Source organism: Amphibalanus amphitrite, unplaced genomic scaffold, assembly GCF_019059575.1.
Source record: "Amphibalanus amphitrite isolate SeventyFive unplaced genomic scaffold, NRLGWU_Aamphi_draft 000762F_arrow, whole genome shotgun sequence".
Classification (NCBI taxonomy): Eukaryota; Metazoa; Arthropoda; class Thecostraca; order Balanomorpha; family Balanidae; genus Amphibalanus; species Amphibalanus amphitrite.
This window is the reverse complement of record NW_024882256.1, coordinates 1-142,609: the sequence shown is the minus strand read 5'-3', so window position 1 is coordinate 142,609 and position 142,609 is coordinate 1. Positions and strand designations below refer to the sequence as shown.

Below are 142,609 nucleotides of genomic sequence, written 5' to 3'. Positions count from 1 at the left end.
TTTTTAATGTTTTCTCACCGAAAGCCTTACAAATTGATGTTCATCTCACCCTACTTTTTAGGGTTCGCCGGTGGTGTCCGCGCGCCTCTTGACAAACTTCGATTTTGCGGTCAGTTTTACCAAAGATAATTATTTTTTAGGAGGTAAAAATGACACCATCAGATAGTTTGGAATGTTTTGCACACGATAAGACTGCTTTTTACTCAAAAGAAGAGAAAAAATATTTTGAATTTATGCGTGCTAATTCTGAAAAAGGGCCACTGTGCAACGTGGGCCTTCGGCCCACGTTGGATTCAGGCCGAAAGGATTCAGGCCAACGTGGGCCTTCAGCCCACGTTGGCCTGAATCCTTTCGGGGGGCCTCCTGAAAACCCCAAGGGAGGGGCGGGCGCCCCCTCCGCCCCCCCCCCCCTTGGCTACGTCCCTGGCAACTGGCCCCACATGAAAGAATGAACTAAAATGCAAATGGGTCATCTTTCCGATTTTTTTATTTAACCCGCGCACCGACGGGGGTCTGCGCCAACTTCGCACCGACGGGGGGTTGGCGGATGACCGCCCCCCTGAGATCTCGAGAACGAAGCAAGATAGCGACAAGCAGTAAACGGCATCGGATACGCATGGTCAAGATCTACAATTTTTACTAAGGTCATTTTCAAGTCAGGTCAAAGATGACGTCACAGGGGTCGAAAAAGTCAAAATGGCGGCGCTAGATATGGAGAGAGTTTTTCTCGAATAACTTTCGAATTAGTCAAGATAGGACCAAACTAAGGGCATCGTCGTGACTCGTGATCCTCTTGTCAATCCGCATCGAATGCTATATATGTTGACCTCGAAAGGTCAAGGTCAAAGGTTGACCTCAGGTCACGTGACCTCGAGGTCATCATGCATATCATTCGATGCGTCTTGACGAGCTGAACACAATGAGACCATCCACGCGTCTGTATCTTGTTCCTGTACGGAGTTATTGGCCAAAAACCTTTGGTGACCTTTGATGACGTCACATGACCTCACAGCTTCCCAACAGCAAAACAGACCTCAAGGTAGTGAAGGTTGATCGTATATGAAGTCATGTATGGTATATGGGGCCATTCCGACCCGTTTTAGTGGTAAAAACAGGGAGTTGATTTTTCCCCCATTGACTTATAATGGGGAGGTCGCGAAATTGACCTGACCTTAGGTCACCGATATCGAAATTCCGAGATATACAAATTGTAGCTACTAATAACCTAATAACATCCTGCGACTTTCAAAGGCCTCCGACATCTACTGTAACTCTGGCACGGTGACAAAGTTGCAAAAAAGTGACTTGAGGTTGGGTCATTCAAAGTGACCTGGTGACCTGACCTTACAAGGTAGGAGGTTCAAACTTGCACAACATGTGTAAAATTGATGAGGAAATAGTCGTACCAAATTTCGCGGCGCGGTTTTCCCGCTATTCGCGAAAAACCTCAGGGGGGGGGGGGCGGATATCCGCCCCCCGTCGGTGCGCGGGTTAACCCTCGCCGGACCTATTGGTTTTCTACATGCGCGCCGGCCGAGAGGGGCGGGTACGACCCACCTCACCGTTTCGCCCCTGGTGAAGCTAGCGCGTTGCGGATAAAACGAGAGTGTGCGCCGTTACGAGACGCAGAGATTGATACCCGATTTTAAGGTCCTAGGTCAATCGGTGACCTCTGAGGTCAGGTCAAGTGCCCCAAGGTACGATTCCGTTTTTGGTGAATAACTGAATACCTTCGCAAAAAACGGCCGCAGAGATGCAATTTTGGCAGCATCGTGTTCGCCTCGCTCAGGCGCGTCGAAAGATATGCTTTTTGTTTGGGTGAGGTCAACTTAGGGTGTTGACCTCAGGTCACGGTCAGGTCACCACCCCCAGGTCACGAAATTGGTCGAAGGAGGTCATTTCCATGTCATTCGATTCGGCCGGTCTTCCTGAGTCCATTGGTGGCTTTCCCTACTCGCTAGCTCAATTTAATCGGGAGTTATTGAGCAAAAACTAACATGACCCTAATGACGTCATAAATGACGTCACGTAAGGTCAACATTGCAAAAGTGACGCATTGAACCTTGCAAGGAGTACATCAAAACGCGATCTGTGAGATTGAGATAGTTGGAGATCGTTCCCGGTGCAAGAATAGCAGTTTTCATTTTCCCCATTGACTTAGGAGTTTAGGCCTAATGGTGAGGTCACGAAAATGACCTGACCTCATATAACCTTTAGGAAAAATCGGAGGGATATAGAAGTTGTGAGACTCGTAATGGATACTAGATCCTGCAAGTTTCATTTCCCTGTGAAGGCTCCTCTGGCAGTGAGGGCGTTGCGAATTTGCGACATCTGAAGACCGTGCAGAGGTTCACTTATGACGTCATAGGTCAGTGACCTGACCTGTCCCGAAAATGCGGTTGGTGTCAAAAGTTGACACTACCATCTGTCGGGTGCTGCTCTTCGGTGGTTCGAGTCCTACCTGCGCGGGAGAGAGCAGTGCGTTGTGTTGAACGGACGAAGGTCCGATCCTGGGTGCCGGCTGTGTCGGGGGTGCCGGAAGGCAGTATATGTGGGCCAATTTTGTTCGTTTTATTCTGCAATGATATCCCGTCGCATATGTCTTCAACATGTCTTATGTATGCAGACGACTTGAAACTTTGTAAGCGTATTCGCTCTCCCGAAGATGCTGTCGCCCTTCAAACCGATCTAGAAAATCTTTGTACGTGGTCTGACATCTGGAAGCTAAAGCTAAATCCCGAAAAATGCAAAGCAGTAACTTTCTCTCTGCGTACAAAGCCAATTACGACGCCATACTTCATCCATAGCGTTACTTTAAATCGTGTATCGGAGATTCGTGATCTGGGTGTCATACTGGACTCAAAATTAAGCTTTGCATCCCACATTGACAGCATCGGACGTTGGGAGGGCGAATCGCGCCCTAGGAATTTACCTGCGATCAGTGCAGACATCTCGTGTTTCGGCGGGTCGTAGGCTCAAGCCTGGCCCCCTCATTACGGCCTTTTTAACGCGCATGTGCGTTCAATACTAGAGTTTGGCTGCGTCATCTGGTCTGGGGCCGCCAAATCGCACATAGTGCGACTGGACAGAGTCCAGCACAAGTTTTTAATGTGGTTGGCCGTAAACTCTAGCAAACCATCTGATTCAATGGACTATGCACACCTGCTCAATCACTTTAATTAAGGTTCAAAGAATCACAAGTCGACTGTTACAGCACGATCTTACCTTCTTACATGGTGTGTTTAACGGCAGATTCGATGCGACTGACATTGTAAGCATGTTTGCTTTTGCAGTCCCAGCTAGACTCACTCGATCACGACCAATTTTGCACGTCCCCGTGGCTCGAGCTGAAACGATCAGAAATGGAATGTTCTGTCGGTTGCCGCGCCTAGCCAACTCCTTATACCAGACAATGCCGAGCTCTGATCTGTTTACAAATCGATCATCTTTTAGGAAGTGTGTATTGGCGTTTCTTAACTCTCGGTGAGCCCTGTACATAAATGTGTCATTTTTTATTAGTGTTATTTGTGCTTTTACTTTTTAACTCCGTCTTTTATTGGGTTTTGTGCCTGTTGACGGTTTCAATAAATACAAATACAAGTTCCGGCTTAAATTAACCCGCGCCCCGCTGGGGAGGGGCAGAATCTGCCCCCCTCCCGTTTTTCGCCAATAACTTCTAAACGCGTTACGTCAGCGACGTCAAACTTTCAGTACCTTATCATACATCAATTTGACACATTCCCTGTAAATTTGAGCGAAATCCGTCGGAAACATTTTGAGAGATTGACGTTTTAGTGACGTCATGTTCGCCATTTTCGCCTAAAAAACGACAACATTTCAAACGCCGCTAACATCTTCATTTAGGAATCAAGACGTAACAAAAAGGTTATACGTGATTCTACTTTGTCTATCAAATGGCTATCTCGGTTTTTTGAAAACTTTGGATTTTGGTCCAAGTTTTTTCAAAAAACTGGCTTTTTTGGGGAAAAAAATCATAAAATCCAAAATTTTGAGTTAATCGAAAAAACCGGAATTTGTGTTAGAATAGTGGTCTATGTGCACCTACACACCAATTTTTAGAAGAATCGGTTCAAAAATGTGGGAGTTATTCAAAGATTTATGACGTCACGACTCACGACACACAAAAATTTTGAAAAATGATTTTTGGAAGTTCTAGACCTCGTACGGAAACAAAAATAGCACCATTCGATTCGCCGTGAAAAACTGCATCAGATAGACACCTTTTTAGGCCTTAAAAACCAACTTCAAAATTTGACCTCACTTGACCTGACCTTGACCTGACCTCGACCTGAAATTCATCCAGAGGTGGTCCATATCACTTATTGAGTGTGCCTATTGAGTTCTATGAGTAAAATGACCCATAAAACATGTGTCGCACATGCCCTTTTCTATATTTTGTTTTTGGTGACCTGACCTGACCTGACCTTGACCTTTGAATGACATTGTATGCAACGAATATTGTCTTGGTAGTCTAAAAACACGTTTTGGGCAATCAGTCTCAGTCCATTCTTCGGCAACTACGGTGCAAGGCCGATACTGTAGAAACTTGCATTTTGTACCCTGGACCTGACCTTGGCCTGACCTCTGACCTACTTAAGCAAAAAAATTTGGGCTCTTAACCCTATTCCTGGCGGGCTCCGCCGGGACAAGAAACTGGCGGGGGGGCCGATTCGGCCCCCCCCCCCTGAGATCTTGAGAACGAAGCAAGATAGCGACAAGCGGTAAACGGCATCGGATACGCACGGCCAAGATCTACAATTTTTACTAAGGTCATTTTCAGGTCAGGTCAAAGATGACGTCACAGGGGTCGAAAAAGTCAAAATGGCGGCACTAGATATGGAGAGAGTTTTTCTCGAATAACTTTCGAATTAGTCAAGATAGGAACAAACTAAGGGCATCATCGTGATCCTCTCGTCAATCCGCATCGAATGATATATATGTTGACCTCGAAAGGTCAAGGTCAAAGGTTGACCTCAGGTCACGTGACCTCGAGGTCATCATGTATATCATTCGATGCGTCTTGACGAGCTGAACACAATGAGACCATCCACGCGTCTGTATCTTGTTCCTGTACGGAGTTATTGGCCAAAAACCTTTGGTGACCTTTGATGACGTCACATGAACTCACAGCTGCCCAACAGCAAAACAGACCTCAAGGTAGTGAAGGTTGATCGTATATGAAGTCATGTATGGTATATGGGGCCATTCCGACCCGTTTTAGTGGTAAAAACAGGGAGTTGATTTTTCCCCCATTGACTTATAATGGGGAGGTCGCGAAATTGACCTGACCTTAGGTCACCGATATCAAAATTCCGAGATATACAAATTGCACATACTGGTACCCTAACTAAACCCTGAAGAGAAGAAATTGATCGGTCAAAAACTCTAGCTCTGGCGTGATTGCAAACTTTTCTGAGGTAGCGTCACCAAACCGCCTCTGGTGACCTGACCTGAGGTCAGATCAACTCAAAATTTTCAGACATGTTGCGTAGAAGCCTTTTAGGAAAAGTCAGAAACTTTGAGCTTCCTAGCTCAACGCGTTTGGGAGATATAACCAAAAAACCTCAGGGGGGGCTCCTGAGGCCCCCCCCCCCGCCAGGAATAGGGTTAAGATCCGCCTCTTTGAGAGCTTTCGATCACCGTTTTCCCCGTCTTTCTACGACCATCGGTTCGGAAGTTAGACAGGGGGGGGGGGGCAGAATCTAATAGCCCAGCGGGGCGCGGGTTAAAGGTCAGGTATGCTAAGCTTCAGCTCTTGCTCTCTATCGTTAGCGTGTTCGGAGCTATTGCGAAAAAAACCTATGGGGGCGGCACCCGCCCGCCCCCCCCCCCCATTCGCTCGGCTGGCGAGGGTTAAGGGACCCTTGGCCTTTAAAAAAGTCAAAAACCCTAAAAAATAACCGAGTGTACCTTTCCGGGAAAACGGTGCATTCCTCGGCGTTGCAACTGGTCCCATATGAAAGAACGCCCTAAAATGCTTTTTTTAACCCGTGACACGCCGGACACACTGGGGTCTGCGTATAACGCGCCCTACTTGGTGGGGGGGGGGGGCTCTTCATAGCCCCCCTCCTAACTCCGAAACTACTGGGCCGATCGTCAAAATTGAAACGATGTTTGGTAGCCCCGGAAAGAAGGTCGAGCGAAACCTAATTTCATTGACCTCGAGGTCACCGATGACGTCACAGGTCAGTTCAAAGTAAAAATTATTAGCATTTTGGCTTGTTCACATTTTGGGCTCTGGCCGCCGTCTTACAAGTCAGATCAGGCTCATTTTTTGTTTCGGGGAGAGTGGGGATAACTGGGACGGGGGAGAAGTGGGACACCTTCACTATCTGGGTGACCGATTGGACAAACAGTTTTGTTTTTGCATATTTTCTCATGAATTTAGTCGGGGCACGTCACGGCCAAGCGGTTCCCTTTTCCGGCTGCCTGTCTCTGAGATATTGAGTTGGGGTCTAAAATGTGATTTTTTGGCATTGTAATCTAATTCAATTTGCCGTTTACTCAGCGATGTGAAATGTTCAGGCCGTTCACCTTTGGATGTCAGTTAAGTCATCTTAATCTTATATACAGCCTTGATCTTAATTACACAGAAACATTTCTTATGTATCTGTTATACTTTTGTGTGGGAGAGCAGTTGAAATAAAAATGACGACTTGGGGAGAACTGGGACAACGTGCCTAAACCTTGTCCCAGTTCACCCGCATGCAAATGCATGGGGAAATTTTCCAGGATACATTACTCAGTGCTGTCAGTGTAGTTTTTTTTTTGGCAAGTTTTTTATTAACAGACACACAAACCAACAGCAGCAGCAGCACGTACGCAAGCGCACTTAATGATGCTCAAACCGGTGAGGCCGGTCACAACGGCGCTCACGGCGACAGCGAGCAGCGGCAGCGGCAGCGGCAGCGGCGCGACGGCAGCAGCGACAGAGTATCCTATGCATAGGGTAAGTAAGACACCGAAGACCGAGGAGCCCGACGCGCGGAAACGGCGCTCACCACGTCGCCCGCCGGCCACGCCCCCCGCCGGAACCAGCCCCCGCCACCGGCAGCGCCAGCAGAGGCCCGCACCGCCCGCGCACGCCACCGCGCGAGCTCGCCGGTCCGCCGGTCCCCGCCCGCGCCGGCAGGGCCGCCAACGGGCCACGCCCCGCCAGCCAGAGCACTGATTACCGTGATAAGAGCCATTGTACCTACAAATCGGGCAATTGGCGGCGCGTTTCGTCCGGCCCCGGCCCGCCGGCAGCTGCGTGCGCTGCGCATCTCCTTACGCACAACTTGGCAATGGATGGTAAGCTTGTGACTACACGAGCTGACTACTCGTGTTGTAAAATGTTTTTCAATGCCCCCCATTTCGATTCAAACACCCTTATTTTGTTGACGTGTCTAGCTGTTATTAGTTCAGTTTCAGCTTCGCGCTTTAATTTATATTTAAAATGTACTACGTTTGGAATAGCTTCCTTCGATCGTGCTTCGCAATTACTTGTGGGGCGTTCCACGACAAATCGACAAATAAAAAATTAAATTTGCACCTTCATATTTTATTTTTCGTTGAAAACTGGTGTAAGGGGTTGTGATGGGCGGGGAAGCCAGCTGTGGCAAGGATTTTTTTCTTCGAACAACGGTTTCCGAGATATAGCCTCGGGCAATTCCAGCAGGTCGCGCTGCAGCCCTATGTTTGGCGGCCTATAACTCAGAAACTATTGGTTTTCTACGATAAAAACTTTATATGGTTCAACTCACAATCAGCCAACAAACATTTTGGCTATCTCGGATTTTCAATTTTTGAAAAATTTGATCACGTGACCTTTTGACCAATTTTTTGAAGAGTGACCTTGATATTTTCCCCACTGAAAGTTGCAATTTTGTCTGATGACGATTACAGCCTTATCAATTGTCATTCATATGCGAAAATAAAAAAGTGGATATCGCCCTGCGTTGACCTCAGGTCAGGTCATTTTTATGACCTGTCCATATTACGAGCGGGAGCGACAGCGAGATCTCGAGAATAAAGCAAGATAGCGACAAGCGGTAAAGGGTGCAGGGTACAAATGGATAAGGTCTATAATTTTTACTGAGGTCATTTTCAGGTCAGGTCACAGATGACGTCACAGGAGCAAAAAGGAAGTCAAAATTGCGGCACTACATATATATGAAGTTTTTTCTAGAATAACTTTCAAGATATCCCAGCTAGGAACACACTAATAGCACCACACTGAAAGAAAAGTACACCTTGGTAATTTGAATTTGATTATTATACACCGCCATTACAACGAAATCAAGAATATTTATACCCTTGTTCGACGTATATGGAGAATAAAATAATGCTCCGGTGCGAATGTACTCTATCACGAGCGTATTCTTCGGGTTTAATTCAATCCAGTTTAACACTCATGGTGCAATTCTAACTTTTGAGATATTTACCCCTCTAATTGATGGATGGTAAAATTACTACTATAGTGTATTTTCTTCAAGTGGGATAAGAATACCCATCTGATAGCATAAATTTGCACTCTGATTTGTCAGCTGATAATTCAACCCTCATCATGGTGTAAATATGCATCCTTTGTAAAGTGTGTTTCGATGAGGATGGTGTTATTTTATGACAAGGATTTAAAATACCCTAAACATAATAGTTCTACACCCATATGCTCATTATTTTACGATAGCGTCCACGTGCGGCTCGCGAGCCTTCCGTTTCCGCCATTTTCATTTTTGTGTCTGCTCCGGACCGGAGCCACGGAGACTTCTGGCGCTTGCAAGTGATCTTCTGGCGGTTGAAACAGTGAGATAGGTGCGAGTGTGCTGGTGCGTTCGGTGTGGTGATGACTGACTAGTGCTGGACCCATTTCCGAATAACTTTGAGGGTAAGTTGACTTGATAATGTTTCGATGTAGCAGTTGATGAAATTGATTTGCTGCTGTCTGTATGCACGTCACTCACTTAGCTGTTTGTGTCAATACGTGGCATTCTGATTAGTGATTCCAGAAGCTCAAATTGACCCTCGCAGTTTGTTCTCAAGGGCAAATTGAGAAATCAGTTAAGTACTTACTGAGGTTGTTAACTGTAACTTCATCAAATGTTCAATGTGTCGATTGATCAATATATGTTTAGGTATGTTTAGTAATTTTATTTCTCTACGTTTTACAAAAGTACTAGAATCCTGGCCTGGAAAAGTTGCTAATTTATTTTGTGTATTACTTTCAGGTTTGGGGTGACCTGGCTCTCGTCGTGGGTCACGCCGGCGAGAATGGCATTAGGACAAAGTCACCTCAATGACGCGACAGGCGTGCTACACCGCACAACTCCTGCCTCCGGAGGGCGCCACAACCGTTGAAGGTGAGTTTTAAACCACCATTAATGATGACTGACGACAATTGTCCGTCTGTCTGTCCGTCCGTCCGTCCGTCCGTCTCGCCTGTCTCATCCATGGGCTCCGCCACCGGGGGGAGGGGGGAGGGACGGGGGACGTGTCCCCCCCAATATTTTACATTTGTCTGTTTCGTCTGTCTCGTCTGTCGGTCCGTCCACCCATGACATACAATATCGTTCTGTAATTAAATGTTACAGTGCTTACTAGTTATATCTTTCAGTTTTCACGGACAGACATACAATATCGTTCTTTGCCTTATGATTACAGTGCTTAACCCGCGCACCGACGGGGGAGCCCCCCCCCCCTCAGGTTTTGTCAGATAGCATAAAAAAGGCGGCGCATAGCGCCGCCAGATTTGGCACGACTGTTGATACATCCATTTCGTACACACTCTGGAAATTTTTAGCTCATATCTTAAAAAAGTCAAGCCACCAGGCCACGTTAAGTGACCTCACCTCGAAACACAATCTTCGAAGTTTGCTATCTCGTTGTTGAAAGCAGATCTTGAAACTCACAGAAATAATTTTGGTGATGAGCACCTACAACTCGTATATCTCAGAATTGCATATCGATGACCTACGAATAGGTCATTTTTTACCTGCCCATTATAAGTCAATGGAATAAATTTCAAGTCATTCTTATGTCCATCAGATTCCTTTTTTATACGACTTTTTAGCTCTTCTGTTCATGAGCTACGGAGTCGTTTGTTGAATGTTGTCCGTCTTTTTACGGTTACTCGCATAATTTGACCTTCGATGACCTCTGATGACGTCATTTTGAACCCTAACGAAAAATGACCGAAGTACTTTTTTCATAGACCTTCTTACGAGCTTTCGAATGTCGTTTGCCGCTTCTCGCGAAGTTACTTAGTTCTTGAGATCTTTGAGGGGCGGTCATCCACCCTCTCGTCGCTTCTAAGTTGGCTCAGAACCCCTTCGGTGCGCGGGTTAATAGATTCATCTGTCAATTCTTAAGGATCGACATTCAAAATTGCTATTTTCTTAAAGATTACAGTGCTTAATATTTCTTTACATCCTTCAATTTACATCGATGGGCGGATGGACGGACGGATGGACGGCCTGACATACAAAGTCGTTCTTAACTTAAAGATTGCAGTGGTTAATAGTTCTTTTATCTTTCAATCTTGGTAGATGACGACCTGGCGGCCACCTTGGTGATCGGTGGCGGCACGACGATTTCGGAGCTGCAGGATGGGCGCAACTCTGTGTCCGTTCACCCAGAAACCCAGTGCCTGGTCAGCTATGTGAAATATCGTCTCCCAAACAGTGAGATGAAGATGCTGGCTGCCTTCGCTGCGGCGCACGCTGTGCTATATTTGCCTTTTAGAGGGCCCAGCATGATCCTTTTTGAGGTCATATATGCACGGGTTATGAAGTTCGCGATTCCTCTCAGTGCGGCCGAGAATGCCATCCTTCGTATAATCCACTGTTGCCGATTCAGAGGCACCAGTGCAGTGGTCGGGTGACCGAGCAGGGCCCTGTTTCACGGCACGGCACTACTGTGCGCTACTAGTATCGCGGTATTGAGTTTCCATAGAAACATCTACAAACTTGGACGCTCCAACATTGAGAGCGTTCGAGTATGTGGATGTTTCCAATAGGAACTCAGCACCGCGATACACGTAACGCACTGTAGTGTCGTGCCGTGAAACATCTTCAGTACCTATAGGCACTGAAGATGATGTGAGTTGAGAAGGCCTCAGTCAGTTTTTTTTTTAACGGAGTTTTTGTTGTCAGTGCTTTCCTAGTTCGTACACCTGGACCTGTGCTTTGATTTCAGAGACCGTACGTTTGGTGTCGATACTCGTTACACGAAGAAATGCTCAGTTGTTTTTAAAGTACATGATGAAACGTGACTTAGTGACCTGATGAACTGTGCTGTGAATAAAATGTGATTTGTGCAGCTTGTGATATCCTCAGGGAAGTCAGTGTTGGGAGGAACCAATCTGTAGCAACCTGTCGTTTCAAGTTATTTTAAATAAACAACACGTTGGAGAGATGCACCATAGTTGACTTTATCGAAAGTGCTCAGAAGACGACAGTAGATACAATCACGCTGGGGCATAGTTATGGCTGGCGATGTATATTTACCCAGTCGTATTTTTACTCCATCTGGAAAAGAACATACAATTATTATCGTTTACTTTTGTTTTGTATGCGGATTATAACGTGAGCTATTTTTACATCTTGACTTAAATTTTACACATTCAGCTTCGCAGCCCGCTGGTATTTCTACACCATGTCGCAAGGCGTAGAAATTGTTTTGGCTTAAATTGCACTGTGGCGTAAAATTATCATCGTAAATTACATGCTTAATTCTTCCTAACACCCCTTTACACCCTTTACCTAGGGGTGTAAAATGAATTGATTTGGGGTGGAGATTTGTGTACCGTACTTTTATTCCGCAACGGGTGTAGTTTTAAGCTTACGAGGATATATTACTTACTACCGGGTGGCAGAATTAATCTCCAATTGTCCATGCAAACATCTTTTACTCTGGCATAAAATGAAGTTAAAAGGGGTGGAGATTTGTGTACCGTAATAATATTCCAATTTCAGGTGTAGTTTTTCTTTCAGTGCATCGTGATCCTCTCGTCGATCCGCATCGAAATATATGTATGTTGACCTCGAAAGGTCGAAAGGTCAAAACTTGATCGTAGGTCACGTGACGAGCGGGAGCGACAGCGAGATCTCGAGAATAAAGCAAGATAGCGACAAGCGGTAAAGGGTGCAGGGTACACACGGATAAGGTCTATAATTTTTATTGAGGTCATTTTCAGGTCAGGTCAAAGATGACGTCACAGGAGCAAAAAGGAAGTCAAAATTGCGGCACTACATATATGAAGTTTTTTCTCGAATAACTTTCAAGGTATCCCAGCTACGAACAAACTAACCCGGCGGCCGCTGGGCCTCCGCGCCACCCGCCGGCCGCTGGGGGGGGGGGGCATATAGTTGCCCCCCCCCTTTACTTCCGCGACGATATCGTCGCAACGCGAAGAGATAGAGAAGCGAAACCTTGCACACATCTTTCTGAATACCTAGCCGAGGTTGTGTCCAAATTTGGTGTCGATCCCATTTGAAATGACGTCACAGTGACGTCATAAGTCACATTATAGATTTGCGACGCTCAGTTTCCTCACGATACATCAGATGTATGGGACCGAATATAAAGGGCCGATTATTGGTCAGGAACTAGATGGAAGTGTACTTAGATGTTTTAGGATGACAGCAGGTGCTGTCTAGTTCATTTACAGTTGAGTTTCATGCTCAGCGTCATCAGAAACGGTCCATATCGGAAAACGACAAAACTTTATGACGTCACTGTGACGTCACCTTTGGTGCTACAATCACCAAACTTTCTCCAAACATTGCCCAGGTATTCATTTGAAGCTATGCCAAGTTTCACGTTCGTTGCTCTGAGGGGGGGCAACTTTATGCCCCCCCCCCCAGCGGCTCGTGGGCTAATAGCACCATCGTGATCCTCTCGTCGATCCGCATCGAAACATATGTATGTTGACCTCGAAAGGTCGAAAGGTCTAAAGTTGACCTTAGGTCACGTGACCTGAGGTCAACTTTTGACCTTTCGACCTTTCGAGGTCAACACACATATGTTTCGATGCGGATCGACGAGAGGATCACGATGGTGCTTTTAGTTTGTTCCTAGCTGGGATACCTTGAAAGTTATTCGAGAAAAACTTCATATATATGTAGTGCCGCAATTTTGACTTCCTTTTTGCTCCTGTGACGTCATCTTTGGCCTGACCTGAAAATGACCTCAGTAAAAATTATAGGCCTTATCCATTTGTACCCTGAACCGTTTACCGCTTGTCGCTATCTTGCTTTATTCTCGAGATCTCGCTGTCGCTCCCGCTCGTAATAATGGACAGGTCATAAAAATGACCTGACCTGAGGTCAACGCAGGGCGATATCCACTTTTTTTATTTTCGCATATGAATGACAATTGATAAGGTTATAATCGTCATCAGACAAAATTGCAACTTTCAGTGGGGAAAATATCAAGGTCACTCTTCGAAAAAAAGGTCAAAAGGTCACGTGATAAAAATTTTCAAAAATTGAGAATCTGAGATAGCCAAAATGTTTGTTTGTTGATTGTGAGTTGAACCATATAAAGTTTTTATCGTAGAAAACCAAAAGTTTTTGAGTTATTGGCCGTCAAACATAGGGCTGCAGTGCGACATCCAGGAATTGCCCGAGGCTATATCTCGGAAACCGTTGTTCGAAGAAAAAAAATCCTTGCCACAGCTGGCTTCCCCACCCATCACAACCCATTTAGACCAATTTTAAGCAAAAAATGAAACATGAGGGTGCAGGGCACTTGTCGATTTGTCGTGGAACTTGTTTCATCAAGGTTAAAATGAGTACTTCAATTGGGTTTAGGTTTTGTACGAAAAATATTGTTTTTGGAGTTATTTGAAGTGTAAATTGGTGTGTAGATTGTAAGAATACTTTTATGTCGGTAATGAAACTCTGAACTTCGGTACAGGACCAAAACATGTGCGCTAAAGTTTCTGCGTGTCTGTGACAAAACGTACATTTATCATCGTCTTTCACATTGATGATATTCAGAAATTTGTTTGTAGTGAGAAATCTGTTAACTATTCGGTAATGTAGCATAATGAGTCGCGTTGAATGTGTGGCGTTCATTACAGCCACTGTGCTATCCTCTACAAAGTGTCCAATATCTGTCATCCATTTCTGTCTTAGACGCTCATCCGCATTCTTTGTTTCGGCTTTCTTTGATTGTATTGCCATCTGATATGCATAGCGTGAGAACTTCGCATGATTCATAACGAGATTTAATCTCGTTGGTATTATTGGTTTCGGTATGTCGTCGAAAGATTGACGTCTCACACATTCAGGTAAACTTCTCACGAGGCTTGAATAGCACAGAATGGTCATTCTTATTCTAAACCTATCTTGCACCGCTTCCCTCGTCATTATCCGCCCAGTTTGTTCGTCAATCAAATCTGCTATGAACCTAAGTCCTTTTTCGTTCCAATTTTTCACGATAGAACAGCTATATTTCGAATAGTCCGAGAACCATAGGCTCTCATTTAGTATACCGACATCGTTTGGGCTATAGTCTATGCTAAAGCGGCTGTACGCTTCCAAAACATCCTGCCAGAATGGATTGTTTATTTTGGAGCGGATCCTTAATAACTTTTTGCTTCCAAATTGAGGAATGCTTTCAGCACATGGTACTTCATTCTCAGCTAGTCTTACCCACGAAGCTTTAGATTCCCTTAACCCGCGCCGTGCTGGTGGCCTGAACTTTCCGCCGAGTGCTGGGGGGGGGGGGGGCGTTTTCACGCCCCCCCCCCCGTCTAACTCGGCTCCTGGGCCACGTAGCGACACGCGAAAAGCGGCAATCGAAAGAGCGTCAAAAATAAGGACGAAAACACTTCGGTCATTTTTTGGGTCAGGTCAAAGGTCAGGTCACCAGAGGTCACCAAAGGTAAAATGTTGACTATTTCAACATTTTGGAAACTGCCAACGGCTATCTCGGGAACCGATAGAGCTACAGCGCCGCGGAAAAGCGCATTCGATAGCCCTTTTACAGACCTTTCTGAGTAATGTTCTCAGATTTGACCTCAGGTCAACGGTTTAGCCTCTAGAGGGCAAAAACTCCAAAAATAGCCGTTTTTACGAAAAACGTTTTTTCGTCAATAACTTTTGACTCATAAGCGCCATGACATTACTTTTGCCAGCATCGTGTTCCTCTCGTCGAGACGCGTCGAATGAACTATTTGTTGACCTTGAAAGGTCATTTTGAAAATTTGACCTCAGGTCAAGGTCATGACCTGACCGAAAAGGGTCATGTTGCATATCAGTCGATCCGTATCGTCGAGCTGAACACATCTGACGTGTTTTCACCGCTCTAGCACGTCTCTATCAAAAGTTATAGCCAAAAAACTGCTGGCGACCGTTCATGACCTGAGATGACCTCAGGGGCACACAGAGGGGTCACAGGTGCATTTTTCCTATTCAGTGTGTCATGTTTACCTATGAACCGATGTTTGAGAGCGTTTTGAACGATATTCGTCCAAAAGAGGCGCATTTCAATTTTCTCCCATTGACTTATAATGGAGAGGTCGCAAAATTGACCTGACCTTAGGTCACAGATATCAAAAATCCGAGATATACATTTTATACATACTGTTACTCATATCAATCGCTGAAAGTTTCAAAGTGATCGTTCAGTCGGTGTAGCTATAGCGAGCCTTTGAACTTTTTCTGAGGTAAGGTCACTTGACGTGACCTGGTGACCTGACCTTGAACGGCCTAGGTCTGAAATTTTCACAACATGTGCGGAAATGATGTAGGAACACGTGTACCAAAAACGGCGGCGCTGCGCGCCGCCGTTTTTGAGATATTCGCGAAAAACCTGAGGGGGGGGGCGTAAAAACGCCCCCCCCCCCAGCACGGCGCGGGTTAACCTTTTAAGCCATGTCAATTTAAGGCTTTGGACGAAAGCTTTAATATCGATCATTTGCAATCCACCTGCAGCGTAACTTTGTATCGTTTTGGCTCTTCTTATAGGATCCCTTCCCCCATTCCACACAAAAGAAAAGAAAATGCGTTCTAGCTTTTTGAGTATGAATTGTGAAGGATTAGGCAGAACAGTTAATAAGTGAACTAGCTTCGACAACAATAAAGACTTAATCACAGTTATTTTTCCCAGTTGAGTAAGATTTCGCCTCCGCCATTGCGCTATTTCTTTGTTAATCTGAGCGATTTTTGGTTCCAAGTTCGTTTCAGTTATTCCCTTATTGTTGTTAGAGAAAGTTATTCCTAAAATCTTTATTTGACTAACCCATTTACAGCCGAAGTTCTCAGACTCGTATCGCCGAGGGTCTACCCCGAGAGGAAGACATGCTGTTTTTTCTATGTTGAGTTTTAGGCCAGAGAAATTTGAAAATGTTTCTAATTCTGATAGTGCTCCTCGTATTGAACTTGCCTCACCGTCAAGAAATAATACCGTGTCGTCCGCATATTGCATGATTTTTACTTCGCTATCAGGAGAGAGCTGGATACCAGATAGTATCCGAGATTGTTTGATTTGATTTGCTAGAACATTAACAGCCAAATTGAATAGGTATCCTGATACCGGATCCCCTTGACGTATACCGCACTTCAGATATATCTTTTCTCCCAAGAAACCGTTTAACAGTATTCTTGAGAAATTTTCGTCACTCATATATATGTTCGTTAACATGGCTCTGAAATTTGCTCCAAACTTACTATACTTTAAAACTTTGGAAACGAAGTCCCAAGATAAGGAATCGAATGCAGCTTCAAAATCTGCGGAAATTATAACACCTGTCTTTCGATCTTCTGACAGTTTTTGTATTACGTCATAAACAAGCCTGGTATTTTCCCCGATGTATCGTCCCTTGACATACGCTGTTTGACAGGGGTCAGTCAATTTGTCTATTACCCGTTGCAGCCGTGCTGCAATGGCAGATAATATGATTTTAAAATCAGTGTTAAGGAGGGTGATCGGACGCCATGCTTTGACCTGGTCCGGAGACTGACCTGCTTTCGGAATCATAGTAATGACTCCTTCTCTATGCGAAGAAATTACTTTATTTGTTCCTGAACAGAAAACATATGCTCTATGAAGGAAATGCCCTAAAATGTTCCAAAAGTGTTTAAAGAATGATGATGTGTAGTGTGTACCCGTTCGGGCCCGGAGACTTCCCGCTTTTCATCTTTCGCATTGCATTAGTTAACTCCTCGTATGATAACGGCAAGTCGAGAGCGTCGCGCTCTGGATCGCTTAGTGTTTCTGTAACGTTTCTTCTGATAAATTCGTCCGTATTTGACGGCAAATTGTGTTGTCTAGTATATTTACTCGCTAGGCTGTCTGTAAATGTTTCCAGAATAGAGCTAGTTGTTGTTAAAATTTACTCTCCAGTTTTAATGATTCCAACTGATTTTCTCAAGGCATTTCTTTTCTCCAAGCCGAGAAAGTACTTTGACGAGCGCTCACCCTCCTCGTGCCACCTTGTCCTCGAGCGCACGATCAGACCGTTTATCAGAGGCCTTCTCATGTTTTCCAATTGTTCTTTATACTGTTCCAGGACGGCCGCACTACTTTCAGTTTTTGCTTCAAAATATTCTGTTTGAGCTCTTTCGATTTTCATTAACAGTTCTCTTTCTTTTTCTTTATCCCGCTTAGCTTTTTGTTTAGCAAATTTAACAGTTTCCCCGCGTATCATCATGAGTAGCGTTTCGTAAAATAGGTCTTCGTTTATTTGAAACTTAATATCTTTGTAGTTGTACTCATCAGTTAGAAACTCATTCGAATATATCGGTAACGCATATTGTTTGACAGTGGACTCAATACATTTCCGCACCCCTACCAAGTAATCTTCATTGCTCAATAGGGACTCATTGAATTTCCATAGCCCTGGGCCTCGGGAAGCATCGCTGCTTTTGATTTCTATTGTAATAATATTGTGGTCTGTCCTATATCCCGGCAAAATGTTTTGGTTGATGCACAAGCTACATAAATGTTCGCTTATAAAGAACATGTCTAACCCATTTATGCCCAGGAATTTTGACCATCATGAAAATCGACGAAATCAAAATATGTTATGCTCCTACCAGGGCCTTGTATGGAATCGAAAATAATTTTTGCCTGCAGCAAAAGTTTCTCGAGAAAAACGTAAAAAACATGCGTTGCGAAATCGCAACGAAGGGCACACCGGGCGCCATCAGCGTTGCGAAAACGCAACGACGGGCACATCAGACGGACATAAAGTACACTGAACTGCCGCATATGCTAATATATTTTGACAAAACATCAATCAACTGTTGACAACTATTGCTTGAAAATGCGGAACCCACATCCGTCATGCTCTATAACCCGCCTAAGAGCCTCAGTGAGGAAGCATAACTTCATGATTCGCGAACGGGGAGATGGCAACACGGTCATTATCAACCATTTACGTTGTCCATTGCTGTTCATTTAAAGTTGTGGTCGACACGTATCCAGGGTGATGCTTCCTTTTTGGAAGCTAGACAGATCCATTACCTCCACCTATCAGACCCTGCACAGTGCACACTGAATACAATTAAACGGAGGATTGGGAGTAAACCAGTGCCTCTCGTATGCGCGCATATCCGCAATCATTTTTAACCACCCTCCTAGGAGTAAAGTTAAATTCCATTGCAGGTTAGTCGTACCCACTCTCAGCAAAAAGAAAAAAGGACCGATCCGGCTCTAACAAATTACCCGCGTAAGGCGTAGCGCATCACAACAAATCGACTCCCAGTTTATCATGTTTACACCTAATCCAAAACTTTCATGGCCCCACTCTCAGCGACCTTCACGTGTAACCTCTTTCTCGAGACAATGCCAGGACAGAATGGTGATTCGACGTCAATCCGCATGGGTGAAACTTTGACATCACCATTGGGGTCCCAAACGTCCAAGGGGGCCTCCATTTAGTGGGGGCCTCCAAGCAATTAGGGGCCTCCAATTGCGGAAGCGGTAATTTACGAGCCACGCCAGGGCCTCCTCTAAGAAATTTTCATTGGGGGACCAGAGGCTCAGAAGCCAAACATGGGGTACCCCCAAATCCAGTTTTCTCATCGGATTTAGGCCACTTATTTTTCGTCACAGCTCTGATGCCATGATTTTTTTTTTTAATATCGATAAAGAAATGGTAGGTCACCTGACCCTACTGGTGGATCCAGGCCAGCAGGGTGACATTGTATGTAAATATCCCCCGCGGCATCCGAAATCGACGAAAATTTCTGGCTTTTTCACTTTTGACAATAAAACACAATGCCTTTATAATAGAAAAAAAAATTAACGGCACAGCATTGCGCAAGGAATCTAGCCGTATAAAGCCGACCCCAGAAAGTGTGAGGGTTAACCTTCGCCGGCACCTGGGGGGAGGGTCGCCACCCCCAAGTTAGTTTTTCTGTTCTACACTTAACATTTTTAAAGCTAGAAACCTGATTTTCTTTGTATAGCTGCTTTTCTATCTTTTCTCAGCGTCCATTGAAAATTTCAAGCTTCTGCGGCATTTGGGTTTGGAGATATGACCTTGTTCTTCAGGTCATGTCATGTCCTAAATGACGAATACCCAATATCTTGCGATGGCTATGGGCCTTGTGAGCTTTTGACACGCTGATTTCGGCTTTTTTTTTGCCAGTCTTACCTCCCACCTATCATTGAACATGTTGTTCTGCGATGTACAGATGTCAGAGTCAGGGTCAAGGTCAACCTAGGTCATCTAAAATTATTGCGCTTTAGGCAAGCTGAATTTACTTTTCGTGAAGTTTCTTTGACTGTATGTTTAGTAAAAGCTTCTCAGTTCATGATCAAGTGTAATAGGGACACACAAACCGATCTGTGCACACATCAGTACATACACAGACATACACATTACACAGACATACAAACACATATCATTGACCTTGACCTAACTTGACGTGAAATGACCACAGCCAGCAAATTAGTCCGATAGTGTGACAAAGAGCTGTTCTAGCTCGCTTGGCACTAATACGGCAGCGTCATCGGTATATGATGGGTTGGCCCGCTGCTTGTGTAGGTATCTTATTCGACATCACCACAATTTTTTCTTACAAGATTTTAAGCCTTGCGGTCAAGAGCAACAGATTCTTTGGGAAGTGACGAATCCAATGATACCAATTTTACCTCATCAGGTCAGTCATTGACCTTCCAGGTCAGGTCAAACTAAAGAATGTTGCTGTTTGGGGTCACCGTTGCCCGTTGGAATATCACGTGCGCTGCTCATCATGTACCGATGACGCTGCCGTATTGTGGTGCCAAGCCAGCTAGAACCTCTTTGTCACACTATCCGACTAGGTTTTTGCTGGCTGTGGTCATTTCAGGTCAAGTTAGCTCAAGGTCAATGACATGTGTTTGTATGTTGATGTCTGTGTGTGTCTGTGTGTACGAGTATACTGATGCACTGAGAAAACAGTGTCCCGATTTTCGGGCTCAGAGACCAGTTTTCGGGCTAATGTACCATATTCAAAACAGACAGCACATTTCGAGAATACTTTCTGAGCTAGCGCCACATGGGCTCATACGATCCCTTAAATCGGTATCATTGATCGCAGAAACAGAGCTCAGTCAGTACCCATTATCGGTGTCAAGCTCTAAAACTAGTCTCACTATGATACCAGTTTTCAGCCTGATCCCCATTTTCGAGCTCACCTGATTCCAGTTCAAGTTTGAGGGCTCAAATTGTGTGGTGAAGCCAATATTAGGGCTCACGTCATCGCTTTTCGGGGCTTTGGTAAAAGCTGGATTGCGTCAGCTGGCTGGCCAGCTGGCGACGCACGAAAGGTATTTAATTTTAGATATACCTAAGCGCGGTAGTAGGATGGACATAAATATTTCAAATGGCTTTAAATGAAAAATTGATTGGTAAATAATCATTCTTTTATATCTAGCATTGATATGTAAGAAGCTCTGCTAGCGCCACCATACGGCGCCAGCTGGCAAAAAATCCAGTTAATACCAGAGCCCGCTTTTCGTCCGATGCAGCCCCTCCTCCCCCTCCCCCGTGTCCAGCAGCTGCGAATAAGACGAAGCCGCGGACAAACTTTTTTTTTGCTCGGCCAGCCTAGCGCCAGTCTCGAGCGGTGGGACAGTTAACCGGCAATTTTGGCCGGGATGCAAAAGTTACGTTAAACCGGTTTATGTTAACCCGGGAGCAAATAACAACGTGGGAGCCTATCTTAGGTGTGGCAAAGCTAACGGATTACTTACTTGTTGCCGAGGTGCCCAAAGAAGGTACTGGAACCGAAAACACAACATTGGTTCATGTATTTATTAACATTCATACACACAGTCATACTTGTGCAAGGTGTCAGTGTTCGGTTGTGGGGTGTAATAGCCAGGGAAAAAGTTCTATGAACTGAAAAACCCGGCGCCTATTACTTCGCAACATGGTTGTGTATTCAACATGAACTGCAAGGAGTGCAGACGACATTGCCTGTGCTAACTTAACGTCTCACGGGCAGCGCCGCGCTCTGACACCTTGGTCCCAGAAGCGGCGGCGTTTCTGACCGCAAATCGCCGGAGAGCCGGTCGACGCCGTTGAGGGGACTGAGCAGGCCGCTGCCAGCTCCACCTTCACGTCCGTGCGGCGCAGCTCGGTGTGCGGCGGCGGCTCATCGCGCGGGCCGCACCCGTCCGTCCGCTGCACGAGCCGCTTTTCGATCCGACAGCGCAACACCGGCACGCCATTGTGCTGGCTGAGCGGCGGCAGCGGCACGTAGGCAACAAAACAGTAGAAATCGATGGGCCTGGATCGGCGTTGCCAGCAACGCCGGCAGCGGCGCGGCGGGAGGCGCCAGTGCCGCCGTCGGGGACGTGTGCCCTTCGCTGCGCTCATTCGAGTTGGCCGGCCGGCCGCGCGGCGTAGTCCTTTTGACACGGTGCGAGAAGAGCCGGATGAAGGTGGACTTTTTATTGGCGTTGCTGGTGCTCACGCCGCCGGCGTCCAGTTTGGGCGGCAAGTCCGAGTACCAGGAGTCGGACAAGTCCCGCGCGAACGCCGCCAGCCGGTCGTCGTCACTGCTGGCGGCGGCCCGCCGACGGCGCTGCCTCAGAATCGGACGAGTCGGTGGTACTGAGCACCTCGCGGGACGGGTAGCTGGGAGTGGGCCGGCCGCGGCCCCTGCCAGGCCGCGCCACCTTCACCGGCGCAGCCGCCTTCAAACTGCCCTTGCTGGGCGGCGGGTTGGTCGGCGGAGGCGGCAGCGGTGCCTCGACGTCAGTCCGAGTCGCTGTCACTGGGCGGCCGCCGCGGAGACGGCTTCTGTTTGACCCGCAGCCGGCCTGGGCCGGCTCGGCGCCCTCGGCCGGCGGCGCGCGCCGTTTCGAGCGTTTCACCTTTTCACTGTTACTCTCGCCTGGTCCTCAGCGTCGAGCGGCTCGGCGCTGTTCGGTTTCATGTGGCCCATGCTGCTGGGAAACTCGGGTGGGGACAGCTTTCTGACTGGAGTGCCGTCGAAGATGGAGGAGACGGGGGTGCTCGCAGAGTCCTTGCCCAATGCCCATGATAGAGCCGAGGCTCCACTGGACGCCCAGCTTAATCGGGCTATCGCCGCCCTCCTTCTATGGTGGATTCTTCGGCCCCCTACAGCCACTAGGGCCATCATATACTCCCAGATGGCGGCACCTAGGGGATGAGGGGGGGTGTGTCTGGGCCACTTGTCCACCTCGTGGCGTCGCCAGCGACGCCTGCGAGTCGGAGCAAATGATTATGGGGTCTTCCTCGAAGGACGGGTGCTTCAGGAGATGTTGCTTTGCCGTTTTGGGCGCCACCATCTCAGATCGGTAAATGGAGCAAATCCTCCCCGCCGCCTCCCGCAGTACCAATGTTGTACTGTCTGGGTGCTCGGTGAGGACCCCAGCGCCGCCTTCCTATTACTCCCCCGGTCGCAGACCCGTCGACCCAGGCCCACGTCGCACGCTGGGGGAGCGCTCCCAGTCACGCCTCCGCAGCACTCCTCCTCGCTGTCGCGGACGCCCCGATCGGCAGCAGGTCCAGGTGGACCGTGACGCCGTCTGTTGGCGTCTACGGGGGCAGTCTCGTGGATAAGCGCGCCTCGGCGGGCAGCGCCACTCCAGTGGTCCCACACCGCTCCCCCGCGCTCTCTCCAGCCGGTCACTGACTTCAGTCACGGTTGGGGGGGGGGGGGGGGCTTCCGCCACGACGCGGCGGGTCCTCCGACGGGAGGGAGAGCGCCTTCGCCAGTAGGCGCGATGCCAGCGCATCCCTCCTCATCTCTCCATCGGCACGACGCCCGCCTCGGCCCTCACGGCGAGTCTTGGAGCATGGAAATCGGGCAGCCAGTGATGACTCATGCCACCATCAGCATCTCCGCCTCCAGGACGCCAAGATGTGTGACCGCAGCCGCAGGCAGCCACGCCGACCCCGCTGCCCGCATGCCCAAGTAGTCTCGAATCGCTGACACCTCTCCTGAAACAAGAGTGGTGTCGTAAACTTAAACCCCTTGCTGGAGCCCGCCAGCCGCGACAACACCGCCACACCAATTTTTGTGACCCCGGAACTTCCGTCCCGAGCCTTATTTCACGGCACGATGCTACAGTGCGCTACACGTATTGTGGTATTCAGCTTCCATGGAAACATCAACTAATTTGGACGCTCAAACATGGGAGTCAGGAGTGGTTAAGGCCCAGAGCGTTCTGTCTGGTTTATAAAACCTTGGCCAGCAGATGTAAACGTGCTTTTTGTATAAGTGGCTTAATTTTGACGCAAAAGGGCACTAACCTTCGGCGCAAATAATGCAGAAATTTCAGCGCAAATTGCAAAATAGCTTGCGCCGAACTTCGGCGCATGACGGCTTCACGGGCGTCCGGCGTACCATATGGATGTTTTCCAGTTTGGGCTGCAGGTTTTAGCTCTAGGTTTTAGACTGTAGGTTTTGGGTTGGGTTGGGCTGGGCTGGGCTGGTTGGGGTGGTTGGGTTGGGTTGGATTAGGTTAGGTAAGTTTAGGTTAGTTTAGTTTAGGATAGATATGAATACCTATTTTTTGTAAGTTGAATTATTTTTTTCATTTTGTAGCATCATATGCCTTCCATCTTTGAACTGCCATATTCAAGCACCAGAATAAGTATGGACTTGAACCTTTTCCAGTCTGGATGCCTGTATGGAAGTTGTGCAAAATCATGCAGTTGAAGGTATTGTAACCACAAATAAGAGCTCATGACTCAAGTCTCAACTTGTCCATAATTGGTTATCTTGATGTATACTTGTAGACCCTTCCTCTTACTTGGCACACAGGCATGGTGTCACAGTGTTCTAAAATTGGATTTCAATTGGGTGTCCCAATAAAAAAAAAATCTGAAGACAAAATGAGATAGATTTAGTCTTTCCGCAAAACTGCATAATGCCATTTTTACCTCAGATTTTGTCAGAACCTTCACAGGATCTGAAATGAAATGATGTAGAGTAGATGCATCAACTGTCAAGTCATGCGTAACCTGGCAGCTGGCTGTTGAATCAAACTTTTGACATATTTTTTTTTAGCAAAGATGAAATAAAGCCACTTGTCATATTTTTAGGATGAAAACATTTTCCCCATCATGTGTGGTTATTCACCTAAAATTCTGAAACATGGAACACTGTCATACCAGCATTCCATCATGTCAACCAGCATTCCGCAGCATGTTAGCAGAAGCAGCAGCATGTTATAAGTATATGAAAGATCCAAATAGGTTGTAGGTTGGTAGGTATTGGTATACTAAGTTTAACTTAATAGGTTAGTAGGCAAGGTTAGGATTAATTTTAGTTGAGCATCAAGATAACCATTACGAACAAGTAACAAAATCCTTACCTACCCTTGAAAGCATTGCTTCAATCACATCATCACGAAGAACCAGACAAAATTTTTGCACATTCTTACACTATTTGACATCTTGAATCCAGATATGATGCTTTCATGTGGCGCAAATACAAGAAAAACGAATAATTAAACCCGTGCGTATTCGTATCAACGGCGCCACAATTGTAGATCAGACCTTTTCTGAACAAATGCCACCACAATTTTAATTGATAAGGGATTAAAATGGCATGAGCATCAACATCTTGATTTTTTCTAAAAGATAGCGATAACTGATAACTAATAACTTACCATTCATTTTGAAATCACGGCGGTAGGTACACCAACACATGGCACTGAAAACAGCAAAAGACGGAATGGCGGAATGTCGTATGGAGCCCTAAAACGCAGCTCGAATTGAGCCCGAAAAGGAAGACGAACTGATGCCGCTTTCGGGGCTAATGTACTTTGAGCCCGAAAAGGGCGCCTAACTGATCCCGATTTTAAAATCATGCAGATTTGAGCCCTGTTTTGGCACTCATATGAGCCCTTATTCAAAAATGTTCTCAAAGTGTTTTCTGAGTGTGTGTGCACCGACTGTGAATGTGTCCATATTAGGTACATGAGATCATGAACTGAGAAGCTTTTGCCAAAAATACAGTCAAAGAAACTTCACGAAAGTAAATTCAGCTTGCCTAAAACGCAATATTTTTAGACGACCTAGGTTGACCTTGACCCTGACCCTGGCATCTCTACATCATTGAACAACATGTTCCATGATAGGTGGGAGGTAAGACTGACAAAAAAGGCCGAAATCAAGGTGTTAAAAGCTCACAAGACCCAACGCCAACGCAAGATATTGGGTATTTGTCATTTGGGTTATGACATTACCTGAAGAATAAGGTCATATCTCCGAAACCAAAAACCACAGAAACTTGAAATTTTCAGTGGACGCTAAAAAAGGATAGAGCAGCAGCTATACGAAATATCCGACTTCTAGCAATCAAAATGTTTAGTGCAGAGCAGAAAAAACTACCTAGGTCGGGGTGGGGGGTGTGGCAACCACTGCCCCCCCCCCCCATGTGCGGACGAGGATTACCTAAGTAATTTGAATATCAGGAAAATAATTTATTAAATCAGGTATTCCAACAGAGTCCCGCTTTTTTATAGGTGACCTCCGATTTGTGTTGCATCTAAGTTACCCAGGGGGCCTCTTATTTGTAATTGTAGGTACAGTACAGAGAGCCTCCTACTTCGACTACTTGCACAGAGAGCCTCCTAGCGTACATACGGTTAAGCTTCTACAGGTCGAGCGCCGGTCTCTTGTACGTACAGAGAGCCTCCTACTGTTACAGAGGGCCTCCTGTTTGTCTAGGGGGCCTCCTATTGGTTAACGGCGCCTCCTATTTGTCCAAGCGGCCTCCTATTCGTCTATGGGACCTCCTATTTGTCCAGGAGGCCTCCTGTTTCTCCAGAAGGTCCCCTATTTATCCAGGGGGCTTCTATTTTCCAGGGGGCCTCCTCTTTATCTAGGGGGCCTCCTACGTGTTCAGGGGCCTCCTATTTGTCCAGGGGCCTCCTATTTATCCAGGGGTCTTTTATTCGACTAGGAGTCTCATATTTGTGCAGGGGCCTCCTATTTGTCCAAGGGTCTCCTACTTGTCCCGGGGCCTCCTTTTTTTTTTGAAGGGACTCCTTTTTGTTAAGGGAGCCTTCTATTTGTCCAGGGGGCCTCCTATTCGTACAGAGAGCCTCTAGCTCCTACTTGTCCATGGAGCCTCCTATTTGTTCAAGAGGTCCCCTATTTGTCCTGGGGGCCTCCTATTTGTCCAAGGGACCTGTTATTTTTCTAGGGGGCCTCTTTGCCCAAGAGGCCTCCTATTTGTCCAGCGTGCCTCCTACATGTTCAGGGGGCCTCCTATTTGTCCAAGGGGCCTCCTATTGGTTAAAGTAGCCTCTTATTTTCCAAGCGGCCTCCTATTTATCCAGAGGGCTCCTATTTTTAGGGGGCCTCCTCTTTATCCAGGGGGCCTCCTTGTTCAGGGGGCCTCTTAATTGTCCAGGGGCCTCCTTTTGTGAAAGGGGCCTCCTATTTGTCCAGGGGGCCTCCTTTTGTGAAAGGGGCCTCCTTTTTGTCTAGGTCTAGGACCTTCTATTTGTCCAGGGGGCCTCCTATTTTTGCAGGGGCCTCCTATTTGTACAGAGGGCCTCCTACTTGTCCATGGGGCCTCCTATTTGTCCAGGGGCCTCCTTTTGTGAAAGGGGCCTCCTGTTTGTCTAGGTCTAGGACCTCCTATTTGTCCAGGGGGCCTCCTATTTTTGCAGGGGGGCCTCCTATTTGTACAGAGGGCCTCCTACTTGTCCATGGGGCTTACTATTTGTCTAGGGGCCTCTTATTTGTCTAGGGCCTCCTATTTGTCCAGGAGGCCTCCTACTTGTCCAGAGAGCCTCCTATTTCTCCAGGGGACTTCCTGTTTTCCGGGGGCCTCCTACTTGTTCAGGGGGCCTCCTACTTGTTCAGGGGGCCTCCTACTTGTTCAGGGGGCCTCCTACTTGTTCAGGGGGCCTCCTATTTGTCCAACAGGGCCTCCGATTTGTCCAAGGGGCCTCCTATTTAAACAGAGAACCTTTTATATGAATATCGGACCTCCGTTTGCAAATTAGCTGATGCGTCTCGGGGGCCTCCACTATTGGGGTCCCAAAATGACAATTGGGGTCCCAAATGTTCGCATTGGGGTCCCACATGGGACCTCGAAAGTATACAAAGTTACACCCATGATCGTGCTGTTTGCCCTAACGCTCCTAGAGTGGGGTATTAGATACTATAATGTGAATATTCCGTGTTCAGGCAAGTTCCGGCAGCCAAACTAGGCGTTGTCTTGTGCAGGAGAAAGTGGCGAATTCGATAGGATATGTTTTTGGAGTGGAAAAGTGTGGAAAACATTGTTGATTTCCTATGTACATTTATTTAGAATACCATTCCTTCAATATGGTGTCTGCTGTTTTTGTAAATGGCATTTTTGTGACCTTAGTAAGGTTGGGCATGCTTTCTGTTTGCCATTCCATTCCTAATAAAGGTGCCTTTCAGACGATATACAACTTTAAGACCTCGCAAGAATAAAACCAACAGGACAGGACAATGACATTGAGCTATACTTTCGGGCCTTACTGAGCCCATTGAGTAATCACGCATGAGTGTGAACTTTTGGCGCATTTTCCTAGTCTTGCTGTGGACATACAGATAAAACAAAGCCATGCTATATGAAACATTCAGACATCTCTTAGCCCCACTGACACAAAAAAAAAAACAAAAATCCAAAAAAGATTTTTGGAATTAAGACGCGCTAGATCGGAAAAATCCCCACTGTGCCTTGTGGTCAAAAATAAGTTGACCATTCAACCCATCAGCGATTTATGATGTAAGGAATGGGCAAATTTTAGATATGAGCGATAAAACTGCATTTTGGTTAGTTTCAGCAGCTTCAACCGTGTGCCGCCCTACTACCGTCTATGTTATGAGGCGGCCGAATTCCGAGAGGAGCAAAAAGTAGCAAAAGTTACAATGGTTACAATGTAATTCTAACCTAGAATTGTTCAAAGAATCGAATGGTGTCAAATTTGTAGTGTCAACTTTTGTCGAAAGTTGTTGATTTTCTATGTTTTTCAAAACCGTACTGATAACTAAAACACCGTTTACAATATATCTTTTATTTGGCGTTTAGAACCCCGAAATTTGACAAATATATTATTGTAATGCATCCACATACTCCACAATGATGTGGCCATTAGACCATATGCCACTTGTCATGCTGGATATCATTGCTTTCCAGTTATAAGCCACAGAATCGCGTGCTTGTTTTCAGCATCCATTTCTACCCGGTGTGAAAAGTAAGCGTTGCCTGACTTTGAGCTCATTTTTTCTACTCAACCTTATTCTTAAGGGTAAAATGAGACATGTAACGTAAAAATTCAGACAATTTTACGCAAGATGAGCCCAAAAGAATGATTTAAGAGAGAAGTCGGTTCTGGGACTTAAGACAGGCTAGATCGGGAATATCCCTACGGTGCGCCGGTCGCGCGCTCCTCGCTGGGGCCGGCGGAGTCCGTGCCCCCGGGCGCCCGCCCGGCGGCCGGCCGCAGCGGCGCAGCCAGGCTCGGGTTGCGGTGGGGCGCCATTGCTCGGCCGGACAAAATCAGGCACGGGATTCGCGAGTTCATTTCAGCGTTCTCACTCCTCTCGCTAAGCTTCTTCATTTCTTCACGCGTTTCTTTCAGTTCCGTAGACATCCTCTCTATCTCCAGATCCTTTTCGTTCACGTGCTCTTCTAGGTCCTTGATTCGCGCGTGGAGAGCATCAAATTTTGTCTGGAGACTGGCTTTGAATTCGTGTAGTTCTTTGGAAATGAACAGGGACAGGCGACTCTCGATTCCTTCCACTGCATCCTCGATGAGTTCCTTCACCTCTCCCTTGCGAGGCGAGGGGTCGAGCGGCCTGCGCTTACCCATCGGCGCGGTGACAGAGTCACCAGACTCGGAGCGGTCTCTCTTCCCCGCTCCGTCGTCGTAGCTCCGGACCAACTCACTGACGGACGATCCTCTCCGGAGCGACCTGGCAGCTGCAGCTTCGACACCACCAGAGTCGCGACTCGGATCGGCCATCGTGGCCCTCGCCTCACACACAATAAACACCAGTTACCGTCACTGCACTGTGGCTGGCGGCGCTCGGGCGCGTGCGTCAGAGCGGAGCGATGCCCGCCGCGTCCGTCCGCGCCGGGAGTGACCGGTCAACTGCTGTCAGTGTAGTTCAAAAAAGATAATCGAGATGATTTCTTTAGGTAAGTGTCAATTTTTAAAACTCCTTCTTCTTCGTGATGGGTCATCAAATTTTAATTGTATTCCATCTAAATCACAATTCTTGACCAGTCCCAGTTCTCAGGGGTGGAGAATTAGGGGTTTTGGGGGTGCTCGAGCACCCCCTGAAATTCAAAAGTCACCGTGCAATAGTGCTCCAGGGGTGCTTAATTTACGTCTGAGACACAAACTGCTTTGCGTAAGCCGCGAGGAGTGTGATGCTGCTTGGAAAACGTACCTACACATGCTTTTCTACGCAAGCTTTCGAAGCTTCCATTCGCCAGATGCTAGAAAAGCACCCCCTGAGATTATGACAATTCTCCGCCCCTGCCAGTTCTCCCCATCATTTGTCCCACTTCTCCTGGACGTCTCCCGGTTCACCCCATTGTCAACCTTTCCTAAAATTCAAATTTGAGTAGTAACACGTAAACAAACACGCATAAAAACAGTAAAGAATGAAGAAGAAATAAACTGTTTACCAGTAAATGCTATCAATTTACTTAAGTCTTAAATATTCTATTTTTACGATTTTTCAAAGTTGACGTCAAAATAATGTCCCAATTCTCCCCGGTCTCCTACACACTCGTAAGTAGATGCTTTAGATACCCTGAGGGTACCAAACTTGTACTTCGATTATCAGGTCAGGGTCAGGTCATCACAGTTCACAGGTCACGGAAATATTTTACCAGTATAACGCCTTTTGGGGCGACTAACGGAGCGAGCGAGAGGGTGGGCCTTGCACGTGCGAAATTGCGAGGGGGTACCTCCAACTGACTTGCGCACGGCACCCTACTAACCGGTCTCTATAGCGATGTGCCAAATTTGAGCACAATCGGCCCAGCCGTTCTCGAGATCTGGAAGCGGCACCCTGCACGTGCGCACGTGCAAAATGGGTCCCGACTGGCTTTTGCACGGCACCCTACTAACCGGTCCCTAACTGTGTACCAAATTTGAGCGCAATCGGTCCAGCCGTTCTCGAGATCTGGAAACGACCCCTGCACGTGCGCACGTGCAGCAGCACCCCAACTCTGGCACATGGATAATGGAAATGCAGTGCCTAGTGGGTGCCTATACCTATACCTACATGCCAACTTTCAGCGCAATCGGCCAAGTAGGTACAGAGATATTGCAACAATTACAAAACTGATACCTCTTCGTTTTGCACGTGGCACGTGCATAAGGGGTCACCCACATGCATCGGGAATAGTCCAATACTTGGTAGAAGGAATGAAGCTACCCTATAAAAATTACCGCGTGTAAATCGGTCAAGTGGTTGCTGAGATATCTATAGGGTGAATAGGTCAAAAACGCCCCCATTAAGCGCGAAACCTTCTGACACTCAATTAACTCAGATTACTCAAACCTTTGGGCACCATCATGTAGCTCATTCTTTTTACTACGCTTTGAGACCAAGAAAAGACACTTGCGTGTGGTATTTAACCCCCAAAAAAGGTTTCCGCATACCCTTACAAAAGGGCGTTTTGCCCCACACCCTGGGTAATAGGTACGCCCACACCCATGTGCAAAGCGCCCCCACCCCATCCATCAACAGAAAATGATGAACATGGCAGAACTTGACGTCATTCTGACGTCATTTGTGGTCAACCTATCATAGCCTTTGGAATAACATGTTGTTGCAATGTATAAAATGGATGCCCGGAGGAGTCCTGAAAGTTTGGTGACGATATCTGCAGTCGTTTAGGATATATCAGCAAAAAAGGACAGGGAGAGGCCTTTTCGGCCCCGACCTACACGGCGCTACCCTGCACTCTCACCACCGTGCAAAACGCCCCCCTTTCAGAAAACTGGGGGCGTCTTGCCCCATGCATCGAGTAGGCGTCTTTCCCCATCCACTCCATTTCCGGTCAACAAAATATTGACAAAAAACGCGCCACTAACGCCGCCGCATAATAAATTCAACAGAATGACAATAAAACGCAGTTTTGAGTGATGTGCACAATAGCAAGTTTTGTGATATAAAGAGGGCATCAAAAGCTTAGGAATCTTCTGTAAAAACAACAAAAACAGCACCCAAAACCAACATCAGCACCTACCCACGCAGCACGCTGCTCCTCAAGACGCAGAACCGGAAATAGAGAACTACGTAAACAAGCAGCTGACTGTTCTGAAAGCCAGGATAAAACACCTATCCGTCGATAAGATCTACGATTTTTTTAGGGGAGGCGTTTAACCCAGGGGTGCGTTTTCCCCACAGTTACCCTAAAGTGGTTGCTGAGATACCTATACCTAAATTGTGTTGTGTTGGATGTTGGCTAACTTCACGGACATTAACGCGTGTCGCTAGACGCTACGTGGCCCAGGAGTCGAGTTAGAATGGAGAGGGGGTGTTCACCCCCTCCTCGCCAGTACAGCGTGGCAATCCCTGAGCCATAGGCGTCGCCAGAGATTTTCGGTTGGGGGGGCAAAATCAACTTTTGTGTTAAAACTTGCCTTTCCCCAGTCTTTACTCATTCGTTTTACATATCATTCGACGCGCACTGGTGCGAGGAATCCGAATGGTGACAAAGGTTTTCTTCTAGCTATGACATGTAATTTTTTACAGAAAAAATCGAAATTTTGAAATTTCATGACAAAAACGACTGGTAGAATTATAATATATAGTGGCTGCGATTGCCGACGCACTGCAGAGGTGTAGACGCTCGACACTCATGATCATTACCCAGAAAAAGGTGAAAAACGCTCTATGTGGCTCTATTTAATCGGATCACCCTGCTAAAACCTCCATTCACGCATGCATGCAGAGGTTTTACGTGAAATGCATAGGACTTATCCCAGCCACCGATCGTAGCTAAGTTGGGCATTCGGCGGAGAGTGAATGTCGGAAGTGTGAATCGGAAGTAATTCATCTTTGCTCAAGTGAGAGGAAGTGTTTTGTTCACTCGAGTGTGAACAAAAGTTTCTCGTTTTTCGTGTGAAGGGAAGCGCTGCAAACGCGAACAAAAACTGTTAACCCGCGCCCGGCTGGGGGTCCTGGATTTCCACGCCCTGCTGGGGGGGGGGGGGTGTTTGAACACCCCCCCCCTTGTAACTCGGCTCCTGGGCCACGTAGCGATACGCGGAAGGCGGCGTTCGAAAGAGAGTCAAAAATAATGACGAAATCACTTCGGTCAATTTTTTGGTCAGGTCAAAGGTCAGGTCACCAGAGGTAATTGAAGGCAAAATTTCGCCGATTTCCAGGTCGAATGTCGAAAATTTCCAAGAAGCCAACGCATAACTCGGGAACCAATATGTAGAGCTACAGCGCCACGGAAAAGCGCATTCGATAGCCCTATTAACGCCCTTTCTGAGTAATATTCTCAAATTTGACCTAACGTCAACGGTTTTGCCTGCAGGGGGCAAAAACTGCAAAAATAGCCGATTTTTTTCGGAAACAGTTTTTCTGCAATAACTTTTGACCCAAGCCCTGTACGAGCTTACTTTTACCGGCATCGTGTTCCTCTCGTCAAGACGCATCGAATGAACTATAACTTAACCTTGAAAGGTCAACTTGAAAATTTGACCTCAGGTCAAGGTCATGACCTGACCGGAAAGGGTCATGTTGCATATCAGTCGATCCGTATCGTCGAGCTGAACACATCTAAGGCGTTTTCATCGCTCTAGCATGCCCCTATCAAAAGTTATTTGCGAAAAACTGTTAGATACCATTCGTGACCTAAGATGACCTCAGGGCATACACAAGGGTCACGGACACCATTTTCATGTTCAGTGTGTCTAATCCACTTGTAATTCGGTGTTTGGGAGTGTTTATAATGTCTTTCGTCCAAAAGAGGCGCATTTCAATTTTCTCCCATTGACTTATAATGGGGAGGTCGCAAAATTGACCTGACCTTAGGTCATCGATATCAAAATTCTGAGATATACATTTTGTACATGCTATTGCTCTTAGCAATCGCTGAAAGTTTCAAAGCGATCGGTCATTCGGTGTAGCTATGACAGACATTGAAACTTTTTATGAGGTGAGGTCACTTCAAGTGACCTGGTGACCTGACCTTAAATGACCTAGGTCTGAAATTTTCACAACATGTGTAGAATTGATGTATGATAAGGTGTACCAAAAACGGCGGCGCTCCGCGCCGCCGTTTTTGAGATATTCGCAAAAAACCACAAGGGGGGGTGTTCAAACACCCCCCAGCAGGGCGCGGGTTAAACGGATCCAAACGTTACGCACGGCATAGCGGCAAGGGATCCCTTAGAGATAGGTTTGGGACTTCCAGGCCATTTCAGGCCACTCAGGGTCAGTGCTGACTCTCAGAAGCATGCTTAGGATCCCGGAGATTGGCGTGGGTCACCTCAAATATTTACGTGTACGTGGTGCTTTAGGGCTTTCCCAGCCCAAGGTGGGGCCCTCAGAAGCCAGTGTGGGCGGGGGGCGCTAAGAGACTAGGCCCAGGGTGAGCCTGGAGCCCTCGGATAACAATGTGAACCCTCGGGGTCTGTGTCGAATCCCTAAGGACCTTACGTAGGGACATAATAAACATGTGTTGCGGACCTCAGAGGCAGGCGCGGATACAAGGGGGGGGGGGCCATGGGGGCCATGGCCCCCCCTTGGCCGATTTTTTTTTTCAAAAATAAAATAAAAAGTTAAAAAGTTAAAAAGCTGAAAAGGGGGCCTCCTGAAAATAAAGTGGCCGAAATCCGATGAGTTTTTTTTTTACCTACCCACTAAGATATTTCTTAGAAGACTAGCTGAGAAGACTTCTTTGTTAGAAGATTGGTAAAGCTTTTCATAACTTGGAGGTCTCTTATACTCACAGAGATGACCACTTTTACAGGGCCTCCTAACCTGCACAGAGGGCCTCCAAGCCTGCACAGATGTTGAGATGTTGCCTGAACAGCTAGATAAGCTCAATAGACGCAGTTTTTTTTTTGGGGGGGGGCCCAACAAGTGGGAAGATGGGGCCTCCAACAGGTGGGATTATGGGGGGGGGGGCCTCCTGGTTTCTAATGGCCCCTCCCTTGGAGATTTTCTGGATCCGCCCCTGCTCAGAGGGACACGTGAGCTGTGACCCCTCAGATGCCGGCTTGGGGTTAGCAAAGTACCTATGTCGCCTCAAAAGTTTGGCTGAACTATCAGAGGCCAGTTAAGGTTCTCAGAAATGTTCGAAGGCTCAAAGATCCCTGTATGGGCCCTCAGAGAACATGGACACCAGTGGGACTTTCAGAGGCCCGTTTGGGCCCTCTGAAAGCTTCTTTAGGGCTCAGTGGAGCTCCTTAGGAGCCTTTGTTTGAAGCAATCTCATGAGCCCTGCGACACTTTACGGTAATTGAGCCTGTCGCAGACATTTGACGAGAGTTGAGAAAGGGCGGCAGGCTCCGAGGATTTCGTTTCACGCTTTGAACGAAAATTGTGCCAGCACTCCAAAACTTATGAAAATCAGCTGTAAAATGTAATAAAGAACGAACTAGGAACACGGAATGAATCACAGCATTGACATTTCCGAGTCTGGACTCGGAGTCTTGAAGATTTTGGCGGCTGCGAGTCAGACCCTGGTTTAAACTGCACGCTCCAACCGAGTCTGACCTCACAGACATTCTCAGAAAGGTACCCCCATTTTTTCCCGACTCCAAAATCTCATCGGATCTGTATCGATCTCAGGGGTGCCCGGTCCGAGGTTGGGGGGCAAGCTGCCCCGCTTGCCCCCCCGTGGCGACGCTAATGCCCTGAGCCCAAGTGGGTCGCGGACTTTATTAAAAGCCTCGCAAAAGCGGCCGCACGGCCGGCCGGCCGCTCATACTCAGAAATTTCCGTTAATCTAAGGAAAGACTCCGCTCGCTTCCCTCGCTCCGTAATCATGCGTCGGCCACGTGACATGACACATGTTTTATGATCCATTTAGGCAATATATTTCGAATTTGATGTCGTTTGTGTCATTCAAGGTCATTTTGAGTTGAATTTAGCTTAGGTCCGGTCACTTTCAGGTAAAAAAGGTCAGGTTTTGAAGATAAAACTTAAAATTATTCAACAAAAAAGGTGTCTAACTAGATATTAGATGCATTTTGAGCTCAGGAACACGATGGTGCTATTTATATTGGTGTAAGATGTCAAATACGTACTGAAACATTGATTTGAAAAAAAATTATACCTTATTGTGAATTTTTTTTTTTGCAATAATGCATAGGGTAAGGTGCCTGATTAGCGACCCTTTCCGATTTGCGACCTACCTCCCTACAGAAAAACTGGCAGGAGAAAACGGGGCAAAACATCGTCAAAAGGTCAGCCATACTTTGGTTATCAAATTAAATTATTTTCCGGTCGTCGATGTTTCTGGTGGGACGTTTCAGGTGAGTTTAAATAAAAGTAACGAGTTTCTTATCCAAAACGTGTGTGTTTGGGCCCTCTCTGATGAAAAGCGATGCTCATTAGGATGATGCGCCTTTTTATTCCGAATCGACATTCCTTTTTCAATTGATTGCCGTTTTCCCATAGTGAATCGCTCAACTGTGCACAGCATGGCGGTTAAAAATGTGTTGCAACTCATATTTCCTATTTGCGCCTGACATGGTCGCAAATAGCTCAAGAAGGGAAAGAAAGGGGAAAGAGAGAAATGAAAATGAGGTGTTGCTGAAGCTTGCAATGTGTGGCAGGGGATGCCAAATGTCGTCACTGACTGCAGGGGTGCCGAATTCAGCGCGGACCTCGAATATCATGCGAGATAGCCCGCAAAATTTGGGTTTCCGCCTTCTTTTCGCCTTCGTTGCATCACGTGATCAGTTTTTACTTGCGTAAATGTGTTGGATAAACGTCCCTGTTCGAGTGATTGAGTGCTTTGCGTATAGGTTACCTTTTTGAGATCATATTTCATCTTTTCAGGCGTCGCATTTTTTTGCCATTTTTAATATGGGTAAACCCATAGACTTATTAGCGACCCTCCCCGGTCGCTAATCGGGAAGAGTTCTCTATTAGCGTTTTTTGCAATGTGTTGCCAAAATGCTCACTACAAATAAGTTAGTGAATATTGGGGCAGAAAATGACTATATTTTAATAGAAAAATGAACGATCTCTCTGAAAATCAAGCCAGTAATACAGTGGCACCCACAGAGCGTGAGCAATGACGGTTCAAATTAAGGGGGTCGCTAATTAGGCACCTTATCCTACAACTTGGCCATTTTTGAAGATAGGTAGGTATTCAGCTAAAACTTGCTAGGGTAGGTATAAGTCATGAGCATGTGTTCTATCACATGTAGGTATTCCGTTTTTTTTTCGAAAAGGCAAAAAGTTAAAAAAATGAATTTTGTTATTAGGTATATGATTTTCAAAATTTTCAAACTTTTGAAAATCCGAGATAACAGTGTGATAGCGCAGTCTATTCTGAGTCCTCTCATGCAAAGAAATTGGATCTAGCTTAAAAACTGAGCTCTTGGGAGCGATTGCCGTGGTTCAATGTTTTGCGTCGAAATCGGCCGAGCATGACGTCACTCTGACGTCATTTCCGGCCGACATATTTTGACAAAAGGTGTCAATTTGATGCAGCCGAAGGTACTGAAAGTTTGGCGTCGATAGGTACGTCAAGCGGTTTGGAAGCTATTGCAGAAAAACGGGAGGGGGCTGGGCTATGAATACCCCCCCCCCCCCCAGTGGGGCGCGGGTTAATGGTCCCCTACCTAAATACAAATCGGAAAGATGACCCAACTGCATTTTAGGGCGTTCTAAAAAAGACCGCCCTAAAATGCTTTTTAATGGACAAGGGCTCCTTAAATAAAATCGGAAAGATGACCTACCTGCATTTTAGGCCGTTCTTCCATATGGGAGCAGTTGCAACGCCGTGCAATGCACCGTTTTTCCGGAAAAAGGTACCTACAATCTGTCATTTAAAAGGTTTTTTTTTTGGGGTGGGGTCCGTTCTTTTGAGTTTTGATGGAATTTTAAGGGGGATATTCAACACAAGCGTGGTCGCATTGACCTATAACCCAGTTTCTATGGCTATAGCTCAACGTTGCAAATTGTGTTGTGTTGGATGTTGGCTAACTTCACGGACATTACCGCGTGTCGCTAGACGCTACGTGGCCCAGGAGTCGAGTTAGAATGGAGAGGGGGTGTTCACCCCCTCCTCGCAAGTACGGCGTGGCAATCCCTGAGCCCAAGCGGGTCGCGGACTTTATTAAAAGCGTCGCAAAAATCGCGTTAAAATTATGATAGACTTCATTTGCTACCTTTTCACTGATTTTGAGCAGAATCGAAGGATAGTCGATTTAAACTGCTTCTTATCATTGTGTACCTAAATGCGTAGGTATTATAGGTAGGTACTGGCGGTGGTCGCACTGACCGCCGGGTGGAGCCCGGCCGCGCCGTTTATTGTCTTACGCTGCGCGCTTTATATCCTGTCGAGTGGCGGCGCACTGGCGAGGTATTTTTGTTATTGTAAGGAACCGCGTCGGGGCCATTGTTATTGGTCGCTGCTGAGGACTGGCGGCGGCGGCTGGCACGGCCATCCCGCGGTATACGCGGCGGGTGTGGCACCGCGCCGGTACGTCACTGAGGCGCAGCGGTCAGCGGGGTCAGAGCGGTCACGTCCGGCCCGGCGGGGGTGTGTCCCCCGCAGCCGCAGGCCCCGCGCGAGGCGCGTGCACATCACTGAGGCAGGGGGAGGGGGGACGTCCGGCCCGCCGGGGGTGTGTCCGACCCTCCCGGCGCGTCCTCACCACTGCACTGCGCAGTCGCACCGGGCCGGCACTCACCCGAGGACGTCCGGGACGCTCCGCCACTCCAGTGCACCGCACAATGTAACCAGAGTCGGCGCAGACCTCAAAAGGACACGCGAGAAACGCAAGCGTTCCGAGAAAGTAGGTATGCACATTGCACAGTGCACTATGATGAAGGGTTTCCCTCTCACCACTGCTCCACGAGATGCTTTGAATAGCAATAAACAAAATATGAATTAGGGTGCGCAGTGTATGTACCCACAATCCACATACCTACAGCCTCTCTTGAAAGTTAAGCACGCACCAAGGCGCAGTGGTGCCAGCAAGTCCGACCGAGGCAGGGCTGCTAAGTTTGAGAGTAATCGAACCGTTTGACCTGGGGATGGATGAACATGTCAGGGAGGAAGAGGGCAGAGGAGGAGGAGGCCAAACCAATTTTAGTCGTCGGTTCACCGGTGCTTCCAATCCCCGTGTTTACCTATTACCCACAGATAGCGGCAGGGGCACTCCATCGAACGAGCGGGCCCCGGCTGCGCGCCGGCCAGTGGTCCCCACTCATCGCTGCACTCCGCGCGACTCCCAGTAGCCGTTTGTCAGCTTACATCTAAAATTGAATTCGGCGGCATCATTTACGGCGGTTAGGCGAGGAGGACGAGGCGCGGCGCGTGAGGACGAGGGAGGACGAGGCGCCGTTGGACGAGGGAGGACGAGGGAGGACGAGGCGCCGTTGGACGAGGGAGGACGTGGGAGGACGAGGCGCCGTTGGGCGAGGAGGACGAGGGAGGACGAGGCACGGCGCGCGCTTCAACGCTCTCCGCAAGACCATGGTGTCCCAAAGGGCTACTCAGCAGAACAATGCAGAGCTCCGGCAGCCATGGGACGCAGTGCTGGGCAAGCTGGTCCAGCCTCAGTCAGTGACTGTCAGCCCCAGTGGGTGCATGTCCCACCGGTATTCCCCCACTAAACGGTCTGCGCTCCACCGGTGCTCCGCTACTAACGGCTCCAGACAAAAGGTCGATTTCTTGAAAGCGCCCTAACAGGGGAGCGAAAGAAGTCTGAGGGCGTTGGCCCATGAAACACTGCTCGATCCATACCGCCCTCCAGTGAGGAAACCGGCAATTGAAACGCAGAGAGAACATAGACAGCATGTTCAGCAACCAAACATACAAAACATCGGCCACTGACAAACATTCCAATAACGGAGACAATGCCCAACATCAAACACCGAGCAAAGAACTAATTCTTCAACGAAACCCGTCAAGTGCATACAAGTTTAGTTTTACACCGCATAACCAACAAATGGAACACACCTGAGTATCAACGAAACAATGCTGATATGCCATTTGAAGACGCTCAAACGAAAATTGTTCCGCGAGGTCGCTGAGCTAAGGATGAAGCAAGCTACATTCGCCTATGGCAGTTTTCCAAGTCAGGCCACCATCCAGTTCGTTTTCGGACCAGCTGGGGCGACCTGTCACCGTCAGCTGGCGCGACCTGTCACGGTCAGCTGGCGCGACCTGTCCCGGTCGGGTCACACACAGTCTCCGAGCCGCCGCGCACAGGACGCGCACCGGCCCACCTCCTGGACCAGTCCGCTGTCCACCGGCCCGCACCCGGCCACCCGGGTGAGAGACCGATCACAAACACCAATCATCGACACACCGCGCCGCACCGACTCACCCCGGCCAACACACCGCGCCGCACCGACTCACCCCGGCCAACACACCGCGCCGCACGGACCGAGCCCCGGCCAACACACCGCGCCGCACCGACTCACCCCGGTCAAAATACCGCGCCGCACCGACTCACCCCGGTCAAAATACTGCGCCGCATGGACTCACCCTGGCCAAAATACTGCGCCGCGTACAGCACGCGCTGCATCACCAGTGACAACCTGGCCTCTAACTCTACCCTGCTCTGCGACTACGGCCGGACCTCCGGCGCTGACTCTACCCTGCTGCGACTAGGGTGGACCTCCGGCACTAGCCCTACCCTGCTGCGACTAAGTATGGACCTCTATCACTGACTCTACCCTGCTGAGACTAGGGGTGGACCTCTATCTCTGAGCAGCTGTCGCAGCGCTCCACGGCCTGCGCTCGCCGCCCTGAAAGCTCTGCAGTTCATCAGCTCCCGTGCTGTGCCGAGGCGCTGGGAGGAATGTTTAGCTGAGCGTGTGCTTTGGTAGCCGGAGCGCGGGCCGTTGCTCAGACGCCGCCCTCCCCGTGTGTGAGGTAGGTGAGCGCACACACTGAGGAACGGTGCACTGGGGAGCCGCGGCGAGCCGGCGACACGGGCGGGAAACAGCGCGAACACATCAACCGGCACAGCCGCCGAGCGACTAGGGATAACACAACCAACAGATCATAGACGAAACCCAGCCCTCGACTATCACCACATAACGGTAAACTGAGTGGCTGACATCTTTGGCTCAGTGTTCTGAAGAGTCTTCAGTGAATCAGCAAATCCGTATTTCACTAGCTTACTAGGTGCTGTATGTTAAGGGCGAAGACGTCCAATTTGCTAGTTCTAGCTATTCTACGAAATAAAAAGGTACACGGCAAGGCGAGGCTAGGGCGCGGCAGTTCCGACGACCGTCAATGCGTGCACAGAACAGACGGGCTGAACAGGTTCAGACATCTGGTTCGTTGCTTCATCAACAGCCTGTTCATTCCACCTGAAAAAAAGAAAACGGTGGACGAAACAGCACAGGCCTAGACACGAAGACACATGGCTCGATGTCGAAACATCAACAAAAGAGCAGACACTAGCATAGCAATGCAAAACATAATGAAGCATCAGCTGCCTCCATGCTAGAAGTTGTGTGATATTTGATGAAATTCGACCCCTCAATTACAGTGATGTTTGGCTACTCATTAGTGCAGAATCGTGCGGCCATCACAATTCACAGTCACCTCTGAACACGTCTCAGCCGAACACAGCAGCTTGCTCAAAGTCCAGCCGACAGTCGGATCCTATGCAACCGGGATCCTACATGTACTGTATACCGCCGACTGACCTGATTTCTATTCCATCGAGCCGTTTCCATGTGCTGTTACGCGACTATCAGCGATCTCCTGGCGGCCGCTGCTGGGGCAACTGAAACAGATGAGAAATGATACAACCGATCGGCCAGCCAGCACTCGCTGAAAAAATAAACTACACTACATATATAACAATATTCTAGACTCTAGAATCTAGAGCATGTAAAGCATGCAAAAAGACAGACCATTTAAATCTCACAAAACAGAACAGTACAGATTATCAGTAGGATTAAATGCACAGTTAACATGAAACAGTGTAGACGACTTGACAGTTGAAATGCATTAGGCAATTTTCAAATCCACGAAACAGTATATTCAATAAAATCCGGCGGCTGGGCGATACGACCCTCACTGACCGACTCACAGCTGCCGGCGCTGCTGACGGCCGGTGGGACGGGCGGGCCGCCAGCTGACCGGCTCAGAGCTGCCGGGTGAGCCGCCAGCTGCCGGCGCTGCCTGAACTGCCGGTGGGCCGGGCGGGCCGCCAGCGCTGCCTGAACCGCCGCCGCCCGCTACCTGTCGGATCCCGCTACCAGCGCCATCTGACCTCTCCATCACTGTGCAAACACCGGCTCCTAGCCAATCCAGCCAGCGCTCCCCCACATCTGCAATACAAAAAAAAACAATGTTAAGAACAAAATCATCCAGGCAACGGTGTAACAATGCCGCGCACCGGCAGACTGCTATTTCTTAGGGTGGCATGGTTAAATGCCAGGATAAAAGGGCAGGTTATTTTTAATGAACTCTGAAGCACACTAGCCTGGAAGTGCAACTATTCAAGTTACTAAACTACCGTTGGGAGCATTCTTAAAAAGGAGAGAAGCTATTAAAATTCTTACTTGATGGTAAAAACAAAATGAAGCCCATCAAAGTAGAGTGCCGTGTCCCGTCGTGTCCACCCGTCCCCAGTCCCCATGTCCCGTGCCCGGTCCCCCATGTCCCGTACCTACCCGGTCCCCATGTCCCGTGCCCGGCCCCCCATGTCCCGTGCCCGGTCCCCCATGTACCGTGCCCGGTCCCCCATGTCCCGTACCTACCCGGTCCCCACGTCCCGTCCCCAGTCCCCCATGTCCCGTCCCCAGTCCCCCATGTCCCGTACCTACCCGGTCCCCCACGTCCCGTTCCCTGTCCCCCAAGTCCCGTTATACCGCCACTATGTCCCGTCCCGGGTCCCCCATTCCTCACCCGCTAGCCTCGCTGCGGCCCTCCGTGCCCGGCGCCCGGGCGGCGTCGTCAGCAGGCCCCGCGCAGAGGCTTGGTCAGCTCCAGCAGCACGGGCAGGTGCAGGTTCGGGTCAAAGGTCGGGTCGGAGCGGTGCTGGGGAGGGGAGGGGGTCACACTCGAGGTCAGCAGTGTACGCCGGCCAGACGGCGGCACCATAGAACATATCAGCGCATTGCAATCCATCTCAACCGACCCATTCTGTTAAAAAAGAAACCGACCCATTCTGTTGAAAAATTTTCACCGCAGGCCGGCTGTGGCCCGCTGCACCGCGCAGTGACGGTAACCTTACCGGCTGTATCAGATCCCGCTGAGCCGCGCACCATACAGAGTACATACTGTATCAGATCCCGCTGTACCGCGCCATACAGACTGTTTCAGATCCCGCTGCACCGCGCACCATACAGACTGTATCAGAGCCCGCTACACCGCGCGCCATACAAACTGTACCAGAGCCCGCTGCACCACGCCGTACAGACTGTATCAGATCCAGGGTCTGTACGTCCAGGGCCGTACAGACTGTACCGGATCCCGCTGCACCGCGCGCCTTACCGACTGTATCAGCGAGTCCAGGAAGGGGCCGTACTGCTCCATTCGGCTGACGAGCAGGCCCGAGCGCAGCGCCTCCAGCGCGAACCGGTCCAGCGTGCCGCTGCGAGGCGGCGCCACCACCAGCGCCACGCCCTGGCGGCACAGCACGGTACACCGTCAGTTACACAGTCACTGTTACACAGTCAGCTACACAGCCCTGACAGTACACAGTCAGTTACACAGCGCCACGCCCTGGCGGCACAGCACGGTACACAGTCAGTTACACAGTCAGTTACACAGCGCCACCCCCTGACGGCAAAGCACGGTACACCGTCAGTTACACAGTCAGTTACACAGCGCCACCCCCTGACGGCACAGCACAGTACACCGTCAGTTACACAGTCACTGTTACACAGTCAGTTACACAGCGCCACGCCCTGACGGCACAGCACGGTACACCGTCAGTTACACAGTCAGTTACACAGCGCCACCCCCTGACGGCACAGCACGGTACACCGTCAGTTACACAGTCAGTTACACAGTCAGTTACACAGTCAGTTACACAGCGCCACGCCCTGGCGGCACAGCATGGTACACACAGTCAGTTAGGTACACAGTCAGTTACACAGCCCTGACAGTACACAGTCAGTTACACAGCCCTGACAGTATACAGTCAGTTACACAGTCAGTTACACAGCCCTGACAGTACACAGTCAGATACACAGCCCTGACAGTATACAGTCAGTTACACAGCCCTGACAGTATACAGTCAGATACACAGCCCTGACGGCATACAGTCAGTTACACAGCCCTGACAGTATACAGTCAGTTACACAGTCAGTTACACAGCCCTGACAGTACACAGTCAGATACACAGCCCTGACAGTACACAGTCAGTTACACAGCCCTGACAGTATACAGTCAGTTACACAGTCAGTTACACAGTCAGTTACACAGCGCCACGCCCTGGCGGCACAGCACGGTACACCGTCAGTTACACAGTCAGTTACACAGTCAGCTACACAGCCCTGACAGTATACAGTCAGTTACACAGTCAGTTACACACTGCACAGCCCTGACAGTATACAGTCAGTTACACACTGCACATCCCGACAGTATACAGTCAGTTACACACTGCACAGCCCTGACAGCATACAGTCAGTTACACAGTCAGTTACACACTACACAACCATGACAGCATACAGTCAGTTACACAGGGCCACGCCCTGCCGGCATGATACACAGTTACACAGCGCCACCCCCTGACGGCACAGCACGGTACACCGTCAGTTACACCGTCAGTTACACAGTCAGTTACACAGTCAGTTACACAGCGCCACGCCCTGGCGGCACAGCATGGTACACACAGTCAGTTAGGTACACAGTCAGTTACACAGCCCTGACAGTACACAGTCAGTTACACAGCCCTGACAGTATACAGTCAGTTACACAGTCAGTTACACAGCCCTGACAGTACACAGTCAGATACACAGCCCTGACAGTATACAGTCAGTTACACAGCCCTGACGGCATACAGTCAGTTACACAGCCCTGACAGTATACAGTCAGTTACACAGTTACACAGCCCTGACAGTATACAGTCAGTTACACAGCCCTGACAGTATAGGTACAGTCAGTTACACAGCCCTGACGGCACAGCACGGTACACCGTCAGTTACACAGTCAGTTACACAGCCCTGACAGTACACAGTCAGTTACACAGCGCTGACAGTACACAGTCAGATACACAGCGCTGACAGTATACAGTCAGTTACACTGAAGCGCTGACGGCACAGTACAGTACAGTCAGTTACACAGCCCTGACGGCACAGTCAATTTCGTTCTGACGGCACACATCCAGTTACACAGCCCTGACGGTAGTCAGTTATACAGCGTCCTGACGGCACACAGTCAGTTACACAACCCTGGCCCCTGACGGCAGTCAGCTACACAGCACCACGCGGTGGTGTGGCGGAGAAACTCAGAAAGAGATGGCGCCGAAGTAATCAGCGTGCTCGCATCAAGTCAGCATATATCTGACCGCTATCAGTTCAGCGACTGCAATAAGCAGGGGTCGGGCGCACTTACCCCGGGCCTGAGCACAGCCACTATGAAATCAGCCAGAGAATCACGCGCGTCGTCGAAAAACAGGCTGTGGGCGAAAGAAGGGTGTTAATAATTGTTAATGCATAATGGATTATTCTTGTAAGGCAATCACTAAAGAAGGAACCAAACCTTTTACAGCATTTACTTATAAAAATATATATAATAGTTGATTAAAAAAAACAACAGAAGCCTTTTTGACGGCGGATACGCTGAGCGCGGTATCAGAGCCGTCTGACACTGGTCACTGGCGGCGCGGTATCAGAGCCGTCTGACACTGGCCACTGGCGGCGCGGTATCAGAGCCGTCTGACACTGGTCACTGGCGGCGCGGTATCAGAGCCGCGTGACACTGGCGGCGCGGTATCAGAGCCGTCTGACACTGGCGGCGCGGTATCAGAGCCGTCTGACACTGGCGGCGCGGTATCAGAGCCGTCTGACACTGGTCACTGGCGGCGCGGTATTAGAGCCGTCTGAAGCTGGCGGCGCTGTTCCGGCCAGTCATGGCCAGTCGCAAGGGTCAAAGAACGCCGGCAGGCCACAGACGGATCACAGAACCCCAGCGGGTCACAGAGGGTCACAGAGCCTCGGCGAGTCACAGCGGGAGAGGGCCAGTGGATCGAAGCGGTCCCCAGAGCCCCAGAGCCCCACAGCGCAACTGAGGGCCACCGGGCCACAGGGACCACCGGGCCGGTGAGGTCGCCGGGCTACTGACCAGTCGGCAGACAGGATGACGTCACACTGAGGTCGCCGGGCTACTGACCAGTCGGCAGACAGGATGACGTCACACTGAGGTCGCCGGGCTACTGACCACTAGTTGGCAGACAGGATGACGTCACACTGAGGTCGCAGGGCTACTGACCACTAGTCGGCAGACAGGATGACGTCACACTGAGGTCGCCGGGCTACTGACCAGTCGGCAGACAGGATGACGTCACGGTCACACTGAGGTCGCAGGGCTACTGACCAGTCGGCAGACAGGATGACGTCACATTGTGGTCGCAGGGCTACTGACCAGTCGGCAGACAGGATGACGTCACACTGAGGTCGCCGGCCTACTGACCAGTCAGCAGACAGGATGACGTCACACTGAGGTCGCCGGGCTACTGACCAGTCGGCAGACAGGATGACGTCACACTGTGTTCGCCGGGCTACTGACCAGTCGGCAGACAGGATGACGTCACACTGAGGTCGCCGGGCTACTGACCAGTCGGCAGACAGGATGACGTCACACTGAGGTCGCCGGGCTACTGACCAGTCGGCAGACAGGATGACGTCACACTGAGGTCGCCGGGCTACTGACCAGTCGGCAGACAGGATGACGTCACACTGAGGTCGCTGGGCTACTGACCAGTCGGCAGACAGGATGACGTCACACTGAGGTCGCCGGGCTACTGACCAGTCGGCAGACAGGATGACGTCACACTGAGGTCGCCGGGCTACTGACCAGTCGGCAGACAGGATGACGTCACACTGGTCCTGGAGCGCCGCCACGTCGGCCGGGTCGGTCCAGCGGAGCCGGCTGAAACGGGGCGGCGGGTCAGACAGGTCACCGGGCACCGGGCACAGGTCACAGGTCACCAGGCACAGGTCACCGGTCACCGGGCACAGGGCACGGGTCACCGGTCATAGGTCACCGGGCACAGGTCACAGGTCACAGGTCACCGGTCACGGGTCACCGGGCACAGGTCACGGGTCACAGGTCACGGGTCACAGGTCACGGGTCACAGGTCACAGGTCACGGGTCACAGGTCACGGGTCACAGGTCACAGGTCACCGGGCACAGGTCACGGGTCACAGGTCACAGGTCACCAGGCACAGGTCACCGGTCACCGGGCACAGGGCACGGGTCACCGGTCATAGGTCACCGGGCACAGGTCACAGGTCACAGGTCACCGGTCACCGGTCACCGGGCACAGGTCACCGGGCACCGGGCACGGGTCACCGGGCACACGTCACCGGTCACAGGTCACAGGTCACCGGGCACAGGTCACGGGTCACCGGTCACCGGGCACAGGTCACCGGGCACAGGTCACCGCTCGGCAGTCCCGGAGGTCAACAGGAGCCAGGCTGTGCCGTGCGACTGACGTCTTTGGGGTGGGGCCCGTTGCACTTGAAGAACAAAAGGTCCCCAAGTAATAATATGTAGCGATCAGTCACACGGCCTCGGCGAGTCGTCGCCTCTAAGTCCGAGTTCGAGTCAATGGGTCGAACTCCGAATCTGAGTCAGTGAGTCCGAGTCACGCCCGTACGTCGTACACTGATTAAAGGTATAGTTTGTAACCGTCTCGCTCGTTTGTTGCATGCCGATTATAAGGGAGAGTCCGAAACGCCCTTCACTCGGACGTTCTTGCTGTGTGTCCGTGCTGTGTGTCCGAGCTGTGTGTCCGTGCTATGTGTCCGTGGTGTAGGTATACCCGTCGTGTGTTCGTGACGTCTGACCGTGCTGTGTGTTCATGGTGCAACTGCATATCCGTCCAGTGTCGTGCTGTGTGTCGTTCAGTGTGTTCATGGTGCATATCCGTCCTGTGTCGTCCGTGCTGTGTGTCTGCCCCGTGTGTCCGTTCTGTGTGTCGGTCCAGTGGTTTCGTTCCGTGTGTCCGTGCTATGACGTGTCCGTGCTGTTTATCCGTGCTGTGTATCCGTGCTATATGTCCGTGATGTGGGTCCGTTCTGTGTGTCGGTCCAGTGGTTTCGTCCTGCGGGTCCGTGTTGTCTCCGTCCACTGGTTTCGTTCTGTGGGTCCGTTCAGTCCGTCCGTAGTGCTGTGTCTCCGTTCCGTCACTAACTCCGTCCACTGGGTCGGTTCGGCGACTGGGTCCGGCGGGCCGGGGTACATACACCCACTGCGGCTGGGTCAGTGGGCCGGGCCCGCTCCCCACTGCGGCTGGGTCCGGTGGGCCGGGCCGCTCTGCGCGGCACACCCACCCACCTGACGTCCACGGCGGTGGCGCCGAACAGCGCCCGGTTGCGCTCGCAGATGCAGCGCACGTTCTGCACAGCCGTCTCGTTGCCGTCCGTGAGCAGGACGCGCCGCGCCGCCGTATTGGCCGCCACCTGCCAGCGATAGCAGCCGTCGGCGGCGTCAGAACACGCCGTCAGTGTCCAGCCGGGGGGCAACTCTGGTTGGCCACTCCGCGCTCCACGGGAGTACTTGACGCGAGTAACTGAGAGCGCTGCAGAGCGCCCCCCGTCCTTTGTTCAAAAGTACTGGTCCAATACTGAAAATTCAAGCATCATTCGAAAGTCACGGGAGAAGCTGTTGAAAGAAGACAATTTTGCCGATGTCATGATGTCACAGACCGGGCCAAAATTAAAATTATTCACATTTTGGCAGTTCATGCTCCGACCGCTGAATAAGTTAGATAAAGCTCAGTTATGGTTCCACCACTCGGCCATGTATGGTGAAAGGGCTGACCCTGATGTCGGACAGAGACACAGATCATGCCGCCCCTCCCCTTTCCGTAGCTCACCGTCAGGCCGGCCAGGCACGTCATGCCGCCGCCCACCTCCAGCACCAGTTTGTCGTCGAAGAGGTGCGGGCGGGCGGCGCAGAGCACCGTCAGTACCTCCTCCGAGGGCCACACGCCTGCCAGCAGCGGCGCACACAATACACAATACACATACACATACACAATACACATACACATACAGAGCACCGTCAGTACCTCCTCCGAGGGCCACACGCCTGCCAGCAGCGGCGCACACAATACACATACACAATACACATACACATACACATACAGAGCACCGTCAGTACCTCCTCCGAGGGCCACACGCCTGCCAGCAGCGGCGCACACAATACACATACACAATACACATACACAACACACATACACAATACACATACACATACAGAGCACCGTCAGTACCTCCTCCGAGGGCCACACGCCTGCCAGCAGCGGCGCACACAATACACATACACAATACACATACACACTATACACAATACACATACACAATACAATACACATACAGAGCACCGTCAGTACCTCCTCGAGGGCCACACGCCTGCCAGCAGCGGCGCACACAATACACATACACAGCTGCGTACACAGCACACATACACATACACAGCGGTGTACACAATAGACATACACAATACACATACACAGCGACATACACATTACACAATACACATCACACGATACATTGCACAATAGGCATACACAGCGTCATGCGCACTACCTATACACAGTAGAGAGGTCAATTTTTAAGTTGCGCTCTCTCTCTCTCTCCCTCTCTTCGTACTTATTTCATTGGTCATTGTGAGTGCTTCCATAAAAATAAGCCATTTTTAATAATGCTTAGAGGTGTCGCAAAAAGTCGATTTTTTCGCTACTAACCACTGACCAAGCAACATGTTTATGTTGGAAAAAAACTGCGTAGATCGGTACGAATGCTCACGCACGTTGCAACTCTCATGATATCGTGTCAAATACACAACTGAACAGATCTGAGAAAAATAACATTGATAGTGAAAAAAAGAACTGGACCGGTCGCCGATGACATTCCTCACACAGGTAATAAAGACATTTAACTCGTTACCGTACCGATCATCATCTTCTATCCAGCTAGTTGGCGTGCGAAAACAGTTTTTGGCCGCAGTCAGTCACTGCATCAATCCTCACTCTCTGGCTGGTGGACATTGCCCTCGGTAACATAGGTAATTAGCAATATTATCCAGAAGAGCACTTACCCATTGGAGCTTCCGCCTCGGGCTGAAGGGCTTAGACGAACGGGAAGTGGAATCTGAGAGGCTGAGATTTCTACTCATATCGCCTGAGAATGGCCTTCGTGGGATAGGAAACTCCTTGCGGTATTTTGTGACCAGGAGCAGCAGACAGTTCAGTTTCTTTCACTCAATGTGAGGTACCAACGGTGATTCTGCATCCACGCGCTTCCCCCGTTGTTGACGACCTTGAGTCTGCGCCTTTTCCTCGAACGCAGTCAGCGTCCAGTTGGCTGCGTGGAGAATCAGTTCCATCAGCAGGAGGCTCACCTGCTCCTCTTTTTGGCTGCCTGCTCAGTGAGAGCAGATCAAAGCTCCATCGAAGGGGGCTGACAACGGTCTCCCAGCCACGAAGGCCATTCTCTAGCGATGTTTTTCCTCCCCATCCATGGCGCCCTTGGGCATGGAAGAGGTAACAAAAACAAAAGGCATGCACACGTCCATTCACAAGCAAAGCGATCCGGCCCAAGCAGAAGCTGCGTCGTATGTTCATGCGAAAAGGAAGCCGCTCTGTAGGACTGCCGAGCAGAAAGACGAACATGTCCGCGTATCGTTACATGTAGCTAGAGTCCCTGCATAAAATATCGAGTTAAAAAAGTAGTTACGTGACGTGGAATACAGTGTGTGCGGGCTGCCGTGGGTCTGGATCATGTAATATCATTTTCGGAAATCGCTTACGGTCTCTGCCTGATAGACTACTAGTAAAACACGGTGGTTGTTGACGGCAAGCGACTAACAATACAAAAATCTGAGCCACTGCCTCAACCATCGGCAGCATTCAGACCGGCTCGGCGGGGAGTCAGCGTGCTTGTGTATACGCGAGTGTGTGCTAAGACGAACGGAGATACATACAGCGCAGAAACTTCATCAATAATATTAAATTGATCATCCTTTGGTCCGCAAGAAAGCATATCTATGCTGTGCTACGCAAGCGCATTGACACTTATTGATCACTGCTCAGAAAAAAGCAAAAACATAAAAGAATACGTGCGTAAAACTTGTAGCCATCAGCATTTTAAAACATTTAACAATACTCATTTAATGAAGTGAAGCAATGATGCACATTGGTACTTGACCACGAGCGACTTGACTCTGCGAAAGCAGCAAGCAGTGCAGATATCGCGCGTATATACCATGTAGGGGACAAATCGAGAAGGCTGCAGAATGAGCCAAAAGTCGGCGCCGCTCGGGACATGCCAGCTGAAAATGGCCGCTGATTACTGTTGGATGCGCCGTACACATATGAAGTCGGCAGCCGCCTGGCCGTGCGGTGTGACAGTCTGGACGACTTACTGCGCGGCCGTCGCTACTTACACACGTTTCCCGTGTTGTTAAAGCCGACCAGGTCGGAGGCACTGAGCCGGCGCTCAACGTGTCTGAAACAGGGTCACGCCGGGTGTGACGCCGGGACGGCACGGCGGCAGAGAGGCGGACAGAGCGCGCGCGGAGAGCGAGTTAGCAGCCAGCCACACCCGCCCGCCGAGACCGGGCGCCCAGCGCAGCGTTACACCCGCAGCGGCAGCCGATTAGTGCCCAGACAGACGCCGGCCAGGGGAGGCGGGCCGCCCACCTGATCTGCAGGCCCGGCCCGGCGCCGCCCGGCAGCCGGTACGTCATCCACGGCCCGTCGGCGTCGGCGTCGGCGCCGCTCACGTCGAACACGCCCAGGCTCTGGAACTGGCGTACCACAGAGCGGCTGCCGACCGGCGCCTCGCGGCGGCGCAGCGCCTGCCGGCGGGCACAGGGCACACGGTAACTACAGGCTCAGGGCACACGGTCACCGCCGGCGGGCACAGGGCACACAGTCACTACAGGCTCAGGACACACGGTCACTGCAGGCTCAGGACACACGGTCACCGCCGGCCCAACGGCCCGGACACAGGGCACACGGCCACCACTGGCGGGCACAGGGCACACAGTCACCGCCGGCGGGCTAGAGGGACAGAGCAGCCACAAAGGACTTTAAGGAGTGGACAACTTGATAACCTCCATAGTCACTAGCCACAGATGGACACGAGGCATTGCAGCCATGGTCATCACCTCAGAGCACCTACGAGTCAGCCACTGTCATAGGTACCACAGCTGATCACTGAGTTGATCCAGTGTTCCAGAACTCTCAAAGCTGGGAGGTATCCCTAGTTGGGGTGAAGGTGGTGCTATTCAGAGAAAGTGTCAGCCCTGGCTAACTCCTTCTTACCTCAGAAAGTACCATCCAATGTCGTTTTGACTTCATTTAGTGGGTACAGGCTGAAAGAAGTGAGTTCATTAACCTGCGCCCCACTGGGGTCTGTGTATAACACGCCCTACTGGGGGAGGGGGGGAGGGGCTATATTTCATAGCCCCCCTCCTAACTCTGAAACTACTGGGCCGATCGTCAAAATTCAAACGGCATCTGATAGACCCCGAAAAACTGTCGAACGAAACCTAATTTCATTGACCTCGAGGTCACCGATGACGTCACAGGTCAGGTCAAAGTAAAAATTATTGATATTTGATTTGTTCACATTTTGGGCTCTGGCTCCGCCTTAAAAGTCAGATCAGATATCAACAAGGCATACAAGTCAAAAATGCTGTTTTCTTTGCGGTCAAAAAGTATATAATTTTCATCAACTTCTACCAGACTGGAAAAATTCATATGCATCGTCCACTGAACTCTATAATGGCAACGTCAACGTATGACGGCTAAGGGACTCGAAACTCGGAGGCGGAGCAAGCGATTTTGCGCCAAATTTTCAGAACAATTCGCGCCAAGAGTTGAAGCACGTTATTTGTGCAAAATCTGAACCTTTTGTGCCATAGTAAATACGTCCTCGGGCGAATTAAATCTTTTATCAATACCACCCAAGGCCAAGGCAATATGTACTGTTTTGGTTAGTGTCGTTAGTGTTCTTGCTTTTCCGTGTAAATTTATAAAATAAAAGTTCTGTTCGGTCTTTACTTTTTTTGCTACCAATAATAACACTTCTCGGCATCTCATTTGTCAATAGCACAACTCATATGAATTCCACCAATGAAAAGTCACTAAATGCCAGCGAGCTCGCAGCGAACTGGCAATGAAATTGCGATCGAACAGTATAAAGTAAAGGAATTCACTGGCGCAGCAGAGGCAATACTGGCGTAATTCAGGGGACAAAAGTACCACCAGTACCACATAGGTACTCGGGAAATATTTATATCAAGAAATACCAATAACCGTTTTTAAGTATATTACTTTTCACAAAGTATTTCGAAAAATCTCACTCACACCAAAATAAGTTAAATTGATTACAAAATTTACATTTGTTACATCCTATCAAACATTGTTTTTCATTTTTTTGTCATCAATTTCATTTCTGACCATAGATATACAGTTTCTGACCCTCAGAATTATGCAATAAATGCATTTTACAGCATGTGTACCCGGATTTACAGATACTTCAAACATCAATTAAATTGATACTTCTGGAAAATGTTTGAGGTATTTGTTTACATTCCCATCTCTTTACCAGACAACGGCGTCTTCTTTATGCCTTTACGAGAGTTCACTTGAGTTTGGGGTGCGCGGAGGTACGCGCGAGGTGTTGTGCCGACTCTGTGGGTACCAAAACTCGAGTTTTGGTGAGTGGGGGTGTGCTAGTGCTTAACTTCTTAGAACATTCGTGAAAATATTGAATTCTCACTCTGGTGGCGCTTTTTCAATCGGCTTGGTGTGTGCACGCTCCCGTTATCGTTTTGGGTGTTGGTGTAGCATCAGCGTTTCGGTTTCAGTCTGTGATTGTGATAATCTGTGTTTTATTTTCGTTTGAAGCTCAAGCATCTGTAAGTGAAGCGTCAGTGGGGTCCCACACTATGGGACAAACCTCTCTGGAGTGGCCCCTGCTGGGGCTGCTTTGCCTATTCTTCTTTGGTGAGTACCTGCCCTTCTGCCCCGCTATTTTGTTATTGAAAAAGAAAATGCAGATTGCAATTTTTTGTTCAAATGTTCAGTAGTCTTGAGATACATTTGATGATGTATTAGTAAATAATAAGTAAATGTAATTAGAAGACAGGGTGAGGAGCGTATGCGATGCCTCGCCATGGGCCCATGTCAATGTGGCATGGATTAGGACTAGGTATTCCGGTATTCCGATCCCTAGCAGGTGTGGTTGAATCAGGATGCATGTGACATTTATGACATTGATTGCATATTGTATAAGTGTAAGTTCAAAGATATTGCTGGCTTGATAAGTTGTATGATGTATGTCATAACACATAGTAACAGAAAATCTATATCCTTTCATTCTCGTTTGAGTCATTGACTTGTGGGAGATATGTACCTTTTAAAGATAATGTTATTTTTCCAAAAACAACAATGTTAAAAGGTTAAGTCATGCGATAGCAGTCATGCACCCATGCCTAACGAGTATGTTCATTTTTAGTAAGGTATCAGCTTTACTGATTGAAAGTTGGGACTGTGGTTGTAGGCTGTCATTCACTGAACATCTTCAAAGCCCATCTAGATGCCCACTGGGGCCCTGGGCTCTGCAACAGTACTCGGCACAGCCCACAGCAGAAGTAATGTGCAATTTCAGTCATGGGTATGTTCTGCTTCTGAAGCTTAGGAACGATAAACCATAGTAAAATGAAACCTTGAATGTAGCTTACATGCATCGTCACCCTTGCAGCTGCAATTTTATCTATTGACTTCTTTTCGATCTTCTTTTCGATCACTCCGCATTAAAAAATCGCCAGTCAAAAGCATCCGTTGATATTGGCAACACCGCACATTACTTTAGCGGTGGGCTGTACCTGACAGTGACTGAGTAGAATCAGGACGGAACATCTGAGCTGGTTGAGAGGGGAACGCCCAGGCTTTATTGTATTTGCATATCGTGCACTAAGCACTAAGGGAAGTTGAGGTAAGGCATTAGGGGTACCTACCTATATGACTGCCATCTTGCCATGCAGCCAGGCGCGTAACCACGAGTCTGAAGTTACTGGGGACCACATGGAGGGCCGCCAAGACCAAATATGATATTTCAGGATCAGCCTTCGCCTGAGTGTGTGTGTGTGGGGGGGGGGGGGGAGGTGGGGGGCGTTTTTTGGCCACACCTGCCAGCTTTTTTTGCGCGTTTAAGGAAAACCTCGGCGCGCACCGCCATGAAACTTGGTATGGCTTATGATACCTCAATTTCGCATCGTGTGTGAAGATTTTGACCCCAGGTCACCTAAGGTCAGGTCACCAGGGCAAGTAAAGTAATCATGCCTCTAAAAACTTTGTGACTATGTCATTCCTATAGTTAACATCCCAGAAGTTTGAAACTCGAGCTTTTACTTGAGGACATCAGTATGAAAAATTCGTATACGTATCTCAAAGTTTTCACATCGGTGACCTAATGTCAGGTCAATTTTACGACCTCTACATTATAGGTCATTGGGAGAAACTTAAAATGCTCTTCTTTTGGCCGAAAACACATTCATACACCGTGACACAGGTAAACATGACACACTGAACCGGAAAATTGCACCTGTGACCCCTCTATGCCCCTCAGCTCATCTTAGGTCATGAAACATCTCCAACAGTTTTTTTTTACCACAATTTTAGGTAGAAACATGCTAGGGCGCTGAAAACATCATGAATGTGTTAAGCTCAACAATACCAATCAAATGACATGCAACATAACCTTTTTCCGTAACCTGGGCCAGGGGTTAAATTTTAAAGTTGACCTTTTCAGTTCATTCGACGCGTCTCGACGAGACAAACGCGATGCCGGTAAAATCAGCGTCATACAAAGTGTATGATGCAAAAACCTTTTCCGCAAAAACGCCGGCCTGGAAGCTAAAACGTTGACCTTAGGACAAACCTGAGAACATTACTCAGGAAGGCCTTTGAAAGCGCTATCGAATGCGCTTTCCCGCAGCATTGCAGCTCTATTGGTTCCTGACTTATGCGCCGATTTATGTAAAGTTGTCAAAATTGGGAACAACATTTCGTGAAAATTTTACATTTGGTGACCTGCAAAGACCTCAGCGATGACCTGCTCAAAATATGATGTAGGTAATTCTGAAAGATACGAGTACTGTAGCGAGCTATCTGTTGCTTTTTACCTCGTCTTTCTAGCTTGCTTACTTTCCGAGATAACCTGGTTGGCCAAAAAAAAAACTTCCCCACCATGGCAAAGTTGGCTGAGAGGCCCACCCGGGCGCTGGTTAAACAAAACATCCATAGTTTTGTCTTACGTTGACTACATATTACTCTTCACGTCGATTTAGAGACAATATTTCGCCATGTAAGCAAATTGAGGTGGTCAGTTTTACTGGGGACGGTCCCCAGTAACCCAAAAGTTACTGGGGACCGGTCCCCAGTGTCCCCAGTGGTGGTTACGCGCCTGCATGCAGCAGCTGCAGTTAGTGGTAATGCCGCCCCTTGGCATTGACTCAATTCAACATTGGAGTCGTAGGTACTCGCTGACATGAAGCTTGCCCACCTGATCGTGCCTGTTGGCCCTTATATGTCCAAATGGTCCTCTGAAACATGAGCTTTTGTGTGAATCCTATTATCCTGTTTCATCTGCATCTTTAATTCAATTTTATTGAGTCGCTTTAGGTATTATAATAAAGCTACAATGTTTCATCTAATTTAAAGTAGGTATTGCCTCATTCCATACTGCTCATACACAAACCGTATGATGCTGCCAGGCGAGCTCGGTGCATGTTTTAGAGCCTACAGAGGCCAGAGTTGGACGGAGTAAGACCGTTTTGTAGCCTGCGGCCGTCCGAACTCGGAACGGTCGGCGCGACGGAGGTGCGTCAGGGTGTCTGCAGTCTGTGACTCTGTACCCGTCCGTCGTGGAGTGCACCTCAACCACTGCCCTGGGTCGGCCGGGCAGACTGGCAGCCTGGCAGCGCGGCTGGCAGACTGGCAGCGCGACTGGCAGACTAGCAGCGCCAGCGCGGCTGGCAGACTGGCAGCGCGACTGGCAGTCCGAGGTGCCGCCTTCGGCTACCGTCCGCTGCTTCTGTGAGCGCGCCCTCCAGCACACGCATGGCTCCACCCTGTGGGCTCCGCTCTACCGCACCTCACTGTTATGTATATGCGACGTATATTCAGTGTGCCAGCTTGATGTTCTGACTTTCAGACGACAAACGGTTACATTTGGCGTTCTTAGGTGTTGTTTTTATCCGCTGGGACTGAGAGCGTTACGCTGGAGTACGAAAAACATCATCTCATTACATTTGGCGTGTTCGTCTTTTCTGTCCCCAACAGTCATCTACAGGGTGTAGCAATATTGTCTGGACACCTATTTGTTCGCCATATCTGCTCTCACAGTTTCTTTTCTGATGTTAGAAACGGGAAAATCGGATGAATACCTACGGTCAGAACTCAGAATCTTGGCTGCGTTATCAGTTCTCCATTCAGAAGTGGCTTGACCTTGCGAGGTGACTCTTGCTCTCAGTTAGGGTCGAGTCACCGCCGTGTTCACTTCGTAGTTTTCGTCCCAGACGAGAAAGGAGTAAAGTCTCTCCTGGCGTAGCAAAATTGCATGGCGGCATGAGCTAGAAGATGGTCTGCCAACAGCTGGATATCAGCAGCAACCACTTACACACCTGCCTGAGGCGTTATAAGCTGAGACTTGGGTGGTAGACTCCTCCCGGCCGCGACCGCACAAACCGCCCTTGTCAAGTGGTGTGGAGAGTTATCCAAGATTGTGACTACGAAACGACACCAATCAACTGCAAACTGACTCGAATGCTTACCAAGGCAGGCATTAAGGGATCATACACCATGATCCGTCACACCGCGCTGCAACCTGTTTCTGCTGCCATTCAAACCGAAAACGATAGCAAAACACCAGTGCACGTTCACTGGTCGGAAGAGGACACGGTGAGGTGGTCTGGTCGGATGGGTCGCCGTCCGAGGTATATCATCCTTTGAACCGTCCAATGGGCCGTGTGTGGGCGGCCAGCAGCTCGAACGTGCCGGCCGTCAACAGCGTCAGACATCCGGCCAAGATCCAGATCTGGAGCATGTTCAGCTGCTTTGCGGTGTTCCAGTTGGACATAGTGTCACAGAATACCACTACCAACGTCAAGTATTACCGGAGCACCATCCTGGCCAACGAGTGGTTGGAGACGCTCAACCAGACGGCACAGGAGAGCTCGGCTTCTGAACGCGCATTGATGCCTGATTTAGGCCACGCCGTCTTCAGGTGGGGCGGCGCGCCACCTCAAAGCCTCTAAAAGAACGAGAAGTGATGCCGATGGAACTCCCAATAATTCTGGGCTAATGACCTATGGCTCGGAAAAAGTCCCGATCCCAATCCAATTGAAACCTGTGTGCTCTTGTCCAGCAGATGTCTGAAGACATATCCGCCACAAGCACCGCCCAGCTGAAGTCATAGGTCAAGACGGCGTTGGTCCGCATCAAAGCCAGTGTGCTGGAGGACCCAGTGGCTGGAATGCTTCACAGCATTCGTCACTGTGTTCTCATGAAAGGTGGCTACTTTGTCATTTAAAAGTAAAAGCACCAGGTTGTTTTGCTTTTTAATTACAGCGGGAAGCCAAAGATGTGCGGATAATTTCGCTACACCCTGTATGGCTCGAAAGGCATCAGGCTGGATTTGTTCACCCTCTTTGTGAGACTACAACGCCGATCCTGAACATTTCACTGGCCCGGTCAATCAGTGATCATGTGACTCATTCACCGCAGCCTCGCTACACTGAAAAAGGTGCTCCGCGACTGCAGCGGGGCTCATATCTGTGCTGTTGAGCCACCCCCAGTGGATGTCGCTTGTCGGATTTAGCCACCCCCCAGTGGGTGTCGCTGGTCGGATTGAGCCATCCAGTGCGCGTCTGACGGCGTGGGTCGGTTGGAGCCACCTGCAGTGGGCGTTGTGGCCAACTTTGAAGAACGCCATGGCGTCGGAGCAAGCGCCGCTGCTGGCTGGGGAGACAGCGGTGGAAGACGGGCTGCCCCTCTATCCTGTCTGCCCCTCCATCCTGTCTGCCCCTCCATCCTGTCCCCGTGCTGTTTGACGGGCCGGCCGGCGATGTGCGCGCTGTTTGGGCGCCGACAGGCAGCGATTGAGTGATGCCGGCGAGCTGTGAGGGATGGCCGGCCTACTTCTCACACGTTATTGCAAAGGCACTCAAGGCCAGTGCTCTGCAGGTCAAGTAATAGCCTCGCATGCATCTAATATCCGTAATGTAGGCATCGCCACCAGGTCCGTTGTGCATCAAGCTGAGTGTTACATCCGTGATTTCAGTGGATCTGACGGTAAAAGTGCAGATCTGGATCTATGATTCCATTGGATCCACGGAACATCTGCCTTTATTTAATCTACAATGTCGTGGGCTTGGCTTACGGATTTGTGATCCGCGTGAATTTCACAGCATACAGTCTGTTGAATATTACGCTTACCTACTTAGACAACCCACCAGAATTAACTCCACGCAACTGTGAATTGCGAATTGTCGGCACAAATTTTTGTAGGGGAGACTTTGCGGATTTAAATGTTTTTATTATCAATCAAAATATAATTGTTGTGTCCCGACATTGATCATGGCGAGATCTGTGGATCCATTTAATACGAAAACAAAGTGAATGAGCTGTGGCTACCTAGCTGTGATCCCATAGGGGCATAGATCGAGATCCATGTGAACTTATCCCATATCCATGCACATTTCATATTCTACACGTCATGTGCCCGCTACATAAGCTACCGTGGTTTTGTTGATACCCTGAATTGCAAACGTCTTCAGCTTAGTGAAATGGTGTTGGCGTCAATTACGCCACATCTGGAGTAATTGTCGTAGAGTCGTAAACGATTCCTTTTATGACTCGAGGCATTCAGTGCTACCAAGACTCTAATTCATGAGTCGTGGTGCATGCGTTGCTTTCCAAGTCCCGCCGGCCTGGGTGGCCCTCACGACCCCCCGATCAGCCCCCCGTGGCGGCTGGGGGCTGGGTGCTGTACTCGTACCGTCCCGGGTCAGGGTCAGGGCCGCCCCCGTCCGCCGACCGTCTCTCTCCCGGCGCAGTCCCACGCGCGGCCGACGCAGTGCCGCGGGGTCGCCGCGCTGCGGCAGAAGCGAGAGTGCCGCGGCCGCAGGGTCGCCGGCGCGGCTTCCTGGCCCGCCGGGGGCCCTCCACACGACCTGAGGCGCGCCGCCACCGCAGCACAGTCTCAGCGCCGCACCGCCGGCATGGAAAACTTTATCGGCGGCACGGAGAACCTTATCGCCGGCACGGAGAACCTTATCGCCGGCACGGAGAACCTTATTGCAGTCACGGAGAACCTTATCGCCGGCACGGAGAACCTTATCGCCGGCACGGAGAACCTTATCGCCGGCACGGAGAACCTTATCGCCGGCACGGAGAACCGCACGCATACGGCGCGCGGTGGCTTCTCCGATGGTTCGGCCACAGACTTGCGGTGCGATGTTTTTTTTTTCTTACAGATTGGAATTGCGTAAGCAGCTGGTACTGACAGTCTGTGGCTGACTGGGCTGTCCCGGCTGCTGGTACTGAGAGTCTGTGACTGGGCTGTCCCGGCAGCTGGTACTGACAGTCTGTGGCTGACTGGGCTGTCCCGGCAGCTGGTACGGACAGACTGTGGCTGGGCTGTCCCAGCAGCTGGTACTGACAGTCTGTGGCTGGGCTGTCCCGGCAGCTGGCACTCACAGGCTGTGACTGGGCTGTCCCGGCAGCTGGTACTAACAGTCTGTGGCTGGGCTGTCCCGGCAGCTGGTACTAACAGTCTGTGGCTGGGCTGTCCCGGCAGCTGGCACTCACAGGCTGTGACTGGGCTGTCCCGGCAGCTGGTACTAACAGTCTGTGGCTGGGCTGTCCCGGCAGCTGGTACTAACAGTCTGTGACTGGGCTGTCCCGGCAGCTGGTACTAACAGTCTGTGGCTGGGCTGTCCCGGCAGCTGGTACTAACAGTCTGTGGCTGGGCTGTCCCGGCAGCTGGTACTAACAGTCTGTGACTGGGCTGTCCCGGCAGCTGGCACTAACAGTCTGTGGCTGACTGAGCTGTCCCGGCAGCTGGCACTCACAGTCTGTGACTGGGCGGTGGGCTGTCCCGGCTGCTGGGCCCGGCCGCAGGCTGCGGGCGCCCTGCCAAGGTGCCCGTGCAATGAGGCGTGGCCACGTGCCGTCAGCGGTGTGTGCAGCACCTGTACATAAACGCAGCCAATTACAGGTGATCCCCGCCCGGCCGCGCGTACATTGTGACTTCATCAGTCGCGGTGTTCGAGTTCCGGGTCCCATTTGAGGTTTGGCAGATGGCCTCGGTAAGCGGAGCCTGGCGGGCGGCAGAATCGCTGCATGTCCGCCGCCGGATATATAGTCACCAGCAGAGCCTGGTACGACTCAACAGGATGAAATGATAGGCTAGCCCCTTTTTCGAGACCACACCACCACATCAATGGTTAAGACACCTGCAAAGCATTTGCATATCAAGCACCTCTGTCAGCAGCCCAATCGTGTGTGCCACCGTTCTGATGTGACCACTGGGTGTGCGGACGGTGGGCGCCTGTGACCACCGTTGTGATGTGGCCACTGGGTGTGCGGACGGTGAGCTCCTGTCTGACGGGCTGTCCGTGTCCCCCAGCGGCGGCCGACACCGGTCTGCAGGGGCCCGTGTTCGTCCTGGAGCCGCCCAACAAGATCGACTTCAGCAACTCGACCGGCACGGTGGTGGAGTGCGCGGCACGCGGCTCGCCGCCGCCGCGCGTCACCTGGGTGCGCGGCGACGGCCAGCCCGTGGACGACGTCACCGGACTGCGACAGGTCAGTGCAGGGGAGGGGCACCGGACTGCGGTAGGTCAGGTCAGTGCAGGGGAGGGGAGGGGTACCGGACTGCGGCAGGTCAGTGGAGGGGAGGGAAGGAGACGTGACGCGCTGGACGTGACTGTTCAGCACAGAATGGGGGGGGGGGGGGGTGAGACGCGACAGATCACTGCTTGTGGTGGTAAGAGCTGCGGAGTAGAGTTCTGCACGGCTGCAATTTTCCACAGCCTAGCCGCCCCGCAGCCGTGGCTCCACAGCCACAGCCGCCCACAGCCGTGGCAAACTGTGGGCAGTCAGCCGTCAGCCGGCCGTGGATACTTTCAATGAAATGCAACCAAATAGTATATAATATGTTGTTTTTAGTTGAAACATATAGCCAAAAGCACATTGCAATGGGCTATAGATTCTCAAGCTCATGAAGCATCATAGGTTAAGTGGTTGTGTATCTGGCTTTAGGCCGAAGGCCGGAAGCCTGATGCGCATTGCATGCCTACACAAGCCCTTGCAAGGGGTTAAGAAAGATGGGTAGGTAGGTACCTACATCAACAGAAAACATAAACAACGAACCAGAATAGAAGCACTAGCAGTGTAGACATCTAATGCCAAATCCTGAAGCATGAGTGTGGGACAGAACAACAGACCCTGATGCTTTTCATTATCAATGTTAGATATGGAAAATGAAACTGAAGTTGATGGACTGTCAAACAGTGATTGTCTAGTCAAAACTCTTGCTTCTTTCTTACCTTGCATATTTTCTGGGGTGTGATATGCCAGGCTTGAAGCAGCCTTCTGAGCAAGTCTCAAACTAATTTGATATGCAAGGCATCAAAACACTAGTGAGCATCCAAGAAAGAAAAACATTCATCTAATTTGATTTTTCCGTGATTTTTCCAAATAATGATCTTCGCTCAACTCCCCAAGGACGTCCGAGCCACAATTGCCTCTTTCAATCAAAAATTTCACTTCAGTTTGTAATGACGTCAATAGCAAAGAAGTGGCAATAAATTGTTTTGTGTCACTATTAGCAGCCATAAAAATTATAATTAATAAATAACAATAATATACAGTCGAAAACTTGCTCTCAAACAAAGATTAATTATCAAATTTTTACATGTTCAGAAGAAGACGTCATTTTATTAGTAAAGTCAACAGCTCGCGTAAGAAATATTGTGTTCAGGGTTTTACCGTCATGTGAATTACGTGTTCAGGGTTTTCACCATCATGTGAATCAACCGTAAGTAAGGTTCATGCTCACTTATAATCTAATTCCATTGGCTTCATTGATCAGCATTTTCTGTTAGCGGTCACTCACACACCAGTTAGAATATAAAGCGCCAGTTTTATATTATGTAATTGGACTTGCCGAAAATCCAGAAATACATCTAAGAGTTATTTTAGATAATATTTTATGATGCCTTTACCTGCCTTTACCTAGGCGTGATTTCTTTTTCTATTACCTGAAAGAATTATTGAACGCTCGCCTTCAATAGCTGTAAAGTGCTCTCCTAATGACCAGGTGAGATTGATTTGAGAGGGATGTGACAGTGCAACATTTTGCATTTTCTGAAACTGTCAAGCTCTTGATGATGAAGGAACAATTGGTACCTATAATTAGCATTCTGTATCAGAGTGCAAACTCCCCTACAGCAAATGGTAAAACCATTACAGGTTTTCAAAGGCTTCACCACTTTCAATGTTGCTGGGCATCCTTTGCATGATTTTTACAGGCTAGACTGCTTATCAGAATGTAAGATTAAGGATTTAAAATTATATATTTGAGTACTTTAGATTGAGCTTGAAATCTCACAGCCGTGGCCACAGCCGTAGCCGTGTTCTTGGAGATATTTGCAGCCGCCCCGGCCCACAGCCGTGGGGCTGCAGCCAGCCGCGGCTGCAGCCGGCCGGTGCAGACCTCTACTGCGGAGGTCAGTGGACCATACGGGACGTGCAGCGATTTTTATCAGAGTGGATGGCGTGGGTGTGTATGGGGGGGGGGGGCAGTACAGTGCAGTTGATGTTTACAAGCTGTGTAAGGGGGAGTAACCGCAGGTTGGTTTGAAATAGACAAACACTATTCGTTAGTAGTGAGAGTTGTGGTGCCGGGCTATGGCAGACGGAACGGCCTGACGTACCGGAGGACGGCGGAGCAGTGGAGTAGGGCGTGCTGGCTTGTCCATGTCGGATGCTGCAGGTGTGCGCTGTGCAGGCGATTCAGGGTGTCGCAGTGCAGGGTTCGAGACGCGGACCCCAGTGCTGGGGGCCGGGTGGCTGAGAGACCTTCTGGCACGGGAAGGTCGTGAGTTCGCGGCCGACCTCGACCGGGCCGGCCCCGCGCCCTCCGGGGCCGCCTCATTGGCACTGGTACCGCCGCGCGCTGCCACAAGAGCGTGGGAACGGCGGCTGGCAGGCGCGTGCCGCGCCGACCCGCCACAGGGCGGCCGGGCGCTGCTGCGTGCGCCGTGCGCCGCGGGCGGTGGCTGCGGCGTGGCGGCCGTACCGCCGCGGCGGGTACGGCCGCTGTGGCCGTACCGCCGCGCTGCCCACGTGTGGGCCGGCCGGCGCCAGGTGATTCCGGTGCGGACAGCTGATGACTGCCGGCGCAGCTGCCGTGCAGTTCAGACAAGGTCGTCAGCTCGGCGCCGCGCCGCCCGCAGCGGGCCGTATCGGCCGACACCTTACCAGCGGCACGGTGGGTGCGCTGAGGATGTGGTCAGCTCAGTACGCCAGGAATTCGGTATGGGTCAAGGTGCTACCGCACCAATTCTAGGAGATATTCGGCGGCTATTTTCCTGTTGGCGGTGAAGCACTTCTGTCCAGCAGCCGGCACCGTGTCCAAGTTGTGTCGCCGGTCGCGGTGCGCCGCTGTTTACCAGTCACGACCGGCACGCACTGACCAGTGATCGGTGATCGGTGTGCGCGGCCCGGTGCCGGCGCACGTGCCGCGACTGGCCGGCACCGTGCAGTGTGCAGTGTGACCGGCGGCTCAGCGGCGCCGGACGGCCTTGAGTTGCAGAGAGGAGGGCGCCGCACAGTGATGCAAATGGGGCTCACGAATGGCCATAAATACGAAAAAGGCCCAAAATTCAAGTTCACTTAATCGAATAAATCGTAATATGATCAGTCAGGCAAATGTTTGGGGTGTCTGAAAAAGTATGATTTTAATGTTGTTGTCAAAACCGGCCTCGTGTAGGATTGTCAGAAGTCGAGACATTTTCGATGTCGTAAAATGACTGTCAGGTAGGTACTTGAAATTCAAGTGCCGCTAGCGTGCGTTCATGTCATACAAACTGCAAAAATTATACATGAAAATGATCCCCGAAACCTGCTGCTTCTAATGCCACGTCATAAAAAGCCGTATCTATTTTGGTTTGGCGGTGAGCTAACTATTTGTAATCATGTTACAACCGCCGTTTTTTACCAAAAATATTTGCTTTCAATTCACCTACAGCACTTCACACAGTGTGTGCCCATTTGTGCACCATATCATAGCATTCCCTAATCATTTCTGAGTCGCATCGTGAAAGAATTAAGGCGCTAGCACAGGGCTGACCGGCGCTACAGAAGTGTTCGTCCGGCACGTTCGGGTGCCGCGGCGCAGCGGGCGGCCCGGGCGGCCGCGCCGCCCGGACGCCGCGCGGCGGCACCCACCCGCCCACTGCGCGCCCACTGCGGCACCCGAGCGCCCGGACAAAAACCTCTGTAGCGCCGGTCAGCCCTGTGCTAGCGCCTTAATTCTTTCAGGATGCGACTCAGAAATGATTAGGGAAGGCTATGGTATGGTGGACTAACGGGCACACACTGTGTTAAGTGCTGTAGGTGAAACGAAAGCATTTTTTTTCTTAGTAAAAAACTGCGATTGCAACATGATGATAAATAGTCAGATTACCGCCAAAGCGAATGAGATACGGCCTTTTGTGACCTGGCATTAGAAGCAGAAGGCTTTGGGGATCATTCCCATGCATTATTTTTCAATTTGTACGAAATGAACGCAAACCAGCGGCGTTTGAATTTGCGAGTGTCTGACCGTCATTTTACGATCTACAAAATGTCACGACTTCTGACGATTATACACGAGGCCGGTTTTGACAAAAACATGAAAACCATGTGATTTCAGATGCCCCAAACATTTGCCTACTCGGCCATATCGCAATTAACTCGATTTGGTAAACTTGACTTTTGGGTATTTATGGCCACTCGTGAACCCCATTTGCATCACTGTGCGCCGGGGCGGCTCGCACGCGCCGCGCGCGCCGGCGTGTGGTGGAGCGGCCGGGTGGGGCGGGGCGAGCGATGGGTCAGCTTGTGGTCGACCCGCGGGGGGCCCTGGGCCCTGTTTCACGGCACGCCGCAGCAGTGCGCTACAGTATTGGTGCGGCGTTGGAGACGAATTCAGCTCGACGTTTCGGCGTTGCGAGCGTCCGAATCTGTTGATGTTTCCATGGAAACCCGATACACCGCTACGCGTAGCGCGCTGTGGCGCAATGAAACAGGGCCCCGGCTACCGCCGGCGTGCAGCTATGCTGCCTGCCACATTAGAGTGAGTGGATTGGATCCAGGATCCAGTCCACGGCTATCTGCCTTCGCTCTACTGTGACAGACGGCATAGCTGTCCAGTCCAGCCCAGTGCAGTCCGCCGGTCCGGGGACCGTCCCACCAAGCTGTGTCCTGCTGCACCACCACCAACAATTGCGGTCATCAGCTCGGCGCGACCGCCACCACCGGTGGTCCACCCGGTATGCTGCGGCGCCGGGCAGCCCCGCCCCAGCTGCACCGAGCACCGCTGTGCGGTGCACCGACGCGCACACTGCCGCCCAACAGTGCCACCCATCCCTTCTAAAGTGCATCACAGTGCCCGGTGATGAACATTTTACGGCGAAGCAGAGAACGCTGGGATGATGGTGCGTGCCGATGGAAAATGTAATGCCCTGCGCTATGAGTCGGCGACTATTTGAAATATTTCTACAGCGTAATAGGATTCTCCACTTCAACACGTTGGTCAATGGTCGTCGTTCTCCGAGCTGTCATCACGCGCGATTCTGGGTGGCGTGTGCGGGCGACGCGAGGCCGCCCGTCGCGCTGTAGGGCTTCCCAGTGTGTTTGGTCAGGTCGACCGCCCCCGGAGCTCGCAGGGCCCTCTGTTTCTCATCAGTTGAGTTGGAGCCGCGCGAAGATACTGGGGAAGGACGAAGTCATTCTTGAGGAGTGTAAAACTGCTTCTCAAGAAGAATGAATGGATTCCTGCCACGTCGGTGGCAGCTCGGCGAGGGCATTCTTTGTTTACTGGCCACAGGAGTTTATGATGAGCCGCGCTCGTCGCTCCGCGGTCGGACGGTGAAGCTGCCCCGTGTTTATGTATCTGCACTCTGCTGCGCCCGCGTCCATGCCGTGGGCGGTACACATTTCTCTGGAGCCGAGCAGTGAGCGCCGACCGGCGCGGCGGCCCCGAATCCCTCTCGATGACGTCATCTCCCGCCGGGGAGGGGTCACCCCCTTCCCGCAGCGGCGGCTGCACGATACAGCAGCGGCCGACGGAACGGGGAGGAGGCGGGCCGGCGACTCCCGGCACCATGAGTCACCGGCCGGCCGGCCAGCGCGGCACGCCGGACGCCTCATCACGACCCGCCCCTGTGACGACCTTCTCAGGCATTCCGGGGCGTCGTCACTGGGCGACTGTGACTCGCTGCTGCGAGCCGTGCAGTGTGGACTGGGGGATGAGTGTACTGCTGTGAACCCAGCTCAGAATGAGAGAAATGCCCCCTCTTTGTGATGCATCGTTATGCCGCCAGTGGTACTAATACAACTTAGTCCTAGTCTCGGGGAGAAAAACGGAGAGGGGAGAAAGGGAGAGAGAGAGAGAGAGAGAGAGAGAGAGAGAGAGAGAGAGAGAGAGAGAGAGAGAGAGAGAGAGAGAGAGAGAGAGAGAGAGAGAGAGAGAGAGAGAGAGAGAGAGAGAGAGAGAGAGAGAGAGAGAGAGAGAGAGAGAGAGAGGGAGGGGGAGGGGTTTCCGTCAGTGAACCGCCCGCCCTGTCTCCCCTCAGCACGCGTTCACCCACGGCGCCGTACAAAGGCGCCTCAGGCCGCCGACTCTCGCACAGGCGCCGGTGACGTCACCGCCCGACACTGACGTCATACGTACCGGTGACGTCACACACAAGTCTGCAGTCCGCCGGCAGGGATCGGCTGGTTGCTGGTGTTTGTGATTGCGGTTTTTGTCCAAGGATAGAAGGGCTCGGAGTCACAGTGTCTTGCAAGATAGGCTGGACGTCGCAATGGATACTGGTAAACGCTGGTGTCTATTGTTGCTGACTTACATCTTGTCTGGTGACAGGACTCATCATTCACTTGGATGGCACCGCATTCCTCAGTGAGGCGGCCGCTTTCGCTAGTGTGCAGGACGCGGGTTGAGCCGCTCGTTGTTGCTATTATTGCGGCTCATCGGTCCGGCCCTCAGTTGGGTCAGTCCATGCCCGTCCCTCGGTCTGATGAGATAGCCTCTGCCCCTTCCCTCGGTCTGATGAGACAGTCCCCGTCCCGCCGCTAGGTCTGGTCAGACAATCCCTGCCCCTTCCCTCGGTCCGATCGGACAGTGCCCTGTCCCGCCGCTGGGTCTGGTCTGACAGTCCGTCCCTCGGTCTGATCAGACAGTGCCCCTGTCCCGCCGGCCGGCCGGTCTCGGACTGCGTCACGCCATCAGTCGATTTCAAACGGCGCCGCGCCATCCCGCTTCCGCCGTCTCCTCGCGCCGCCTGGAATCGCGGCTCGGGAGGCACGCAATCTCCTCCAGCGCCGGCGTGATTCACTCGATGTTTTTCGACTCTACATAGCCTGTCTGGCATGAGACGGGGACGGACTGCCATCGGCGGCGGCCCGGGTACGCCGATAGCAGTGAGTCCTCTCCCTACTGCGGCGCACAGGGTGCCGTGACAGGGCGTGACGAGCGCGTCAGTCACGGCGCGCCCAGTGCCGCCAGTGTGAGCCATCGGCGGCGCCGTCATCAGCTCTGTAACCCGGCGGTGACGCTGCCGGCCACGCTGGGCCCGCCGTCGACTCGCCGTCCGTTTCCGGGTTGGCAGACGGGCGGGACGCGAGCGGTGCGCACGCGTGCGAACGGCTCGGTCGCACGTGCTCGGTCGCTGGCCGTGCACGCTGGGTCGACACGGTCCGGCTGTGGTCCGACGGTGGTCCGACGCTGGTCCGGCTGCGGTCTCGTCACGCTCGGTCGTTTTACCGCCAGGGTCTATTGTGTCCGCCGATGCCGATGGGACACCTGCCGTCTCGTCCTCCCGCTGCCCTGCCGCCCCCCGCTTTGGCCGGCTGCGGCCCTGTCCTCCCCCTGCCCTGCTGACCCCGCTGTGGCCGCTGCGGCCCTGTCCTCCCGCTGCCCTGCCGCCCCCGCTGTGGCCGCCGCGGCGCTGTCCGCTCCGGTCGCCTGCTCTCCGGACAGTGGCGGCCGCGGCCTGTCGCCGGGCTCACCCGCTGGTGGTCGATGTGTATATGTGTGTGTGTCGCGGCGGGCGGCCGCCAGTTGCGGATGTTTTCCCTGCCGTGGCCGGGGAGCCGACGGAACCGCCGCCGCAGCTGTCCGCTCCTCTCGGTGCATCGTTCGTTACTGGTATAGCGGGCGCAGCTCTGCGCGGTGCGGTGCTGCTGCCGAGCCGCCGGAGCTCTGCAATGATACAGGAGCTGCTCGGTTTGCCGACCGCCGGGGGTGGGGGTGGGCAAGATGCCGTACCGAGGGTGGGCGGGGTCTCGGTGAAATGCCAACTCAGCCCCCACCGACATAGCACTCGTCATCAGCATGTCGTCGATCTGTGACTCGGCAGTGCCGTTGACAGCAACAGTGGTAACGCCGGCGGCAGCGGCAAAACAGGGTGGGGTTCTCTAGCGGGCAGCGACAAGCATCTGGCAGCGTTTGGAGCGCGTGGAGTACCCGATTTCGTCAGGGCGGCGTCACTCCGGCCGCGGTGCGGTGCGGTGTGGGTGATGGCGGGTGCTGGCCCCACGCGCCCTGTCGCGTCGGCGCCGGTGACTGGCGTCGAGCGGCTCTGCTCGGTAATGAATCGGCTCATTGTGGACGTCTCGGCTCCCCCAGACGAACGGGTCACCGGCAGACTGCTGGCGAAACAGCAGCGGGTAGCGGCCACGCTTTCTGCGTGAGACGAACATCGGGGAAAACGGCTTTGCGGGAGGCATCGACCTCCGCCGCGCCGGCGAGGTCCTGTCACGGACTCAAGGCCGGTCTTCTGAAATTGTCTGACAGGCACTGTCTCAAATTGTCTAAAACTTTGCGGGAAGGGGGGGGGGGGTGCGGCGGCGCCGATGTCAGTTTCGCCGGGTGTGTGTTGTATCTCAGTCCCGGTAGCGCTGTTACTGGGTAGCTCTTAGTCCAACCCTACTGTCGCCGTGTAGGTCTCAGTCCGCCCGTTAGCGCCGTCTCAGTCCGGCCGGTAGCGCCGTCTCAGACTCTCAGTCCGGCCGGTAGTGCCGTCTCAGTCCGGCTGGTAGCGCTGTCGCCGGGTTGGTCTCAGTCCGGCCGGTAGTGCCGTCTCAGTCCGCCCGGTAGTGCCGTCTCAGTCCGGCTGGTAGCGCTCTCCGGGTAGGTAAGTCTCAGTCCGCCCGGTAGCACTGTCTCAGTCCGCCCGGTAGCACTGTCTCAGTCCGCCCGGTAGTGCCGTCTCAGTCCGGCTGGTAGCGCTGTCGCCGTGTAAGTCTCAGTCCGCCCGGTAGCGCTGTCGCCGGGTAGGTCTCAGTCCGCCCGGTAGCGCTGTCGCCGGGTAGGTCTCAGTCCGCCCGGTAGCGCTGTCGCCACTGCCAGGAGAGCAGCTCCCGGGTCGCTGCGGTCGCCGGGGCGGCGGCGCGCCACGTCCGGACGCAGTTTCTCTCTCGTGCTCGCAGTTCCGCTCCTATGCGCTGTGAAGCCGGTGTGCCGCCGGCTCGGTGGCGTGTGTAGGGTAGCTCACGATACACAGCCGGTCGCGGAGTCAGCGTGCTGCCGGGTTATGTTCAGCTACTGCCGCCGACAGGAAGCGTCGTGTTTTGCCGGGCGGTGCGCGCTCGGCCCGCGCTGTATGCGTGTTGGGTCTTTTGTTGGCTGCGTATCGTGTGTTCATCTGTGCCGCTGCAGGCAGCTAAGCGGCCCGTTCCGCCAGTGATGACTGCGCCGCCAGTTTCGCCAGTGGCGTATCACATCACTAACATCGCGCGGCCTTGCCGTCTGCAGCAGCGGCTGTCAGTGAAAGGGACCGCTGGCTAACGAACCCAACACTGTCGCTCTTAACGGTAGATTATGATCAGACGAATGGTGTGCGTTATATTATATTATGCGTCTCCATATATGTACTCGTATTTCTGGATAGTGACTGCCCACTCGAATGTTATGTGCGGACTGAGGTGGTAATCTGTCGACACTTGACACCACTCGAGGTCCGAAGGACTCAAGTGGGTGGCGATACGCCCAACCTTCCCGTTTGATAGTCGACGGATCGTCTCAGACTTTCGGACACGTCTCGGGAGCCCATCCGCGCGGTATGGGACCGGTGATCTGATCCGGCCGACCCCGAGATGACGCGGTGACCGGTGACTGTGACCCGGCCGACCCCGGACACCGCGTCACGCCGGCGTGACAGCCGTCTGGGATCACCCGTCACGGCCGCACGTCACCGTCACCGCACGGCTGGTGACGGCAGTGATAGCTGTGGGCCGGCTGGCGGTGCCGCCGGTCAGCGGCCGGCCGCGGTGCGTGGAGCAGAGGCACGCTCCGACCCGCCCGGAAATCCGACCGCCCGCTGCGTATCGACCGGCCGAGGGGGCGGCGGCGCAGCCCGGCTCGGGGGGGGGGGGCGCTCCAGATAGCCTCCGGCCAGCAGGGACAAGATAGACCGCGTTGGCGCGGCCACGCACAGTGAGACGCCAAGTAGGTCTGGCCATATCCTGAGGGGATTTGCTCGACATCACATGGAGATGAATAATGATATATGACTATTAACGTCCGGTACAAAGGTGATTTATCAATCCGCAACACGGCTGAACAGCGATCGATGCCTCCTGTATACTCCTGTGTTCGGATGTGGCCCGGTATGTGCGAGCTGCAGGTCATAGGCGCCCCGGGCGTTCTGACCCAGTGAACCGCAGGGCCGCTCTGGCCTCTCTATCCGCGGTCTGTTCTGTGACAATGGACTCCCAGTCCGCGGTCTGTTCTGTGACACGGGACTCCCTGTCCACGGTCTGCTCTGTGACACGGGACTCCCAGCCCACGGTCTTCTCTGTGACATGGGACTCACAGTCCACGGTCTGCTCTGTGACACGGACTCCCAGTCCACGGTCTGCTGTGACACGGGACTCCCAGTCCACGGTCTGCTCTGTGACACGGTACTCCCAGTCCACGTCTGCTCTGCGACACGGGACTCCCAGTCCACGGTCTACTCTGTGACACGGGACTCCCAGTCCACGGTCTTCTCTGTGACATGGGACTCACAGTCCACGGTCCGCTCTGTGACACTGGACTCCCAGTCCACGGTCTGCTCTGTGACACGCCGGCTCCCAATCCTCTGTGTTCTCTGTGACACTGTGCCCCCAGTCCACGGTCTTCTCTGTGACATGGGACTCACAGTCCACGGTCTGCTCTGTGACACGGACTCCCAGTCCGCGGTCTGCTCTGTGACACTGGGCTCGATTGGTATGTGATCGATTGGTTGTCACGCGCTGACGACGGCGAGTGGAGAACGGATGGTAGACGAGGGGGGGGGGTTCGAGATGGGGCAGGCCACAGGCTGGGGACCGACAGGAGTCCTCGGATGGATCAGACGCCGCTCGGGTGCAGACACTCGGACCATGTGAACCTGTAGAACTGCAATCGATGGTTATGGTCGGGTCAGTGAGCTAGTCATGGGAGCCGTTGCGGGCTGCGCAGCGCATTTCCAGGTATACATCACATACATATGCCTGGGGATTGTGAGGGACACCGCCTTCTCTCGCTATGTGCCCGGCAGTGCACAGTGTTTTATCTCGGCCTCAAAAGCGGACATAATTAGCATTTTTGACTATTTTATATCTCGATTTTTTAATCACCAAGCACGTCCAAATAGACCAGCAGGCCTAACAAAGCAAAAAAAGAACATCTAGCTACCATAATTTGTGTGCAGTAGTGTCACAAACACGAGTGTTGCGGTGTGATCCTCGTGGTTTGCATACCGGGTCGTTTTACGGTTCACATTCGAAATCACCTGGGGAGCTCATTTTTCGCAACTTAAGGTAAAAATTATACATCATTTGAAAGCTTGCAATGTTGGCAAGACGCCTATGTTGTTCATTTACCCGTTTCTGATAGAATAAACATTTTAGAAGCTTAAGATGTCGACCATTTTAAATTTATTTTTTTACTGTAGGGTTTCAACGTTCAAATAGAGCTACAAAAAATCGCACCTGGTTGCACGTCTCAAGACTTTGTCAGGATAATTCTAGTCATGTTCTCTTCGTGTTATGAAAATTTCAGCTGCCGAGAGGTGCCGAGCGGCCGGCAGTGTCGTGTTGAAGAGACCTCCACCGCGCGGCGTCGGTGTGGCCGCGCGGTCGTGCCGGGGGAGCAGGAACTTCGAACGATGGAAATATGGCTAGGAGAGCATTCTGTGCAGCCCCAAAACGTTCAGTGAAATTACCGGCGTGGATGAAGCAATCATCACGCGGCTTGCAGTGCTCCTGAACGCCATGCAGTCGCTAGAACGCATAGATGCTGAACGATTCAGCGTACGCCATGAAGACGGCTGAGATCGTGGTTCAGCTCTATCCATGGTTTTATATGCCGTTCAGCGTCCACAAGCTCCTTCTCCATGGTGCTGCCGTCATCGAAAATCTCCTGCTCCCCATTGGTATGTATTCGGAAGAGAATCAGGAAAGCCGAAACAAGCACTATCGGGAATATTTGCAGAAACATGCGCGAAAGACGTCTTCGGTGAACACAATGACGGACCAATATCATCACCTCCTCATCACCAGTGACCCCGTCATAACGAAGAAGTGTCAGGCGATGCTGGAGCCGTTGCGGAAGAGAGTCAGCTCGCGTGTACAGGGTTGACATCAGTCACCTGCTCATGCTACCCGACGAGGGAGAGCGAGAGGAGACGTCAGGTGATGAAGAACTCGATGAGTGCACTCAGCCGAGCGATGAGGACTCGAGCGATGACGATCGTGATGAACCTGAACATGTAGAGGTGCAACTGCCTGACTACTGCGCTGCCAATGTCGTGTAGAAAATTGGAAATGCGCCGCGGTCATTGATATCTGCTAGATTGTTTGCTACGCAGTTGATGTGTTTGGCGTATCTGATAGTTGTCGAATGCTTCTGAGGAGATTTCATTGATTTAACCTAAAGGTTTAGGATCGTGTTGCGCAATTGTGCCATGTGGAGAGCACGATAATATAACCTGAAACCCGTTAAAGAAAGGAATAAATTGATATATTCCATTTAGCATTGCATTTATCAGAGCATCCGTTCTTCCCTTGAGTGTCCGATCTGTATGACGCTTTTGTGCATCATGCAACGTCTCTCAAATGTATAAAAACATTTAGGTATCAATAAAGCAAAGCATGTTTTCACATTCCAATCTTAAAATGGATGTTCCCGCCTGAAATCAGAACACTCTGCGAACACGAAATAAAGATTTTCATTGGCGATTGTAGAAAAGCCTTGTTTGCGTAAAATAGCGAATTTGGTTTTTCTAGATGATACGATCTTTCCGGCTATATTTGGACATCAGCGACGGTCAGCATGACCGCCAGTGCCTGCGCTTTCATTTGACATCAAAATTATTAGGATCCGATGGAAACTTGCTGAGATATCGTATTATGTCCGCTTCTGAGGCCGAGATAAAACACTGTGCAGTGGTGCGGTTCCCCTCTGTTATGCCCGGCAGTGGTACGTTACGTACCATTCCTCTCTGTTGGGCCCGACAGTTCCTCTCCTGTGTGTGCCGGGCTGCGGGTCACTGTGTCTGGGTATCCCCCCGCGCGGCGGCCCCGGGCTGCGGGTCACTGTGTCTGGGTATCCCCCCGCGCGGCGGCCCCGGGCCCAGGCGGGGCCGCGGTGGACCGGAAGTGACCCGGAACAGGTGGCAGCCTGATGATAGGACGGCGCGCGGCCGTATAATTTCCTCCGGCCACATACCAGCGGCGTCAGACAGCATTGTGTGGTCGGGACTGACAATGGCCGCACCGGGCGGGGGCCGAGCCACGCCACCGGCTCTGGAGCTGTTCTTTATGGAGGTGCCGGGGCCAATTCAAGGTTTCCGCCTTGGGAATGTCCTGGGATATCGTCTCTGAATGAGATTCGGTCGCGATAGGTAATTAACGGAATTCTGTCATAAGCCACATGATGAAAATTAACGCAAGATCAAACCATCCCCACATTACTAAACACCGTGAGCTTAGCGACAAAGAAGTACAAAATCACCCCGTGATGTTCTGTTCCGTCCAGCTGAGCTGCACTGACCGTATACCCGACCTGCCGCTCAGGTGTTCTCGAACGGCACGCTGCGGTTCCTGGCGTTCCGCGCCGAGGACTACCGCCAGGAGATTCACGCCCAGGTGTACCGCTGTTTGGCCAACAACTCGGAGGGCTCGGTGGTGTCTCGCGACGTGCACGTCCGAGCAGGTACTGTCCGGCACCGCTCCCGGCCCAGGGCTGGGCGCCGCCGCGCTGGGGTGTAGCTGAGATACTGATAGATTCTCTGTTTTGACTGTTATGGATGCATTTCAACTGGTTCTTGCCAATGGAATTAGTTATAGTGGATTCTTCTAAATAATTATCAAATTACCTATTTTGTTGATTTCCCTCATTGATAGTTTAATGTTTAACGTAAATAAGTTGCCTTAAATCGGATGTCGGTGCCAGGGCACTAGTCAGTGCATTGTTATGTGTCAACAGTCAAGCCTCACTTCGTTATTCGTGCTGAATGATATTAATAACTGCAGCGTTTGTTGCAATGACTGTGACCTGCTGTATTACTCTGCACCCCCGCGTCATTTGTCGTGCGCCGGCTTTCAACGGCCGCCGGAAATAGCCTCAAAAACGTGAAAGCCGTCCCTGAGAGCCGACGCGTTCGGGCGGCGCTCGCGTGCCGCCCATTGTGTTACGTAGTTGCCTGCTGTTCCCTGCTGTGACCGGCGGCTGCCTGCCCGCCCACCGCGCCGCCGTCTCCGCCGGTACACCTCGTGAGAAGGCCGTCCCGAGCGGGGTCAAACACCACTGACCCACTCACTGCAGAACGGCTCGGCTCCGTGAGCGCTGATGGCGTGTGTGACTGTCTGGTGCCGAGGCGCTGACATTGTGCTGCAGGATGCCCGGGAATGATACCACTGCGTGCCGCCGCCCTGTGTTGATTGCTGCCGTGCTGGATGACGCGGCGGCGTTTGACGACGTCGTTTTGTCTGCTTATTTCCTGTGTTTAGCGCCTTGTGACATGAGGTCGCCGCCGCTGACTGGTTGTCGGTAACCCTCCGCCTGTTCTGCGGCCGTTACTACAGGCACTCCACTGCCGCGCCCGCGAGATTGGCGTGCCGCTCTGACCCGGTTCTCAGTTTCAGATGCACCGGAGCGCCGCGCTGACCCCCCCCCCCCCTCCCCGGACGGCGGACAGGCGCCCGCCGACAGGATAGGAATGCGCCGCGTGACGCCGGACCTGCGTGAGTCGTGACGCGCGATGACGGATGGCCCGCCGTGTGGGCCCGCGTCACGCCAACATGTGCCGATGTGTGCTCTGATGTTCACAGGCGGCTCTGTGTGACCCGCGAGACGGCAGCTGTGTTGTTCTTCACTCTGCATGTGGTGCCGGTCCAAGGCCAATCGGTAGCAGCACCGGCCGTTCGAATCTGCTCATGTCAGTGGATGTGTGATGTTCGATGAAGTTGTACAGCGAGCCGCCGTCCTAGAGCCCTCTGACCTCTCGTTCCGACCGTGCTGTGGCCACCTGCCGTCCCGGGGGCGTCTTCCCTTTGTAAGCTCCCAACCCTTCCAGTGGCCTGTGGCGTGCCGCGGCTGGTGGCTGTCGCGCCGGCCGACCGCTGGGGGATGGGTGCCGATAACAGGGCGGGCTCACCACCTGCCGGTGCCGGCCGGCCGCCACCTGCCTGCCTGCCCGGCCGGCCCGGCTGGCCCGGCCCGGCTCCGGGTAGCCGTTTTACCGGCCGGGACGCGGCCCGAGATGGGACGCGGCGCCGCCGGCCCAGCGCAGATTGCCGCCTCTGGAGCTGCGGCCATTATCACGGCCGTGCGAGACGCGCCTGGCGGCCGCGACTCCTCTTCACACTCAGTCGGCGGGAGTCGGGAGGTGTTTGTGCGGGAGATGCCGGAGGCGGGGACCGGGGGTAGTCGGACGGTGCAGTCACCCCGGTAAACCGTCTGGGGGTGGTCTCGTTCGTCCGCCTCCCCAGGTCTGTGGAGGTGATCCGTATCTATGAACTAACACTCAGTTGTCACCTTTGAACGTCATCTTTTTATACAGATTGAGTCGATAGGGCAGACGTGCGTTTTATGCGCTCTATGCTGGAAACTTCTGAAGGGAAGGCAAATTTTATTAAAGTGCCCTCACGATTGAGTTAATGCATAGCGTTGTCCTTGTAGCGCCCAACGTAGATGGGTTGAGTGATGTCTTAGACAGGTTATGAGCGGTAAGAGCATGGTCTAAGGAGCGTGGTCCGCAGGAACCACTTGTCTCTTGATGATTAGCATTCATTGTTGGTTGTGGAGGGAGGAGTGGCAGGGGCAATGGCCGTGCAGCCTGCTGGCGAGGGCAGCTGAGAGGCCGGCTGGATGTGACAGCCCTTATTCATCCGGGCATTATGGGTCGTCCGGCGGCACTAATCGGCGGAGGCCGTGCGCTGGAGGGAGTGGGCTGATGGCTGACTGATATACGTCAGTGCGCCGTCAGTGCCGGGACCGCACCTCGCATCAGACCGGAGGACCCGGACTGTCTGGGAGCAGGTGCCATGTGCTCAATGACAGCGGCGCACACCCTCGGGCAGTCACTGCCACGAGGGGATGTACGGCTGACGGTGTCAGTGACAGCTGACACTGCCAGAGGAGGTGATGACGCGCGCCCCGTGCCGACCCCGCCACTGGCCGCGGCTGACGCCGGTGCCAGCCGGACACCGGTTTCTACTCTCGCCGTTTCACGAGATTGCGTGGTGAGCGCGCGGCGGTGCGTCGCCTGCGTTCGTGCCGGGCCGGTCTCGGGTCCTGCGTCGTCCCTCCCTGCTGGGCCGCGGCCCGGCGCCGCCTCAGAGCCGTGAACTGCACCGGACCAGGCGGCGCGGCAGCTCGCGGCGAAAGTGAGCCGATCGTGACGGCTGACTGTGACCGGCGCGTGCCGCGGCGGCCTCGGAGCGGGGGCGGTGGGCGGACGCCGGCTACACGGTTATAGGCGGACGCCGGCTGCACGGTTATAGGCGGACGCCGGCTACACGGTTATAGGCGGACGCCGGCTCCGCGTTTTTAGGCGGACGCTGAAGCTGAACAAGTGCTGGACTGTTCAGACAAATGCAGCTGTTTCAGACAGCAACTTCACAATTCCAAGCTGTAGAACTTGGGTCAAAATATGCAACCCGTCTACCGGTCATCGCCTGTCGCTCTGTTCGTCACGCCGTAGCTATGGAAGCACTGCTCTCTGCAAAGACGCTCGTTGAATCATTATCCAAAGTAGTTTTCGGTTAATGGACGAATGCCGCTGATTTCGACACGGTTCTGTTCGAACACCACGTGATCGGCTCGTAAGACCCTGGCGCCGGGTATAGAGGGCGGGGTCAGACGGTGGGTCTCATCTCCGCTGTGATGCTCTATTTTCCTCGCCACTGTGACAACGTTTTTTGGCAATCAAGATAGTTGAGCCGCCTGATGCCGGCTCACGTCATTCTGTACTGTTGTCGTCGTAATCCGACGCGCTGAGTTGCCCTCTAACAGACTACCCCCTATCAGCCGTGGAAGAAAGAGATGACTCGCTCACCTGGCGCTTGTGATTGGTAAAAACTCAGCATGTTCCGCATCAACCTTAGACAGAGCTTCGTGTGGTAATTGGCATCAGTTGGATTTCACGTTGTTACTGCACACAATTCAGCAGCACAATAGAGTCAGTAGTGCCATATTTCAGAACAGATTTCTCTGTGCCCGGACAGTTGCGTTGCAATGAATAACTTAACGGTGGAGCTTGCGATACATTGTCAGCCTTTTTTGTGCAACGGAAACAGCTGGTGAAAATGTTATCGTCATCCATCGACCCTTGCCAACTGAGTACACTGTGCACCCGTGAGAGGTTCAATGTTGTCCGCCGACACGGTGCCCCACCGCTAGATGTGGGTGGGGTGTCTCGTCACCGGCGCATTACGGCCATTATTTCAGCTGTCCAGCGCGCGGTGCGGTGGAGCGGCCGGCCGGGCCCGCCGCCGCCCGTCTCCCTGTCCCTCTCCCTCTCCCTCTCCGGCTGTCCATTGATTGGCCGGTGGGCGCTGTGAGGGAGAGGGCAGAAGGAGGGCGCCGTTTCCGGCCCGGCTGCCGCCGGGATGAAGGGCAGGAGCGGCAGGGTGTGGGGAGGGGCCGGCTGCCGTCCTCCGCGCCTGCTGGGCTCCCAACGCGACCCCTCTGCGTGGGGCTGAAATGGCAGGTCGAGGAGGAAAGGTTAATTGAGGGCCAGTGGGCCATTACCGCGCTGATTACTGCGTAAAAAGCGGTTAGGCTACTGGCCATACAGTTTGTATTTGAGCCTCTGAGCCAGACTCGTCCAAGGTTGGCTGTAGTTATATAGTGCCGTTTATCCAGTGTGGTTTGCTGATGAGTAATGAATCCGGCTGCTCGGTGCAGTGCTGTGTCGCGCGACTGGCTCCGTCTCCATGTACCAGTTCTCTCCCCTTCACCGGCGCGGCGCGGCGGCCGACGTAAGCTGCTTACCGGTGTCCGTTGCGGCAGTTGTTGTCCACCGGCGCCGTCCCCGTCCCGTGGGTGGACTCCCAGCCCCACCTGACCCGGCGCTGTCCCCCGTCCCGCGGGTGGACCCCCAGCCCCACCTGACCCGGGGCCGGCCCGCTCACTGACCCGGCGCTGTCCCCCGTCCCATGGGTGGACTCCCAGCCCCACCTGACCCGGTCCCGGCGCCGTCCCCCGTCCCGCGGGTGGATCCACAGACACACCTGACCCGGGGCCGGCCCGGCGCTGTGCCCCGTCCCGCGGGTGGACTCCCAGCCCCACCTGACCCGGGGCCGGCCCGGCGCTGTCCCCCGTCCCGCGGGTGGATCCACAGTCCCACCTGACCCGGGGCCGACGCCGTCCCCCGTCCCGCGGGTGGACTCCCAGCCCCACCTGACCCGGGGCCGGCCCGGCGCTGTCCCGGCGCTGTCCCCCGTCCCGCGGGTGGACTCCCAGCCCCACCTGACCCGGGGCCGGCGCTGTCCCCCGTCCCGTGGGTGGATCCACAGCCCCACCTGACCCGGGGCCGGCGCTGTCCCCCGTCCCGTGGGTGGACTCCCAGCCCCACCTGACCCGGGGCCGGCCCGGCGCTGTCCCCCGTCCCGCGGGTGGACTCCCAGCCCCACCTGACCCGGCGCTGTCCCCCGTCCCGCGGGTGGATCCACAGACACACCTGACCCGGGGCCGGCGCCGTCCCCCGTCCCGCGGGTGGACCCCCAGCCCCACCTGACCCGGTGCCGGCCCGGCGCTGTCCGGCCGTCCCGTGGGTGGACTCCCAGCCCCACCTGACCCGGCGCTGTGCCCCGTCCCGCGGGTGGACTCCCAGTCCCACCTGACCCGGGGCCAGCCCGCTCACCGTCCCGGCGCTGTCCCCCGTCCCGTGGGTGGACTCCCAGCCCCACCTGACCCGGGGCCGGCGCTGTCCCCGTCCCGCGGGTGGATCCACAGTCCCACCTGACCCGGGGCCGGCCCGCTCACTGTCCCGGCGCTGTCCCCCGTCCCGTGGGTGGACTCCCAGCCCCACCTGACCCGGGGCCGGCCCGCTCACTGTCCCGGCGCTGTCCGGCAGCCACGGAGACTCTGGTCCGGCCGCGGGGCCGGCCGGCCGGGGCCTGGCTGACGTCAGCCCGCGGCTGTTTGGATAGGCGCAGCTGCGGTCCCGCCGCGCCGCCTTCAAACCGGCCGGACGGCGGCCGTGAAACGCCATGCGGGTCACGCTGACTCGATGAGGGGAGGCGGCCGGCGCTGGTTACGGCGGGGAGGGGGCGGGGGCGATGGTCGGCAACTGGTAGTCGCTTCGGGAAGGCTCGGACCGAGGCACCGAACTAGAGTGCCACGGTCTGGTAGGAAGCTCGGCTCAGAGGACCTGCATGACTCGCTCGGCGGAGAATCACTGGTCTTCCGGACCGCTGCACTGATCTGCACATCGCTCGGAGTCTGAGGCGCGGGCTGGGGAGCTCGGAGGATGTGGGCTCCGGCTGGTGGCTGCCCAGCAGCACTGGGATGTGCGCCCGTGCGCAGTGGAGCGGACAGAATCTAATGAAGACCGGAGAGCTCCCGCGCTGTGATTTCGTCCGCGGTGCCGGTGATCCGTCTGCCACTGGGGCCAGTGTTGCGGGTTCAGACGCTACCTCACTGTCCCCAACTAACGTCTGGCCAGTGCCTTGTCGCCACTGCGGAATGCTGTTCAGCCACTGAATAAGCGTATTGTGTCTCCAACGAGCCTCTTTGAGGCCTTCCAGCTGCCTTCACCGGCCCTTAGGCGTTCCATTTGCGTTCACTGGCCATTTACTGCCCAATCTACCTTCACTGGCCGCATGGAGCGCCCTATTTACCTTCACTGGTCGTTTACCGGCGGCCGTCGGACCCGGTTCCCGGCCCGGGCGGTCGCCGTGGCCGTCTGACGGCGCCGCCCCCGCCGCCGGCGCCGGCCTGGTGCTGCCCTGAGTGCCCGGTCCGGACGGCCCTGAGTGCCCGGCCCGTGCTGCCCTGTGGGCCCGGTCCGTGCGGCCCTGAGTGCCCGGTCCGTGCTGCCCTGAGTGCCCGGTCCGTGCGGCCGGCAATGGGGGGTTTCCGGGCGGCCGCACCGCCCACTCTGCGGAGATGTAAACGGCCGCATCCTCATTGGTGGCGCTCGGCTGCGGCGATCGGCCGACACGGCGCGAGTCGTCAGCGCTGTTTGTGGGACGGCCTGAGAGCCCGGACAGCGACCGGCCGCTCGTGCGGGAACTTCTGGGCGGCTGAGCTTGGTCCCAGAACTCAGGATGGGACCGTTTGCAGACTCGTATCGCCGACAAATGTTTGTTTCGGCTCCGTTGGCTGTCAGTCCACTGTTGGGTATAGCCTAGGTTCTCAAGAAATGCCACTGCCGGGACTGGGAGTCCAGCGTCTTTTGCCCCCAGGGATTACTTTCATCATGATTGAAACTCAATGTTATTCAAGTGTCGATCTGAGCGGTCTCTGTTGTCTGGGCCTCGGCGCTGCGCCGTTGGAGGGGGGTAGGGGGTCGGTCATTGTGCTCCCAGACGTCGGGCGTGACCCCGGCAGGGCGGCGACTGACCCCGGCCAGCTGTCGGCCCTTCCGACGCCCCACACCGTCACAGACAAATTCCAGACCAGCAATCGCCGGCGCTAAGTGCTGGCAAATATTTGTGTGTGGTGCGTCAGGTGCGCCGGCCGCGGGCGGCGTGTGTTTTGTCCGCCGGCGGGCCGGCGCATCCGGCGACGGAAGCTCGATCTGACACACCCGGCGGCTCCATATCTCGCCCATCGGCCGCCTGGGAACGGAAGCGGCACGTCTCCAGAGGCGTGATCGTCGCCACTTTTGCGTGGCGCCGTCCACCGTGCGTGGCCAGCTGCTGGAAAAATGATGCCGCCCAAGGTCGATGTGCGGCCATTACCGATCGGATTCCGTCCGGGCCGCCGGAATTACACCATGTGTCCGCAGCTTTAATTGGTCGTAATGGGCTCGGCCGCTGCGGGAGGGAGCGACGCGCGCGTCGCCGCCGGCGTCTCCAGCGCGGCGTCTGTTTCCACAAACAACCGCCGCCTGCGGCGCTCCAATTCAAACCGTGTCGGCGCGGCCGGCCCGGTGGTGTCTGTTTCTGCGCGCTGCACGGGCCGTGCGGGGGACCAGCAGGGACTCCGCGCCCCGCCCAGCTAGAAAGCCGGCGGGGGTTAAGCGTCGGGCGCCGGGGCTCCCACGGTGGGGCTCTCTCTGCCGCGCGGGCCGCGTGCGTCCCTGTTATTACTCGGGAGACAGCAGGCGGACGGGCACGCGAGCCGCGACCCGGGTCGGCCGACACCGCCGGCCGGTGCTATCTGTCAGTTCGGAGCCAGTCCCGCGGCCGGACAGCCTCCGTCCGATGTTGATGTGCGCGGTTTGGGCCGGACCGACAGTCGCGGCCGCCGGCAGTCTGTGGGGTGTGGCCGGACAGCGTCCCGTGACGGCTGGGACGGGTAGTGTTGCGTCCCGTCCTGGCTGGGACGGGTAGTGCTGCGTCCCGTCCTGGCTGGGACGGGTAGTGCTGCGTCCCGTCCTGGCTGGGACGGGTAGTGCTGCCCCCCCCCCGCCCTGGCGGGGACGGGTAGCGTTGTGACCGCGGCCGCCGACACGGGATAAAACTCCCGGCTGATTGGCCGTCTCGGCCGGTTACCGCAGTCGCTGTGGGAAACCACTGATCAAAGCACGGCAGCATCGCTCCGGCTCCGGATCTGCGGCCACGCTCGGCGACTCCGAGGATGATTCTGAATGGTGTGAACCAATTACTGGTGGTATTATATGACTGACGGCGTAACGATTATGGGATGGTCAGCGGTGGCGTCAAAAAGACGTGTGAATTTCGACCTCGCCGAGCTATTGCGTGGAGATCGCTGTGCTGAGATGCAGTCGACATCTCGCTCATAGCCGCGTTTGCACGGCCGATTGCAAAGTCGGGCCGACGTGGCTTGTGCCCCTTGCGGCACTGAGTCTTATGGCAGTTTACCAATGATTCGTAAACAGTATCGTAATGGCATGCTACCCACGCAAAAGTTATATTAGTAACCATATAGTAAGTACACGACAGTGCTTATCGCAAGCTTATTAACTTTTCCCGAGTAATAGCGGCCAGAAAGAAGGTGCATCAAAGCAGCGTGTTCTGTGTGCAGTTGGGTATTTGACATGCGCTCTCAAGCAAATTATTCATGGAAAGTATCATTGGCAGTCTCAAGGGTGAAACTTCCTTGACCCGCGACCTGCCTCGGCGTCTCGGCTCAACTGAAAGTGACAGCCGGCCGCAGAGGACGCGGTCGGCCGCTTTCGTTCGGAAGTGGTTGTGGTTCGACAGGGCGCCAGACCGCCGTGCGCGGGCCTGAGAACTGCCGGTGGCGGCCGCGTGCTGCGCCTCCGCCGGCCGGCACCCACGGGTGAAATAGGTCCAACCGCAGCCTTCGCACCTGTCTCCCGCCCACCCCTGCTCGTTTGCAGTGTCGTGGCTGTGTGTTCACTGCCGCCTTGGCTGCCAGGCGTCACTGCACCTGTCGCGCTGACAGCTGAGGGGGCGGTTTATCAAAGTGACGACAGGAGCTGCCGCGGCTGTCACCGTGTAACGTTTACAGCCCTATTAGCCTATCTGTTACTGATGTTTCACAGGTAATGTGGCCCATATTCTGACAGCACGTCCGGCCCGCAGCATCAGTGCACTGGCTGCCGCTAATATGCCTGAAATGACCCACTGCATGTGATGACTATTTCAGTTAGCTCGGTGCTATCATGACCAAAAACCACTCCACAGATTGGGAGCTGTCGGATCAGTGCCGTTCGCCCACCTGGTCCGCATTGACCGCCCAGTCCCGTTCCAGCGGAGCGCCAGGCCTACCACACGGAGGTGGTAGGTTGTAGGTGTTCGTAGGGACCCGCCGTGACTGCCGAGTCCCTGTTGCAGTCGTTCACCAGGCCTACCAGACGGAGGTGCATAACGTGTACACGATCCGCGGCAACGCTGCCGTGTTTAGCTGCCAAGTGCCCAGCTATGTGGCCGAGTTTGTGGCGGTGCGCGAGTGGCGCTCTGACGCCGGAGCCGTCCTCCGACCCGGGCAGCAGCACGGTAATTCACACCACGCTGATCACCTGACTGCTGGCTGTGAGACCCGGCAAAGACCGATTTTCAGGTGGGCGGTGACGGAGCCGGGTTTCTCGGCCGCAGGTGGAGGGAAGCTCCTGTTTGCGCTGGGAGGAGATGTAGAGGGCTAGCATTGGACGGGCGCCAGTGTGACGGTGGGCGCGGCGTTGACAGTCCCTGATGACCGCCGCGACCACTCCGCAGCCGTCTCACAGGAGTACGCCTCCGGCGTCATCGACCAGTACGTCATCGTCGGCAACGCGGCCGTGCTCCAGTGTCAGATTCCCAGCTTCGTCGGCGACTTCGTGACGGTGCAGTCGTGGGAGGACAGCGCCGGCGGCACCTACTTCCCCTCGTCCGGCTACGGTAACCGACCCGCAGTCCGCGCCTCTCCTGTCCGACCGCCGCCCGTCCTCCGCCCGGCGCCCCGCCCGTCCTCGGCCGCCTGACGCCTGTCTGGTTTTCAGTCGTGTCGCTCGACTATCGTGCCGAGACGGAGAACGAGTTTGTGATCCGCGGCAACGCTGCGGCGCTGCGCTGTAAGCTGCCCACGTTCGTGGCCGAGTTGGTGCAGGTGGCGTCCTGGCAGGACTCCGCCGGTGGCTCCTACTTCCCCTCGCAGAGCTACGGTAACTAGCTGCGCCCCGCGCGCGCCGCCCGCTCTTTTCAGCTGTCACTCAGCCGTACACGACCAGCGTGCAGGACGAGTACGTGATCGTCGGCAACGCCGGCGTTCTCGGCTGCCGCATCCCCAGCTTCGTCGCAGACTTTGTCACCGTCAGGTCGTGGCAGGACGCCACCGGCGTTACCTTCTTTCGCTCTTCAACGAGCTACGGTACGCCGGCTCCCCGGTGACGCCCCGTGTCGCCCGTTTCAGTCGTTTCGCAGGCGTACCAAGTCGAGATCGACAACGAGTTTGTGGTGCTCGGCAACGCGGCCGTGGTGCAGTGCAAGCTGCCCAGCTATGTGGCCGACTTTGTGCAGGTGGCCTCTTGGGAGGATTCCGACGGCGGCTCCTACTATCCGTCCGCGCGCTACGGTAACTAGTGACGCTGTCCCCTTTCAGCCGTGTCCCAACCCTACCGGACCACGGTGTTTGACGAGGACGTGGTGGTGGGCAACGCGGCGGTGCTGCGGTGCCGCATCCCCAGCTACATGGCCGACCTGGTGGCGGTGCAGTCGTGGGTGGACGGCGACGGCCGCTCCTACTTTCCGGCCGCCAGCCACGGTAAATGGCCGCTCCTGTTACAGTGGTGGCTCAGCAGTACTCAGCCAGCGTCAACCCCGTGTACGTGGTGGCCGGGAACGCGGCCGTGCTGCGCTGCGAGCTGCCCAGTCACGTGGCCGACCTGGTGACGGTCACCTCGTGGGTCGACGGCGACGGCGCCGTCTTCTTCCGCTCGGCTGGGGGCGGCGTTAGTGGCGATGGTACGACTGGCGCATCCTTTCCGTCCTCACTCCCCCCATCTCCTCCTTTCTGTCTTCTGACCTCTCCACAAGTAATGCCGCCTTTCAGGAGTACGCCGGCTGATGCTGGCGGCCCCTTCTCCTGCTGACGGCCCCTTCTCCTGACGACTGACAATGACCTGTTGCAGCTGTCGCGCAGCGGTACGAGGCCAGCGTGGAGCGCGAGTATGCCATCCGCGGCAACGCGGCCACCATGCGCTGTCAGATCCCCAGCTTCGTGGCCGACTTTGTGACGGTGCAGTCGTGGGTGGACTCGACGCAGGCTGCCTACTTTCCCTCCACCGACTACGGTAATTGGTCGCTGACCCTCAGCCTCTGCGCACAGCCGTGTCTCAGCCCTTCGACACCGACTCGGACAAGGAGTACGTCATCAACGGCAACAGCGGCGTGCTCCGCTGCGAGGTGCCCAGCTTCGTGGCCGACTTTATCACTGTGCAGTCGTGGGTCGACTCTGATGGAGCCACCTACTTCCCTTCGGAGGACTATGGTAATTCACGCCCCCCTTCCTGGCCATATGAGAGGTGTGAACAGCATAGTTTCAAGAGCAGCATGGAAGAACTCTTGCTTCAGAGTGCAAGAGATTCTTGATCCTGTTGTTGTTGTGGAGCGCGACTTGCCGTCCGGCGTCGCATCTTGAGACGGCTACAGAACGTAAGTTACGCTGCTTGCAGCGAAATGTTTCAGCAGTTCGCAACTTCTCCCTGAAGCTTTTTCCATCTGGTTTTCTACGTTGTGTCCACCGTTGCCGACTGCCAGAGGCGGACGTGGCGTCATCCTTGCCTGCGTTCCTTGACTATCCTTTTTCACATCCTGCCTCACGTCTTTGCCATGCCTTTCAGTGCTCTGTGGGCGGTCTTTGGTCATGTGCCGATACCTTCCCGGGGTGGCGACGCTGCTCGACTGCCAGTGGTCATTTGGTGGCTGACTGACCTCAGCCTCTGCGCACAGCCGTGTCTCAGCCCTTCGAGACCGACTCAAACAAGGCGTACGTCATCAACGGCAACAGCGGCGTGCTCCGGTGCGAGGTGCCCAGCTTCGTGGCGGACTTTGTCAGCGTGCAGTCGTGGGTCGACTCTGATGGAGCCACCTACTTCCCCTCGGAGGACTATGGTAATTGGCCATCGTTTGTTAGGCGGCAGGAACGGCGCCGGAACATCGCTAGATGATGTTATAACATGACTTTATCCCTAGGTACTTCAAAAAGTGGTCGTGTCACCAGGCTCCGGCGTTGCCTCTTTTTGTTATGTCGAATCCAATAAACGTTCGTGTTGTCTTGCATCGCAAGGCAACGAACGCTTAAATGCGCTGTCATAGGCACTTCGGAGTCCAGTTTGTACTTGAACGGACAGGGCTCCTAGTGTCCAGTCGTTATAAGTACGCTCCAGCAAAGAAGATTTCCAACGTTTGCCTAGCTCTGCTTGTGCAAGAATCGCCATTGAACCTGCAGTTTCTGCCGCTGCATGTGATCAGCACCTGGCGCCTTGGAGCTGGCCAATGGCGGCTCCATTGACCGAGACCGCCCCTTTTCTCGCCATACGATTGAAGCATGGCAGTGAATCATTCTCACAGGGGTTCGTTGCGCTTCGGTGTGCCCCAGAGCGACCAGTCCCGTGCGCTCCCGCTCTGTCCTCCTCCCCCGCTGACCGGCTGTGTGTCTGTCTGTCCACGGCAGTGGTGTCGCAGCAGTACCAGACCGAGGTGAACAACGCCCACGTCATCGTCGGGAACGCGGCCGTACTCGCCTGCGTTGTGCCCAGCTTCGTGGCCGACTTTGTGCAGGTGGCCTCATGGGAGGACGCGGCCGGCGCACGCTGGGCCGGCGGACCGGAAAAGCGCTAGAAATACCCCCAAGAGTGACTTTCCACACTATGAACAAAATATGTATCATTCGATCCCAAATTGATCAAAGCATACGATTATGATGCCATTTTTGCCCTAAGGTCGAAATTGAGGTGGTCAGCTGTCACCAAACACAAGACTATTTAGACCCGCTAGTGGCCACCACATTCGCCGATTTTAATGCCAATCTTTAGTTGATATTTATTAGTTGACCAGTTGTCGTTTTGAACGCAATTTTCTGTCAGACTAGTTCAGGGCACTGTTGTTCACTGTACCAACAACATTCTTACATATTGCATCGCTTTTCTGCAAGATAAGCTAGCTTTTTGCAAGCAGCTGCAAGACCTAAATAAAAATCATATCTAAATTTTAAAATGGACTTCTATAAAAACGTTATTTCGAGCGGCTAAAAATGAACATCTTATACTAGCCTCTGATTACTCATCTTTCGTTCCATATAGGTGCTTTGCTGCTTTTCCCTGCTACTTTTCGAGATATGCGCCAGTAAACCATATGATGTAGGGGCAATTGTCACCTCGCCGCTCTACTGACGGCCCGGCGCTCTTTAAAGCGCTGAAATTTATGAAAAACGAATGTTTATAATCTGAATAAAATATATGTCCCTGAGCTCAGAATTGATCAACGCACACAATGCTGTCAAAATTTTTGGGCCAAAGTCAATAATTAAGTCATTATGAACCCCCAAACACAAGTCAGTGATAATCAACAACAACTTGCTCTTTAGTTAGACTTTTTGAGAAATGTTATTTCGAGCCGCTAAAGATGAGCATGTCATGCAAACAACTAGTCAATTGTCTGCCATGCCCTATTGACGATTATTGCCTATTACTGCTACTTTTCGAGTAGCACTTACCCTACCGCGGTAGGGTGGCATAGCAGCTATTTCAGGTGACTAAGCAGACGATATCTCGAAAAGTAGCAGTAATAGGCAATAATCGTCAATGGGGCATGGCAGACAATTGACTAGTTGTTTGCATGACATGCTCATCTTTAGCGGCTCGAAATAACATTTCTCAAAAAGTCTAACTAAAGAGCAAGTTGTTGTTGATTATCACTGACTTGTGTTTGGGGGTTCATAATGACTTAATTATTGACTTTGGCCCAACAATTTTGACAGCATTGTGTGCGCTGATCAATTCTGAGCTCAGGGACATATATTTTATTCAGATTATAAACATTCGTTTTTCATAAATTTCAGCGCTTTAAAGAGCGCCGGGCCGTCAGTAGAGCGGCGAGGTGACAATTGCCCCTACATCATGTGGTTGACTGGCGCATATCTTGAAAAGTAGCAGGGAAAAGCAGCAAAGCACCTATATGGAACGAAAGATGAGTAATCAGAGGCTAGTATAAGATGTTCATTTTTAGCCGCTCGAAATAACGTTTTTATAAAAGTCTGTTTAAAAATTTAGATATGATTTTTATTATGGTCTTACAGCTGCTTGCAAAAAGCTAGCTTATCTTGCAGAAAAGCGATGCAATATGTAAGAATGTTGTTGGTACAGTGAACAGCAGTGCCCTGAACTAGTCTGACAGAAAATTGCGTTCAAAACGACAACTGGTCAACTAATAAATATCAACTAAAGATTAGCATTAAAATCGGCAAATGTGGTGGCCACTAGCGGGTATAAATAGTCTTGTGTTTGGTGACAACTGACCACCTCAATTTCGACCTTAGGGAAAAAATGGCATCAGAATCGTATGCTTTGATCAATTTGGGATCGAATGATACATATTTTGTTCATATTGTGGAAAGTCACTCTTGGGGGTATTTCTAGCGCTTTTCCGGTCCGCCGGCCCAGCGTGCGGCGGCTCCTACTTCCCGTCGTCCCGCTATGGTAATTGCTGCCCCCTTCCTTTCAGCCGTTTCACAGCCGTATGATGCCACCGTTGTCAACGAGGACGTGGTGGTGGGCAACGCGGCGGTGCTGCGGTGCCGCATCCCCAGCTACATGGCCGACCTGGTGACGGTGCAGTCGTGGGTGGACGGCGACGGCCGCTCCTACTTCCCAGCCGCCAGCCACGGTAAATGGCCGCTGACCCCCGGCCTCTGCGCGCAGCTGTCTCGCAGCAGTTCAACACGGAGGCCGACAACGAGTACGTCATCGTGGGCAACAGCGGCGTGATGCGCTGCGAGGTGCCCAGCTTCGTGGCGGACTTTGTCAGCGTTCAGTCGTGGGTCGACTCTGATGGAGCCACCTACTTCCCCTCGGAGGACTATGGTAATTCAGTGCTGATGCCTGTCAATCGCCTCCATCTCCCAAGTAACTCGAGAAATGGCGCAATATCGACAGACGTCGAGCTTTTCGGGTCCAGCAGAAAGACGTAGGACTTTTCATTGCGCCATGTAGTATTCTGGGTCGCTCATGGTAGATGACAGCGAGACCTGTCCTATCTCTAGAGCTGATTGATGATGCAGTAAGTCTCCAGAAGACCATCTTCTGTGAAACGACATAACTTCACAACTAGCCGAGTCAGATGCCGGCGGCCCTTCTGGGCATTTCAGCTGCCAGATGGCTGGCTGGCTGGTGGCTGGCTGGTGTTGTTCGAAGACTATTCGGGGAGGTCTCAAGCATGATGACATCAGATGAGAATCTTTTTTTGAACCTTGATTGACAATTTTAAAAACAATTATCACCCAAATGTAATCGTAAACGCAACTCACATCTTCCAGAAGTATTGTCCTTTGGCATTGTATGGATTAAAAGCTTTGCTGGGAGCTAACTATTTCAAGTAAGAAAGCCGGCAAGAATTTTCAGCTAATGGTCTGGAACCCTTGTAGTTTGGAGGCGCTGGTCTGCTTAGAATTGTCCCCGCAATATCCTGGTCAGTTCCTTTGGGTTCCTGCCATGTTGCCAGTTCCAGCCACCCCTGCCTGCCGTGTCCTGAACTGACGACTTGCCTCGTCTCCGCCAGACGAGTTTCGTAGCGGAGCGTTTCACAGACAACAGATGATGACGCATGCCGCACATTGTGTCGGCCACACAGTGACAATCTTCAACGTCTCTAGAGCTGCACATGACCTCATAGAGCGCGTATTCGCCACCCCTGGCTGTGTCTCCGCCGGCTGACCGCTCCCACCATCCCCACGGGGTCGCGCTGGCCCTGTCCGCCGGCTGACCGCTCCCGCTGTCCCCACGGGGTCGCGCTGGCCCTGTCCGCCGTCCCCACGGCAGTGGTCGCACAGGCCCTGTCCGCCGTCCCCACGGCAGTGGTCGCGCTGGCCCTGTCCGCTGGCTGACCGCTCCCGCCGTCCCCACGGCTGTGGTCGCGCAGGCCGTGTGTCCGCCGGCTGACCGCTCCCGCTGTCCCCACGGCAGTGGTGTCGCAGCCGTACCAGACGGACGTCAACACGGCGCACGTCATCGCCGGCAACAGCGGCGTGCTCTCCTGCGTGATTCCCAGCTTCGTGGCCGACTTTGTCAGCGTGCAGGCGTGGACCGAGGCCGGCGGCGCCACGCACTTCGCCTCGGAGCGGTCGGGTACGTGGCGGCCGGCGGTGACTCGGGCGCCCGCCGTCTGTTTCAGCCGTGCAGCAGAGCTACGAGACCAGGATCACGGACGAGTTTGTGATCCGCGGGAACGCCGCCTCGCTCAAGTGCGTGCTGCCAAGCCACGTGTCCGACCTGGTGTCGGTTCAGTCCTGGGAGGCCAGCGACGGCTCCGTGTTCTTCCCCTCGTCCGACTACGGTACGGCCTAGGAACGGCAGCAGCTGCGCTCGACACCACCACCACCCCGCGCCTCTTCAGAACGTGGCTGAAATCCACAGCTCAACATATCGAACGTTTCCGAGCCTCCGCTTCCTGTCTAGCCTTTGATCTAAAGCTTCGTGCTTTATATACTTCATTCCTCCATCTCCTTCGCCTGCCATAAAATGCGCTTCATCCGTGTCTCAAATGACTCGAAATATCTTATGACTTGTCCTGTTCTGTCATATGACTCGTCCTGTCCTGTCGTATACCATATGAAGTGCCCTCTGTCTGTCATATGACGTGTCATCTCTGTCATATGACACCCTCCCTCTGTCATATGACGCATCTCCTTCCTCTCTGTCATATGACGCGTCCTCTCTGTTCGCCGTCGTGTCGCCGCCCGGTGACGCACCCCGGCGACTCAGCCGCCGGTGACGCAGCTGACCTTCCGTCTCCTTCGCCAAGCCGGCCCGTCAGCGGCGCCGCACTGCTTGTGTCACGGCCGGCGCTTCAGGATCACGGCCGGCGCCTCAGGATCACGGCCGCCCGCCCGGAGAGGGGCGGCGCCGGCCCGTCTGGCGGCGAGCGTGGGAACTGGGGTGCCCCCTCCCCCTCCGGTCGGTCGGTCGACGGCGGCTGGTGGGAGGACGTTCTCTGTCCGCTCTGTGTGGCCGCCGGGTCCGGCCGGCTGTCATTAGGACCTCATCCACAGCCCCTGGGCTGGCCGGGTGACTCATCGCTGACAGGCTCCCTCTCCGCCTCTGACTGCCCGAGCTCGGTCGAAGCTCGGCCGGAGCTCAGTCATGAGTTCAGCCGCAGCTCAGCTGGAGCTCAGCTGGAGCTCAGCTGGGCGTCAGCCGTAGCTCACTGGTGAATCGCCTGGCCTGGAGTCACGTGCCGGCCGTCACGTGACGACGATGAGCGTCACACTGGGCCGGCGAGACGGGCGCCACTGGGGAGCGGCCGGCACGGCCTGCGTTTTTCTGCCGCCGCTGCAGCAGTGCTGGCTGGGCCGCGGCCGGAGAGCCGGGCGCCAGCCTGACCGGGTCGCCCCCACAGCTGTCAGACAGGGTCGGCGGGACGCCCGCAGAGTTCAGTCCCTCTCGGGATGGTGTGAACTATTGAGCGCTCCGTGTGCGCTGTCGCGGCCGGCGGAGAGAGACCGGCCGCCGCTCGTCGGTCGTCGGTCGGTCGGCGGCGCTGTGCGTGCCGCCGGTCGCCGCCGCCGACGAGGCCGGGTCGACGCTCGCGCCGGGCGCGTGGCTGACTCACCCGGCGGAGTCGCGTCGAGGCCGGCGCGGCGGCACGCACCCCACCTGGTGGCCGGCGCGCGGATCGATGAACGCTCCGGCCCGCGCGCTCCCAGCGCTCCGGGCGCTGAAGTCGTGTCCTCTGGCTGAGGACGGGCGTGGTCGGCCGGAGGGGGCGCCGACACGCTGACGGCGGGTGCCTGGAGAGAGACATGCTCGGCACTCGCCGTCCTCCTTCCGGGACCGGCTCGGCACTCGCCGTCCTCCTTCCGGGACCGGCCTTTGTGTCAGCCGGTCCTGGGGTCGCTGCTCCGGCCGGTCCTGGGGCCGCCGGGGGTCGCCGCTCAGGCCGGTCAATGTGACAAACATCTCCATACAAACATCTGCCCGCTGACTGACGGCCCCCTGTTTGTGTTTGCCCGCGCGCGGTGTTTGTGTTTAAGTGGCGCGGCTCGCGCGTAATTGCCGGTGACCACCTAGCTGTCAACAATCTTAACGTAACGTCACATGAAGTTGAATAAATACAGAGTAGCGTAACTCCATTATTACAGCGTACCGTAGCTCATTAGTTGGTGATAACGTAACGCTCGGCCGGCATAGCGTAGCTGCTGATGGTTTTATCTTCACTGGTCGCTGCTCGCGATTGTACTGTATCGTTTTACCGCCGGCCACGCGCAGCTAGCGTTTTGCGGTGGTCACGGATGAATTCGCTTTGTCTGATATACCGTAACGGTAACGCTTGTTTCCGCGTCGCCCGCCTCGCTCTGGATACTATCGGTCCGCGCCGCTCCTTAGTGTAACTGACATTGAGGGGCGGCGGTATTGTGGCCTCGGTCACAGCCCGTGTCCGGCCGGGGACCCGCCTCTGAGGCGGCGCTCCGGCTCGGTACGGCCAGGGCTCTCAGTGGGCCGCGGCCCGACCCGGACCGTTCCCGTTCAGAGCCAGGCGGGCGGTGCGCAGATGAACATCACCTGCTCGCGCTGAGGGAGAGTCGACTGAACAGCCAGATAGCCGCCTGAGCTCGACTGCTTTCAAAGTAACACGGAGGTGTTGAAACTGAGACCATTTGTTCGAGCTTTATCGGCTAATCGGCTGTTGGTCGACTCTCCTCTGTCGCGGGATGTGTCTGCGTGTCTGTGTCCCCGCCCCTGCTCCCAGCAGCCCTCCCCTCCTCCCCATGGACTCCCTCCTCCCCACGGACCCGCCTCCTGCCGATACTCCCACGCCTCCCGCGCGGCTCCCCGTAAAAACTTCTCCCCGCGCGGTAATGACCCTCTCGGTCCGATTGTGTGGTGGACCCGGCGCCGGCCACCGGCCGTTCCCATAGTTAGCGACAAAAGCCGGCCCCAGGTGACACCTGAACTGGAGTCGTCACGAAACGCCGCGTGACGCCCTCCCGCTCCGCCTACCGCTCGGCCCCCAATGCCCAGTCAGATAGCTGGGCGGGAGAGCATTGAGCCAAATTGACGAGTCCCCTTTTGGGTGGCGTTATAGTCACAATCCCCTAGTCGGTATCTCCCCTCCATTTTTACGAGCTGCCTTCTCAGACGCGTTGCGGTTTTATTACTGAGGAAATTCTCTCGATGCAGGGTCAGGATTCCCATTAAACCGCTGTCGTCTGTCCCTGTGACGGCTGGAATCGATCTATCGATCGGCGTGATGCGTCCGCGGCGCTCCGCCCCTGTACTGGTCGCCTCCCCCTCACTACTCTGACTGGCATCTGACGCCCCTCTCTAATGTAACGACTCGCGACTCCCATAGTTGGCGACAGCGGCAGCGGCCAATGGCTCGGCTGAGCGGGCAGGCGCTGACAGTTTCCGTAAGACACAACTGTTCTGGTATTTTTGTGTCGTTGCTACATTAATTTTTGGGTTAATATAGCGTAAAAAAATCCGTTCTTGAATCTCCATGCTTGTTAATTCCTTTTGGGATAATCTCACCAACCTGTCCTACAGACCCAACTCTCGGCAGTCCTACATGGCCCCTATGTAACCCCCTGATGACCCCTGTGTCCCGCTATACACCCCGTCGGCCGTGTGTGACCTCCGCCCGCGGCGCGTGTCGTCAGACGGCAAGTACCTGGTGCTGCCGTCTGGCGAGCTGCACATCCGCGACGTGACGCCCGAGGACGGCCTCAAGTCGTTCCGCTGCCGCACCGTGCACCGGCTGACGGGCGAGACGCGCCTCAGCGCCACCGAGGGCCGACTCGTCGTCTCAGGTGAGTCTGAGACTGGCAGCGGCCGCCCGGGCACCCCGGGCCGTCCGAGACCGGCAGCGGCCGCCACAGAGACAGAGAGACCGGCACAGAGACCAGGGAGACCGGTACAGGGACCAGGGAGACCGCCACGGAGACCATCGTAACTGCGCGAACGTCAATCTCATCTAAAGCTCGACGTCGTACTCTCCAAACAGTCATCTGTAGATAAATTTGCCGGGACTGTGTGGGGGTGGAGGTCTCTGTGGGGACCTCTGGTCAGTCCCCACTTCCCAGCTCTCTGCGTCGGTGGGGGTCTCTGCAGGGACCTCTGGTCACTATTTCCCGGCTCTCTGCGTCGGTGGGGGTCTCTGTCGGGCTCTCTGCAGGGACCTCTGGTCACTATTTCACCGGCTCTCTGCGGCGGTCGCCGCCGGTCGCGGGGTTAAGTCGTCCGCCGGCGGCCGCTCGGTGGGCGGCGCCATTGTTTCTTTGTGCCGCCGGCCGAGCGGCCGTCTGCGGTCGGCGTACCTCGGTCGGCCTGTTCGACTCATTATCGTTATGTCGTTAGTATTGACACGGCCGGCACGACGCGCTCTCTGACTGTATCATGACGGGCCCTGCCGGCTCCTGAATAGTTCATTTGGCTGTAATGCGGTTTTGGGTTAACGCCCTTCCGGTGATCGACTCAGTCTTCTGGGCCAGTTTCAGCCTTTGCATATGATTAATGGATATGTCAAATGTTGAAATGTAGCGTGTTCCGTAACGCCCTCTGTTGCGCGTGTCGGTTTAACGTAACGGTAACGTCTGCTCGCCTTGCACTGTTTGCCTCTGAAAGTAAAGTCTGCGCGCGGTGTGTTGTGTTGTGTGCGCGAGGAGCCTACCTGAATGTTGGGATAGGGTACCCCTGCTGTCGGGCCGCCGGCCGCCGCCGCCGCCGCCGCCTGTCTCCGCGCCAGCCCAGCGCTCCGCCCGGCCGGTCCGTCTGCCCATCTGCGGCCGCACCGACCGCCTCTGGGCGGCCAGAGGCGGGCCGGACCCAGCCGTCCCACACACACCGCTGAGAGACTGCCAGATCGGTATCGTTCTCATTGCCAGCATTGAGAAAGCGTGCTGCGGAGCCCAGTCGGTCGTGCGTTGTCCGGTTGTGGTAGGATGTCCCTAGAGGGCGCCCCGACCGCACCCCTGCTAGGGGCCGGCCGCGGAGGTAGCGCCATCTGTGCCCGGAGTTCACTGACAGGACTGATTCATGCATTTACTTTGGCATAACATAGTCAATGCGTTCTCCATTATCAGTCGCCATACTGACACCATACTGACACATGTGGACTGCTGCGCCATCCGGGTCCCGGCTGAGCCTCCGTCGGCGGCCGCCTGACAACAGGCCGGAGCAGACCGGCGCCGCGGCCCGCCTCCGCCGAGCCTTTTGACCGGGCTGGCACCCGCGCGTCCGGCGCCGGTGGCTCCTGTATCCGTCTCCAGACAGACCCCGTAGCGCTAGCAGCAGTGCCGTGCGGAGTGCCGTGCCGGATTTCTGGCCGCTGACGCGCCGCTGTCGGTCGGCAGAGCCGGTGAGCAGCTCGGCGCCCGCGTTCCCGTCCGCCTCCCAGACGACTCAGGGGGTGACGTTCCGGTCTGGCCGCGGCCTGGCGCTGTTCTGCGCGGCCCAGGCGGCGCCCCCGCCCGAGTTCAGGTCAGAGCAGCCCCCGCCCCGGCCGAGGTCAGGTCAGCACAGCCCCCCGACCCTAGGTCAGGTCAGCCACCGCTTAAGGTCAGGTCAGAGCAGCCACCGCCCCCGCCGAGGTCAGATCAGCCCCCGCTCAAGGTCAGGTCAGAGCAGCGACCGCCCGAGTCAGGTCAGCGCGGGACGGCATCGGTAGCTCGGCTCGGCAGAGCGATCTGTCCGGTGACGGAACGTCCGCAGTGGTGTCGAGGTGGGTCGGGTCGGCAGCAGGGGCCCTATCCCGGCAACAGGGAGCGGCCCTGTCCCGGCCACTGAGGCGCCGCCGGTCGTCCGCAGAGCCGGTGTCGGCCGCTCCTCCCCAGGTCACCGTCTCGGCGCAGCTGAACAAGGCGGTGGGCCGGCGCGGCCGACCGGCCACGCTGCTCTGCCCGGGCCAGGGCCGGCCGGTGCCCGCCTTTCGGTAGGTGGCGCTGTCACGTTGCGTTCCGCCGCAGAGCCGGTGTCGGCGGCGCCGCCGCGGCTGGCGCTGTCGGAGCGTACCAGCCTGGCGGCCGGCAGGGCGGTGACGGCGGTGAGCCTGCTCTGTCCGGGCCAGGCGGCGCCGCCGCCCCTGTTCCGGTAGGTACTGGTCGGGCGGGGCTCGGGTTCAGCCAGCGAGTCGGGTAAGTGGCGGCGGCTGTCGGCCGGACGGCCCGGTACTCCTCCCGCCGGGCGGTGGGTCCGTCCCGCGGCCCCCACTCCCTGACGGGTCCCGCGGCCGCCGCAGCACCCGTCAGCTCGGGCCGGCCCCAGGTGAACGCTGTAGCCCGTCTCAGTCTGGTGGAGGGCCGCCGCTCGGCGCCCGTCACGCTGCTCTGCCCCGGCCAGGCCGCCCCGCCGCCGCACTTCAGGTAGGCGGGCGTAGGTAGTCGTACCCTCACACACCAACGAGGCAGGTAGGTAACTCTATGGTGATTGATTGCCGTCTGGGAGCTAGTTCGGCAACTGAACCGGCTCACGGCGGTGCCATTCACTGGCTCGGTACACGTCCGCATGTCCATTTGCTGATTCCGACCGACCGTCGGCTGACAAGTGCGACATCCCGAGAGCTGAGGGCACCACCGCGGTCCATTTCGGTCCGGACCGGACAGCCGGGGCGGGGCGCTGGGTGGCGCCGCCCGGCGGGGGACGGCGCGGCGGGCCGGCCGGACCACTCCTCCACCGACTGACGGCCCACCCGGCCGGCGCAGAGCCGGTGGCCGCGTCGGCGCCGCAGCTCGGCGAGGTCTCTCAGCTGCACCTGACGCGCGCCCGCCGCGCCGCCGTCGCCATGCTGTGTCCCGGCCAGGCGGCCCCGGTTCCGACGTTCAGGTAGGCTGTCTCCGCCCCCGTCCCCACCGCGGCCAGTGACGGTGAGTCTGTCCCCTGCGCCCACAGAGCCGGTCTCGGCGTCCGCGCCGTCCGCCGTACCGCTGCTGGACGCGTACCACCAGCAGGCGGGCCGGCCGCTCTCTCTGCTCTGCCCCAGCCAGGCGTACCCTCTGCCCAGGTTCAGGTAGGCTCCCCGCCGGCTCAGGTCAGGTCGGTGTCTGACCGGAGTGGCCGTGGCCCCGCAGAGCCGGTGGCGGCCACGGCGCCGTCGGCCATGTCCCTGCCCAACGCGCACCAGCGGACGGCGGCGCAGGCCGCGGCGCTGCTCTGCCCCAGCCAGGCGTACCCGCTCCCCAGGTTCAGGTAGGCTCTGCGCCAGGTCAGGTCAGCTCCCGGTCGGGTCAGGTCAGTGGGTGACGCGAGTGGCCGTTCGCAGAGCCGGTGACGGCCGCCGCGCCCAGCATCATGTCGCTGCCAGACGCCTACCGGCAGACGGCCGGCCGGCCGCTCTCTCTGCTCTGTCCCAGCCAGGCGTACCCTCTGCCCAGGTTCAGGTAGGCTCTGCGCGGAGTCCATGTAGGGGTCCGAGCGTCAGGTCGGGTCGGTCGGCGCTGTTCCGCAGAGCCGGTGGCGGCGGCGGCGCCCTCTGCCATGCTGCTGGCCAACGCGCACCACCAGACGGCGGGTGGGCAGCTGTCGCTGCTCTGCCCCAGCCAGGCGTACCCGCTGCCCGCGTTCAGGTAGGCTGCTCGGGCCGGCCGGTCGGGGGCTGACCGGTGCGCCGTTCGCAGAGCCGGTGGCCGCCGGCCGGCCGCAGGTGCAGGAGCTCTCTCAGCTGGGGCAGATGACGCGCCGGGCGGCCGGCGCGCTCAGTCTGCCCTGTCCGGGACAGGCGTTCCCCGTGCCGACGTTCAGGTAGGCTCGGTGTGTGAGGGCGCGCACTGACGGGCCGCCGGCGCCCCCAGAGCCGGTGGCCGCCGGCCGGCCGCAGGTCCAGGAGGTGTCCCAGTTCGGTCACGTGACGCGCCGGGCGGCCGCGCAGCTCAGCCTGGCCTGTCCGGCGCAGGCCTACCCGCTGCCCAGGTTCAGGTCGGTGGCCGGCCCGAGTAGGGCGGTAGCTCGGTGCAGCGGGGTGCCCTATCCCACCACTCAGGTCAGTAGCTGCCTCGGTCGCCGGTGCGGGCCCACCTCAGTCCGATCGTCGGTCTTGCAGAGCCGGTGGCAGCCACGGCTCCGCAGGGTAACTCGCGCGTGGAGACGTCCCGGACGGCGGCGGCCGCGCGCTCGTCCGTGGCGCTGCCCTGTGCCGGCCAGGCGTTCCCGCCGCCGACGTTCAGGTAGACGGAGCGCGGTGATCGGCTGGGACTGTGTCCGCTGTCCTGGGGCTGTGTCCGCTGACGGGCGGAGCGCCGCTGTTCTGGGGCGGACCGCCGCTGTCCTGGGGTTGTGTCCACTGACGGGCGGTGCGCGGCGGTCCTGGGGCGGTGTGCCGCTGTCCTGGGGCTGTGTCCGCTGACGGGCGGCGCGCTGTGCAGAGCCGGTGTCGGCGGCGGCGCCCGGGGACGCCTCGCAGCGCGACCTGAAGCGGCAGCTGCACCGCGCCGGCCGCGCTGTCTCGCTAGGCTGCCCGGCGCAGGGCGTGCCGCCGCCCACATTCAGGTAGGTGCCGCTGGCGTCTGCCGGTGCCGCCGTTTGGAACTGACGGCGCGCGGTCCGCAGAACCCCTGGCGGCCTCGGCGCCGGAGCTGGAGCGGGACCTCCGCTTCAAGCGGGTGGAGCGGCGGCGCGGGGCGGCGCTCTGTCTGCTCTGTCCCGGCCAGGGGTACCCGGCGCCCAGCAGACGGTAGGTGCCGCCTCTGTGCCGGCCCGGGGACCACCAGGGGTACCCGGCGCCCGGCAGACGGTAGGTGCCGCCTCTGTGCCGGCCCGGGGACCACCAGGGGTACCCGGCGCCCGGCAGACGGTAGGTGCCGCCTCTGTGCCGGCCCGGGGACCACCAGGGGTACCCGGCGCCCGGCAGACGGTAGGTGCCGTGTCTGACGGCCGGCCGCGCGCGCCACAGAGCCCGTGGCCGCCTCTGCCCCGCAGATCAGCGAGCTGGCGCGCACGGTGACACTGCAGCGGCGGCGCGGCGCCGCGCTCAGCCTGGGCTGTCCGGGACAGGCCTTCCCCGTCCCCACCGTCAGGTATGGTCAGCTCCACAGGGCTGCTGCTGTGAGCTCCTACAGCTCCTGTGAGGGTTACCCTGTCCTCCACTCGGGTAGGCTCCCTCCCGCCGGTCTCTGGCCGGGAGGGGAGGGGTCCTGTGGGGGTTATCCTGTCCTCCACTCGGGTAGGCTCCCGCCCGCCGGCCCGCCGGTCTCTGACCGCTGACCGCCCTGGGTCGCAGAGCCGGCCAGCGCCTCAGCGCCCCGGGTCCCGGAGGGCTCGCAGTTCGAGGCACTCAGCCGGGTGGCGGGCGCGCCGCTTTCGCTGCTGTGCCCCGGCCAGGCCGCGCCCACGCCCGCCTTCAGGTAAGTGCCGGATGGTCAGGGTGATGTGCCGCTGGAGGTACCGACCGGAGCCGGGTCTGGACTGGTCCGGTCTGTGTCGGGTATGCGTTGGTCTGGACTGAGTGATACAGTTGGGTCGGTGGTGTCCTCTGTCGAAGGCTCTCTGAGCGGGCGAGGAGTGAAGCCCAGCGGCTCCAGAGTCGGGTCGGCCCTACTACCCTGTCGGATGAGAGCATGGTTCTGTACCCGCACTGCAGACGGAGCCGGACGGTCTGCTCTTCTCGGCTGGTTTGGCATTGTTTAGCGGTAGCTTACAAGGCAGCCTCTCTGCCGAGGCGGAACTCGTGTCGGACGACTGTGCGCTGTGGGCGTTGGCTGCGGCAGCGGCGGCGGGTCCCCGGTCCTGGGAGGCACCGCGCCGTGTCCCGGGGTGGGGTCGGGCCCGACTGACCGCCGCGCTGGCCGGTGCGTGCGGCCCGCAGAACCGGTCAGCAGCGCGCCGCCTCAGTTCCCCACGCAGAGCAAGATCAGCTCAGCGGAGCAGCGGGCCGGCGCGGCGCTCAGCCTCCTCTGCCAGGGCCAGGGGTCGCCGGTACCAGTGACAAGGTCAGCAGTGAGGCCAGGGGTCACCGGTGCCAGTCACAAGGTCAGCGGAGGGTCAGGGGTCACCAGTACCGAACCAGGGGTCGCCGGTGCCAGTCACAAGGTCAGCACAGGGTCAGGGGTCACCGGTGCCAGTCACAAGGTCAGCAGCGGGGCCAGTCAGGAGATGGCGGTGAGTTGACCGGTCGATCCGTGTCGCTGGGAAGAATCTGATTTGGGGAAGAAAGGGCGGTGAAATCCAGTGAACTCTCGTCCGTCAACCGTACATGCGGCGGAGTGCGGCGGCGGCGGCCGGTGGCGGTTCCACCCTATCCCTCCCCGGCTGCCGGAGTCCCCGCTATGCGCGCCTCCAACCGTCCTCTCTGTGCCGCCGCCCCCAGAGCCGGTGTCGAGCGCGCCGCCAAAGACCACCAGTCGCAGTGAGATCCAGACGGAGCGGGCGGCGGCCGGCGCGGCGCAGGCGCTCCTCTGCCCCGCTCAGGCCTTCCCGCTGCCGGCCTTCAGGTAGGCGCCGAGCGGTGACCCCTGCGCCCCGTGACACGAGCCTCTCCCCTGTAGAGCCGGTGTCCAGCGGGCCGCCTAAGGTCTCCGTCGAGTCCAAGGCGTACAACCTGCAGCAGGCCAGCGGTGCCGAGCTCAGCCTGCCGTGCAAGGCGCAGGCGTTCCCCGTGCCGCGCTTCAGGTGAGGACGCTGCAGTGCCCGCGCCCGTCTGACCAGTTCAGAACTGAACTCAGCAGTCACCGTCGGTCAGGGGTTGGCGGTCCTTTCAATTCGACCAGCGCGGGCCGGCGGCGAAGACGGCCTCCTATCCCACCATTCAGGGACGGCTCCGTCCTCACATCTCGTCAGTCTGTGTCCATTGTCTCTCTATCCGCTCTCAGAGCCGGTGGCCAGTGGCACCCCGGTGGTGCCGCCCGGCGCCAACGGGGTCATAGTCGAGGCCCGCGCCGCCGCGCCGGGCACGCTGCACTGCCGCGGCCAGGGTCACCCGGTGCCCAGCTTCAGGTGAGATGCTGTTGTGGCAGGATTAGAAGTGCTGTGGCCAGGACTCACAGCGCTGCCGCCGTCAGTGTTCACAATACTGCCTGGTCAGGGCTCACAGCACTGCCGCGGCCAGGGTCACCCGGTGCCCAGCTCCAGGTGAGCTACCGCAGCGACCAGGGCTCAGAGGTACCCCTGTTCAAGTGGTGTGTGAGGGCGCAGCTCAGCACATTCAGAAGCGCGGAGACTGGACGGCGGCCGGCGGCATCGCGGGCGGAACGGAGCGCGATCCCAACACTCCAGCCCCCTGGTAGGCTGCGCGGTGTTCCCGGCGAGGCACCGCTGTCCCGCGCCCGGCGCTACCCCGGCTGTCCGTTCCTCTCGCAGAGCCGGTGTCTAGCGGCGCTCCGCGGGTGCCGGCCGGAGCTCAGGGCGCCACGTTCTACCTGCGGGCGGCGGCGCCGGGGGCGCTACACTGCCGCGGCCAGGGCTACCCGGCGCCAGTGTTCAGGTGAGCCGGCGGCGGCCCTCCCCTCCCCCCCCCCCCGTCCCGGCGGCGGGGTCCGTGCACCCACCGGACGGTGTCGCTCCCGACAGAGCCCGTCTCGAGCGCGGCGCCCAGCGTGCCACTCGGGGCGCGCGGCGACGTGTTCACCTTCGCGGCGGGTCGGGACACGACGCTGCCCTGTCGCGGCCAGGCCTTCCCCGCGCCCACCTTCAGGTGAGTCGGGTGGCAGGGAGGCCATCCAATGCACAGACGGAGCGGTATTTCCGAACCGCTCGGGACGTCATGGAGTAACATAGCTGACAAATTCGCTAGGCCAGTCGGAACAGGTGTCTTGACGTGAACGAAGGTCTTCTGACGGCAGTTGTAAGCGGCAGCTCGAAGTCGTACGAAATCACCTCAGTCCTCTCCAGCGATGTCCTTTGGCGGCGGCCCGGGTCCAGTTCAGCCCATCCCAACATTCAGGCTCCTCGCTGCTCCCTGGTCCGCTGAGGTGGCGGCTGTCCCCGCCCGGCCTCGGAGAGTTACGATCCCGTCCCGACCGGTGCCGACAGAGCCGGTGGCCAGCGGCGTGCCGCGCCTGCTCGGCGCCCGTGGCGACCGACTCGACCTCGGCGCCGGCTCGGCCGTGGCCGTGCCGTGTCGGGCGCAGGCGTTCCCCGTGCCGCGCTACAGGTGGGCCCTCCCTCCGGCTACTTCCCAACCAGTGTCTACACCCCAACATTCAGGTAGGGCTCCGATCAGCTCCGGTAGGTTCTTATGGTTAACCCTCGGTGTTCGGCAGAGCCGGTGGCCAGCTCTGCGCCGCGACTGCCGGCTGACTCCAAGTCGAACACGTTCTCGCACTCGTCTGGAGCGCCGCTGGCTCTGCTGTGTCGCGGACAGGCGTTCCCGGTGCCCTCCTTCAGGTGCGTGCGCTCAGCGAAGGGGCTCGCTGGGACGCCGAGGCGGCGGTTCGGCTCAGTTTCACCGTTCAGCGGAGACTGGGCTCGGCGGCCGACCTGTCATCTGGAGCCGCAGAGAGCTCACACAGCCCAGGCGGTCGGTCTCTGTCTCACTGTCTCACCTCTCCGATCGGTCGGGCGACGCTCACCATTCTGTCCGCCTCGTCCGTCTCCTGTCCCGTCCAAATATCAAAACTCTGTGGCGGCGGGCGGCGGCTCGGCCGGCATCCCACCCCAGCTCCGATGGTACTGGAGGGCCGCATGCGGTTGATGTCAGTGACACTAGCGCGGCCCCTCCCGCAGAGCCGGTGGCCAGCTCGGCGCCCCCTGTCCCCGCCAGTGACACTCTGGCTGCTCCTCCCTCAGAGCCGGTGGCCAGCTCGGCGCCCCGGCTGCCGTCCGAGTTCAAGACGGACGCGCTGTCGCTGGCGGCCGGCGCTCCCGCGGCCCTCACCTGTCGCGGCCAGGCGTTCCCGGTGCCGGCCTTCAGGTGCGCTCCACTCCCCCGAGAGCAAACGGACCCGGGACAGAGCCAGAGGATCCAGTGGACTTGTTTTCACAGACGGGTCTACATTCTAGTAAGCTGATGTCGGATAGGGAGGCTTTGTTTCCGAGCTGGCGGGCGAAGGCGGCGCGGCGCGACGGTCTGTCGGTCGCTCTGGCGGTCTGGCGGTCGGTCGGTCAGTCGGTTAGCTGGACGGTCGGGTGGATGGGCAGGACATTACCCTCCCTTGCCGGCCACGACACTGCGCTGGGCTGGCGCCGGCGGCTCTCTGACACCTGTGGCCCGACGGCGGTGACGCGGTGGTCTGACCCGTGTCGGTCTGTGGCCCGCGGTCTGCAGAGCCGCGCGGCAGCTCGGCGCCGCGGCTGACCGCCCAGCAGCGCCGCCTGGAGCTGGCGGACGCCGCCGCCGGCCGGCCGGTGCCGCTGGCCTGCAGCGCCCAGGCGCACCCGCCGCCCGCGCACAGGTGAGGGAGGGGTGGGCGGAGCGGCGGCGGACCGACGGGTGGCGGGGCTCCCGAGCTCCCGTGTGACCGCGGCGTACCCCGCAGAGCCCACCGCGTCCTCGGCGCCGCGCGTCCTCGGCGAGCGGCTCATGCTGCGCTCGGCGCTGGAGGGTGCGGCGGCCATCCTCAGCTGTCGGGCGCAGGCCAGCCCGGGGCCCGCCTTCAGGTACGGTGCAGCAGGCCGGGGTTCAGATACAGATCAGCCCGGGGCCCGCCTTCAGGTACGGCTTAGCAGGCCGGGGTACAGATACAGGCCAGCCCGGGCCCCGCCTTCAGGTACGGTATAGCAGGCCAGCCCGGGGCCCGCCTTCAGGTACGGTACAGCAGGCCAGCCCCGGCCCGCCTTCAGGTACGGTACAGCAGGCCGGGGTACAGACACAGATCAGCCCGGGCCCCGCCTTTCAGGTACGGTATAGCAGGCCAGCGCGGGGTACAGGCACAGGCCAACCCGGGGTACAGGTACAGATCAGTCCGGGCGCATGTGCAGGCCAGCCCGGGTCCGCGTTCAGACGCGCCCGGGCCCCGCGTTCAGGCGCAGTGCGGCGGGCCGGGCGGCCGTCCCGCGAGTCCCAGACTCTGGTGAGCTCAGAGGTTCTGGCGGTGACGGTGAGGTCAATGTCTTCTGGGTGGTGGCAGCATGCCAGTTCCTACTTGGACAGGCCTGTATGGGACCACAGCAGCTCCCCTCTGGCTGGGTATCTGTCAATGTCGGCACACTGATGTCCGGTGTGTTGGCGGTTGGCCGGCGGCAGCGGCGCGGCGGTGCGGCAGTTCGCGTACTCCCGCCTCCGTCCCCCTGATCTGACGGCCCACCTGCCGGTCGCGCAGAGCCGCTCTCCAGCGCCGCTCCTACTGTGCCGTTCGAGGCGCGCGGTAACGTGCACGTGGCGCCGGCCGGCCGGCCGGTGTCGCTCTCCTGTCGCGGCCAGGCGTCCCCCGCGCCCCTGTTCAGGTGAGTGCCCCGGCCGGCCGCCGGAGGAACTGGCAGCTCGCGGGGACGCGGTCCAGCCTCCACCCGCACACAGGTTATAACCAGACCTGCTGTTCAAAACAGGCGTCTGTAGACTGACAGCCAAGGTAAGGTAGCCTGCTGCTCTTATCATAAGGTTGTAATTTTATGCGTGAACATGATGTGGCATGTTTTGGCATCAATTACGAGTGCCGGTGATTGAATCACTCCACAGTCCACACTACAAAATCTGCTGGGCTGGCGCGGAGCAGGCAGCGGCGCAATACCTTTCCATCCTTCCGGTTTCAGAAAGGAACTTAAATCCTATGAAACGATGAACTATTCGGAAACCAAAGATGAGCTATTCGGAAACCATGATGACCTTACCTCACCTAGCAGTCGGCTGTTAGGCAGAATTTAACTTTGTTTTTGCGATTATAGACCCTATGGTGCTGAGTAACCAACCTTCTTTTCTGTCCTGTGTGTCCTAAGTCCCAGCGTCTGTTCTTTACATGCCGGCCGCTGTGTAACTGTCAGCCCCCGCCTCCGCCGGTGTGGCCCGCAGAGCCGACGGCCTCCTCGGCGCCTCGCGTGGCCGGAGAGCTGTACCTGTTCCGCCGCGCCGCGGCGCGCGCGGCCGTGACGCTGCGGTGCGGCGCGCAGGCCAACCCGCCGCCCCGGTTCAGGTCAGACCGGCGCGTCAGGTCCTCGGGGATCAGCCCCAGGGCCAGGGTACCCTGTGGAGTGAGCTGATCTGGGAACTCGTGGTCTGTGTGTGCCGGTACGGGTGTGTGTGGTGGTGAGGTCAGTGGCTGGTGGTGGTGTGGGGTGGCTGTGTATGCGAGGGTCTCGGGTAGGATGTGGGACGGGGCGGGGCCGGTGCGGGAGGGCAGTCCCGGGGGTGGGAGGCAGCCCCGGGGTGCAGCCGCTCTGTCCGCGGCCCGCGTCGCCCCGCCTGAACTCTGAGCTCCCTCTGTCTCTCTCTCCCGGTTGGCAGGCCGCTCTTGGAAAGCACGCTCCTTGGGTGGCCGATGCACACCACGTACGACTAGCGTTGACGCGGGGGCACCTCGCCTGCTGCCGTCTAGCGGTGAGTCTCTCAACCTCAGTTGGTAGAACGCTCCGCTTGGCGGCTGGCCGCTGGCTTGGTGCCCCCGGCGATGCTATGTCGCTCGCTTGGTGGCTTATTGGCTTTGGACGTTACTTGGTCCCACTTGGAATACTAACAGTCTTTTCGTCCCGTCTCCAAGTCAAAATATAATATAACTTGAAAATTTGTTCGAGTAAAATCACCCCGTATCGAGAGTGTGTAGTTTTCCCGCTTGCCTGGCCTTTGCAGTCACACCATAGTGTTGCCGGCTTTTGGCTGTTATGCTTCTGTCAGCCGTGTGACCGGCCGCTGCGGCTGGCGGCGGGGCAGCTTGGTACCGTGCTGGTCACTGGAAGGCAGTCAGGGCACCCCCGGTTACCGTGCTGGTCACTGGGCAGCGTGCACCCTCGGGTGCCGTGAGGTGCCGTTCTAGTCACGGAGCTTGTACACCTACCCACCTACCACCCGCTGGGAGAGCCGCTGTATCTTTGTATATCGGCGTGGCGTATGATCGGGCTGGTATCAAGTGCTGCTGTCTCGGTTATCGGTCAGTCCCCCGGGTTCTGCCGTGGCATCTAACGGTAAGTAAATGTTCATACGGAGCATCAATTCATACATTTGCATCTCCAAGGTCATCTATCAGGTCAGTTCTGCGGTTCTGCTTGGTGTTGTTGGGTGCGGTGGGGCTTCAGCTAGTGTATGCTGACCAAGGCTTGACACAGATATTGGATAGAGGTACAACCTGTAGATTGTTTGAACCATAATTGATCTTACGATGCTTCGAACTGTTTAAAGTTAGTCACTCTTTATATCGTTTCTTCTGTTTCGCTGTAAAATTCCTCATGCAAACGTACCTATCACGCATAATTTATTGGAAAGTTGTTGGAAGTATCACAATGGTTATGGCGTTTAAATACAATTTTGATGTTCTTGCTTGTCCCTATGTCGTCTTTTTGCGAACATTGTCATCTCTATAATATTGTATTATTATTGTTCCACATTGAAACATCCGATAAACGTTCTTTCCACTTAACAATTGCAAAGTCCCACGGTTGTCCTCTGGCTACTCTAGTACTCTCCTCGCGTCGTGTGTTCCACTCCGCCCTGTCTCCCCTCTCTCCCCTCCCGCTGCTGACCGACTGTGCCCGGCCGGCGGTCTGCTGACCTCCCCTCTCCCCGCCCCGCCGGTCAGGTGGTTCAAGTTTGAGGAGGGCAGCTCGCGTCGGCGGCCCGTTCAGCTGGACGACAGGGTCCGCCAGGTGGCTGGCACCCTCATCATCCGCGAGGCGCGCGTCCAGGACTCGGGGAAGTACCTCTGTCAGGTCAACAACACCGTCGGAGGCGAGAGCGTCGAGACCGTGCTCACCGTCACTGGTGAGTCAGGGAGGGTAACGGGACCGTGGGTATTGGGACCGTGCTTACCGTCACTGGTGAGTCGGGGAGGGGCCGTGCTCACCGGCACTGGTGAGTGGGTAATGGGACCGTGCTCACCGTCACTGGTGAGTCAGGGAGGGGCCGTGCTCACCGTCACTGGTGAGTCAGGGAGGGGCCGTGCTCACCGTCACTGGTGAGTCAGGGAGGGGCCGTGCTCACCGGCACTGGTGAGTCAGGGAGGGGCCGTGCTCACCGTCACTGGTGAGTCAGGGAGGGGCCGTGCTCACCGGCACTGGTGAGTCAGGGAGGGGCCGTGCTCACCGTCACTGGTGAGTGGGTAACGGGGCCGTGCTCACCGTCACTGAGTCAGGGAGGGTAACGAGACCGATTCACCGTCAGTGGTGAGTCAGGGTAACAGGGATGGGACGGGAGCGTCAAAATCGTTCTCATTGTCCATGGTGAGTGTGGGGGAGGGCGGGCCGTTATAGGGCTCACTGTGGCTGTTTTCATTAGGCATTTATGGGGCTGGTAAAGGTACTATGTTTTTCCCTGACTATCGACCCCCTGTTCGTTTCAGCGCCGCTCTCGTCTTCCATCACGCCGCCGTCCCAAGTGGTCGACTTCGGCAAACCGGCCCAGTTCACCTGCACCTACAAGGGCAACCCCGTCAAGGCCCTCTACTGGATGAAGGATGGCGTCAAAATCGGTACGTCCGGCACAGATACTGACCTCTGCAGCTGCGAACATGTGCTGTCGATAACATGATCACCGATAATCGCATTAGTTGGGGGGGGGGGGGCGACGCAAAGTCTGAGATTGCCTTTTGAAATCCTGTGCTACATTTTTATGGTAATCTTGTGCCAGACGACTACAGCATAAGAGCTCGTCGCTTTGGTGCCGTCATTTCTTTGTATCACCTCCAGCCTCCCGGCTCCCACTGACCCCGCTGACTGACCTGCCGCGTCTGTCCACCTGTCTGCAGGTCACGACGAGCCGACGCTGTCGATCCGCGCCGTCACCAAGTCCGACAAGGGCATGTACCAGTGTTTCGTCATCAACGACCAGGAGAGCGCGCAGGCGACGGCCGAGCTGCGGCTCGGTGGAAAATGTGAGTGACTGGGGGAGGGGAAGGGGGGCAGTGTGTGTGTTAGTACGGAGAGCTCGGGCTCGGTGGAAAGTGTGAGTACCCCTGTGGGGAAGGGGTCACTGTGTTAGTACTGAGAGCTGCGGCTCGGTGGAAAGTGTGAGTAACCGGGGGGGGGGGGGGGGGTGCAGTGTGTGTGTTAGTACGGAGAGCTCGGGCTCGGCGGAAAGTGTGAGTACTGCTGTGGGGAAGGGGTCACTGTGTTAGTACTGAGAGCTGCGGCTCGGTGGAAAGTGTGAGTAACCCGGGGGGGGGGGTGTGCAGTGTGTGTGTTAGTACGGAGAGCTCGGGCTCGGCGGAAAGTGTGAGTACTGCTGGGGGGAAGGGGTCACGGTGAAGTACTTAGCACGGGGAGCTGCGGCTCGGGGAGAAATGTGGGGGCCGCTCAGGGTGTGTTTCACTGACAGTAGCCAACTGAAAATGGGTAGAGAACCTCAAAGCAAATCTGATAAAAAGCGGAAACACGTCAAATATGAATATGGGCGCTGCTTGGCCTTTTGCTTCAGTGGAATTTCGTTGATCATGAAAGCTATTGTCGGCTACCAGTGTTGCTGCTCACAGGAATTTTACAGGCAGCTAACCGCAGGTTAGCCATTGATGTGTCTGTGACTCCGTGTGTGATGATCTGGCTGTTGAACTGTGTGTGATGGTGTGAGACGCCGTAATGCCGCGTGTGACGCCGTGTGACGCTGAGCACGTCGGTCCGTGTGTGACGCTGCATTCCCTGTCGCCAGTCGACCCGCCGGCGGTGTGCCTGATCCTGTGTCTGATGCTGTGAGTCTGTGACTGTACTGTGTCTGACGCCGTGTGACGCTGTGTGTGACGCTGTGTGTGACGCTGCGCTCCCCGTCGCCAGTCGACCCGCCGGCGCTGGTGGAGACGTTCGAGGCCCGCCAGCTGGAGCCCGGCATCTCCACTCACCTCAAGTGCGCCGCCACGGGCGACCCGACGCCCGAGATCACCTGGTTCATTGACGACACGGAGACCACCAGCCGAGACCGGTAAGAGGCGGCGCGCGGGGACGAACAGCTGACACTAGTTACACAGGGTGGCCCACGGTATACAGAAACGGAAGGGACGTCAGGTCGAATGTATTCGATGGTGGGCATTTTTGCGCCTACTCCAATTATTTGCGCATGTACGCACTATCTTTACTGTGTACCATATACCTCTTAAAGTCGCCATTGCATGTTTGAAATGATATTCTTAGTAACTTGTAGCGTAACGTACTGGAGCGTCGCTCTGCGGGTCCCGGACGGCTGTCTGTGACCGCCTCTGACCGCCACTGACCACCACTGACCGCCGGCGGGTCCCGGACGACTGGGGCTGACCGTTACTGACCGTCACTCACCGCCACTGACCGCGGGCGGGCCGCGTGGCCAGGTTCCAGGTGAGCCACTCTCGCGGCCCGGGCGGCACCGTCGTGTCCTTCCTCAACATCTCCAGCATCCTGACCAACGACGGCGGCCTGTTCAAGTGCCGCGCCGCCTCCAAGGTGGGCGCCGCCGAGCACCGGGCGCGCATCGACGTGCGCGGCCTGCCGCACGTCAAGCCCATGAAGAAGATGTCGGTGGTGGCCGGCGAGACGCTGATCAAGACGTGCCCGGTGGCCGGCTACCCGATCGACACCATCACCTGGGAGATGAGTGAGTGGCGCGCGCACCGAGCGCAGGACCGCCCCGGCGCCGAACCCGGCCGAGGGCGGTCGATTGATGGATACCTGTAAACACAGAGGTAGTCAATAGGCACTGAGCAGCCCGTTTGACGTCATTCACATCTTACACGCTGCTCATTTGGAATTACCGATTGAAGGACATGTGCCTCTGCTAAATGATATTGTTTTGTACAACAGTTGAATCTGCCCATCCACTATGTAATGTCGTGCCCGCCGGGGATCGAGGCTTGTTCTGCTCGCGTCCCTATGTCGGCAGCTAACCCCTTACCCCGTTACCCCCGTTACCCGCTCCCGCCGCTCACGGTACCCCGTCCTCCGCCGGCAGACGCGCGCGTGCTGCCCCGTGACGCGCGCCAGAAGGTGTTCCCGAACGGCACGCTGATCATCACCAACGTGCAGCGCCAGTCGGACCAGGGCACGTACACGTGTGTGGCGCGCAGCACGCACGGATACATGGCGCGCGCCAACCTCGAGGTGCTCGTCATGGGTGAGTGCAGGGGCGGGGGACGGGGAGGGGGCGCCGGCCGGGACCGACACACGGTACTACACAGCATACACAACACGGTCTATGTGGGACTTCAGGTCAGATGGACTTAGTGGAGGCAACATATAGATCACTTGTGATAGGCTAATCTGAGCGGCGCCTTTCTGCCATTGTGTAGAAAAGTCCAAAGATTTTATCCGATAATAAACACCAGTTTATAACGTTTTCTATGCTTATAGATTGAGTTAAATCGTACAATATTTTTTTATTACCATGGACATAGGACTAGCTTGAATTCGCGTAGTTTGCCTGTCACTTTTTGCATTAAGATGTCAGGAACACCATGACACGAATTTGGAGTAGGATGCGGCTGGTGATGACTGGCTTTCTCACTATTTTTCGTCGCTGTCTCCGAGGTGCGTTCTGGTTAGGTCTGACCACCGTTAAGGAACTGATATCGGCGATCACCAGACGCCATCGATCCACGCTCGGCACCGGCCGGCGCCTTGCTGGGGTGTGCTCTCTAGTTAGGCCTCGCCACATGACATTGGAGGTTAATTTATGCGATTGATGACTTCGTAATAAGTCGCTTAATACGGTTTAGAGAAACATAAATGTCGAGTAGCATCTTAATGACTCTCTTTTTGTGATAATTATTTCTTTAAAGATGAAAGTGAAAGCAGTTTAGCTATTGTTTAAATTTCTGTTCTCACATTGCTCTAAGAACTGCAATTTGTCATGCTCCAAACGGGAGTGCAGGCGCGCGCGCGTGTGTGTGTGTTCGTCTGACCGCCTTTTCCAGTTGTGCGCGGGTCGGCCGGCCCGCCCGCCGCCGGTAGCCGGTCGGCCGCCCCGCCCGGCCCCCGTCACAGCCCCCGCCCGGCGCAGAGCCGCCGCAGCTGGCGCCGTTCGCGTTCGATGCCGGTCTGCGCGTGGGGGACCTGGTGACGGCCATGTGTGTGGTGCGCGCCGGCGACTCGCCGCTGACCCTGCGCTGGCTGCGCGACGGCCGGCCGCTGCCGCCGGCCGCCGAGGGACTCGTCACGCGTGACACCGGCGACCGGCTGAGCGTGCTGCTCATCCCGCACGTGCGCGCCGCTCACGTGGGCCGCTACACGTGCCAGGCCAGCAACGCGGCCGGCGCGGCGCGCCACTCGGCGACGCTGGTGGCCCGAGGTAGCGCCGCCGGCCGCTCCGACTGACGCACCGCACGGGTTCGGGCTGACCTGTGGATACCGGAGCTAACCTCTCGCCGCCCCGACTCCTCCCGCCGATCGCCGACGGCACTCCTGGTCCGACGGAGCCGCGCCTGGCCGGGGTACAGCCCAGACCCCAGCTCCCGCCGCAGCCCGGCCGGGGTACAGCCGAGACCCAGCGCCGCCGCCCGATCCGGTGTGCCTCGCCTGACCGCCCTGTGAGGCCGCACAGTCTGTGGAGCCGCCCGCCCGCCCGTCCGGCAGATCAGTCTGCGCTGAGCTGGTCCCTGACAAGGCCACAAGGGTCTGTCGGCAGTCGCCGGCCACCGTCCAATACCTGAGGGCCTTTGAATGAAAGGGAATCAGGCAGGATGACTAGGAAAGCTGTGTGTAGTTTCATCGCCAAATCTGAGACACAGCCTTGAGCTCTCGCTGCACTCGCCTGAATAGCGCTGTCGGCTCTGTGGCCCGTATCACTGCTTCTGGCAACGTCTTGTTCATCTGTGGTTCTAGTCTTCTTACCAGGCGCAGTCGATCGAGGACTGGTGGTCTCCTCCCCTGGTGTGGTGGCTAAATTAGTCATCAACCGAGCTGTAGGGGCGCATCGTTTGTAATAGAGGTTCGCCGTAGCAGCTCACTGAAACGATGAGCGGTAAGCTCATTGGTGCAGTGTCCGTCTGCGCAGGCCGTCCTCTGACCGCCGGGCCGCCCCCAGAGCCGCCGGAGATTGTGCCGTTCGCCATGGAGGCGGCGCTGCGCGTGGGCCAGGACGCCACCCTGCTGTGCAGCGCCTACAAGGGCGACACGCCGCTGGCGGTGACGTGGACGGTGGACGGGGCGCCGGCGGCGGGCCGGCCGGGCGTGCAGGTGCTGCCGGCCGGTGCCCGCTCCAGCCTGCTCACGGTACCCTCGGTGGGCGCCGAGCACAGCGGGCGGTACACCTGCACGGCCAGCAACGCGGCCGGCACGGCCACTCACTCGGCGCGGCTGGACGTGCGCGGTCAGTCGGCCACAGGGACCGCCGCGCGCTGGTCTGACCCGGACACTGCCCGAAATCCAGGATGGATCCCTGATCAGCCTACCCTAGATCGCCGTGCCTTATTTCGAGTTTCAGCCGAATTCCACCTTTCTCCATGTGTCTCAAAAAAGGTTTGATTCGTAGTGCCTTCTCCGACGGGCCAGGAGCTCTCACCGGTAGACCGGTGGTGTGACCGCAAACGAGTCGTAAGTGGCTCTGTTCTACGTGGACGCTCCTGTGAGCCCAGCTCGGGCCAGCCGGCAGGGACAGCTCGCCGCTGACATTGTTACCCACTGTTGACTTGATACCCTCATCGGCATACGCCAGTCGCACGACGACAGACAGTGGTCGTCTCGACGGGGCCCTTTGTTTGCCTCGAGACAGTTTCCTTGTTCCATCTAGTTTGGCATCAACGCAAGCATCCTAATTCGTTTGTTTGACGAAGCGCCACGTGGACATCAAGTGGCTGACACCTGGCCCCGCGCGTATTGTCAGAGGTGCCGGAGATAATGCCGTTCGGCGTCGACGCCCCGCTCAGCTCTGGGGAGACGGTGGCGCTCGTCTGCAGCGTCAAGAAGGGAGACACTCCGCTGACGATCAGCTGGACGTTTGAGGGCGGGCCGGTGCCCGAGGGGCTGGCCGTGCGGGTGATCCCCACGGGCGCCCGGAGCAGTTTCCTCTCGTTGGAGGCGGTGGGCGCGGCGCACAGCGGCCTCTACACGTGCACCGCCGCCAACGCGGCCGGCACCGCCTCCCATACGGCCAGGATCACAGTGAAGGGTCAGTGGTGGGCGCGGCGGACTGGCGGCCTTCGGACACCCATCCTGAGCCCGCGATCCCCGCATCGAACCAGGAACCGCGCGCCTCTCTACTGCCTCTGAGCTGTTTGTTCACCAGTCTGGCTGGATGTCGCTGATGGTGTTCTGGTAACGACCTGATGGTCAGCGGTCGGTGGCCAGGCGGGCGTGGTAGTCTCCAGGAACATATACGAACCATATCCTTGTTTCTCGCATATCATTGTATCCGCCTTCGGAACCTGCACCAAACTGACGCTCAAAAGATCACTCAGACTGATTCCCGGTCCACCGTTCAGAGGTTCCCGAGGTGGTGCTCTTCTCGGATGCTCTGGAGGCTCCACTGAGCACGGGAGAAGATGCCGCTCTGACGTGCCGAGCCAGCAAGGGCGACACGCCGATGACGCTATCCTGGACCTTCGACGGACGTCCCGTCACCTCTGAAATGGGAGTGAATGTGATATCGGCGGGCGCCCGGACCAGCTTCCTGACGATCCAGTCTGTCGGGGCGGCCAACAGCGGGAAGTACACCTGCACCGCTGCCAATGACGTGGGACAGGCCTCCCAGTCGGCCCGGCTCACGGTGAAGGGTCAGTTTGCGATATCGCTTCAAGAGTTCCCCCATATTCTTATACCATTTCACAATGTGTCCTATCTTGTCATGCTTATCCATATCCTGGTGGCAAAAAGTCCTCGCCTTTTTGTTGACTTTGCCATACCTTTGCTCTTAATTGACTCGATATTCTGGGCGATTCCGTAGAGGCTCCGGAGATTGTTCCCTTCAGCATGGACGCGCCGCTCAGTACGGGAAGAGACGCGGCTCTCACCTGCAGTGTGGCCAAGGGAGACACGCCCATGACCATAGAGTGGACATTCGAGGGCCGGCCGGTGGCGGAGCTGCAGAAGGTCCGCGTTATTTCGGGTGGCTCGAGGAACAGCTTCCTGACGATCGAGTCTGTTGACGGAAGTCACAGCGGACTGTACACGTGCACGGCTACGAACGCGGTGGGCGCGGCGGTCCACTCGGCGCGGCTCGCCGTCAAGGGTCAGTGGCGAGCTGGGCCAGCGGAAACAGCAGACGGTGCATGGCAACCTCATCTTCCTGAAAATGGCTACTGTCTCCGTCATCCTCATTCCTCATTGATCCAGACAAACTTCTATTCCTGCTTTTTACATGCCACGGTATTCCATTATGTAGGCTCCCGGTATACGCATGTCTGGTGTGAGGTGCTCTCTCTGGCCCGCTCTGGTGGCTGACGTCGGCGGTCGGTTGGCAGAGGCGCCGCAGCTAGTGCCGTTCACGGTGGACGCGCCGCTCAGCGTCGGTCGCAGCGCCACGCTGCTCTGTAACGCGTTCAGAGGGGACCCGCCGCTGACGCTGGCGTGGACTCAGGACGGACGCCCCATCTCGGACACGGCCGGGGTGCGGGTGGTGGACGCCGGATTCCGGACCAGCGTGCTCACCATCGAGTCGGTGGCGGCGGCCCACAGCGGACTGTACACCTGCACGGCCACCAACCCGGCGGGCGCGGCGGCGCACTCGGCGCGGCTCACTGTCCAGGGTCAGTTGGCCGCACGGCGGGGACGGGCGACGGCGAGTGGTGATCGATCTGCCGCGATGCATGTCGATGGAGCCCTTGATCCTTCTCCAGCCTCTCTGTGACTCCGGCTGTCCGTCCTGGCATCATCCGTTCTGCTGGTGATCAGACGTCTGGCTCGACAGAGGCGCCCGACATCGTCCCGTTCAGCATGGAGTCACCACTTAGTACCGGAGAGGACGTCGCGCTCGCCTGTAGCGTCAAGAAGGGAGACACGCCCATGAACATCACGTGGACGTTTGAGGGCGGCCCGCTGGGCGCCGAGCTGGGCGTGCGCGTCCTGTCGGCCGGGCCTCGGTCCAGCTTCCTGGCGGTGCCGTCCGTGGGGGCGGCCCACTCCGGCGTCTATACGTGCACTGCCTCCAACGCGGCCGGACGGGCGTCCCACTCGGCGCGGATCACCGTCAAGGGTCGGTCAACTGCGACAGCTGTGCGCCTTAGACGGCACTCGTCCCTGTACTCTTCTGTATCACGGTCCAATGTGACTTCCTGTATCCACCAACACTTGTTCTGTTACTATCGTCCCCACTTCTGTTTGAATATTATCTTGACGTTTGGTTGGGCTGGTTGGTTCATCAGAGGCGCCGGAGATTGTTCCCTTCAGCATGGACGCGCCGCTCAGTACGGGAAGAGACGCGGCTCTGACCTGCAGTGTGGCCAAGGGCGACACGCCCATGACCATAGAGTGGACCTTCGAGGGCCGGCCGGTCGGCAGTGACATGGGCGTGCGTGTGTTGTCGGCCGGACCCCGCACCAGCTTCCTGGCCATTCAGTCTGTGGGCGCGGCTCACAGCGGCGTGTACACCTGTACCGCCACTAACGCGGTGGGCGCGGCAACCCACTCCGCATCGATAGCGGTCAAGGGTCAGTCGCACGAAATTCAGCCAACAGGTGTCTCCTGTAGAATAGTTGTTGCTGCTTGAAATGTCTTGATTCGTTTCATATTTGTTCCTCCAATGCCTCTGCTATGTTTTGTTCAATGGCTGTTTCAGTCACCTTGCACAACGTCGCCTGGCTTTCGGCATAGTGTACTGTGCGCTTCCTACTTTAAGCAAGAAGTCAAGTGAGGTTGAAAAAGAGCATGCATGAGCGCTCCTTGTAGAATCCAATGCCCCTAAGCCACCAATCCTTCCGCACGGGCGGCGGCATCCTGATGAGCCAGTTGTGAGGAAAGCTTTAGCACTATAATCCTTCTGTCCCTAATTGCTGGCAATGTTTCACTTCAGAGGCGCCAGCGATCGTGCCTTTCGAGTTGAAGGAAGCGCTCAGTCTGGGCCAGGACACGGCACTCACGTGTAACGTTTTGCGCGGCGATCTGCCGCTGACCATCACGTGGGATGTGAACGGCGGCGCGGTGGACGGCCTGCGCTCGGCGCGGGTCCTCTCGGCCGGACCGCGAATGAGCATCCTGACGCTGCGGTCGGTCGGCGGGGACACTGGCGGTCTGTACACGTGCACCGCCGAGAACGCCATCGGGCGCGCCACCCACTCGGTCCGGCTCACGGTCAAGGGTTAGTCGACCCGGCAGTGCCACGCTCTTCCAGTCCTCGACTCCTCGTCCACCTTTCGGTGTCCTTTTCTGGTGCTACCCGCCTCCACTTCATTCACCCAGTTTCATCTTCGCTTGTTCGCGTCCTTACGTTCACTATGGGCTGGCAGAGGCACCTGAACTTGTGCCATTCGATGTTGTCGCTCCACTGAGCACGGGAGAAGATGCTGCTCTGACCTGCCGAGCCAGCAAGGGCGATACTCCGATGACGCTATCCTGGACCTTCGACGGACGTCCCGTCACCTCTGCAATGGGAGTGAATGTGATATCGGCGGGCGCCCGGACCAGCTTCCTGACGATCCAGTCTGTCGGGGCGGCCAACAGCGGGGAGTACACCTGTACCGCTGCCAACGACGTGGGACAGGCCTCCCAGTCGGCCCGGCTCACTGTGAAGGGTCAGTGTGCCCGTGCCGGGAGCTTGCACAAGTGCACACTACGCATCCCCTGACCTGGACTCCTCTTGTGTTCCCAGTGTTCCATATTTTACTGTATCCTGTTGATCCGTTGCCTTGTTGTTCTCTTGTCCAGCTTTGTTCCAGATCATTATTTTGTGTTGGCTTTGCTTTTGGTTGGCAGAGGCGCCTGAGATCTCGCCTTTTAGCATGGAGGGCCCTCTGAACACGGGCGAAGACGCAGCGCTCACTTGTCGAGTCGGCAAGGGCGACACCCCACTGACCCTGGACTGGGCGTTTGAGGGCCGGCCCGTCACCCCCGATATGGGCGTGCTGGTGCTCCACGCCGGCTCCCGAATCAGCGTGCTGACCATCGAGTCTGTGGAGGCGGCTCACAGCGGAGCGTACACCTGCACCGCGGCCAACGCGGTGGCCAACGTGTCGTACACGGCGCATCTCACTGTGAAGGGTCAGCGAATCTCTGGATAGGAACCGGTTTTACTGTGACACTAATTGTCTGATGTCCTGCCTCCCTGGCCCATTTCCTTCCGTTCATTCCCTAAACATGAAGCCTCTCTTTGGCATATTATTTAGCTTGAACGCGATGCCGGGGTACATTTGAATTGGCAGAAGCGCCGGAGATCGTGCCCTTCAGCATGGACGCGCCGCTCAGCACGGGAAGAGACGCGGCTCTGACCTGCAGTGTGGCCAAGGGCGATACGCCCATAACCATAGAGTGGACCTTCGAGGGCCGGCCGGTCAGCAGTGAAATGGGCGTGCTGGTGCTCCGCGCGGGCTCCCGTACCAGCTTCCTGACCATCGAGTCTGTTGACGGAAGTCACAGCGGACTGTACACGTGCACGGCTACGAATGCGGTGGGCGCAGCGGTCCACTCGGCGCGGCTCACCGTCAAGGGTCAGTGGCGCGCGGTCCTGCCGTCACACCCGCATAGCATGATCGTTTGAAACGTGGGTTAAGCCAAACGACACCTAGAGGTGCCGATATAGTTTCCCTTAGTACACGCCAGGTATCTGATCCTTGTGTTCCTCACAGTTCTTAATGTTCTTTTCAGTTACGATTTAGATACTTTCTGGGCTTCTCTATTCGGTAAGTGCGTCCGTCGGCTTAAAGTTGATTGGTGCGTGAGGCTCGGCCTGCTCGTCTGGCTCCTCCAAGGCTGACCCAGGGTTCTGCACCAGCATCACCTTCTCTTCACTGACTAACCCAGCTGTATAAATATGGTTTAAAAGATAAACACGATTTGGTGAAACCCAGTTAAGTCGTACCCATCCAACTTCCCTCTCCTTGGGCCTGCGGCGAGCTCCGGTTCCCGGTCCTCCAGAGGTGTGCGCGGCGCTACTGAGCGGCATCCCTGTGCTCGCCAGTTCCGCCGGAGATATTGCCGTTCCCGGCGCTAGATGCGCTCATGGACGGTGATGACGCCAGTCTCACGTGTTACGCGTACAAGGGCGACACGCCGATGACCATCTCGTGGACGTTCCACGGCCGCGACGTCTCCATGGAGAGGGAGTTCACCACGCAGGCGGTGGGCACGCGCACCAAGATGCTAGTGATTCCGGCCGTGTCACACGGCCACTCCGGCACCTACACGTGCATCGCGAAAAACGCAGCAGGACGCGCGGAATATTCCACACAGCTGGTTGTCAAGGGTCAGTGTGGTGGTTGTCTTAGATGTAGATATTAGGTACCCTCGATCCGAATCTGTTCTATCCTATCCAGTCAACCATGTCCATGTTGCCTCTCTGGCTCTATTCTTACACGTAGTTGTTCTGTGTTTCGAAAGCAATCGTAACATGATCACCCCAGCTGATTGCTAGCCTGGGAATGGATCGTCTACCTGTCATTTCAGTGCCACCGGAGATTTTTCCGTTTCCGACGCTCGATGCGCTGAGAGACGGCGACGACGCGACGCTGCAGTGCTACGTGTTCAAGGGCGACACGCCCATGACGATCACGTGGACTTTCCACGGCAGAGACGTGTCGATGGAGCGTCAGTTTACCACGCTGTCGGCCGGAGACCGGACGAGCATTCTGCTGGTCAAGGCCGTGTCACATGGCCACTCGGGCACCTACACTTGCAGGGCCAAAAACGCGGCCGGGGTGACACAGCTCTCGACCGCTCTGGTAGTGAAGGGTCAGTTTTTACGGCTGTGGAAATGCTTGTCTGTGACAAAACGTCCTCCTTTTTCATCCTGCTGTTCCGCACCACCTGTTTCCGCCTCCTGGCTATTAAAATTCTGGTCGATATTTCTTCTTTCCATGTTTGTACATGCTTACCTACAGACAATTAAAGAAGTATCATGGTTAGATCATTTTCTGGAAACGGTTATGGAGTACGGAGGCCAGCTTATAGGTAGGATCCCCTTAGCATTCATATTGAGCCAATCATCGGATGACAATTCTCCTTTCTGTCCTGGTTGGGCGGCGCGTTGTCGGTGGAGCTTCGCTTATCCATGAAATAGTGACCAGTCAACCCGAATTAATGACACTAGTTAAATCGAATTAATGACACTTATCGGGGTTACATGAGCACAGTAAATACGTATTTAGCCGCTAATTCGAATTAGGAACGCATTACCGACTCATGTAGCCACCTGCTAGTACGAATCGGCGATCCGATCCGCGGTTACATGAGCAAAGCAAATACGTATCACGATCGGATTCACCGCTAATGCGAATCAGGAGCGTACTACCGACTCATGTATCCACCTGCTAATACGAATCGGCGGTCCAAACAAAATCCGCTGAGAAAGAGGCTTAGAAGCGAATAGGACCAAGATACGTATTACAGGAACTATTTCTTTCCAAAAAGAAACATTAAAATGCAAAATAATAGGTATTTTTTTCATTTGCTTCTTTTGAAATAATAATTAAAAAAATATATCGCTATTTTGTCAATAAATATAGTGAAAACCAAAAAGAAAATATCAAAGTACTTTCAGTTGAAACATTTTTCTGACAGCACTACAGACGAATCAAGAGAGGCAAGTGCCCAATGAGTCAAAGCAAGACAACTTTATGTTCAACTTTTTTTTGTTAAGTTAATTGAGGATGTTCTGAGCAGATTAAATGCAAAAAAGACATGAGATATTACATTTTTAATTCAGTCACCTCTATTGCTACGGAAGTGCGCCACATTTATATGCTATTCCGTTTGTAATGCGCATCGGGCCGAGAGCCAAACTAGACCCGTTTGACGTCACTAATACGAATTTGCTCATGTAGTCGGTGCACTGAATGCGTTCTTGGGGAGCTGATGCGAATTAGCGTAAGTGCGTCTTTGGAACGGATCGCTCATGTAACCGAGTTATTCGATTCGGGCCGTATTTCACAAGAACTATTCTTTGCTGACTGGAAGCGTCAAAATGCAAAATAATAAGCATTTTTTTATTGGCTGCCTCGTAGAAAATAGCAAAAAAATGTTGGTATTTTGGTTTAGTCTTTGCATGTGAAACAAAATGAATGAAATATTTTGATAGATAATTTTTTCTGACCACCCTGCTGTCGCTGCATGGCGAATCAGTGCCCACTGACTTAAAACAAGAAAACTTTGTTTTCATTTTTTGATTTCATGTTAATTTTAAATGTTTTTGAGCCTATCAAATGATAAAAGTATTTAAAATTTAGTTCAGTCGTCTCGGTAAATGCCGCAACTGCGCCATGACTGTACGCTAATCCTATTCCGTTTGTGATGCGCATTACCGGCCGTCGAGGAGTCAGCACGGGTGAGCCAAACAAGATCCGTTTGACGTAGATAAAACGAATTAGTCTCATGTAACCGGTGCCGTAGATACGTTTGTGGGGAGCTGATGCGCATTAGCGTAGTGCGTATTTGGAACGGATCGCTCATGTAACCCCGGTAACTGTCCTGGTATGCAAAACCTGGCAGCCTCCTCATGTATGGTAACCTGGCAGCACCTCTGGACCGTGTTTCTGTGCGTGCCGAAGTCCTGCTGTTCCCGTCGACCAACCCGACTGCCGTAGGGTAGGAGAGTCCCTCGTGTCGTCGAGGGCTTCGCCCCTTGTCAAGCCTCTACACATCATAGGACAGGCAGCTGCTTTTGGATAGCATGGGTAGTTCAAGGCGCTGACGTTCCTCGTTCCCAATCACCTTGGCTGTGAACCGGTCTAGCTGTTTGACACTTTTCGCTGCGCTGAATCCATTTCAGTTCCTCCGGAAATTCTGCCGATCCCAGCTCCGGGGGCCCTGCGCACTGGAGACGAGGTGTCACTGAACTGTAACGCGTACAAGGGCGACACGCCGATGACCATCTCGTGGACGTTCCACGGGCGCGACGTCTCCATGGAGAGGGAGTTTGCCACGCAGGCGTTTGGCTCGCGCACCAAGATGCTGCTAATCCCCTCGGTGGCACACGGCCACTCGGGGACGTACACCTGCACGGCGAGGAACGCAGCAGGGCAGACGTCCGTTTCCACGGAACTGGTGGTCAAGGGTCAGTCTTGTGGCAACTGGTGGTAAGGGTGCCTGATCCTTCCGTTGTTTTCAATCCTACCTGCATCCCCCCCCCCCCCCCCCAATATGCCTTATATTCCCGCCTGCGCTCCTCGCGTCGTCTTAAACGCATCGCTGCCTGTTCGTGATACCAATTTATATTCTCTTCTAATGCGATGTGGCAATGCAATGCAATGCAATGCAATGGTTTCGACTGTATCGCAATCACAGCGCAGACAGGTGGTGATACCGCCAAACAAAGTATCGGCCAAAAACGGACATATTTACGGTACTTGTTTAGTCAACATATTAAGTGAAATAAAGCCGTAAATTACAATACACAATGCAAACTTGATGAAAACAACTTTTTGCACATTTTAGCTGAACAACAAAAACAACTTTCTGTTAAATGGCACAATAAACGCAAAATGCACATGCTTGTGACACCGACGGCGCTTGCACCCCGGAGTCGTGCGCATCTTCGGCGCCTCGGCGCCGCTACACCCTCCCCGTTCGGTCTTCAAGGCCGAACATCAAAAAGCGAACACGAGGAGAACATGAGAGAGGTAGTGCGCACGTTTGCATTTCCCCATATCAACAAGTGCCTCGCAAGACAGGGATTGTCTCAATCGAACTGGCATATTGCACAGCGAGCTCGCTCAGCTGGTGCCTAGTACAATGCCTTTAGCTTCACGACTGGGCGCCACATCTCCCGGCCCTTTGTTCTAACCTTAACACTTCTCACCATTCCGTCCTGGCCAGCACGCCTTTCTATCACGCGACCCAGTCGTCGCTGGATCCTTGGAAGGCCACTGTCGGCGATCACAACAGCATCGTCAGTCTCCAATGATTCATCTGGCTTCAGCCACGAACTTCTGTCACCACTGGCTTCCGCAGCGTGCCCCAGAGCACAGTCAGCAACTCCGAGTGAGGACCTGGCGCCGAAGGGGAGAACGTTCCTCAAGCGTACCTCTGGCGGCTGAACTGTGTCACCGCTCCGCCATCGAGGATCTTCAACAGACAAGTGTCGTTCTCCAGTAGCCAGGTTGTCGTCCAGATGAAGCTGCTGGGGCTCCACTTTGATGCGATTCGTGGTGCTCTTCGGCTGCGTCGGTTTCAAGTGTCGAACTCGACCTTGGACCACCCATCCAAGCCTGGTTTTTACCGCGAAAGGGCCGCCGTCACGACTCTTGATGAAGTCGACAGGCTCCAGAGCAGCGGGGACGTTTACGCCAATCAAGAGTCCTACTTCAGCGTGTATGTCAGGCGGGACGACTTCCTGCAAGTGCGGCCAGTCGGAGAGATCGTCAACTCTACAGACCTCCTCCCGGCTGGCTGGGATGCTTCCCAACGAGAACACCTCAGGTAAGTCAACGGGGCCACTTTCGTCGCTTATGCCACATATCGATAAGCCCTCAATGGTAGCCGTCCAGACGTTGAGCGGATCCCTGGCCACGGTGAGGACGGAGAGTTTGGTCTTCGCCGAGGTGGGCACCCCTAGCTTGTCCAACAACAACTGACTGCAGAAGGTGGATGAGCTACCGTTGTCGAGAAAGGCATAAGTCTGTACAGTAGTCCCACCTTGATACTTCACTTTCACAGGAACGATCGGCATCTTCATACCTGACTGTCCTTCTTTTCTAGAAGAGAGGACATTTGCTGCTGCCTGCGGCGCCTGCTTGTCACTTGATAGAGTCATCGGCGGGCTATCGTGACTGACCGTCGCCGTCTGGTATCTATGGAGCACAGATGGGTGGCCCTTCCCGCACACCATGCATGTCAGACGGGACTTACACCATCTGGACCTGTGACCCGCCTCCAGACATCCGAAGCAGAGCACGTGCTGACGAACGAGCTTCTCTCTTTCCACCAATGGTTTCTCTGCAAAAATTGGGCACGCAGACAAGTTGTGCTCATTATTGCACAGTACACATGTCTTCTTTTCGGTTCCAATGTCCTTGGTTTTGATGTAGTTGCACTTGGCTTTGGTCTCCTGAGGCTTATCAGTTCTTGATACGTCTTTCTTGAGAAAGACTTGACGGCCGAAGGCAGCGTTCGAAGCTATTCTAGCTTCTACTTCAATCAAGCTGACCAGATCAGAGAATAGTGCAGACCTTCCATCTCCTTCTGCCAGACGGTCAACTTCTCTCCGCCATTTTTCCTGAATTGCGAAGGGCACCTTCTCCAAAATATTCTTCATTGTCTTTGGATGGTTCAGCTCATGGCTGGCTCCCATCAGACTGTCCACCGCGTTGTGACAGGTTCTCATCTCTACCGCGAGCTTGTCGAGTCCGGCGACATCATCAGCCTTCACAAGTGGCCAGTTCACCAGACGGTCGATGAATGACTCAGCCATCCGGTCAGGGTTGCCATACCTCTTCATCAATAGCCTCTTCGCTTCCTCATAGCCACCGGTCTTCATGAACATGCATCCCCGTACGATGTCTCTTGGTGTACCAGACGTAAACTGCTCCAAATAGCGAAGCTTCTCTTCCTCATCGACGACCACGCTAGCGACTCGTCCATCAAACGCTCTCAAAAACTGGTGGAATCTGGCAAAATCGCCTGAGAACACGGGAATGTCTGGCTTTGGGAGAACACACGAGGTGAGCAACTTCTTCATCAAGCTCGCCTGATGATCCTCGTTCTCGGTACGTCTAGCTTCTGGTGCCGGAGGGGGAGTGGCCGGTCTCGAAATGGGCGAAATCCTTTCCTGGGTGCTGTTACCGGTTCCTCCAACAGCCGTTGAAACAGTCGAGTTAGGCCCGCTTTCTGAAAGCGCGGCTTCAAAGGCTTCAGATTCTTCAAGGGCTTCACGCAGCTTCAATTCCTCCTTCTTCATCTTCAGTTCCTGCTCACGAAGCTCCAACATCTGCCTTTCTTTTAGGAACTTCATCTTCACTTTCAGAGCAGCTCGTCTAGCTGACTCCTGGGCCTTCGTCGAAGCCAGTGATGATCTTGCACTTCCCCGAGACAAGACGGACCCACCATCATGGGAAGCACTGTCAGCTGGCCGCACATCTTCATCAGGACAGACAGCCCGCTGGTTTACCGGGTCCCGAACAACGTCCTGACCAGCAGCGGAGGCCCGCAAACGAGCACCAGCACCAGAAATCTCAATGCAGCAATCCTCGGGATCTACAGCGTCAATAGCAATATCTGATTGGCTGGGCCTCGAGCCTCCGTCGACGAGACTGGTCACGACAGGACTGGTAGCCGAAGCAGCTGACTGACCTACCTGACGTTCATCATTCTGACCCTCCCCGGTCACAGAGTTACCGATTAGGCGAGCAACAAATAGGGTAACATCAATGCCTTCCTCTTGAAGAGCTTCCCCTAACCTTTTTACAAGTACAGCCTTAGTGCCTTTGGCATTACGATTTCTAGCCAAAAGCTGTGCCCTTAACAATTGCACTGTCAGCCGCGACAAATTCATGATTCAAACGGTACGTATGATACAAGCGAAACGTACCTTTCAAACACCAATGCGATCGGCAATACAAGCCGCCTTACATGACAAGACACAAGCCTATCGAGCTCAACAGGGTCACTGACCCCACTCAGCCTTTTGCACGAGAGCCAACGTACCGGCAAGCCGAGACTAGCGTTTTTCAATCCCTGACTTGACGCTGCAGCGGCGGCGATTCCAGGCCGACATCAGACAGCCGCCGGTACGACGATCCACTAGCGCCGAGACGAATGAAGTCGAACGGGTCTCGGGCGCTGTACAAACGACAGTCATTTCAACGTAGACGAAACTGTCATTTCAACTTCTTGCAAATAGTCTAAAATGTCGCATCAATGAGTCGATAGTTCGACCCAGTCGAAATTGTCACTTCAGTGTGCGACAGTCAAAACTGTCGACACAGTCGAAACTGTAGTTTTCGACACACGACTTGTCACACTGTCGATACAGTGTGATACAGTCGAAACTGTTCCCGCCTGCGCTCCTCGCGTCGTCTTAAACGCATCGCTGCCTGTTCGTGATACCAATTTATATTCTCTTCTAATGCGATGTGGCAATGCAATGCAATGCAATGCAATGCAATGGTTTCGACTGTATCGCAATCACAGCGCAGACAGGTGGTGATACCGCCAAACAAAGTATCGGCCAAAAACGGACATATTTACGGTACTTGTTTAGTCAACATATTAAGTGAAATAAAGCCGTAAATTACAATACACAATGCAAACTTGATGAAAACAACTTTTTGCACATTTTAGCTGAACAACAAAAACAACTTTCTGTTAAATGGCACAATAAACGCAAAATGCACATGCTTGTGACACCGACGGCGCTTGCACCCCGGAGTCGTGCGCATCTTCGGCGCCTCGGCGCCGCTACACCTTAAGTTGGACTTTCTGGTTATTTGCTAGTTGATGAGATTTCGTCAGATTGAATGATGCAATGCCGTCGACAGGATTTCAATAGCTAGGCTGTTATGCTTCCATAGCTAAATTTGTTTATCATTAGCTGACTTGAAAATCTCATGGCATCACTATGCACCGACACTATGCCCATTGCCTATCTTATGAAGACATGGCTTTCATTTGCCTGTAAAATCTGGGAGGATTTGGCTAGCTTGTGGAAGAAGATGCTCCGGGTTCTGTCCCGCTTCTTATATTGAGTGAGTTGGCGTATCATTATCCTGGTCCTAACCGCACAAGGCTCCAGCAGGCTTGCATACACTGCGGTCGTTCGAACTTCGGAGGCAGTGCTGTGCCCGTCGCTGCAGGCGTGACGACGTCTCCTCAGACTGTCGGTGCACGTTCCAGAGCCGCCGCAGATCTTCCCGTTCCCGACGCCGGACGCCCTGCGCGCCGGGGACGAGGTGTATCTGCCGTGTAACGCCTACAAGGGCGACACGCCCATGACGGTCCGGTGGACGTTCCACGGGCGCGACGTGTCCATGGACCGCGAGCTGGCTACGCAGGCGATCGGGGACCGCACCAACATCCTGCTCATCAGGTCCGTCCAGCACGGCCACTCGGGAACGTACACCTGCACGGCGCGCAACGCGGCGGGACGCGCCACCTACGCCACCGAGCTGGTGGTCAAGGGTCAGTGGCTACATACACCTCTCCTCGGCAGTCCTCAATGGTCCTTCCGCATTCCGCATCCCTTCTCCGCTAATCGCCTTCCTCTCCTCGCACTGCCATCAGTCTCTGACGAACACTGGTGGCGGCACCAACGAAAGTGTCGAAGAGCAGCCTCAGTTGTGGATCTACATAGTTAATATCTTAAACTGCTTTGTTCGCCAGTTCCGCCGGAGATATTTCCATTCCCGGCTCTGGATGCGCTCAGTGACGGTGATGACGCCAGTCTCCAGTGTTACGTCTACAAAGGCGACACGCCGATGACCATCTCGTGGACGTTCCACGGCCGCGACGTCTCCATGGAGAGGGAGTTCACCACGCAGGCGTTCGGCGATCGAACCAGCATGCTTCTGGTCAAGTCTGTGTCTCATGGCCATTCGGGGACGTACACGTGCAGAGCTCGGAACGCCGCCGGCGCTACACAGCTGTCCACTTCGCTGGTTGTCAGGGGTCAGTTGTGCTCCGGGCTGGGCGGCATGCCAACATGTTCACGCGTTAACTGATGCCTCAGTATTCCTTGCTCCTCTTTCCGCTTTTCATTTTCCTTGAGTGACTGGCTTCCTTTTATCTGGACAAGTGCGTCACATATTATGGCGTCCTTTCCTTCAGTCATGGGCCTCCAACGTGTTTTTTTCTTTTTATCTTGGTTGTAGACCTGACATGGTTCTGGGCATCTTTTCAGTCCCTCCACAAATCCTGCCGGTACCCACGGCTGAAGAGCTGAGCGCAGGCGACGACGTGTCCCTGAACTGCAACGTTTACAAGGGCGACACACCGCTGACGATCATGTGGACCTTCCACGGGAAGCAGCTTCCCATGGACCGAGAGTTTGTCACGCTTCCCGCTGGCGACCGCACCAGTATCCTGCTCATCAAGGGGGTGTCTCACGGCCACTCAGGAACATACACATGTTTGGCCAAAAACGCCGCCGGGGAGACTCGCTACTCGACGAAGCTGGTCGTTAAGGGTCAGTGCGGTCTTCCACTTCTCCTGTCCCAGAAACCCCGCTGAGGAGATTCGATGGCCGTCATGACCCGAAGTAAATCAGCGTCTTATATCCTTTTGTCTCCAAGCTCACCTCCTTCATTAGGATGAAAGGTTATATTTCTGTTGAATGCTTCGCCAGATATTTATTTGTTGATTTGATGCGTTTCAGTGCCGCCAGAGATTTTGCCGTTTCCTGTGTCGGACGCGTTGAGCGCGGGGGACGAGGTGTTCCTGCCGTGTAACGTCCACAAGGGCGATAGGCCGCTGTCGATCCGGTGGACGTTCCACGGCGGCGAGTCGGCGGTGCTGGAGCGCCAGTTCAGCACGCTGCCGGCCGGCGCCAGGACCAACATTCTCATGATCCCGTCCGTGCAGCACGCCCACTCGGGCCGGTACACGTGCAGAGCGAGCAACGCGGCCGGGGAGACGTCCTACTCCACCAGGCTGGTGGTCAAGGGTCAGTCCACGATACTCGAGATCGCCAGAGGACCCACTCCTCGCCCCGATATCCTTTTAATGTCCCGTGGCCTCGCCTCGCTTCAGTTACATCCATCAGGGTAGGTGTTTCAACTATATGGGGCTGGTGAAATCCCCCAAGAAGAAATGTTTGTCTTCAATAGCTGGTTAAATGGTTTGGTTATACCACTTGACTCCAGTACTGTATCTTCTTCCAGTGCCCCCGGAGATTTTTCCGTTTCCGTCTCCGGAGGCGCTGAGCGCTGGTGACGAGGTCTCTCTCAACTGCAACGCCTACAAGGGCGACACCCCGATGACCATCTCGTGGACATTTCACGGACGCGATGTCTCCATGGATCGGAAGTTCAACACCCTGTCCATCGGACAAAGAACCAACATTCTCACTATTGAATCGGTGCAGCATGGCCATTCCGGCACGTACACTTGTATTGCAAGAAACGCCGCCGGCAAGACAACTTACTCGGCGTCCTTAGTAGTCAAGGGTCAGTTAAGTCTCTCTTTCTGCGTTCTGGGTTTTAATTGTCAGTGCACTTTACCGGTTCGGCTTCTTTTTCTCATTCCAGTCTTCCTGATTTTCTCAAATCCTGCATCTCTCCCCACGTTTCGTTTCGGTTTGATTGGCTTTTTTCGAGTTGCAAAGTAATTTATGTACAATGGTTTTCAGTGCCACCCGAGCTGGCCGTTTACGGAGTCGAGGACGCTCTGAACGCCGGCGACGACGTCTCCCTGACTTGTAACGTGTACAAGGGCGACACGCCGGTGTCCATTCAGTGGATGTTCCACGGCCGGCAGCTGCCCATGGAGCGGCAGTTCACCACACTTGCTGCTGGCGATCGCACCAGCATCCTGTTGATCAAAGGGGTGTCCCACGGGCACTCGGGAACATACACCTGCCTGGCCAAGAACACGGCGGGAAAGACATCAGTCGCTATCCCTCTAGTTGTCAAGGGTTAGTTTGCAGCCGTTCGATTGTAGGGTTTGGTTTCTGGCTCTCCTATGTATTGCCTCCCACTGATAATATAACCTCTATTTCCTCTCGCTTGCCTCTTCGTTTGATTTGTTTGCTCGAAAACCTAACTTTGAAGTGTACGTGGTATCACATCGACTTTCGGTTCCCCATGAAGCTAGTGGCGTGGAATACCAGTTACCACGTCACGGCTTGTGGCTCATTTGCAGTAGGTACTGAGCCGCTGGTGTCTTACAGGCGACAGTATGTATTTCTCAGCGCTGGCATGCACGGTTCGGTCGGAACACCTTTACTCTGAGCGGGCCGTCCGCCAGGCTCGGTTGGACATAGGAACAGTTTCAGGTCGGAAGTGGTGCTCTTTGGTCAGATAATGGTTGTATCTCTGGCTTCTCTCTTATATTTCCTCACAGTTCGTAAAACAATTTTTTTTAGGTCTGGAAGATTGTCTCTGGTGTGAAACATTTTTTTTTAAATAAATTTATTCGGAACCTTTTTATAGGAATCATTCACAAGGACAGAGCCACCGCTAAGCGAAGCTTGTTGCGTTGACCCTGCCCTCTACCCTCCGATCGCGCAATTCCAGTTCTATGGCCGAATTTAGAGTCCAAAGTTTAATGTGCGCACCTAGCCGCGCACAAGAACTGCAAAACATTCATACGGCTCTTTATTTTACCACATTGGTGTCACCTGTGCAATATTTTTTCGTTTCCAGTCCCACCGGAACTGAGTGTGTATGGGATCGAGGATGACCTTAACGCCGGCGACGACGTCTCCCTGACTTGTAACGTGTACAAGGGCGACACGCCGCTGTCCATCTCGTGGACGTTCCACGGCAAGCAGCTGCCCATGGACCGGCAGTTCGTCACGCAGACATTTGGTGCCCGGACCCGGATCCTGCTGATCCGGGGAGTCGCCCACGGACACTCGGGGACGTACACCTGTCTGGCCAAAAACGCCGCCGGGGAGGCGTCCATTGCCGTGCCGCTGGTCGTCAAGGGTCAGTGGCAGCGCCCAGTTTTCTGGTGATCAGATTCTCATTTAGTTAAGTGTCCTTTAACTGATCACTGGATCCTACTGGACATCCTTGACGATATATTTCAGACCTCATCCACGCCATCCAAACCTCTGGTACCAGCCAGCAGTGGTATTCTACTTCTCTCAGCAACCAGCGTGCCATGTTTTGTTAGGAGGCGTCTAACTGGTCTGGTCTCCCACACCATCCATTGCAGTTCCACCCGAGCTGGCCGTGTACGGAGCCGAGGAAGCCCTGAACGCGGGCGACGACGTCTCGCTGTCATGTAACGCCTTCAAGGGCGACACGCCGCTCTCCATATCGTGGACGTTCCACGGCAAGCAGCTGGCGATGGACCGGCAGCTCAGCACGCAGCCGGTGGGCCCGCGCTCCAGCTACCTGCTGATCCGGGACGTGTCGCACGGACACTCGGGCACCTACACGTGCCGGGCGCGCAACGCCGCCGGAGAGGCCGCCGTGGCCACTGCACTCGTGGTCAGGGGTCAGTGCGCCCGTCCGCCGGAGACCTCCGCTTCAAACCTCTGTCAGTTCCTTCTAAAGGTATCCTCATCAACGCCTTGTTTTAACTCTTTATTCCACTGGCTAACGCATCTTTCGCATCATTCGTTGGTTTTCAGTGCCACCCGAGCTGGCCGTTTACGGAGTCGAGGACGCTCTGAACGCCGGTGACGACGTCTCGCTGACTTGTAACGTGTACAAGGGCGACACGCCCTTGTCCATTCAATGGACGTTCCACGGCAAGCAGCTGCCCATGGATCGCGGCTTTGTCACGCAGTCGGTGGGGCGGCGCACGAGCATCCTCCTGATCCGCGACGTGTCGCACGGACACTCGGGCACCTACACCTGCCGGGCCAGAAACGCCGCCGGAGAGGCCACCGTCGCAACCACGCTCGTTGTTAAGGGTTAGTTAGGGTCATGCTTCATTCTCCCATGGTCTAACTAATTTGCGTCGGGCTCCTGGCCTTTCCGGTGTCCCCTTCCTGGCCACTCTGTCTGGGATCTGCCCGGTTCCACCTTACCATGCCTTTCGATGCCGGTGCCGCGCCTTTCGATGCAGCTGCGTTGTTCTGGGGGTCAGGCGGCTCCAGTCGACCGATGACCCGAGCTAAACTCTTCACTTTACTGCCCATGCTGGTTTGAATAACAACCTGTCCTCTCCGGCAAGTTTGTAGCTGAAATCAGTAGTGTCCTCTTCATGAGGATTTTTAACAGTTGTAATTCCTCCCTTCATCCATAATTGGCCGTTTGGTGCCCATAGTGACTCGATTCTGTCAAATGGTTTGTGCTCTGATATTCATTTAGCTGATTTGCCTGCTTTTTTCTATCTCGTACCTCACTGGTCGGTTTATATGCTATTCATGTTTGATTAGTGAAGGGTGAAGAGGTCCTGCTTATCAAGAGATGCTAAGCATTCATTCCATTAGATATGGGTGGTTTCAAAACATCATTCATATCATTTGTTACACCTCCATTCCATGCCTTGACTGAGTGAACAAAGTTAGGGGTCGTCTCGTCGCAGTAGCCTATGGGTTTCTCCACTCTTTTTAGTGATCAGAGATGCACTGTACTTTGGTTTGGAGGACCTTCTGGGCGTACATGAAATGATTATCAGAATGACACCAGGGCTGCCGTGATCAGACTGATGGAAGCCAGCTATTGCAGAGTTCCGTCTCAGTGACGACTGTCCCCATCACACCGGGGTGCCGGGTTCCACTGCCCGGGCTCAGCGTCGTGCAGCTGACGCCGGGGCTGAGGCCGTGACTTGCCGCCGACCTGACCCGTGCTGGAGACGTCGGACGTGATATGTTCTCCCGCTCTGTGGTCGGTGAACCCGTACGCAGCAGATGGGACGCCGCCTGGGAAGGGCAGACGTCGGCCATATTCATCGGCCCCTGGATCATCACCGTCCGGTGGACAGATGGCTCGGCCGGTCTCGATAGTTTGCTCATTTGGTCACTTTTAAGTTCTGGTATCTATGTTTTTGCAGGCATTTTAACATTTCATTTTACTTTTTTGTTTAATTGCTTAATGACTGGTGGTCAAAGGCAATATTATGAATTTTAGTTTACTTTTGTTGAAGGAGGCACTCCTGTCCCCATCCTGCTCTGTCTCTCGCCCCTCTATCACCCCGTTTCTCTCTTTTCTTGCCCCATCTACTCACACCGCATGCTGCATGTTGTTCTGTGTTGGTGGTCGCCCATCCCTCGTAACGTACTATAACGTAACGTACCTAATGCATGCCGCACCTCACTCTATATGACACATTGAGTGTGCGAGGGAAGGCGACCACCGCGCCCCTCCACAACTGCCCAGGACTCTGGTAAACTGACTGGGTCGTGAGATGGCGGCTTTAATTTGTCACGGCGTTTGTGACTGTGAAAAGGCAGTTGTGGAAGAGGCGTCTTGTCTTGTTTGTAGACATATTGTACTCCACTTAGTTCAAGTGTAACGTATATAACTAGTTGGGGCCCTAGCTTAAATTTTGATACCTTCATTATCATTCTTGTTTAAGTTAACGTAAATGAAGAAGTCTTTACGCTTGTGCGAAAGTTTTGTAGTCAATTATTTTTATTCATAATTGAACTCAAATTATCTTTAAAAGAAATCGTGCCATAAGCCATTGTTGTTTGCACTGTGATAGCCAGGACCAGTTCCAAGCTCGTGCCGTCTATTTAATTACGGCGTTATATCTGTTCACAATAAATCACTGAAGGGCAGCCGGTGTGCTCGGCTGGGGTGACTGGAGCTGGTCCTGGTGCGCGGTGTGTAGCGCTCCGCCGGGCGGCTGTGGAGGTCCGCCCCCGCCCCCGCCCGCTGACCCCCGCCCCCGCTGACCCCCGCCCGGCGGCCCGCAGTGCCGCCCCGCTGGATCATCGAGCCCACCGACAAGGAGTTCGCGCTGAGCAGCACCGCCGAGATCCAGTGCAAGGCCGACGGCTTCCCCAAGCCGCGCATGGCCTGGAAAAAGGCCGCAGGTAAGCACCGAGACACACCGAGCGACGGAGCGGTGCTGGGCAGCGGCGGCGGAATACAGCAGTCGTGTTCAACGGGCCAACAGTGCTGCAACAAGGGGTCTGTCAGAAGGGACCTGTGTTTAGTTACTGGCTGCTTGCTTTGTGCTTTGCCATGAATATGCGAATTTTATTTCACATCAGAGCCAGTGGAATGTTGAGTGTTGATCTGACTGTCTTGGATAGTGCCGTGGACTCTGAGTCTCTTAACTGCCGTGTCTGGCCCCTGTGAGTCTCTGCCGTCCCTGATCCCTGTGAGTCTGCTGACCGCCATGCCGTGGCCTGTCTAAGTCTGCTGACCGCCGTGTCTGTGTCTGGTCCTATAAGTCTGCTGACCGCCGTGTCTGTGTCTGGTCCTATAAGTCTGCTGACCGCCGTGTCTGTGTCTGGTCCTATAAGTCTGCTGACCGCCGTGTCTGTGTCTGGTCCTATAAGTCTGCTGACCGCCGTGTCTGTGTCTGGTCCTATAAGTCTGCTGACCGCCGTGTCTGTGTCTGGTCCTATAAGTCTGCTGACCGCCGTGTCTGTGTCTGGTCCTATAAGTCTGCTGACCGCCGTGTCTCGGTGCCCGCGCAGGCTCGCGGCCCGAGGACTACCGGGCGCTGGGACACTCGGACAGCAGTATTCAGGTGCGCGACGACGGCACACTGGTCATCAACAGCATCCAGAAGCGCGACGAGGGCTACTACCTGTGCGAGGCCGACAACCAGATCGGGCCCACACTCTCCGCCGTCATCTACGTCAACGTACAGGGTAGGCGGAGATGATGGTGGGCGTGCTGTGGTCCGGGTCGGTGGGTACTCGCAGAGTGAGCCGGGGTGGGGGTCCAGCGGTAGGTGGAGTCTGGACGGGCGAGTCTGGGCGGGTAGGCGAGGGTAGGCATAGTTAGGACTTGGGGTGCGGCTTAAATGTCACTGCGCTTTTGCTAGTAAGATTTACATGGATTGAGACTTGGCTTGATTCGTTGCGGGTGACACGTGAGGTATTTCGCCGTGGATGAGTTATATGCGTAGTAAACGGACATTTTCTAGTGGCCTACTCTGGTCCCACATTCACCTCTGTCATCTGTGTGTGTGCTGTGTATGTGGTACGTGCCTGTGACGGGCCCGGCCGCCGGCAGCGCCGCCCCACTTTGAGATCAAGCTGCGGAACCAGACGGCGCGCCTGGGCGACCCGGCCGTGCTGGTCTGCGAGGCGCGCGGCGAGCAGCCCATCACCATCAAATGGAGCCGTAACGGGGCGGCGCTGAGCGCGCGCGAGCCGTCGCCGCGCTACACGATCCGCCAGCAGAAGACGGACGGCGGCGCCAGCTCCGACCTCAGCCTGCAGGAGACGAGCCGGCGCGACTCGGCCACCTACACCTGTGTGGCCAGCAACCCGTTCGGCCAGGACAACACCACCATCAACCTCATCGTCCAGGGTGAGACGCATTGTATGTGTAACCAGGGAGAGACTGTGACTGCGTACCCACGGGGTGGAAATCGTGTAAAGCCCTCTTACTCACTCAAAGGTGACGAAAATTAGCTTAACAAACGCGTCTCCATTATCTGTGCGTTTTCAGTACCAACTCTAGCTGTTAGACAGGTGTGTTGGTCTTGCCGTGCGCAGAGGAGTTCGTCGCTGACCGTTGTTTTCCCGTCCACAGAGAAGCCCGAGGTGCCGTTCGCCATCAAAGTGCTGAACAAGTCCGGCCGCTCTGTGGAGCTCTCCTGGAGCGCGCCCTACAACGGCAACTCGGACATCTTCCAGTACATCATCCAGTACAAAAAGGCCAAGGGTAGGTGCCGGCCTGTGCACTGGGCAAATGCAGGGGGCGTCCGTGTTGTCGGTAGCAGAGCGATCGATCCTTGGTGACAGTATCGCTTGCAAAAGACCCGGCAAAGATACCCCATCGAAATGTAGCCATTGTCCGCCGCCACTCTCCCTGTCCCTTTGTTCAGTGCGGTTGGCAGCAGTGTGTGAGGGTTGTGTGACGCTGTGGCGGTCTGTGTGCCGCTGTGACGCTCTGTGCGACGCTGTGACTGCTGTGACGGCCGTGTGACGCCCGCGCCCGCCCGCCCGGCAGACGAGTGGGACTCTAAGGAGATGGAGCGCGTGGTGATCCCTGGTAAGATGGAGATCGTGTCCGTCATGGACCTCCGGCCGGCCACCGCCTACCAGATGAGGATCATCGCCGAAAACGAGGTAACAAACCCAGACAGAACCGGGGCCCCAAACAGACAACCGACAAACACTGCATGACTGGTAATGTGAATTAGGAACTAATTCGAGGTAATTGCTAATTATGGACTGTATTAGGAAAGGATTTAGCACACTGACGATTTAAAAACATAACAGATCGCACGCTGCGGACAATTAGGGCGATTCGCTGCTTTGTAAGATGCTCGTTTTACTGTTGGTCCTATTGAAGTTTCACGCAGTGCATGCCCTGTTGAGTCACTGTGGACCCATGACCGATGGTGTGTCTAGCTGTGCAGTGTGCACTGCGCAGTGACTCGTCCTGACCCCGTATTGATCGGTGCCGACAAGTGGGCCCGTTGGAGGGGTAACTGCAGTGACCACTGACCAGTGCTGACCCGTGCGACCCCGTGCTGACCTGCCTCCCCGCTCCCTGCACAGGTGGGCCCGTCGGAGCCGTCGGAGGTGGTGACGATCGTCACCTCTGAGGAGCCGCCGGCCGGGCCGCCCACGGCCGTGGTGGTGGAGCCGCTGGAGCGCGGCCTGCTCGTCACATGGAAACCGCCCAGCGACGAGCTGCTCAACGGGGAAGTGCTGGTACGGAAAGGAGAGCCGGCCGAACCGTGGGGAGGGTGGCGGACCGATGGGGGATTTGTACGTCCGACTGTATTACATAGACTGAGTGTGACTCGTCATATTTTCCTTGTTAGGATTGCGCTCGCGGGCCGCTGTTCAGTTTAGCGGCTGGTTCATGACAACGAGTCTGCTGTAAAGTAACAACACCTTCGGCCCTCCACGACTCTGACCGCCCTTCACTGTCTCCGCAGGGCTACTACGTGGGCCACCGCCTGTCCAACAGCAAGAACAGCTTCTCCTTCCAGACCTTCGAGTTCGCCAACGAAGCCACCCGCAAACACCAAGTCAGCATCACCAAACTCGAGTACGTGACGGCACTGCGCACATCAGTGACGTGACGGCGCTATGCACAATGCACATCTGTGACGTGACGGCGCTGCGCACATCAGTGACGGTGTTTTGCGAGTTGTCCCAGCCGTGGTCGCTGGTTCATTTCGCCACGATCTTTTTTCCTCATTAACCATCTAATGGCTTGGATGTGTTAAGAAGATATCAGACATCATCATATTTCAGAGACGGAGTGTGTATCACGATTCACGAACCATCAATTATGTATTGCAATATTGGCACAGTTTTGGCACAAGTCCCATCACCCTTTCGTCTAGAGCCTGCTGGTGCCCATTTAACAGCCATTACTTACGCCGAGGATATATTCGGGCCTGTCCGCACTGGTCGCCGTCACAGGTGGTTCCGCTGTCCCCTCACCCGAGCAGTCCCCTCTTTGGGAGGCAGTTCCGCGGGTACGTAACCCGTGCCCCTCTCTGACAGGGAGTTCCGCGAGTACGAGGTGGTGGTGCAGGCGTTCAACAGCCAGGGCTCTGGGCCGCAGTCGGAGGAGCAGCGCCAGTTCACGGCCGAGGGCGTGCCGTCGGCGCCGCCGCAGGAGATCACATGCCGCACGCTGACGTCGGACTCGATCCGCGCCAGCTGGACGCCGCCGCCGGCCGGCGCCACCAACGGCGTCATCCGCGGCTACAAGGTCATGTACGGACCCAGCAGCACCTGGTACGGTGAGTAGAGCGAAAAGGCGGCAGCCGCGGCGCCGGTCCTTAGATTGGAGGCCTGCATGTTTGGTGAAATGAATGAATCAGTTGATTGGGATACCGGCATTAGGGCTCGCAATCGAGAAATCGCCTGCGAACGCCTGTTCAAATACATTAAAATCTTGTTCGCATAAATCGCATGCGGGAAGTGCGTACGATTGATGCGAGCGTGATTTAATGTAGCTTAATAGGCTCTCGCATGCGATTTCCCGGCTGAGGAAACGGTCTGTTAAAGCCTCTAGGCATCGTCTGACCTCTAATCGTCGGACCTCTTACCTTTGACATCTGACCTGTAACCGCATACCGTCTGACCAGTGTGACCGTCTCCGCCGCAGATGACAGTACGATCGACATGGCCAAGTCGACGAGCACCGAGACTCTGCTGACGGGTCTGAAAAAGTACACCGAGTACAACATCACCGTGCTGGCCTACACGGGCGGCGGCGACGGGCCGCGCAGCCGATCAGCCATCTGCCGCACAGAGGAGGACGGTGGGTGCTCAGGGGGTGTACAGTGGGGTGTACTTACAGTAAGGACGGGCCGCGCAGCCGATCAGCCATCTGCCGCACAGAGGAGGACGGTGGGTGCTCAGCGGGTGTACAGTGGGGTGTACTTACAGTAAGGACGGACCGCGCAGCCGATCAGCCATCTGCCGCACAGAGGAGGACGGTGGGTGTACAGTGGGGTGTACTTACAGTAAGGACGGACCGCGCAGCCGATCAGCCATCTGCCGCACAGAGGAGGACGGTGGGTGCTCAGGGGGTGTACAGTGGGGTGTACTTACAGTAAGGACGTGCCGCGCAGCCGATCAGCCATCTGCCGCACAGAGGAGGACGGTGGGTGTACAGCGGGTGTACCGGGGTGTACAGGGGGTATACAGGGGACGGTGGGTGTACAGCGGGTGTACCGGGGTGGGTATACAGGGACTAGCTGCAGCGCTCTTCCCCAGTGCCAGCCCCACGCTGCGATGTACCCCTTCCACCTGGGGATGCACATAGTATGTCCCTCGCTGGCCGCCTCGGACCAGTTCCTGGCCGCCTTTGGTCCTCAGTCCCTGACGGCGCCCGTCTCAGTGCCGCTGCCCCTGAACGTGCTCGTATCTGTGCTGCGGCCCCTGACTGTCCGTCTCTGCCGCTGCCCCTGACCCCGTCCGTCTCTGTTCGCCGCAGTGCCCGAGGCGCCTGCGGCCATCAAGGCGCTGGCCATGTCGTCCGACAGCATCCTGGTGAGCTGGCGGCAGCCGGAGAACCCCAACGGCATCATCAAACGCTACACCGTCTACTTCATGGAGGAGGGCAGCCGAGAGGTGAGTGCCGGCGCACTGGGCCTCTGGCGGCAGCGTACTCACTGCTGGCGGCGTACCGCAGCCTCTGGCAGCTTGCCGCCCTGTGATAGGGTACCGCTCTGACGGCAGTGCGGGTCGGGGCTGCCGGCTGTAATACTGGTCCTGAGGTGTCGGTGAGGATGCGGCCTGTTGTAGCACACTGCAGCGTTGGGCTGGGTGAGGTTTGACCGACTGGGGGCTGCGGCACACGTCTCATTTATGGTCTGAAATCTGAAATGTTGTGGTTCGCCTTATTTACATTCGAGCAAAGTGCTAACCCAATACCACTCATGCACTCCGTCCACAGCCGCAGATGCACCGCGTCACGCCGTTCCAGCAGTCCTACCGGGCCAGCGGGCTGAAAAAGACGCAAAATTACCAGTTCTGGGTGAACGCTGACACCAGCATGGGCGAGGGGCCGCCCTCGAACAAGGTCACCGTCACACCCCGCAGCCAGGGTGAGTGCTCGGTGGGCATCCCGTCCAGCCAGGGTGAGTGCTCAGTGGGCCTGGGCATCCCGTCCAGCCAGGGTCAGTGCTCAGTGCTCAGTGGCCACACCACGCAGCCAGGGTGAGTGTTCAGTGCGCAGTGGTCACACCGCGCAGCCAGGGTGAGTGGCCGGTGGCCGGCGCGCCACCGGAGCCGCCGCTACGACCGGCTGCCATGCTCCGTTGGAACCGAATGGCTGGTCTGGCCTTGAGCTGGCGCCGAGTCCTCTCCTCACGTCACTGATACAGAACCCTCTGTCCTTCGCCACTGACGCCGTCCCCCCGTCTGTAATTATACTGACATCGCGTGCCCCTGCCGGCCGTGTTTCAGTTCCGGCCCGGATCGCCTCGTTCGACGACGAGCTGACGGTGAACTTCCAGCAGGACGCCAAGCTGCCGTGTCTGGCCGTGGGCCTGCCGCAGCCGACCATCGCCTGGCACCGCGACGGAAAGCCCTTCCAGCCCAACGACCGGATGCGCATCATGCCCGAGGTGGGTCCCCCGCCAGCCGGGAGGGCGGCGGTGCGCCACACAGTGGTGCTGTGTTGTGAGACTGGTAATCCCACCCCAGCCCCAACCCCCGCCAGCCCTGACACCCGCCTGTGCTGTGAGGACGGTAACCGGAACTTGGTGACAGTTCAGAATGCAATAACGGCTAATATTCAGTCAATGCATGAATTTCAAACCCTGACCTGACCTCTGACCACTGACCTGACTGATCTCTGAGCTCTGGTCTCTTACCACTTACTTCTTACCCTGAGCACTGACCCTGACTTAGCCTCTGACCACTGACCGCTGACCTCGACTGACCACTCGGCACTCACCTCTGACTACTGACAACTGACCATCACTGACCTCTAACCCTGACCAATAACTGACCATATTTTACCAGTGACTTTGACCAATGGCCTCTGACTGACCTGACTTTAAAGTTTGACCACTGACCTACCACTGACCTGACCACTGACCCTGACCTCTCTGCCTTACAGGGCTCACTGCAGATTCGCGGCGTGCAGCGCGGCGACCGCGGCGAGTACTCGTGTATCGCCAAAAACCAGTTCGGACAGGACACCGTCTCCCACAAGCTGGTCGTCCAGGGTGAGGCGGGTGCCTGACCGGCCGCGGGAGAGGGGGTTGGGGCTGAACATGGGTGTTTGGTTTGTTTGCAAGACAGGCTGTTTGGTGGAACTAAACTGTGATGGCTACTCCCTGTGCCCGTTGGTGCGTGTGTACGCGCCCCGTTGCCCGGCTGACCCCCCCCCCCCCCGCCCTGGTCCGTCAGCGCCCCCGTACCCGCCCGAGGTGCTGCTGATCGGATCATCCAACAACTCGATCGAGGTGCGCCTCAAGCCCGACCCCAACGACTCTGTACCGCTGTTCGGCTTCACGCTGCACTACAAGGCCGCCTTCGGCGAGTGGGAGACCGTCCAGGTGCCCAAAAAGGTGAGAGCTCCACTCGCCAGAGGACACGGGCCGAGAGCTGGACACGGCGCCGGTCCCGGTACAGGGGGGGGGGGGGGGGGCAGAGTCGGAGCGGAGAATAAATAATCACGCTGCCTGCCGAGTGCCGACCCACTTCGATACGCATAACAGATAAATAACGTGGACACATTGTTAAAGGCTCGACTGATCGGCCGCAAATGAGTTATTCTACTTTTTGTTCTATTTGTCGCTAGCCGTGGTGTGTCGTCTTAACTTGTACATGGTGCTGATGAGTGTCCTGCCGTGGATTCCAGGCGCGGTCGTTCACCCTGGAGAGCCCCTGGTGCGGAACCAAACACCAGATCTACGCCACCGCCTTCAACGGGTGAGAGAGCGGGCAGGGGCAGCCGGGCGCCCTCCTGGTGCCCTGTTACAGGTCACCGGCAGCGGGTCGAAAACCGTGCGCCGCCCGGGAATCGAACCCGGGTCGCAAGAATGGGAATCTTGCATGATACCACTACACCAGCGGCGCGACGGGTTGTTGCGTCGAAATATCGGCCAGCTATGATCGTAGTACTAGTGCCTGGCGTGTTCCATGCAAAATGCAAGTTTGCCTTGTTTTCGGCGGTTGATTTAAATCCAGGGCTGTTCCATCTTCCCACGCTGAGCGGGGCCCCGGTGACTGATCTGTCCGATGTGTGACAACTGACGACTGCCGCAGAGCGGGTCTCTACTTTGGGTCCCCACTCTCCACTGACCGGTGTGTGTGTGACGACTGCCAGCCCCCGCCCCCCAGTCACTTGGGGCTGCAGTGTCTGACGGCTGCTGCAGGGTGGGTCCCGTCGAGCAGTGACCTGTATATGTCTGACGGCTGCCAGTCCCCACTGACCGGTGTGTATGTGTGTGACGACTGCCGCAGGGTGGGTCCCGGCGAGCAGTCTGCTGTGACCGCTGGTGACCTGTAGAGTGTAGGTATAATATGTGTGACGACTGCCGCACGGTGGGTCCCGGCGAGCAGTGACCGCTGGTGACCGTTGTGTCTCGGACGGCCGCCCCCACTGACCGGCGTGTGTGTGGCGGCTGCCGCAGGGTGGTCCCGGCGAGCAGTCGGCCGTGCTCACCACTCGCACCAAGGGCCAGGCGCCGACCATGCCGCCGGCCGACCGCTTCCTGCGCATCCAGGCCAAGAGCGTCGAGCTGCACCTCAACACGTGGAAGAACGGCGGCTGCCCGATCCTCTACTTTGTCGTCGAGTACCGCAAACGGTCAGTGCTGGCTCCGGCAGCTCACTAACGCTGCGCCGCGGACCGTGTGCGCCTCTCGCAGTTCTGTTCTAAAGACCGTGCGGGCTCGTCATTACAAGCAGGTATTCCTTGTGTTGACATTCGGCTCCCATCGGTACAAGCCGATCTCTCTCTCTCTCTCCTCTCCTCTCTCTCTCTCTCTCTCTCTCTCTCCTC

At 55.3% G+C, this 142,609-nt stretch overlaps 2 protein-coding genes and 1 non-coding gene across 21 annotated transcripts; 1 reads left to right on the top strand and 2 right to left on the bottom strand.

Moving 5' to 3' along the window:
- Positions 1-39,425: 39,425 nt before the first annotated feature.
- On the bottom strand, positions 39,426-52,846 carry LOC122365769 (calmodulin-lysine N-methyltransferase-like). 19 transcript variants are annotated; one of them, XM_043337291.1, is made up of 13 exons: positions 52,783-52,846; positions 52,117-52,166; positions 51,490-51,647; positions 51,234-51,295; positions 48,661-48,776; positions 48,120-48,244; positions 46,635-46,709; positions 45,174-45,237; positions 43,107-43,238; positions 42,519-42,650; positions 41,698-41,938; positions 41,309-41,388; positions 39,426-40,966 (listed from the first exon to the last, which is right to left on the bottom strand). In XM_043337291.1, exons 2-10 carry the CDS (start codon positions 52,150-52,152, stop codon positions 42,567-42,569), a joined length of 852 nt encoding a protein of 283 aa, XP_043193226.1. In that variant the 5' UTR covers positions 52,153-52,166; positions 52,783-52,846; the 3' UTR covers positions 39,426-40,966; positions 41,309-41,388; positions 41,698-41,938; positions 42,519-42,566. The 19 variants fall into 19 exon arrangements, with proteins under 19 accessions (XP_043193226.1, XP_043193221.1, XP_043193212.1 ...); XM_043337286.1 differs by having other exon boundaries at positions 41,690-41,938; positions 52,783-52,841; XM_043337277.1 differs by having other exon boundaries at positions 41,690-41,938; positions 46,587-46,709; positions 48,661-49,079; positions 52,783-52,807.
- Positions 52,847-53,449: 603 nt separating this feature from the next.
- LOC122365765 (Down syndrome cell adhesion molecule-like protein Dscam2) lies at positions 53,450-142,414 on the top strand (the record flags this gene model as incomplete). The annotated part of the gene is made up of 31 exons (XM_043337255.1): positions 53,450-53,516; positions 53,707-53,805; positions 61,493-61,671; positions 75,178-75,316; positions 85,969-86,145; positions 95,054-95,203; positions 98,280-98,397; positions 107,981-108,162; positions 108,740-108,868; positions 109,145-109,270; positions 110,163-110,307; positions 110,690-110,952; positions 111,307-111,468; positions 128,740-129,027; positions 133,903-134,022; positions 134,635-134,811; positions 135,179-135,478; positions 135,704-135,835; positions 136,124-136,242; positions 136,678-136,833; positions 137,064-137,176; positions 137,641-137,882; positions 138,251-138,406; positions 139,085-139,221; positions 139,547-139,697; positions 140,059-140,219; positions 140,717-140,825; positions 141,010-141,170; positions 141,464-141,534; positions 142,069-142,093; positions 142,239-142,414. Coding segments are annotated over exons 2-31 (4,622 nt in total), but the record flags the coding sequence as incomplete, so codon positions are not given.
- Trnag-ccc lies at positions 141,611-141,681 on the bottom strand. Its single transcript has one exon. It is a non-coding gene; the product is annotated as a tRNA-Gly (tRNA).
- Positions 142,415-142,609: the final 195 nt, after the last annotated feature.

What these genes read in the sequence shown, in the direction of transcription:
- LOC122365769 (XM_043337277.1), bottom strand. Translation starts at nt 52,152, where the DNA reads ATGAAGTCAAAACGACATTGGATGGTACTTTCTGAG. An exon ending in GGGCCGGGCCTGCAGATCAG is followed by an intron (nt 51,296 to 51,489) that starts GTGGGCGGCCCG and finishes ACCCTGTTTCAG; the next exon opens with ACACGTTGAGCGCCGGCTCA. An exon ending in TGGCTGTGCTCAGGCCCGGG is followed by an intron (nt 43,239 to 45,173) that starts GTAAGTGCGCCC and finishes CTGTGCCGCCAG; the next exon opens with GGCGTGGCGCTGGTGGTGGC.